Source organism: Silene latifolia, chromosome 10, assembly GCF_048544455.1.
Source record: "Silene latifolia isolate original U9 population chromosome 10, ASM4854445v1, whole genome shotgun sequence".
Taxonomy (NCBI): Eukaryota; Viridiplantae; Streptophyta; class Magnoliopsida; order Caryophyllales; family Caryophyllaceae; genus Silene; species Silene latifolia.
In genome coordinates this window covers 18,228,645-18,372,823 of record NC_133535.1, presented here as the reverse complement: position 1 = coordinate 18,372,823, position 144,179 = coordinate 18,228,645, and the positions used below count along the sequence as shown (strand labels likewise).

Here is a 144,179-nt window from a genome sequence, read left to right as displayed (position 1 = left end):
TAAGGAAAAATGTTAATAAAAATTATGGTTATTAAGTAGTATAGAGAAATCTAATCAATTTATTAACATATTATATTACAAAAATTAATTAGATAGGAGGAAATTTTAATTAATTTGGTGGGTGTTAAGTATTATGAAGAGTTTTAATAAATTTATTATAATGTTTAATTAAAAAAATGAATTAAATAGGAAAAAGTGTTAATAAAAATGGTGGTTGCATGTTAAGTAATATGAAAAGTTTAATTTATTAACATGTTTTATTACCAAAATTTTAATTCAAATGTCAATTTTAATTATAAATTATGATATTTATTAACATATTTTTATCACAAAAGTTCAATTAAAATGTCAGTATTGATTATAAATTATGAAATTTTGATGTAAATTTGTAAGTGTTACATAAGTTAAATGAATTTATATAAAAATGAATTAAATCTATAAAATAAGACAATTACGTGGCAATGAGTTTTGATGTCACATTTGCGTGGCATTTACGTGGCATTTTTGGATCCTACGTGGCTTTGTCTACGTGGCTTTTATTAGTCATTTTAGGGTAGCCTTTTAATTATATTTTATAGATTTAACTAATATGTAGTGAACCGCATTGTGCACGAGGAGTCCATCCCATACTCAAATAAGAATTTTCTTTCCTAATAAATTATACATCAACCCACATCACCTTGATAGTTATTGAATCTCAATTAAGATTGTACTTATCTTTAGTATAACTCAAGAGGTTATGCTATGATGAGGACTTTACTAAGTACCTGATGCACGGATATTAACACTAGTGAAATATGAAATAAAATATGAAATATCTTGAACACGTCTTAAACTTTGAAGACAAACAAAGGTAATCAAAATCCATTATGAACACGTCTTTCAAAGGTCACGTGGGAGAAATCTGATAAAAGTTTGACTTGAGAACTAGTATTCTATTCATAGAAGAAGAGTAGAAGACTAAAGCCAAAGAAGACTAAGGCCAATTTTCTATAATGCTGATGCAGGTCAACATTCCCATGATACCATCACCACACAGTTCAACCTCCAGTTCTCATTTTCCTCATCAAGGTAAGAGCACTTGGCATCCCTCCATATCAAGCTTGGCTCTTTATCTTCGAATTTGGGTTTGGTTTCCACAACTGAACAATAGTAAAGGTAGAGCTGCTCTAGCTAATTGTGCAGAATCTTTGATCAGTCTTTTGAAATCGGCAATTCATGCGCTACATCCTCAATGTCCACAAGATCAATGAATACAACTTCACGGCTAGACAGCTTACCTAAAGGCAATATTACCACATTCTCAACCTCCCCTGAGAAACTCTCCCAACCTCTCATCAAAGGATGGATCTGCTTATCCCTCTCTTTGGTGCAACCATAATACTTTGTTATCCCATATATAGGAAACCATGGAGAGCAGATGTGGGGTGGAAAAGGATCGTCAAGCTCTTGGCAATGAGTTTGGATATCATACGCAAATGTATAGTAACCATAAGAATGGTTGATATCAACTTCTACCATCTTCCTTCGACCTTCCTTATTTTGAACGTATACATCTACTAGTTTTGGTCCCATAGGAGATACTTCCACAATAACATCATTGCTAACCATGATCTTTCCTGGGTATTCCATCATTTTGTTGCCTTCTTTTAGAATGTCCAATTGAGCAATCTGTCCTGGGATTGTGGAAGGTCCTTCATTTTGAAGCCTTTTAGAATGTTCAATCGAGCAACTTCATTTTCAGCCTATAAAAAATTAAGATAACACGTAAAAACAAACTACAAGGAAGCAGGCAATACGTAGTAACCTGGGAAAAACACTGTAAAGTTTCAGTATGAAAGTGAAAAACCTGTTATTCCATAAGACCATAAGTCATGTAATCTCAATATTGTATTAGAAAACCTGTTATGCCATCATATTTGCGAACTACGACCAAACATTGTCACATAAATAATCTCTAAATACGCATGATAGTCCATTATAACCAGCAGCAATTATTCCAACTAACACTAATTGCATTCAACAGTTTATCAATTGAACTACCCTAATTAACATGAAAGAACCATTGAACTAAGGAAAACATAATATACCAAAAGGAAGAAAGAACGTACCTGCTCTATAACCTCTTGAGAAAGAGCTTTTGGCAAATAAACCTCATCAATAGAAGACATGTTATAGCCTATAACATCCTCAAATTTGTTTTGATCTGTCAATGATGTCTCTAGGAGATTCCATAACTCAATAAGTGCACTCCCCAGATCTTGAATCTGTGTAATTTCATGTGAAAAGGCATGAAATCCATATAATAATAATGAGGAAAAGCATCATTAATTAATAAGTAGATATCAAATTTCAGACTTCTACTAAAAACAGGCATGAGAGAGCAAATGTTAAAATGTAGTGTTGTGACATTCAAGTACTGTTAACTTCACATACGATCCAACATAACTATTTTTGGAAGCCACATTCCAAACCAATCACCATAATAAACCTCAAATTAGCAATGGAATACAATATTATCCAGACATAAAGTCATCACAGAGAACATGAAAAACAATCCCCAAACTATCAACACCAAACACCAAACTACAAATCTCTTTAGTTTACTAACCGAAAACTACACTCTCAGTTATTAAGATCTCCAGCTTGCAGTTTCACAAATGAAACATATACAAATTGCAAACATGTTCCACGGAAATTTCAAAAGAAACAAAATGTGCGATGAAGACTATGTTACCTTTAGCAACCTTTGCTTTTTTTTCTTGCTTTAGCGAATTTACAACACCAGTTAGCTTTGATAGAGTACTCTTGCTGATGCTCTTTGATTGGTCGTGTTCAGTATCAACCAAACTAGGGTGAATCTTAGCTACTGTGGATTCAAAATCAAGAGACAACACCTCTGATAGTTCACGTATTGAAGTAATATGATTGTGAATATTTTGCAGGCGGAGAACCTGGAACGAAGGTGATACAATTCAGCACAAAAGTCAATAATGTTCGGATGAAAATGATCTTGACCCGAAAGTTGGACTAACCTTGTTCTTCTGAAGCTCTTCAAGATGTGATTTACGTTCGGAAAGTCTGCCTGTTGTTAAGTCGTCTTCATTCACTTGTGGTTCAACCTTATTGATAACCTGATCATTCCCTGCTATCTCAGCACGGATACGGGTGATCTGCAACTCAGTTTCTGAGAAATCTTGAACTCTTTGTTGTTTCTTTAATCTCAAATCATCTAAGGTGAGTTTTACAGAAGATAGCTGCTCCTTCAGGGTACTCTTTGGCTTTAAAATGGAAAACAAAAAGTCAAAGATATTAAGTAAACAAAATACTAGATTAATATTATACTCTCGATATCATGAACCATGTTTTGAAAGCGAACCCAACCTGCGTGTAACACTCTCATACTCCAAGTGCCTTACCAGGACCACTTAAGGCATGGAAATGCTATCATCTCGGTTAACCGAGACAATGATAATCAAATGACAATAACGAAACATACTTAAATAAGAGTAAAATTTAAGTGATACAAGACCAACTCCCAAAAACTGATAAAAGGAAATACAAGGTTCTCAAAACTGTCAACTACTAAACAACTAAAAAAATGTTCGACACAGCGGAAGACTTCTAAAACTGCAACGTGATGACTCATCCCAGCTATCCCATGCGCATCGTCTCATACCTGCTCCATAACTGCTCACCACCCCCGAATGGATCAACACAGTTTTCAAAACATTTAAACGGGGTCAGAACTAAATACATAAAAAAAAAACAGCTGATATGAAACCACAATGTAAACAACTCGAACACACAATCACAGTCTCCACAACTCCACCCTATCTCCATATATCTTACTACACACTAAAGTGTGTAGCCCTGCCAGAGTACCCATCGCAACAGTACTCCTCGCCGCCAGTGGGGGATCGCAGTCGTTCCCACCTAAGTCCCGCTCATCTCCGTCGAGCGATAAACCCATGTTCATTAATGTGCACATCCCTTCTGTGGCGGGTTCCACAAAAGGCGAATCAAGGGCGTGAAGCCACTCCCGCAAGTGACTCCACTCATCCAGGGACGCACCCCGAAGATCACAGACAGTTATCAATCAATCATCTTATACAACAACAATTACCAACAACCGATGTCATTACGATAAAAGAATCAATCAACAACGACAACAACATCAACACCAACAATGTCATATAATTAATACTGAGTAGGGAAACCCTACTTGGAATGCAAACACCACAGACGGTCTTAGTAGCTAATCAGAATCTTTCCTCAACGAAACCTTCTCCTAAAATATACATACATACATACATACAATTACTGCCACATTCATACAGATCACCCAAAACCCCCAAAATCACCCAATCAGGGTTTTAAAGAAACTCAACGAAACCCAACATAAATTATACAAAGAACTTACCCTCGACACGACAATCGCAACGATATAAAGAATAAGATGATCAGACGAACGTAGCTTAGGGATTTGCCAATGATGCGAGAGAAACAAGATATGTAACTTCTAATCGTCACTTGAAAAGTTTATGATGTTGAAAAGTGTTTAAGAAATAATAATAAACCCTTTTATATTAATCTCGCGTCATTAACAAAACCCGTCAAATTCAGCCCGTAAAACTCACTTACTCGATCGATTAAGTGACTTACTCGATTGAGTAAGTGACTTACTCGATCGAGTGGCCCTTACTCGATCGCCCCAACTTACTAGATCGAGTACTCTACAGGCAGTCTACTGTTTTGCGTAAAAAGTTACTTACTCGACAGAGTAAGCCCCACTCGATAGAGTACCTAAAGACACATAAAACCGTAGTATTACAGTCTTTCATTCTTAAAAAGAACTTCGTCCCCGAAGTTCAACCCATAAACAAACCAAAACATACTAACTTCCTCCCGACACAACAACATGGCCGAAACTCAAAGTAAAACTAAAAAAAAACTCAAAACACACCTCCCAAACAACACTCAACCCGACTCAAAACAACTACTAACTGTACTAAACCAACATAAAACATCCAAAAACTCGATGCGACCATCTCCAACCCCTAAAAAAAACATGGTTACGTCCCCGTAACCACACATACCCGATCAAAAAGAGACGGATACCGCTCCCTCATAACCTCCTCCACCTCCCAAGTAGCCTCCGCAACCTCATGGTTAGACCAAAGAACCTTAAGCAAGACCGTTTCCCCATTTCTAGTTTTTCTAACCTTGCGATCAAAAATCTGTTTCGGCATCTCAAGATAAGCCAAGGACTCATCCAACTCGATGTTCTATACATCTAACACATGTGAAGGCTCACTCACATACTTCCGTAGCTGAGACATATGAAACACATTATACACTCTATCCAAAGCAGCTAGTAAAGCTAACCGATAAGCAACCTCACCCACACGATCCAAAATCTCATATGGTCCTATAAACTTCTGGCTCAGCTTCCATTTCTTCCCAAATCTCATGACCCCACGCATAGGAGACACTTTCAAACGAACCTTGTCCCCAACCTGAAACTCTATGTCACGACGGTGTAAATCTACCTAACTCTTTTGTCGATCCTGGGCCGCTTCCATCTTTTGTCTGATCAGCTTAACATGTTCAACCATTTCCTGTACCATCTATGGCCCCAAAACTACTGCCTCGGCTCTATCATCCCAGCAAATCGGACTCCGACATCTCTTCCCATATAAAGCCTCAAACGGTGCCATGCCTATACTAGTGTGATAGCTGTTGTTATAAGAAAACTCAATTAGGTCCAACCTCTGCTCCTAGCTACCACCAAAATCCATAACACTAGCTCGCGACATGTCCTCTAAAGTCTTGATGGTCCTCTCTCTCTGGCCATCTGTCACAGGATGAAATGCAGTACTCATCTTCAAGGTAGTTCCCATCAACTCCTGCAACACTTTCCAAAACCATGATATGAACCTCGCATCTCTATCGGACACTATATCCTTAGGCACCCAATGCAAACGAATCACGTGTTTCCTATAAGCTAAAGCTAACTGTATCTTGGTCCATGTATCTTTCATCGGCACAAAATGAGCTGACTTGGTCAGACGATCCACTATAACCCATATCATGTTGTTAACCTGCTGACTCCTCGCCAAACCCACTATAAAATTCATAGAAATGGACTCCCATTTCCACTCAGGTACCTCAAGAGACTGAATCTTACCTTGTGGTCGTCGTTGTTCCCCCTTAACTCTCTGACATGTCAAACAACGAGCCACAAACTCAGCTGTTTCCTTCTTCATCTCAGGCCACCAGAAAGTCTAATTCAAATCTTTATATAGCTTGTCACCGCCTGGATGAACCGAATATGGTGTGTAATGAGCCTCTGCCATGATTATCTTTTTCAACTCCTCATCACTAGGAACACACCACCTCCCATCAAATCTCACACTGCCATCTGTATGAATAGAGAATCTAGACACTGTCCATTTCTCTACTCCAGCTCTCCACTCCTCAATCTTGGGATCCAACACTTGTTTCCTGCGAATCTCATCATAAAGATTTGGCTCCACTGTCAAATCCCATATAGCATCCCTTTTCTGTATCATGTGTATCCTCACCTTCCCTACCTCATCTCTCAACCTCATCAAAGACATAATTGTACAAAGAGAATTCACTCTTCCTGCTCAAGGCATCTAAAACCACATTAGTTTTCCCTTCATGGTATATTATATCCATGTCATAATCCCCAATCAACTCCATCCACCTCCTCTGTCTCATGTTCAACTCCTTTTGAGTGAAGATGTACTTGAGACTCTTGTGATATGAGAACACCTTAAAGATCGCCCCATAAAGATAGTGCCTCCAAATCTTGAGAGCAAACACAACTGCACCCAACTCCAGATCATGTGTCGGATAGTTCTCCTCATAAGGCTTCAGCTGCCTAGAACATAAGCAATCACTTTCCCATTCTGCATCAGCACACAACCCAACCCATTCTTTGAAGGATCTGTATACACCTCAAAGTTCTCACTCCCTTCAGGTAAAGCTAATATTGGAGCTGTGATCAAACGCTCCTTTAAGTTTTAGAACGCCGTCTCACAACTTTCATCCCAACGAAAAATGTTCTCTTTCCTCATCAAAGTTGTCATAGGTCTGGCTATCTTGGAGAAATCTTTCACGAACCGTACCCTGCCAAACCCAGAAAACTTCTGATCTCAACCACATTATTCGGTGCTTCCCATCGAGTAACAACTTCTATCTTTGCACGATCCACAACAACACCCTTCTTAGAGATCACATGCCTCAGAAAAGCAACTTTCTCTAACCAGAACTCACACTTAAACAACTTTGCATACAACTGATTGTCTCGAAAAGTCTGTAACACTATCCTCAAATGTTCCTCCTTAGTCTTAGAAAAGACTAAGATATCATCGATAAAGACCACCACAAACCGATCCAAGAACTGACTGAAGACCCGGTTCATCAAATCCATAAACACTGCAGGTGCATTAGACAATCCAAACGGCATCACAACATACTCATAATGACCGTAGCTCGATGTGAAAGTTCTCTTTGGTATATCCTCTTCCCGAATCTTCCCCTGATGATAACCCGACCTCAAATCGATCTTAGAAAAGACCGCTGCACCGTTCAACTGATCAAACAAATCATCTATCCTCAACAAAGGATACTTGTTCTTCATTATTACTCTGTTCAGCTTCCTATAATCGATGCACAACCTCAAGCTCCCATCTTTCTTTTTCACGAACAAGATTGGTGCTCCCCACGGTGATACACTAGGGCTAATATATCCCTCCTCACTCAGATCATCCAGCTGTTTCTTCAGCTCCTCCAACTCCTTAGGACCCATACGGCACGGTGCCTTAGAGATTGGCCCCGTCCCCGGTTTCAACTCAACACTGAAATCTATCTCCCTCTTCGGTGGCAACCCTGGTATCTCCCCTGAAAAGACATCTGGAAACTCTCCCACCACTAGTATCTGCTCAACTATCGGACTCTCCACACGATCATCCTTCACAAGGCACAAGATCAACGGACACCCCTTCCTCAGATAAAATTTCAAGGTCACTATTGCAATCAACTTTTGAGTTTGACAACAAACCCACGATAAGACACACTAATCCCCTTAGGACCTCTCAAAGAAACCTTCTTTTGATGACAATCTATCTTAGCCTTGTACTTACCCAACCAGTCCATACCAACTATCATCTCAAAACCCTTTAGAGGAAACTCTAACAAGTTCACGGGTAGGTCAACTTGCCCAACTATCATAGACACACCTCTATACAACCGCCCACAAGATACAGACTCACCCGACGGTATAAAAACTTCCTCTTTTACAGACTCATATTCCCTTAAACCCAAAAGCTTAGCATGACTCGATGATACAAACGACTGTGACGCCCCCGAATCAAACAAAATAAAGGTAAAGACTCCATTAACCAGAAAAGTACCGATGATAACGTGAGCATCATCCTATGCCAATTATCTAGCAGAATTGGTGCCCCAGTTACCAAATACTCCTTAGGATTGAACCTCGCTATATGAACACTTATCTTGGAGTGATCCGGCCCTGTCTCCTTATCTTTTCCCACTCTCTTCAAAGCCTCAGTAAGAGCATCTTGGTGCTCCAACATCTTAAATATCTCATCAATGCTCATGTTTTCGGCCCTAGCATACAAAGCGTTTCTTCTCGGCGGCATCTTGGAACTATATAAGAAAAGATAAACATGAACACACATCCCATATCTCAAAACACGAAAACAACCTGAACAACACCTACTCGATCGAGTGCCACAACCCACTCGATTAAGTAAGGTCACTCGATCGAGTTGCCCACTTACTTGATCGAGTGCCTCGACTCCAGAACCTGACCAGAAAGCTCCCGAAAACGTACTCGATCGAGCCAACCACACACTCGATCGAGTTGACCCCACTCAATCGAGTGCCCTATCCTACTCGATCGAGCGCCCAAAAACAGACTTCTGCCCAGAAACTGAAAATCACCTACTCGATCGAGTCACACCCTCTCGATCGAGCCGCTCACCTACTCGATCAAGTGCCCCCACTCGATCGAGTCATGCAGACTCGTACACTACCCGCATGTTCAAACCACACTTCTAACTCTCTAAACTTTTATGCAAAACGACAAACAACAAAACACATATACGCATCTCTTTGTATACACAAGCAAAAGTAACTTTTTTCCGTACTTCTAACATGCCACGTTATAAATAAAATATCATACTTTCATGCTTTCAACCAATCAACATATAAACCACATCATCACTATCTTTCATTACACATCTCCCATCCTCCACATGCATGTATCCACCGATTCATTTCACATATTACTATATAGGTACACAAATCACAAGATAAACACATAGCGATCCCGACACACACCCCATGGCGACCGGTTCAAAATTGTAGGGCGAGTTCGCGACTTTGGGACATCTCCAAAGTCTTTGCATTAACTCCTACAACTTCTACCCCGGGTTCATTTTAATTTGACTCCCTATGTTCATTAGGTTCATTGTTACAGGTTTCAAGATCGTCGCTCTGATACCACTTAGTAACACCCCCATACTCCAAGTGCCTTACCAGGACCACTTAAGGCATGAAAGTGATATCATCTCGGTTACCCGAGGCAATGATAATCAAATGACAATAACGAAACATACTTAAATAAGAATAAAGTTTAAGTGATACAAGACCAACTCCCAAAAACTGATAAAAGGAAATACAAGGTTCTCAAAACTGTCAACTACTAAACAACTACAAAAATGTTCGACACAGCGGAAGACTTCTAAAACTGCAACGTGATGACTCATCCCAGCTATCCCATGCGCATCGTCTCATACCTGTTCAATAAATGCTCACCACCCCCGAATGGATCACCACAGTTTTTAAAACATTTAAACAAGGTTCAGTACTAAATACATAAAAAAAACAGCTGATATGAAACCAAAATGTAAACAACTCGAACACACAATCACAGTCTCCTCAACTCCACTCTATCTCCACGTATCTGACTACACACTAAAGTGTGTAGCCCTGCCAGAGTATCCATCGCAACAAGTACTCCTCTCCGCCGGTGGGGGACCGCAACCGTTCCCACCTAAGCCCCGCTCATATCCATCGAGCGATAAACCCATGTTCATTAATATGCACATCCCTTCTGTAGCGAGTTCCATAAAAGGCAAATCAACGGCGTGAAGCCACTCCCGCAAGTGACTCCACTCATCCAGGGACGCACCCCGAAGATCACAGACAGTTATCAATCAATCATCTTATACAACAACAATTACCAACAACCGATGTCATTACGAGAAAAGAATCAATCAACAACAACGACAACAACATCAACACCAACAATGTCATGTAATTAATACTGAGTAGGGAAACCCTACTTGGAATGCAAACACCACAGACGGTCTTAGCAGCTAATCGGAATCTTTCCTCAACGAAACCTTCTCCTATAACATACATACATACAATTACTACCACATTCATACAAATCACCCAAAACCCCGAAAATCACCCAATCAGGGTTTTAAAGAAACTCAACGAAACCCAACATAAATTATACAAGGAACTTACCCTCGACACGACGATCGCAACGATATAAAGAATAAGATGATCCGACGAACGTAGCTTAGGGATTTGCCAATGATGCGAGAGAAACAAGATACGTAACATCTAATCGTCACTTGAAAAGTTTATGATAATTGAAAAGTGTTTAAGAAATAATAGCAAACCCTTTTATATTAATCTCGTGTCATTAACAAAACCCGTCAAATTCAGCCCGTAAAACTCACTCACTCGATCGAGTGGCAGTCCCCAACTTACTCGATCGAGTACCCTACAAGCACTCTACTGTTTTGCGTAAAAAGTTACTTACTCGACAGAATAAGCCCCACTCGATAGAGTACCCAAAGACATAAAATCGTAGTATTACACTGAGAAAATGGGGTCCTCACGCCAAGTGCTGCACTAAGTCTAGCAATTTCTGATTCACCCTCACCAAGCACTTCATAAAGATCAGCTTTGTGCTTCCTCATATACTCCACCTTCCTTTGATAAATGTCAAGACATTCTTGTTCAAGTTCTAAAAGCATCTTCTCTTTTTCATTGTCCCTCTCCCCGATTTCATCCCATATTTACTAATAAATAAAGCACACCAGTCATTCATAATCGTCAAATTGAAATAAAATAATCTCAGGTAAAGTTTATCAGTAGTAATCTAGAGACTGAGAAGAAACATGAGGAGAAAAAACACTACAAACTAAAGTGATAGCTTATCATTGACTAGTTGAATTCTGCATAAGACCACTTATAAGACTTGATATAACTCTCATATCTAGCCAGCATGACATACTAACTTTCGAGTTTTAAATCATTCCCACCCAACAAGAAACAAATCAATTCGTATCAGCAGTCTCTCCAGTCTAGTGGAACCAACTCACCAAGGACCACCGTCTTAACATTGATCAAGGCATGAGGTCATGAGCCAACGAGCATCTCAACCGCTTAATTTCTTATGAAGAAAAATGACAGTCCTATTTACTGTTGGGAAAAACTCGTATTTCCCTCTTTGTGTAATTACGGGAAAAATAAATAAAGTGAGTAAATTAAATTGAGACAAAGACACAATAGAATTTTTGGTTACGCGGAAAAACCCAAATAGGTAAACAACCGCGGGACGAGTAGTCCAATTCTTCCACTATAATATTTGTAGTAGGATTACAAGTCGTCACCTTAATAAGGTGGATATCTCTCACTATTAATAGTGGCTTTCTTCTCTCACAAAACTCTCACAATAATAATACTAATTATTGTGGATTAACAATATATGTTTTGTATTTTTGATTGATGAAGTGAACTCTCTAATCTCACGTATTTATAGGTGATCATAGAGAGAGTAACGTATGCTTTCTTAAAAGCTTAAGATGAATGTTTCTCATACATTCATTCAAGAAGGCGTTTGTGTGCATTTGTAGAATGAACGCATCTTACAAACTCATTCAATAGATAAGTTACATAGCATTGAAGCCATGAAACATCTTGAGATCACTTAATGTGGAAATTCCCTCAATAAAGTAGAGAATAACCCAACAAATCTCCCCCTTCTCGACTTAATTGGAGGGTATCACCACACCGGAACCACCACAACAATCATCGAACTTCTTTGTTGATATGGTCTTGGTCATCATGTCGGACCAATTGTCATCAGTGTGAACTTTATCAAGTTGAAGCTTCTTTTCTTCTAACACATCTCGAATCCAATGATATCGAACATCGATGTGTTTGGATCTTGAATGGTAGGCTGGATTTTTAGCTAAGTGAATAGCGCTTTGATTATCACAAAGTAGAACATATTCTTCTTGCTTTTGACCAAGTTCTAGTAAGAAATTCTTCAGCCATAACATTTCCTTACAAGTTTCGGCAGCTGCAATATACTCGGCCTCGGTAGTTGACAAGGCAACACATTTTTGCAGTTTAGACTGCCAAGATACAGCTCCCCCTGCAAAAGTAGTTAAATAACCTGATGTCGATTTTCTGGAGTCGACATCGCCTGCCATGTCTGCATCACAATAACCTTTCAGCAAAGGTTCGCCTTTTCCAAAACATAAGCATCTATTGCTCGTTCCTCGGAGATATCTAAATATCAATTTCACAGCGGACCAGTGTTCCTTTCCGGGATTAGATAAATGGCGACTAACTACTCCGACTGCATAAGCAATGTCGGGTCTTGTACATATCATGGCATACATTAGACTGCCAACAGCGGAAGAATAAGGGACATTCTACATCTCGAATATTTCATTCTCACTAACTGGACTTTGCTTCTTACTGAGTTTGATATGTCCAGGAAGTGGTATACTAACCGGTTTGGCATTGTTCATCTTGAATTTCTCAAGGACTTTCTCAATATATCTCTCTTGGGATAGCCATAAGAGTTTCTTCTCTCGGTCACGAGTAATTTTTATCCCAAGGATCTGTCTCGCCGGTCCCAAATCTTTCATAGCAAATGATTTGCTTAGAGCTTTCTTGAGCGATACAATTTTCAGCTTATCTTGCCCAACAATTAACATATCATCAACATATAACAATCGTATGATGAAATCACAACTTGCGCACCTCTTCATGAAAACACAATGATCAGTCTGTGTTTTGTTAAAACCGTGCTCGGTCATGAAGGAATCAAATTTCTTATACCATTGTCGTGGTGCTTGCTTTAAACCATAAAGACTTTTGTTAAGACGACATACGAGATTTTCTTTACCTGGTTTTTCGAATCCTTCAGGTTGCTCCATATAAATCTCCTCGTCAAGATCTCCATGTAAGAATGCAGTTTTCACATCGAGTTGCTCAATCTCCAAATTTAGACTAGCAGCTAGACCCATTACAACTCGGATGGATGACATCTTCACAACGGGGGAAAATATCTCATCAAAATCAATCCCCTTTTTCTGATTGCATCCCTTAACAACAATTCGAGCTTTGTATCGAGGTTTAGGATTGTTCTCTTCATTCTTGAGCTTGAACACCCATTTACATCTCAACGCTCGTTTTCCTTTAGGCAACTCCACTAGATCATAAGTGTAATTATCATGCAAGGATTGCATTTCTTCTTGCATAGCTTTCTCCCATTCTTCTTTATGATCGCTGGTTAGTACTTCTCGATAATTCTGAGGCTCCCCCGCATCAGCGATAACTTCATACTCTTCTTCACTATATCTAGTGGATGAACGTCGTTCTCTACTTCCACGACGTGGTTCGGGTTGAACCTGAGCATTTATAACCTCTGCTTCAAACTGTTCAACATTCTGATCATGATTTTGTTCTCTTTCTTCTCTCCCTATATCATCTGGTACCATGGGGGATGGTGAAGAATTATCACGAACAATAATATGAGGCTGAGACTTCTTAGACTCCTTGAGGTCTTCTATTGTTTGATCCTCGAAAAATACAACATCTCGGCTTCTCACGACCTTTCTTTTGACTGGATCCCATAATCTATAGCCAAATTCATCTTTGGGTGAGCCAAGGTAAATACATTGCCTGGTTTTTTAATCAAGTTTGGCTCGCTCGTCCTTTGGAATGTGGACGAATGCGCGACAACCAAATACCTTCAGGTGATCATAAGATATCTTCTTTCCCGACCATACTTCATCTGGAATGCCTCTATTTAAAGAGTTTGATGGCGAGAGATTGATAATATCAATAGCAGTCTTCACAGCTTCTCTCCAATATGAGTTTGGGAGTTTTGCGTGAGATAACATACATCGAACTCTTTCACAAATAGTCCGGTTCATTCTTTCAGCTATGCCATTTAGCTGAGGTGTCTTCGGAGGAGTCTTTTCTAGTCGAATGCCAAAAGACTTGCAATAATCTTCAAATGGACCACGATATTCACCACCATTATCAGCACGGACGCACTTTAACTTCTTACCCGTCTGACGTTCCACCATGGCATGAAATTCCTTAAAGGATTGGAGTACCTGGTCTTTGGTTTTCAACAAATATAACCAAACTTTTCTCGAATGATCATCAATAAATGTGACAAAATAAGATGCACCTCCTTGAGAGTTTTCAGTCATAGAGCAAACGTCAGTATGAACCAAATCTAGGATATATTTTCTTCTAGATGGCGAACTGGATCTTTTAAATGAGACTATATGCTGCTTTTCTGCTAAGCAGTGTGTGCAAGGATTAAGAGATTTACCTTTCACCTTTGGTAGTAGGTCTTTTTGTGAGAGAATTTGTAATCCTTTCTCACTCATATGTCCTAACCTTTTATGCCATAGTTCTAAGGAAGAATTATCATGAGCAATATTTGCCTCCCCCTTGAATAAGCGCCCATGAGTGAAATATAAGGTACCTTCTTTCTTTCCTCGAGCGACAATCATATTACCATTGGTGAGCTTCCACTTTCCATCACCAAAGTAATTCATATACCCAGCATCATCAAGTTTACCAGCTGACATCAGATTAAGCCGCATATCGGGTACATGTCTCACATCCTTCAACATAAGCTTACAACCGGTACTAGTTACTAGTTGAATATCTCCTAAGCCAACAATTTTGCTTGTGACTTGATTTCCCATTTTCACCGTATCGAAATCACCTTTCTTGTAGGATGAAAATAACCATTCATGTGGGGTGATGTGAAATGATGCACCTGAATCGACAATCCATAGGCTTTCATCAGAAGCTAAATTGAGATAATTGTCTTCTCCGATTATAAATATATCGGTTTCTTCCTCAATTGCGACAACGCTGGTGCTTGGTTCTTCTTTCTTCTTTGGGTCAATTTGATCTGGCTTGACCGTACCATTTTTCTGGTCTCTCTTCAGATTTCGACATTTTGGTTTTCTATGACCCGGTTTACCACAATAATAACAAGTGATGCTTGCTCTAGAACGAGATTTAGATCTTCCTCTTGACTTGTCACGCCCCTTGTTTCTAGAGTTATCACGATTTTCACTTCTGCCTCTGTTTTCAACAACATTAGCATCTGAATCTGTTGAAATACCACGCTCCTTTCTCCTTACTTCTTCATTTAGAAGACTCGTCGAATTGACATCCATGGTGAGATTTCCTTCAAGGGATGAGTTCGAGTGTAACAACTAAAGTGTCCCAACTCTCAGGAAGAGAGCTTAAAAGCAATAGTGCTTGTAGCTCATCATTAATCTTCATATCCACCTTGGTTAACTGGTTTACAAGACCCTTGAAATTGTTCAAGTGTTCAATCATGCCTTGACCATCTTTATAATCTAACTTCACCAATCGTCTTACGAGAAGAGCTTTATTTCTAGGAGTTTTCTTTTGAATCATAGATTCAAGTTTTGACCATAATTCATGGGCATTAGTGAAAGTAGCCACATGCTCAAATAAACTTCGGTCGATATATTTACGTATCATAGCGACCGCTTTCCGATTAAGGAGATCCCAATCTTTGTCTGATTTTCCTTCCGGCTTGTCTTCACTAATGATAGGCTCATACAAATCTTTACAATATAAATGATCCTCCATCATCGGTTTCCAATAGGAATAATTATTAGCCGTGAGTTTAAACATATCACCATCATAATGAGCGATGGTAGTCTCCATAATAATACACAAGAAAATATAATGAGCCCACTAACGTGGCTCTGATACCACTGTTGGGAAAAACTCGTATTTCCCTCTTTGTGTAATTACGGGAAAAATAAATAAAGTGAGTAAATTAAATTGAGACAAAGACACAATAGAATTTTTGGTTACGCGGAAAAACCCAAATAGGTAAACAACCGCGGGACGAGTAGTCCAATTCTTCCACTATAATATTTGTAGTAGGATTACAAGTCGTCACCTTAATAAGGTGGATATCTCTCACTATTAATAGTGGCTTTCTTCTCTCACAAAACTCTCACAATAATAATACTAATTATTGTGGATTAACAATATATGTTTTGTATTTTTGATTGATGAAGTGAACTCTCTAATCTCACGTATTTATAGGTGATCATAGAGAGAGTAACATATGCTTTCTTAAAAGCTTAAGATGAATGTTTCTCATACATTCATTCAAGAAGGCGTTTGTGTGCATTTGTAGAATGAACGCATCTTACAAACTCATTCAATAGATAAGTTACATAGCATTGAAGCCATGAAACATCTTGAGATCACTTAATGTGGAAATTCCCTCAATAAAGTAGAGAATAACCCAACATTTACCTAGCGCGTTTTATTAGGTCGTCATGTAACTTCCTAACTTCCTCCAAATCCTAACTTGTTACGACTAAATATTGTCACATAAACCTCGTCATTCGCAAATTATGGCCCATAAGACATTGTAAACTAAATTACCATACAACGCGCACGAACGCACACATACAAAAAGGCTAACATATTTGCGAACTAGGACCAAACATTGTCACATAAATAATTTCTAAATACTAGGCTACGCATAATCGTCCATTATAACCCGTAACAATTATTCCAACTAACACTAATTGCATTTAACTGTTTATCAATTGAACTGATTAACATGAAAGAACCACAAAACCTACCAAATTGAACTAAAGAAAACATAAACAATAAAGAAAACGAAAAAAAAAATGAAAGAAAATCTGCAATAAGGACGGTACCGAAAATAGTGAGAGAGAATGGAGATGGCGAAAATCAAAATTGAATGTAAAAATCAAAATTCAGAAACATTATTGAAGTAAACCCTAGAAACTTAACTTCAGTGTGTGAAGAAAGAGCGAAAGAAAATAGAGCGTCGCGATACAGCGTTGTTTCAATTTTATTTGGAATATTATCATTCATGACAACGATTTCGAAGATTTCAGGAAATTGAGAGTAGAACAATTACCACACACACAAACGCCATCACATTTGCGAACTACGAAACATTATCGCATGCGTAATCATTCACTATAACCAGCAACAATTATTCCAACAAATACTAATTGCATTCAACAGTTTATCAATTGAACCGCAAATGAAAGAAACGCAAAAAACTACGAAATTGAACTAAAAAATACGAATAAATCGAAAAAAATAAATGAAAGAAACCTTCAATTCGTGAATAATCGTGCCGCAAGAGGTGTGAGAGAGATTGAGATGACGAAGACGGTTCTGCCATGATATTGTCCGAAATTAAACCCAGAAGTCGAAAATCGGAAGAAAATTGTTTGTAAACCCTAGAAAATTGATTTGGTTGTGTGAAGGAAGAAGCAAAGAAAGCAGAGCGGTGTTGTTTCAATTATATTGATCTTGATTTTGGAGATTGGGGGAAAAATAAGAGTTGCCGCCTACTTGTAATCGCATTTTACCTCCTTTGAATTTTAAAAATAGAAGGGACGCGGGGTTTTTTACTTTTTTTTTTAGATATGATTAGGAAGCTTAGTTGAAACACAAATTCTTATTTGTGACGGAGGGTATCCGTCACAAACAAGAGACGGGTACCATATTGTCTCACAAAAAACCCATAGGGGGTGAGAGAAGGAGCACATGGGGTGGGTGCCCACCTTGTCCCCTCTACCTATTTTCACTCACAAAATACCCGTCGCAAGATCCGACCCGTCACAAGGGAGACCTACTATAGTTGAATAGACGGAGAAGACGTTAATTGTCTCTCTTCAGATTTTTTTTTTTGGTACGGTCTCTTCAGATATTATTAGGATAGTTTAGTTGTTGTTTTAATAAAGGCCTTATTTTTATTCATTGATGGGGCGTTGAGTTCAACAAAGGTAAATAGAATAGAATCGGGTAAGGGAAATAAGGGGAAAGGAATGAAGGATTCCGACGAGATTCGGGTGTTAAAAGTGGGCAGGATGGCGACGGGAGGGGTCGTTAGCGACAGAGATAGAGAGAACGTGTGTCGGCGACCCAGTTGGTGGCGGTGGCGGCATTTCAGCAGAAGGTGGATGTCGGTGGTGGGTGGCAGTGATAGGTGACAATGGCTTGTGTTGATGATTGAAATGGTGGTGGATGGGTGTGCATGGTAGGGAATGGATTTTCAAACCTGGTGGGGGGGTGTAACAACCCGAATTATATAACAAAAGGAAAATGTATATTAAATGAATTATCAGAGTATAACAATGATAAAAGGATCAAGGTGGCGGAAACACCCGACCAATCCGGTTCGCTACTAAAACCAAAACAACTAATACATTATTCAAAGGTTCTCAAAACATGAAAACAAAGTCCTAGTTTATATTCATCTCACTGCACAAAACTTCCCCAGCAAGATATCATCCAAACAACAAATCATCTGGAGAACCTGAGAATGGGGGTCGATAATCTGTCGGGAGTAACTAGATGCACTCCCAGTCATGTTTACAACAATTGAATATAACCAACAATCATTAACAATTGAAATGTAAAATTAGTAAACATGCGAGACCATCTATACTCATGAAAAGCCAATGCAGCTTACTCTGACTTTATCAATCTTAGACGAATGCAATCATACAAACCTAGATCATATGCAACTACTATACCATGTACCCTTACAACCAAAGTAGCACACAACCAATAACAACTTAAGGCACAATGCTAGCATCAAAGCATAGCAAACATGGTGACACATGATCCACAACAACAGAAGACACAAAGCTAGCAACAAAGCATAATGAATAGAGTGAACGCCCGTTAGAGCGTATAACCACTGCCTTTAACTTGCTAGAGCGTATAACCACGGCCTCTAGCTGATGGAGCGTATAACCACTGCCTGCATCGGTGCGGAGTGTATAACCACTGCCTCCACAGTACTATGTATAGTGTATAACCACTGCCTATATGTCTAAGACCTGGCCAGATTCTCGGTGCAATAACTATACAACGAAAGACACCCGGGACACAGAGCGTATAACCATCCCCTGGCCATCCCCGAACACTAAATGCCACAATGTGGTTGAGGCAAGAACTATTTTTGAGAAACTGTGTGTGAAGGCTAATGAAGAAGTGCAGTCGTTACTGTCCAAACTTAGTATGGAAAAAGAACTACGTAACCCGACGTTGAGCCGACTGGTCCCCCAATCATAGATCCATTACGTTGTACGACAAAGGGTAGTAGTGCACGTAAAAAAAGGAATTTGGGGCCAAAGAAGAAGGCTAAGAAAGCGACTGAAGAAGGCAGTACCATGTACACCGCTGTTCCGCGCCTCATTTGAATTCCACGGTTCCACATGAAATAGGTGAAATATTTTAGGAAGTTTTTTAGGCTGAAGATAAACTGTTTGTTAGACCAGTTAATTTTGTGTGAGCACTGTACTCATATAAGTTGTAAAATATATGAAATCAGATTGATATATCTGCGTTCATACATGTTACCATTTTATGATGCTACAAACTGGTCACATTTGTAAACAAGGTGGTGACATTATTACTTATACTCCAATGTCACCATTTTTAGTCTAAAGTATGTATTTTGACTTGAAGTTTAGTGTATGGCTGTTTATTTTGGATAATTTACGACCTTCAACATTTGTGTTTCTGTTGAAAACATGGGTTACCCTTATCATATTTGTAAAAGAAGGAGGTGACATTATTAGTTATACTCAAATGTCACCATTTTTTGTTATAAACTAATTTTATTCAAGTTCCTTTGCCACCTTTCACAAGTGGCTTTCTGTTGATAAATATGAGGGGAAGTTACCTGTGGATGATACCATTGTATAACAAACATTCATTATCATTTCGTTTCATACTAAAGTTAACATTGTGACTTAACTGTTAACATGGGAACATCAATGACTCATTATGGTGACATGTATGGAATGGTAAAAAATTAGACCACCCTAGCAGAGAAATGCTTCTATGTAGTTACATGTTAAAAGGCGAGCTTTATAACTTGCTGACATTTATGGTCATGATAACAACCGTTCTTTATAAGTTGCTGACATTTATGGTCAACATCAAAATGTTAATACTTTACACAACAATGTGACCATGTTTGTTCACACATGTCACTATATTCGCCCATCATAAGGTTGATACAATAGGAGGAGTGTCAGACAACTTCAAAATGTTGGTACAGTACTGGTAATACTACTACCAAATTAGTCTACACATCGGTAGATCATAAGTTGTTAACAAAACAAGACAATTGAACAATCCCTTCACAGTACGACGGACCAAAAGTGGTGTCCCAAAATACATGATTATCAACAAATGACGGCTATGTGCCCCTACTTCATTTCTTCTTACCGGCAGGCTTTGTTAGTGGACGGCTCGGGGCACGGGTGACATCAGTAGGGCAATTATGAACAGGACCTCCTGGTGCACGGTCTCTAACACAAGTGTACCTGAGCTCGTAGGAGCGGGTTGGTGCTTGTCTACCAATGTCATCTATCCCCAAGTCAAACGACGGTGGGAGTACCACGTTTTCCAAAGCCTAGTCCACCTGATAAAGCATGGCAATGAAGTCAGCATAAAATACGGGATCGTTATCCAATTTCTGCGTCAACGACTCTGCTACTTCTTCCGTCTCTCCAACATCTGCGGGCTTTTGTTGCCGCGCCTGCTGAGACAGGGGAGGATCCATCGTCATATCCGCTACCATTTCACGATGTAAGCGTGATACCAACTGCTGGTTCCTCTTGGACTGGTACCACTTCAGTACACGCACCTACACATTCACCAATATCGATTATGAACATGTTTAACTAACTTGAATACACTAATATAATGTTAAACAGACATACATATAATGTCACATTTAATGAAGAACTACATTGGACCTCTATGAACCTCACCTTTTAATATGTAACAACATTTAGTCGGAATGTCACCACTTTAAGTTCTCAACAAATACCTACATATCATAGCTATGATGGTCACATGTCAACAGTCCATAAGAATGTAACCATCTTTAGTCAATATGTGACCATAAAATGCTTGTTTTATATACACAGAACATGCTGACACATTTCATACTAAAATAACTGCATATCACAACTACCATTGCCACATTCTAACATTAGATCACAATGTAACCATCTTACCTCATAATGTCACCATTTTAAGTTTTACAAACACACACCACTTGCTTTCACAATTAATACTACAACACCTACATATCCCAGTTATGATGGTCACATGTTAACAGTCCACGAGAATGTATCCATTTTTTTTATCAGAATGGTGACATTGAAAGTTTTAAACACACAGGGTCACATTTTACACTAAACAAGGGTCACATTATAAATGACAATGTAACCATCTTACGTCCCAATGTCACCATATTAAGTATTCCACACACCCAAAAGATTGTAACCATCTTTAGAGTAATGTGTTAATGTAACCATCTTAAGTACCAATGTCACCATTTTAACAGTCCATAACATTTTAACCATCTTTAGAGTTGACAACACACAAAATATGGTGTCACATTTCATACTAAAACTACTACATATCACAATAACTATGGTCACATTTAAAAAGTAAATCATAATGTAACCATACTAACCCAAAATGTCAACATTTTAAGTTTTTAAATGACACACAACATGCTGTCACATTTCATACTATGATGGTCAATTTTAAAGATTCAATCAAAATGTAACTAACTTTAGTACAAATGTCACCATTTTCAGTTTTCAACACATTACATGATGATTAAGGGTCGTCTTCATATATCATACAGTATTAATTGATTTTCAAGGCTAGACAAATGCTGGTACTTACGTCGTTATATAGACGGCGGCGATCCTCGTCAGCGGGGAGGTCATCTGGCAGCGGTAAAGACACGGTCCTACATCCCTTATCACCTGCAGTTGCACTGTTCTCAGTCGGACAAGCTGCTTCTTGCACGATAGCTTCTACTTCAGGAACCACCCTTTGAACCGTCTGTCGGTAGAACGACTTTTCCAGATTAATGGAGACTGGGTATGTCTTCAGATCCCACACCCCTATACCAAACCCCCTATGGACTGTGTAAGCTTTGCATTCCTCTTTAACTCGCTTCTTCAGTTCGTCATATGTCCAATACTGTATCAAGGGTAGTGCACTCAGTGCAGGTTCACACCTCCAAGTCAGTCGGTGAAAGTAGAGTAACTGAAAGAACATTAGGTATCCCCCAATGCTTTCGAGTCGTTGTCCTTCCATGACTCCACTGAATGGTCAAAACGACCCAGAACATAAGAGCACCAGTCCATCAATGGCAGCCACATCCTCTATCGCACCAATTAACCTCGTGTCAACTCGATTGTGAATGGTTGGGGCCAAGAACGATCCCATTGCGAACAACACAAACATTCTCTTAAAATCCGATCCAACTTCTACTAATTGCAGCATCTTACCTCTAACCTTGTCCAATTGTATGTCTTTCTTCGGCAACGCACCGAACCTCTTTCTCCAAGACTGCACTAACTCTTAATCGTCTGTAACCAGCGGCACATCCTCCCCCGCACACGGCAACATGAACACATCGTCGACATCATGTTTACTGATGGAGAAGTGGACAACCCTATTAAACAACATCAGCCTAGTATGCGTATCATACCGCTCCTACAACCAATCTACCATGGTATGAATAAACTTAGACGCCTTCAACTCAAGAAGCCCTCCAAAGCCAATATCACGTTTTTTCTCTGAGCTGTCGATAAATGGCTGATGACATAGTGTAAGGAAGCTGGTGAACCATGTCCCTCCACTCTTTTCAATTTCCTATATCCGAATACAATCAATTAGTCGTTAAATAAAACAGTTAATATGGTTGCATGAACAGGAATAGTCAAAGCAGTCTCAAATCAAATGGTAACAGATTTTAAAGGATTGTAAATATACGTTCCTTCCTTTCTCTGTCGTTTTTTTTCCCAGCCACTGCCCCATCTGTTAACTTTCTCTTTGAGCCTTGACCAACCTCCACCTCTTTCGAGCTTTGCCCAACAGCTGCCACTTTGCGACCCTCTGCTTGCACAAAAAAAGGGTTGATGATCAAAGTATATGTGTACAAGTTACAATCACAGATGTCTCATGAGTCATAATTATATACATATTTATGCCTCCCCTTAATTACTTTTGATACGGTTTTCGTGCTAGTTTATATCATTTACATGCCTTTTATGTTAGAATGTCGATACTTCCGCTTTTTGATGTTTAATGCAGGAGTGATGCATTTGAGGAACAAAGTAATGAAATGGGCATCACGGAATGGGCATGAAGGGATACACGAAGCATGGCACGAGAATCCATAAGAATGAAGGAAGAGAAGTTAAGAAGAAAACACGAAGAAAAGAGCTTCTTATTACTAGTGCCTACTTTTAAGAGCCATAACTCGATTTCTAAGGATTTTCAAGTGATTCTAACTGTAGGTGAAAGCTTATCGTCTTAGCTTTTCAACGCCATGAAAATCGCTTGTTTCTGACAAGTAACGATGAAATGGCGGTCGTTTGAAGTTCAGTGCGCGAAGCACGAAAAGTTGATGCCTCGATCGAGTACAGTGAGGGCTCGATCGAGGAACCACCTTGCTCGATCGAGTGGTATGAGGGCTCGACCGAGGAACCATTTTAATGCAATGTCGAGAGTTGGGGTATCTGAGAATTGGTGCCTCGATCGAGTGCACCTAGGCTCGATCGAGGAACCACTAGTTTCCATAATATTCCGCAAATTTCCTTAAGTCGGTTATGACTACTATAAATACCAAAACTTGTACTCTAGGTTATTTTTATGCTTTATTTTCGGTAGGTTTAGTATAGCTACCTTAGAAAACTCTCTGAAATACTTAGTTTAGTTTAATTATTATTCGGATCTATTGCCTTTAATTACGGTATTGTTCTAATCTTTCTTCAATTATTATTTCAATTACTTGTTCATCTTTATTATTGTTCATCATGCTTTCCATTACTATTATTGTTGTTCTTACCTTTAATATGAGTAGGTAAGCCTTTAATCTAGGGTGAAAGGGAATCTAGGTTGTTAGAAAAGGAATTATTATGAATTGATTGTTAAATTGCTTTCTATTGTTGTTCAATTATTGTTCTACTTCTAATTAGTTGATTACTAATCAGAATTGATTAATTAGTATCGCATAAACTAGAATTATCACCGACATGGTTAAGACTAGTATAGGCCACGATAATTGAATTAGACCGACTTAATGATAGCGATTGCATGTTAAGTTAGATCTAAAAAGACATATTAGAATCAAACGATCATATGACTTTCAACAATATAAATTGCTCAATCAATGAATTAAATGGACTTGATATCCAGGTTAAAAGTTTTGACTTTTATTTATCTGCAGTCAATCGTTGTATAACTCTTTCTACGTTTTGAATAACTTTAGTACTCAATATGTATAACTCTGCTTACTAGATGTATAACTCTGGTTACTATATGTATAGCTCTTCTGATTCTGTGACCAACTCTTCTTTCATAATGTAAAACTCTAATAGTTATATGTATAACTCTACTTCTATTTAGTTTCTATGCCTAGAGTTATACAATATATGCTTAGAGTTATACATTTTTACCTGGAGTTATACAATATATGCCTAGAGTTATACAGTATATGCCTAGAGTTATACAATATATACTTTGGAGTTATACATTAGATGCCTGGAGTTATACCTAGAGTTATATCTGGGTTATTCTTGGAGTTATACATTATACTGTATATGCTTACAGTTATACATTTTATGGCTAGAGTTATACATTCTATGGCTAGAGTTATTCATTATATAACTTTAGTTTTCAGAATGTCTAACTTTTGTTATTATATGTATAACTCTACTATTATTCTGTATAGCTAACTTTTCTGATTATCTCTTCTTTTGAATGGTGAAAAGAATTTTCGATTTTACAGAATTTTGGTTGAAAAGAAGAGATTACCAACCATTCAAAATTCTTTTTTATATAACTCTTATAGAATTATATATAACTTCAACTAAATATATGCATAATCTGAATCCCTATTGTTTGTCACCTACAGATGGATGATGTACCAAGTACTGACAAGGGAGCTGATTCCAAGGTTAAAAGTTTGACTTTTGTTATAACTGCAGTCATTTGTTGTATAACTCTAATTACATGTTGAATAACTTCTACTTTCATAATGTATAACTCTTGTTGTTATATGTATAACTTTACTTCTATTTAGTTTCTATGCCTTGTGTTCTACAATATATTGCTAGAGTTGTACATTTTATACCTGGAGTTATACAATATATGCCTAGAGTTATACAGTATATTCCTAGAGTTATACAGTATATACTTGGAGTTATACATTTTATTAATAGAGTTATACATTCTATAGCTAGAGTTACACATTATATAACTTTAGTTTCAGATTGTCTAACTTTTGTTATTATATGTATAACTCTACTGTTATTCTGTATAACTCTGCTGATTATCTCTTCTTTTGAATGGTGAAAAGAATTTTGGATTTTACAGAAATTTGATTTTACAGAATTTTGGTTATACATAATCTGAATCCCTATTGTTTGTCACCTACAGATGGATGATGTACCAAGTACTGAGAAGGGACCTGATTTCAAGGTTCAAAGTTTGACTTTTTTATAACTGCAGTCATTTGTTGTATAACTCTGATTACATTTTGAATAAATTCTGCTGTCAGAATGTATAACTCTTGATATTCTCTGACTAACTCTACTATCAGAATGTATAACTTTACTTATATTTTGTATAACTCTGACTATTTATTGTATAACTTTAATTCACAGTATGTCTATTTCTTTATTGCAAATATCTCCAATTGTAACTACAGTATGTCTAATTTTGTGTGTTGTCCTTGTTTTTCCCCAGATGGTTGAGGCCAAGCCAATGGTAAAGAGGGTGCATGAAATCATGGTTTCGTGTCGACCTCAAAGGCTTGTCTCTCTCATTGAAAAGCTTAATGAGGATCAGGTGTCCGCTGTTAAGAAAATTGGGTTTGGTGGCCTTTTGGAGCTTAAGATTAGCAGCTTCCCACTTGCACACGTTCGCCTATTCTTGGAGTCCTTCTCTGATGGTTGATATGTGTTCAGGGCTTCTCGGAAGAAGGAGTTTATGATCAGTAAGCATGACGTGCATGACTATTTTTTGATACCTTTTGGACCCAACCGTCTCCCGTTGGTACCTACTGGTTTGCAGAAGGGGTCCAACGATCCCGAAAATAAGGAGTTGAAGGACAAATGGCGGCAAGCTTACGGGGTGGAGAAAGCAAATAGTTCAATAAGTTTAGGGAAAGTTCACAAGGAACTTATAGAGTACGAGGAGGCGGACGATCATTTTTGCCAGCTATTTGTTTTGTTCTCTATGTCTTCATTCCTCACACCTACCCCAAACAACGGGATAGATTTGAAGCTTTTAAGGGCTGTAAAAGACCCTAAATCCATTCCGCATTTTGACTGGTGCTCTTATATTTTGGAAAATATGGTGAAAGCGGGGACAGACTGTAAAAAGGGGTTAACGATGTTGGGTGGCTGTATCCCCTTCCTCATGATAAGCTACTTTCAGCGATATGATTACAAGGGTAGGCCGTGCCTCCACGATCTACCTTTGATTAAGCATTGGGATGAAACTTCTCTTGTAGATAAGGTAAAATTTGAGGTGGCTCAAGGGGGATTGGGTACTTTAACTTTGTCTAAGACCAGATATCCGAGGTGCCTTCAAGATCCCTCTTATATTAAGAGTTTGGACAGTATCAGCCTCAGCGACCCTCGTGAACCCAAACATCGTTGCTATCGCCCCCCCCACCCTCTCTCCCCGCTCAACTTCTGAGAAGAAGTTCATTCAGATCGAACTACCAGCAGGTGTCGAGGATGACCAGGAATTGAAAGCTAGGGTTGTCGATGTAAGTTCAAACTATTATATATTTTGCAGATTGATTCTGTTTCAGCTGAACGAACCCATATATTATAATATAACTAACTTACTGTACTTCTTCAATGCAGCGTACTCACGAGCTTTATCTACAGATGCAAAGGAACGCTATTGTGTTCTATTCATGGTACTAGATCTGATCAAGTGCGGGTCGGCCCGTTTGGCCCAGCCCACCCGGTCCGCTATTTAAGCGGGCTTGGTCATAGAAAAGTACCAAATTAACGGGTAACGGACAATAAAAATAGGCCCGCCAAACTTAATGGGTGGGTATGGACAATGAAAAGTGCCCATGGGCCGGCCCACTAGGCCCACTTTAAAAAATATTTTCCTATTGTTCTCCACCTGACAACAACAATAACATTAAAAAAAATGTATATAACTAAAAACTAATTACTATTTTTACGTAAAGTTAAGCGAAATGAGGTCGAGCCCAAAAAAAAGTTTATAAACCTCCTTTAATCTTGGTAGTAGATAGTTTTGTTTAAGTTGACAACCGATTTTTTGTTTTAATTTTGAGCCCACGAGCCCGCGGGTCGGCCCGCATATTTAAAATGGGCGGGCTTGGACAATTAAACTTGGCCCGCTGTAATGGACACGGGCAACAAAATTAGGCCCGCCGGACAATTTTTTCAAGTGTAAGCCCGTTCATGTCCGGCCCAAGCCCGCAAATGATCACCTCTACATGGTACGCAGATGTAACCGCAAGGATCAAAGCTGTAACTAGTGATCCGACGGGCCTAAATTCTAGTCAGGCCTCTCAAGAATTCTTTGAGGGTGAAAAGATTCAAAAGTAAGTCGCTGAAGCAGAACAGATTGCAGAAAGGCTGAAGATTTCTGTTGGTAACGCTCCTGCATTTGGAGAGGTAGTTAGTGAGTCCCCCAAAAACAATGATGGAATCGATGCATCTACACGTCAAATAAGTGAAGTTCTGTCTAGTCTCGTCAATGATGGGGGTGGCAGGGGTGGTAACCCTTGTGTTGAGCCGCGTGGAGAGTCGGACAAAGCTGACTCGCCAACGAAATCAGTTGCAGTTTCATGGTCAAAGATTATGGAGGAAGTGGGAGGTGATACAGTAGTTTCTAATCCGTTGTCAGATGCTAGCCCAGGATTAGAGGATCAAGTTGTGGGCACCCCCGTCCAAACTGTCAGAGAGCTGTTGTTGGAGGCGAAGTACACCATGGAGGAAATTGACCAAGCTTACGGACGGTCAGAGGATGCTGAAACTCGGCCCGGGGTAGGTGATGAGGTGCATGAGCAAGTTCATGGGGAGGGATTGAAAGAAAATGTTGAAAGATTGTCAGACAATCAACCGTCAGATAAGGAGATGGAAAAATCTACGGTCCCATCATTGCCAATGGATACACAAGAATTGATGGAGTGTATGTTTTCTACTGCTGAAATCAAGGAAGCTTTATGTGGACTTCCAGCGGACGGGAGTGGTCCTGGTGGCGAGGTAAGTTTGTTAATTTGCGCTAAATACTTGTTATACATTTGTTTTTTTTAATTGGTCGTGTATAACTCTAAGTGTATTATGTATAACTTTGTTGAAACTTATGATGAGGCCTTGTAACTGTAGTGCCTCTTTGTATAAGTTTATTTTTCAATCTGTACAATTGCAACGGCCGTTTGGTACAACTCTTAACCATATGTGTATAACTCTAACTCAAATATGTATAACTCTTATAACATATTTGTGAAAGATCATAGATCCATATTAGACTCTCTAATAAAATTAATTTATCTCATAAATTGTCATTTAGGTGATCTATGTAACATGCATGCTAATATGAAAGCATAAAAAGAAAGTGTAAGGAAAAACAATTTCCTTACATTGATTTTGTGGTAAAAAGGGCACAAACTAGTTCACCTTACTAGCTTGTTCTTGAGCTTATTCCAAATGGATGATCCTCCTTGCAAATCTTCAAAAAGAAGATCTCCTTCTTGTTGCACCCAAGAACTAACCCAATAATAATAACATGTTTTGAACTAGAACTTGTTAATATTGTACCCTTGATTATTATTAGTAATATTACTAACTAGTCTTAGTAATATTATTTATGTATACTAACAACTTAGTAGTGATGAATAATTATTTTAGAGAGATAAACAAATATTGTTCACATGCAAGAATGTAGAGTGAAGAAGTGAGGTAGTGTTAAATAGTGAACAATAGATGGAGTATAAGAGGAGGGAAAGTGGCGGGTGGAAGTGGAGTGAGGGATTGGACAAATTTTGTCTTATGTTTTTCATCTTACATCACATGCAAAATCCTACATAAGATAAATTATGGTAGTATACAAAATAAGGTGAAATGATTATGTGAGTAATCATCCACTACTCTTATTTTACACGGTCTACTTGACCATTTACGAGTCCATGTTGGTTCTTATATTTGTCGCACAAATCCGTGTAATTTTTATTTTAAACATCGTATCATGTTTAAATACTTCCATAATTAATTCGTCCAATTCACTCCGTAAATATACGTGTACCACTACACATATTATTTACGTACTAATATTAATCACATTAATCAATTAGTACAATTTTAGTAAATTAACTTAATTAACTAAAACCCGTTTTCCAAAACTTATTATTCAATTATCGCATAATTAAATAATAAATGCCGCTCCTCGAGTTTGCAACTCGAAATCTCTCTAAAAATAATCGACTAACTTTTTAGTCTACAAATCAAGGGACTAAATAAATTGTATCTCATACAATTAATTAGTTGTCTATTGGGGTTCGTTCCTTTAGGTGTGACCGAAAGGGGTCAGTTGATCACCGCCGTCTCACGACAATCACGTCAAACTCTAGTCAGCCAACCGTTATCGATTTACGTTAATCAACTGACGAGGATCAAATAATTAAATATCTGATGATATTCCATTAATGAGATTTATTATGTTAACGCACTATTGTGGAGGACACTAACTCCAACAATCTCCCACATGTCCGACACAAGGTGTGCGCTACCAATTCTCTTGTCCGTTTTAATCTCCCACTCAATGCAAGGTGTCTTTCAGGTCGCACTTGCACATGAATACATCGCGAGTGGTTTTCTCGATCGGGAGTGTGACTACCTGACCGGAAAAATCTCTCACAGATTACTTCCGAGCGTGGCCACGCATTTGTAGTCATTAACTCCTCGAGTGGCCTTGAGATATAGTTACCCAACGTGGATGGACAATTCATGTATGCCATATCTATCCTATTGCACAATACAGCTCACCATGACCTAGTAAATGCCCTTTTGGCCTCCTTTCACGGCACGACCTAGGACAAAAACCAAAGTCACTCGGAAACTGCACCTGCTCAGATAATAGCCTCCAGTCAAAAGAATCGACTCATTAGAACATCTTAGAGATCCCCGCCACGACCAGGCGTATATAATAGAACTTAGGGACTCTCTAAATGGTCACTGTCCGGCAAAGTGTCACACACTCTGCCTATGTAATCGGCCAGTCATCACATATGACCTTATGGTGTTGAACAATCATCAATCGACTTACAATCTAGTCACTCCGAGACGTCACCTCATTAAGTGACTAGGGACAAAATACAATGTTCATCTTATTCACTTGAATAGTGTTCAACATTGTCTCAACTTATTCAGATAAACAAGGTATTAAAATTTAGTCACACTAAATAAAAGATTCATAAAAGAATGAATACGAAAACAATGAATGTGATTATCATATATATAATAAAAGATACACTATCCAATTATTACATATCCATAATCTAAATAAAATCTGGTACTCGTCTCAATCCCATAGCGACGACATGACCATCATGCTTAGCCTTTGATAAAGGCTTGGTTAAAGGATCAGCAATATTATCATCTGTCCCAACCTTACAAATGTCAATTTCCTTCCTTTCCACATAATCTCTAATTACATGGTATTTCCTTTCAATGTGTCTAGATTTGTTACTAGACTTAAGCTATTTGGCTTGAAAAATAGCTCCACTGTTATCACAATATAGAGTGATAGGATCTTTGGCGGAATGGACTACTCCTAGCCCCTCCATAAATTGCCTAATCCAAACAGCTTCCTTCGCAGCCTCAGACGCTGCAAGGTACTCAGTCTCTATTGTAGAATCCGTAGTAACGCTTTGCTTGAAGCTCTTCCAGCAAACATCTCCTCCATTTAGCATAAACACATAGCCGGATTGGGATTTCATGTCATCCCGATCGGTTTGGAAACTTGCGTCCGTGTAACCTCTTACACGCAACTCAGTTTCTCCTCCAAACACTAAGAACGAATCCTTAGTCCTTCTCAAGTACTTAAGGATGTTCTTTACGGCTATCCAGTTACTCTCACCAGGCTTGGCTTGATACCGACTTGTCATGCTCAAGGCATACGCAACGTCGGGACGAGTGCAAATCATAGCATACATGATAGATCCAATAGCGGAAGCATAAGGGACGGTCTTCATGTGTTCAATTTCCTTAGGGGTGGAGGGAGACTGTGACTTGCTCAAAGTGATCCCTTGGCCCATAGGTAGAAATCCTCTCTTGGATTCTTTCATATTGAACCGGTCAAGAACGTTGTCAATATAATCTTCTTGACTCAATGCTAGTATCCTCTTGGACCTATCCCTATAGATCCGGATACCTAAGATTCGTTGTGCCTCTCCCAAGTCCTTCATTTGGAAGTGTTTCCCTAGCCACTCCTTAACGGAAGTGAGTGATGGAACATCATTCGCAATGAGCAATATGTCATCCACATATAGGACAAGGAATGCAACCTTATTCCCATTAAACTTCATGTATAAACACGGTTCTTCCACACTTCTAGTGAAACCATATTGTTTAATAACATGATCAAAGCGATGATTCCAACTCCTAGATGATTGCTTAAGACCATAGATAGACTTTTTAAGCTTACACACCCTCTTAGGGTTAGATGTATCCATAAAACCTTCAGGTTGTATCATGTACACCTCTTCTTCTAGAATCCCATTCAAGAAGGCGGTTTTGACATCCATTTGCCAAATCTCATAATCATGAAATGCGGCAACCGCTAATATTATCCTAATGGACCTAAGCATAGCGACTGGAGCGAAGGTTTCGTCACAGTGTAAACCATGAACTTGGGTGAAACCTTTTGCTACCAATCTAGCTTTGTAAACATCCACATGTTTATCAACGTCGAGCTTAATTTTATATATCCATTTACACTGAAGGGGTCGCACTCCCTCAGGTAAATCCACCAAGTCCCATACTTGGTTCTCGTACATGGAATCCATTTCGGATCGCATGGCTTCTAGCCAAAGCGAGGAGTCGGGACTAGACATGGCCGATTTGTAGGTAGTGTGTTCATCACTTTCAAAAAGTAACAAAACACCATCTTCTTCGATGTTACCAAGGTAACGGTCAGGTGGATTAGAAATCCTACTTGACTTTCTAGGAATAATTACCGTTTCAGAGGAAGAGGGAATGCTATCCTTCACGTTCTCCTCTACCTCATTCTCGGTTTGTGGCTCTCGAACTTCTTCAAGTTCAAATTTTCTCTCACTCTGTCTCCTAGAAATAAACTCATTTTCTAGGAAGACAACATCACGAGCCACAAACACTTTGTTCTCGTGTTTATTGTAGAAGTAATAGCCACGTGTTTCCCTTGGATATCCTACAAAAAGACGTTTGTCAGACCTGGGTGCAAGCTTATTGTCAGACTTGATCTTAACGTATGCTTCGCAACACCAAATACGCATGAATGACAAATGAGGGACTTTCCCTGTCCATATCTCATATGGAGTCTTATCGGCCGCTTTAGTCGGGCTTCGATTTAGTGAAAATACTGCAGACAAGAGGGCAAAACCCCAAAATGAACTAGGAAGCTCGGTTAGACTCATCATTGACCGAACCATATCAAGTAAAGTTCGGTTTCTCCTTTCGGCCACACCATTTAATTGCGGTGTGCCAAGAGTATTCCATTGTGATACTATACCACAATCGTTTAGGTGTGAATCAAATTCAATATTTAAATACTCACCACCACGGTCGGACCGTAGGGTCTTTATATTTTTATCCAATTGGTTATCTACTTCTTTTTGGAACTCTTTGAACTTGTCAAAGGCTTCACTCTTGTTCTTCATTAAGTAGACATACCCATATCTACTTAAGTCATCAGTAAAAGTAATGAAGTAGTAAAAACCTCCTCTAGCGGTGATGGTTAATGGTCTACACACATCTGTATGTATGAGAGCCAAAACCTCACTAGCACGTGTCCATTTTCCCGCAAAAGATGCACGAGTCATCTTGCCTAAAAGGCAAGACTCACATGTACCATAAGATTCGAAACCAAATGGTTTGAGCACTTTTGATGAAGCAAGTCTCTTAATGCGTCTTTCGTTTATGTGGCCTAAACGACAATGCCAAAGGTAGGATTCGTTTGGATCACCCGTTTTGAGCTTTTTAGTTTCCACATGATAAACGTCATTAACATCATTTAAAACATAAATGCCTCCAATTGAAATGGCCTTGCCATAAACCACATCATTAAAAGAAAAAGTACAACACTTGTCCTTAATCATAAAACAAAAGCCTTCCGCGTCTAACGCGGAAATGGAGATGATGTTCTTAGTTAAAGTTGGTACAAAATAACACTTATTTAAATACAACTCTAAACCACTAGCTAAAGTGAGCACATAGGTCCCCACGGAAACGGCGGCTACTCTAGCTCCATTGCCCATGCGGAGATCCACATCACCTTTTGCTAGTGCTTGCACGTCCCTTAAACCCTGCAAATGGTTACAAAGGTGAGAGCCACATCCGGTATCAAGTACCCAAGTGGAAGTACAAGCATAATTAACGTCTATCACATAGAGAGAGAAAATCATACCAATAGGCGTCACACGCCCTTCCTTGAGATCCTCCAAGTATTTGGGACAACTCCTCCTATAATGCCCCTTCCCATTACAATGGAAACATTCGGCCTCGGAGAGCTTGACACTTTTTGCCTTGGGATTGCCATTCACAACGGCCTTCCCCTTTCCCTTGTCATTTTTCTTTGACAATTTCTTGAATTGGGACTTTTCTTTCCCTTTTCCTTTCTTGACTCCAAGGGACATGTTCTTTAACTTCATGGTTAAAACATCCCCTTTTTTCACTCCCACTAGCCTCCATATCCCTCTCCGCTTGGGTGAGGAGTGCATGAATTTCATGGTAACTCTTATCCATGTCATTCATGTTGTAGTTTACCCTAAAGTGGGCAAACTTGGTGGGGAGTGAGTGGAGGATACGATCCACCACAAGAGTTTTAGGAATCTTACACCCTAGACGCTCTAGGATGTCAACATATTCGACCATTTTGAGTACATGGGGACCAACCTTTTGGCCCCTCTCAAGCTTAGCTTCAAAGAAGCGTGCCGCCGCATCGTATTGACGGACTTTTGGTGTTTGTGAAAACATAGTGATCATACGAGTGAAAATCTCGTACGCATTTAAAGAAATGCATGATAGCTTGAGCTTTGGGGATATTGACCATATCAACACATTCTTGATATCATTCAACATCCTCACATAGTCATCATAGGCGGTCCGCACCGCCGATGAAGCTCTTGCACCGTGCTCGATTGGAGGAGCATCGGTCAAGTAAGTGAGCACATTGTCGGACAACGCGGCACTTTTGATGTTGGATTCCCATTCAAGAAAGTTACTACCGTAATCTTTTAAAATACATTTATCCATTACGGACCTTAGCCATGAATCTTTGCCTAGTGAAGTAGTCGATGGAGTTGATGAAGTTGCCATTGCGAATTAAAATGCTACAACAAAAGGAAAAATTAACATTCATTGTTTTAAAAAATTACTTGTAAAAACATGTTTAGCAAGTTTTAGCATTTATATAATGACCTCCCACTAAATTATATAAATGATTGCAAGACCCAAATATTAAACAAAAATGAGCATCGCTTGGGCGAAACATCCCATAATTGCGTAAATTCGGTAAGTCACGTTGACTAATTCTACCTCTAGAACTCTTGGTCGACGAATTTTCTCAAATTCATCTACTAGCCCCGGAACACAAGACCGTCTTATATCCCGTTGAGTCCAACCAATTTTAGCGTGTGATAACCGTTTACCACCCTACTTACCCAAGGTAAAAAAAGAACACCCCACTTGGGCGAGCGTGGCTCTAATGAACAAGAGATTCATAGGTGTTACTAATTGGTAAGGCTAATCTCAATTTTAGTTATGTGAGAGATCTTGTCAATTTAGTCATAAATTCCTTATAAGTGAATTAATTCGGTGAATGTAAATGACGTGAATTGACAACCGCGAAAATAAAATGCATGTGAGTGGCGATTTTGGCATGCGCGAAAATAAAACAAGCAAACATGTAAGCATATGAATAAATCCTAGTATGGCCACCTAGTTAATAAAAAACTAGTCTATTACATTTCGGAAACCAACTCCTTGATCATTTGCCTCTTCATTCCATAAGTGGCTCTTCTTTGTGGGATTTGGAACACCTTCCAAAAATAGACTCCGTCTCGTTGTAATCCGTCATTTGGAAACGCCGGTAAAAATAACTATTACAAATGAATTACATAGCTATTCCTATTATACATTAATTAAAAATAAAATAAAACTATTAATTAATTACAAACCGACGATACGAGATCGTATTTAATTACAAACAAATCGATATTCCCATTCATTTCGGGTAATAACGATTAAAATTAACTAGGTCATACTAGGTAGGGGTGAGCAAAACCGGGTACCCGATACGGTTTCGATACGGTTTTCGGGTATACGGTTTTTTGAACACCAATTTTTTGCTTCCGGATACGATACGGTTTTTTCGGGTATACGGTTTTCGGGTACCCGATTAAACCGTGATACGAAATCCGGGTACCCGAATACGGTTTTCTGAATTTTTATTAAACGCCAAAAAAAAAAAAGGAACACAAACTGAGACACTTAGTACACTACTGCTATTCTGCTTCAAGGCCAAAATAAACACCTGCCAAAGTGCACAATGAGAAATTAAACAACATATAAGATAAGACGATTTTATATACGAATTTCTGACAGCAAAAAAAATGAAGCAGAATGAGAAGAAGAAAGAAAGAAAGGCAGATCTGATTATATGCATATGCTGTGTTGTTAATCGTCCGTAACATGCCCCCGATAAGAATTTATCAATGTAACAACTAACAAGTATCAACTTATTATTAATCTACTATAAGACACAAAATCAAACAACTACAATAAAATTAAGCAATAAAAGACAACAAATCTTGATAAAGTGACGATTTGAGAGGCAGAATTTGGGGAAATAATATGATTTAATTGGGGATCTGTGTTTTAAATTAGGGTTTTAAATTGGGGGAAAATGGTTAAATGGGATGTTTGATCTTCTGATTTGGGGTTTTGATTCTTTTGAATGAATGAAGGAAGGAGTGAAGGAGGGCGGAGGAGATATAAACCATGTTGTGTGTACTGTTGAATGTTGAATGTTATTGTTGTACTTGTCTGTTGAATGAATGAAGAAGTGAAGGAGTTAGGGTGAGGGAGGCGACATGAATTAGGTGGGTTACTTTTATGTTTAGTTATGCGTTTTTTTTTTTTTTTTTTTTTTTTTTTTAAAAACTTAAAACCGGGTCAAACCGGGTATACGCTTTTCGAATTTTGCTGACCCGGATACGAAACGGTTTCTAAAAAACCGTATCGGGTATCCGAAAAAAATAACCGTATATACGAAAAACCGTATAATGAGAACCGTATACCGTATCGTATCCGTATTAAAAATCCGTTTCGGAAATTTTTGCTCAGCCCTAATACTAGGTACAACAAGATAAATAATTTAAATAAATGACAATCATTCATTCAACTTAAATAAATATGCTTAAAATGCTATAAAATGATGCCAAAATCGCCTTATCTATCATTCGTTGGTATCCATCTCCGTTTTTGTGGATTTAATCGATTTTTAACATGTAAAAATCAATAATCAACTCTTAAATCTCATTTAAGTCCAAACTAATTGTCCAAACTGTTTTGAACCTCAAAATTAGTCCTCACTAATTTTACGATAAATAATTAGTTTGATTTGGTGATATTTTGCTAATTTAATCGGTAAAATCATAATATTTAAGTAAAAATTCAAAATAATTGAAAAATTACCCCTAAAATTGAAACAAAAATTTTTAGTATTCTGGAACACTCCCAAGAACACCAAAAAGTCAGAAAAATTGCCTAAAAATTCCAGATAAATTTTGTGAAGAAAAAGATCGATATTTATCGGTTTTTAACCACTAAAACCAATAAACATCAAAACAAAGTGAAAACACACATGCAAAATCACTTTTGACATTCAAATAATATTCTTAAATGTACATAAATTTATCATGGGCAGAATCAAAAGTTTCGAAATTATGATTAATTAATTTGACTTTTATCGACTTTTATCCCATAAAATCAATAAACATGCAAAAAATTCGAACCAACCTTCAACCTTTTGCATACAATCAGTAGAAAATATGCATGAACTACCATAAAAATCCCTGCACCGAATCAACTTTTAACTACTTTTAGTCAATTTTTCACTAAAATGCGACATTTTGACTCGGTTTTCTATCAAAAATCATTAAAAATAGCAAAATAACTTCAAAAATCACCAAAAAATTCCAAAAACCTTTTAAGATCAGTAGGTATGCATGTCCCAAAAAATTCGTGCTAAAACCTCTTCTATCACAATTTTTGAGTTTTTATAAATTATCTCATAATTCATTAAAATGCTTAAAATCAACATGTAAATTACAAGCCTAAGCTCTGATACCACTTGAAAGATCATAGATCCATATTAGAGTCTCTAATAAAATTAATTTATCTCATAAATTGTCATTTAGGTGATCTATGAAACATGCATGCTAATATGAAAGCATAAAAAGAAAGTGTAAGGAAAAACAATTTCCTTACATTGATTTTATGGTAAAAAGGGCACAAACTAGTTCACCTTACTAGCTTGTTCTTGAGCTTATTCCAAATGGATGATCCTCCTTGCAAATCTTCAAAAAGAAGATCTCCTTCTTGTTGCACCCAAGAACTAACCCAATAATAATAACAAGTTTTGAACTAGAACTTGTTAATATTGTACCCTTGATTATTATTAGTAATATTACTAACTAGTCTTAGTAATATTATTTATGTATACTAACAACTTAGTAGTGATGAATAATTATTTTAGAGAGATAAACAAATATTGTTCACATGCAAGAATGTAGAGTGAAGAAGTGAGGTAGTGTTAAATAGTGAACAATAGATGGAGTATAAGAGGAGGGAAAGTGGTGGATGGAAGTGGAGTGAGGGATTGGACAAATTTTGTCTTATGTTTTTCATCTTACATCACATGCAAAATCCTACATAAGATAAATTATGGTAGTATACAAAATAAGGTGAAATGATTATGTGAGTAATCATCCACTACTCTTATTTTATATGGTCCACTTGACCATTTACGGGTCCATGTTGGTTCTTATATTTGTCGCACAAATCCGTGTAATTTTTATTTTAAACAGCGTATCATGTTTAAATACTTCCATAATTAAATTCGTCCAATTCACTCCGTAAATATACGTGTACCACTACACATATTATTTACGTACTAATATTAATCACATTAATCAATTAGTACAATTTTAGTAAATTAACTTAATTAACTAAAACCCGTTTTCCAAAACTTATTATTCAATTATCGCATAATTAAATAATAAATGCCGCTCCTCGAGTTTGCAACTCGAAATCTCTCTAAAAATAATCGACTAACTTTTTAGTCTACAAATCAAGGGACTAAATAAATTGTATCTCATACAATTAATTAGTTGTCTATTGGGGTTCGTTCCTTTAGGTGTGACCGAAAGGGGTCAGTTGATCACCGCCGTCTCACGACAATCACGTCAAACTCTAGTCAGCCAACCGTTATCGATTTACGTTAATCAACTGACGAGGATCAAATAATTAAATATCTGATGATATTCCATTAATGAGATTTATTATGTTAACGCACTATTGTGGAAGACACTAACTCCAACAATTTGTAATACTTCACACATGTGTATAACTCTTGCCCTTCTATGTATAACTGTAATTCATTGTTTCTGTAACTCTGTGACCTCTTTGTATCACTTTTAGATTTATACTTGTAACTTTTTTGATACAAAAACATGGTGTTTAATTTTATTATTTTTCATTCAGGCCATTGTACTAAAGGATGTAATTGAGAATGTTGAACAACATTCTAACAACGGGGGTGAAAACGTAGTTGTTGTCGATGGTGCGGAGGTCACCCCGAGGGATCCTTCAACGGAATGGAGTGGAAATGAAATCCCTCTGACTTTCATGAGCACGGCAGATGTGAATGAGGCATTTGTCGGGGTTGATGAGCGAACGATTAGTGCGGCCAAAGAAGGTGTGGTAGTTGAAATTGCTGGTGCTAGGGTTGAGCCGGTTGCACCCCCCCCCCCATTTATGTGCCGCGATGTGACATGATCCACCATCCTTTCTTACTGCATTCAACTGTCCCCCTTCCGTGTATGGACATTGTACCTGAGAACCTAGGTTGCTCTGAGGATTGTGAGGCACCCGAACCTGACCAGCACGTATGCTCACAGTTGCTGCGATTTAATAAGGAACGTTTCAGGACGGTGTTCAGGGTGAGGAAGGATATAATGGATTACGTCTTTGATCAATTCCACGACCATAATAAAGAGTAAGTAAAAGATAAGTTTTACCTATATTTCAATACGACAGTGAAACAGGTCATGAACAACACTTGCTGCGTGTCTCATTTTTCTAATCCTTTGTAGGGAACAATTGGTCACATATAACACCCCAAATTGCATAACGCGTATTGATCTCCAGACGTTGATGCCCGGGTCTCAGATTATGGCCAATGTCATCGACTGCTGGTCTATACTACTCAATCAGCTTATGCACGCGAACACCGCAGCTGTTGCAAGTTCGCGCTGTTTCTTTGGCCTAGGTCACGCTGTAAATGTGCTCGAACTCCGCAAGTTATTTTGTGACAAAATGTACGTAACTTGTGATATAAGCTGCCAACCCCCGTCTATCATTTTTATAGGACCTAGCAATTGCAATTTGGCAAGGCAGGAAAAAAAACTTGGTTGTTGATCATTCTGAAGGCTTTTGTGCCTTGTGGGACATGTGGCAAGAGTCGTGTTCTAGTCCATTCCAACTGGACTCTGATATGGTGAGCTCAGATATCAATATAGAGACATTTCCATACTGGAGTTATACATTATTTGTCTAGAGTTATACAGTATATGCTTAGAGTTTTGATGAGTGACTAACTTCACTCCATAACTCTAGGCATAGAATGTATAACTCTAACCATAGAATGTATAACTCACTGCACATAATGTGCAACTGTAAGCATATGCCTAGAGTTATACAGTATATGCTTACAATTGTACATTATGTACAGTGAGTTATACATTCTATGGTTAGAGTTATACATTCTATGCCTAGAGTTATGGATTGAAGTTAGCCACTCATCAAAACCCTGAGCATATGTTGTACAACTCTAGGCATATAATGTATAACTCTAGAAATAGAATGTACAACTCTAGACATATAATGTATAACTCTAACCATAGAATGTATAATTCCAATTATGCACAATATGTATACTTTTAAGCTTCTAATTATGTTTTATAACTCTTAGACTTTTGGTGCATGTTTGTAGATTTTCGTCCGTGTAGTTAATCGGCGATCAAGATCACTACTCTTGCATTTGCATAAATTTCCTCTCTGAGCAGATCGAGTACCTTGATAATCGTTCTTACGAGGACGATCTTCTGAAATTACCATATGGAGGGATTGCGCGTATTACTGTAAGACTTATAAAACTGGTGACTAGATTAATTTTCAGCTCCATTGTTTTGTTAATTGGTCTTACCCTTTTAAACGCCTTGCCTAACTTCTGCCAGGCTGATGCGATGGGAAAGTATATGGTCTCTAAAGGGCTCGACAAAGGGAAGAAAGTTGAAGGGTTTCCTTTTGTAAACATTAAATTCAACTGGCAGGGAGTAGGGTATACTAACAATGACTGTGGTCTTTACGTCATGGTTCATATGTTGCTATACCGTGGAGAGCCATTCGAGTGTACCATAGGGACAAAGGACGGCAATGACCTCTTGCGAGCGGAAATTGCTGCCACCCTTGTCCTCAGTGACATTAACGTGGATAGGGAAGCTGTGTTATCTAGGGTAACAGCTTTTAAGGAGGTTAAAGACCGTGAAATGGAGTCGGTGCGTGAGGCACAGAGGTTAGCCGGCAACACAAGTGGAAATAAGAGAGGTGCCGGAATTGCCGGAGAGAATAGTTCTGCTAAACGCCCTTGCTCCAAGGTTAGTTCAACCTATAGGACTCCACCTTCCAAAGTAGCTCTGGGCCGGACGCCGTCTAGTCGGGCCCTCTCAGCGGTCAATAGCCGCTCCCGGGGTAAGGGCGATGGTCTTGGTTGTACCACATATTGCGGGGAACCAGACGCCAACCTTACAGTGGTCGCCAAGATGCTGAAGTTAAACAAGGCATTAATTAGGGATATCCCGGTGTATCGCAAACAAGTGGCTGATTACGTTTTCCTTGATGACTACAAATTTCCAAATGGGTAAGCTGACTAAAATCAACATAACCACTTGAGTACTGTTTTATGCTTTGTATAACTTCAACTATGAAATGTATAACTTTACCAACTAAAGTTATACATATCTTTAATGGAGTTACACATTCCTAATCTGCAGTTATATGTTTCATCACTGAAGTTATGCAGTCATTTTAATAGCAGTTACCTTCCCATTTAGTAGACGTTATAGCCTGACTAACACCTGCTGTCTGAACCACAGTGAACTACTTGTGAACTATTCCCGGCACGCAACAATTAATAGGTTGCAAATGTTGTCCATGCTCCCTGAGACGCCAATGGATGATTCAGTGATTAAGTGTTGGTCCTTGTTGCTTAATCGTTTGGAGGCAGAGGAGTGCGCGTTTTTTCGTTCGTCTTTCTTCGGTATCCGTCATATGGTATGGTTGTAATCAATCTTTTAATATGCTATAAGAGTTTCACGTACCCTCTTTAGATTTATACATTGAGGGTATGATATTTAAAACTTTCACAGTGGAAAATAAGACTAAAGTTATACATACCCTCCATGGAGTTGCACATTTTGTTTTGAGAAGTTATTACTAGCCAGTATGAACTTAGTCATACTTCAATATGCTATAAGACTTACTGTGCAACTCCATTGCACAACCCCTATAACTCCTCTGGTATTCTCATACATATACTTCTACTTGAGCAGAAAATAATCTTGAACTTTATACGAAACCCTGAACACCGAAAGGTTGTACAATGTGTGGGACGTCTTCAGAATCGACAGTGGAAAAGATTTCAGCTTGAAGGCTGATTTAATCTTCGTACCCATTAAGATTGAAGCCCATTATGCATGTGCGTGTATCAACTTTAATTCACGTAGGATTGATCTTCTTGACAATAAGTACTACTCAAATTCGGGCCAGTCGGAGATATGCAAAGCGTGTCACATAATTGTAAGTGGAATTAAATTATAATTACGTTCAACTCAAAAGTGTTGTCACCTCTTTACAATTTCACTTTTTGACGTTTCTTGTTTGTGCCAGGCGAGCTTCATGAGCAACTATCTGGAGTCTAGGGACGAGGACAGAGGGAAATTCCTACCGGAGTACCAGTTTCGTCAGGTCCAGTTTGCTTGGCATAAGCAAATGATCAACGACACCGAGTCTGGCTTGTTCACAATTATGCACATGTTAATGTACGCGAGTGATAGTTTTGGTCATGTTAATCTTGAGAGGAAGGTGAACCGTCGATATTTGGTAATCCAGCTGGCAGCGACGCTTGTCCTAGCTGACATGAACATCATCGGGCAAGGAGTTATGACCAAGGTCAACGGTTTCATTGGCGAGAAAGACCAGATCCTGAAGCAACTAGAAGCCAGACGAAAAATGGCGCGTAAAGTAGATAAAAAACCTGGGAAAAAACAGAATGTATTTCCATTCATTTTGTAGTCTCTGTTTTTGCAACTCTAGTATGTTGTCAAGAAAATCCTTAACAACTTAGACAACTTTTTTGGAATAGATTGTTATTATATCATCTTGGTCTGTTATAATTAAAATCCAAGTTATACAAATAAGTATAAGAGTTATACACTCTGTGAAGTAAAGTTATACAAATTATGTACAAGAGTTATACAACACATGACTGCAGTTATGAAAAAGGCAAAATTTATTAGACAGTTATGAGTTATACAAAAAATAACAAGAGTTATACAAATTATGTACAAGAGTCATACAACACATGACTTTAGTCAAATATATCGACAATTATAGAAACAAGGGCAAAAGATACACATAATTAGAAGTGTTATACAGATAACTATAAGATTTATACACTCTGTGAAGTACAGTTATCCATATATGGGTAAGAGTTTTACTTAAACCCACTGAAGTTATAATTCGTTCTTTATCAAACTTTTAAATATTGGATTTTTTGCCATGAACAACAAGCTACCAAAATGGGTTTCGTACAAAGTCATCCAAATTGTGTAAAAGAGTTATACAACATTAGCTTAAAATTTCACACTCATATTACTGAAGTTATACAATCTGGAAGGTGAAGTTACCAAATTACATCATTTAAGTGCAAACTCCATTCAAAATAGACAAAAGCTAGCTACTGAATACCCCTTCCGTCTCACCAGATTTTATTACCTTTTAAAGAAAAACAGATTGTAAATAATTTGTTGAGACGGAGGTATTTTTCTACTGCCTACTACTACAGCCTGTTAAGTTTCTCTATTCTTCTTCATCGTCTTCTTCTTCCTCTTCTTCTTCTTCTTCTTCTACTCCTTCAGATGCTGGTGAAGACGGTGGATGCTCAGAAAATGGTTTAGGGCAGTTCTGTTTATCGTGGTGTGCCATTTGTTTGCAGTTATTACACATGCGCTTTGGCTTACAAGCCAAGGCAATGGCTTTAGCCTTAGCTGACACCATTCTTTTACCGTTGCCTTTGTTTTTGGATTGTTTTGGTGGAAGTATTGTTACCTCGTCACTGGCGAGGCAACCAAGAATTTGCTCGAATTCCTGCTACTTAGTTAAATCTTTCTTGTACGGTAAAAGTTTCTCCTTGAACTCTCTAATTAAGGAGCTTAAGTTCAAAACTTCAGTCACACTCATGCCACGAAGTAAACCAATGGTCGCATGAACTTCTGACCACAACTTCACCATCTCAACTTCTTTTCCATCAGCGCTACTATTTGAATCCGTTTGTTCACCATCACATTCTGATAATCTGAATTGCAATGCATCTTTTCTCCATCTTGTAGAAACGTAATCATCTGAAATTGTCTTCTTGCCGTTAGACGACAAAATCCATACTATATGTCGGCACAGAATTCCCATCCTTTCAAACATCATAAAGCTGCACCGTGTAGCCAGTGTCCCTGTAATCAAATTAAATTATGAAGTTACTGTCATCTGAATAACGTCTCCATCCATATAGTAGTCTTATACATATAATAATAAGAGTTAAACATTATCAAGGTAGAGTTATACATATGGCAACAAGAGTTATACATTCTGCAAGTAGAGATATACATATAATAACAAGAGTTATACATTATAAACGCTAAAGTTATTCAAAATGTAATCAGATTTATACTACAAATAACTGCAGTTCAGTGTACAATTGTATAACTTCTAAAGTTATTCTGAAAGTAGAGTTATACATATGGCAACAAGAGTCATACATTCTGCAGGTAGAGTTATACATATGGCAACAAGAGTTATACATTCTGCAAGTAGAGTTATACATATAATAACAAGAGTTATATATTCTGAAAACTAAAGTTATTCAAAATGTAGTCAGATTTATACAACAGATAACTGCAGTTCAGTGAACAATTGTATAACTTCTATGTTCAGACAATGTAACTTTGGCACTATATCTAGCAACTTCAGTGAACTACCACATGGATAAAGTTTATGCCAAAATGTTGTTACCTGGGTTGTACTCTACATTGAAACTTTTCTCTCTGATTGAATCCTTAACGACAGTCACTTCAACTCCATCGACTTCAGCATAGCCCCCGGTCTTACATGTATCGATTGAGCAAATGAACTCTAGTTGGAATTCCTTGAAAACCTCACGGGTATAAACATTTGACGCATATTCCTCTATTGGTAAATGCGTCCCCCTTGCTGGTGTTGAGTGTCGGTTTTCATGGTCAAGTCTCTTCTGCATATGCCGTTGATGGTCCATAGCGCTTTCAAAACGCATCCAAAACTCCGCTAACGTACCTGACTTCTGCTCAAACTTCTTAAAAAAACTATTAATGCTCTCTAATCTCTGGGTTGTCCTCATTACACCACCCATGTTCAAGTCCCTGCAATGCGCCATCACCCATTGGCTCCTTTTATCGTACGCTTCTGTAAACCACTCTTCGTTCACAAGACCATGCGATTCCATTATTTCTGCCCACCTAGCGTCAAAGTCGTCTGCTTCTAGGTTGTCGTCCCATATAATGTTGTTCAATTTCTGAAGGAACTCCTTATAATCCTCCCTTGTCACCCCGAACTTCGATGGCACCTTGTTCACTATATGCCACATGCAAAATCGGTGGCGTGCAGTCTTGAAGGCTAGGGGTACGGCCTTAATAATGCCCGCATCCTGATCTGTGATAATGTACTTGGACTCCTTTCCACCCATAGCATTCAAAAACCTGTTGAAAACCCACTGGAAGGATTCATGGTCTTTATGGGCAATCAATGCCCCACAGAATGTTACTGATCGCTTATGGTGATCTATGCCAGTGAATGGCGTGAAAATCATATCGTACTTATTTGTTGAGTATGTTAGGTCGTACGACACTGCATCTCCAAAAACGGAGTAGTTCCTTCTAGCGGTTCATCATTGATTGCCCTTCGAAGGCTATTATCCTTGTCAACTTCATAATCAAAATAAAACCCCTGCCTATTTTGTGCCATATTCTTGAACCGGTCTATGAACAATTGACCGTCCCGTTTATGGATAAAGCATTTCACATCTCGGTGGAAGTTCTTAAAATCAGTTAAGGATGCACCAATGTTCTCAAACCCGTTTACGATTTCCTTACACATGTTGTACGTCCTAGTTGCTCCTATCCTCAACTGCAGTGGACAACAAATCCTGATCAGTGCTGAGTAATAATCAAGAATTCCTCAACTATAACTCTTACACCTTTTCATATAACTTCATGAAACATATGCATAACTCAATTGATTGATTGTGCAACTTCTTATTATTTAGAACTCTTATATCTGAAAGTATAACCTTCACTGCGAATATGTATAGCTCTAACAACTTTCTATATAACTCTAAGGCTGTTATAAATTATTCTAGAATTTTTAAAATATTTAGAAGTTTCACAATCAATTACTCGAGGTTTATATAACTCTAAGATCTCGGTGTATAACTTTAGAAGTTTGCCATTCAATTAGTGGAGGTTTGATTAATAGTAAACTAACCCTTGAGTTGTACATTATCAAGTACTTGTGAAAATCTTCTATGTTCCGCGACATTTTTTGAAACTGACGATCCTCACTAGATACAAGCTCGTGATTATGCCCCATGTGGAATCGGTCAATTACTAATACTCCATTCTTCATAAATAGCTTGACATGTGCTTTACACCCTACCCTATTGACTGTATATTTCCTCTGTTTTGCAGTTGTTAATGCCCATTGCATTTCTTCTTCCCTAATTCCGGTCTCATTTTTTTTAATTACCGCCTCGCCTTTTGGGACATATTTGAATCCCTCTCTGTTGCAAACCAGCAACTTTGACTTGATTTCACCGTCGCGCCATTTTTCGTCGTATACTTCCGAACATCAAACCCGGACGCCAATGCATAAATTTTATAGAATGTCACTGCCTCGTCTAGGGATGGCAATGGATCGGATCTGGACCGGATCCTACAGGATCCAGATCCAGATCCATTTCACTGAGGGTGTACCCAGATCTTATCCAGATCCTAAGGATCTAAAATTTCAAGATCCATATCCAGATCCTATGGATCCGGGTAGGATCTGGGTCCAAAACGGATCTCAACAAGTTTCAGAAATACAGTAGCCCAATACCTTAGTAACATCCAAGTTCAATGTTACAATAGCTAATTAGTGAACTAATTAGTAATCCAATTTGATTGTACAAAAAAAGTTGATAGGAAACGAACCTGATTGTACAACTGAGAAAACCAAGATTGAAGAGATGAGAGTGTCGCAATAGAAGATCGAAGAGAGTCATTGACTTGACGGTCAGACTGTCAGACGGAGGAACACAGCCGGCGTCGCATCTTTGAGAAAGATGAGTTTGATATGGTAATTTGGAAAAATTAGGGTTTCAAAGCTTTGAGGAAAGACGGAGAGTCGGATCGAGGGTTTCAAATTAGACTTAAAAAAAAGGAAATGGGCTTGAGCTTATTAATTAGATGGGCTTGAGTTTGGGTGAGAAACTTAGACTTAGGAAAATATATGGATCCGAGGGTCGGATCCGGATCTCAGGGGAAGGATCCAGATCCGGATCCTTAAAATCATATATGGATCTGGATCCGATCCGGATCCTACGGATCTAAAATAATGGAATCCAAATCCGGTCCAATGGTATTGGATCTGGCGGATCCGGGGTGGATACCCGATCCATTGCCATCCCTAGCCTCGTCGATTTCAAAAAATTGTTGTCCTACACAAGGTGTAAACTCCGCTGCCAAATGCTTACAATACTCAGTTTCCGCTTCCTTACGACCATCTGAGTAGAATCAAACATCCATGAAATGATTAAGAAATATATAACTCCAAGCATAGAATGTATAACCCCTTAGCATTTACCCTGTAACTCCAAGCATAGAATGTATAACTCTAGGCATAGACTGTATAACTCTAGGCATATACTGTATAACTCTAGAAGCAGACTGTATAACTCTAGGCATATAATGTATAACTCTAAACATATAATGTGTAACTCTAGGCATATACTGTATAACTCTAGACACAGACTGTATAACTCTACGCATATAATGTATAACTCTAGACACAGTCTGTATAACTCTAGACACAGACTGTATAACTCTAGGCATATAATGTATAACTTTAGACACAGTTTGTATAACTCTAGACACAGACTATATAACTCTAGGCTGAGAATAAAAGCTCTCAAATCCCACCCAAGTCCTAATCACTCTCACAAATCCTTCCACCCCCCATCTCTCTCTTCATTCTCTCTCAACCTCTCTCTCAATATTTCCCTGCCGCCGCCGCCCTCCACTCGCCGCCGCCGCCTCACCAACCACACCACCATGCTTTTCTCTCTTCCATCTTTCTCCTTCTCCATCATTCTCCCCTCCACCCGCCACACACCACCACGCCGACACCCATACACCACCTGTAGCCGCACCATCCCTTCGCCTCACCAAGCCCTTGCCTCCATTTTGCCGCCGCCGTCCTCCTGCCCTTCTCCTTTCTCTTTTTTTTTCAGATCTGAAAAATTGAAGTCATGGTTTTTGTTGGTTGTTGATGGGTGAGTTGTTACCTTTTTTGTGTTTTTTTTTTCAGTTTTTGTTTTTTTATGGTGGTGCCGTGGTGGGTTTGCGGTGGTGTTTTTTTTTAACTGGTGACGCGGGGATGGGGGTTGGAGATAGGGATGGTGGTGGTGGTTATGGTGTTGGGGTGCGCGCGTGGTGGGTATGCCGTCTCCTCTCCTTCTCTTCTCTTTTTTTTTCAGATTTGAGATCATAAGTGGTTGGTGTTGTTGTTGTTTGTTGCGGTTTGGAGGTGGTGGTAGGACTGTGGTGGTCGTGATGTGGTGGTTGGGTTAGAAGGTCGTAGGATGGTGATGGTGGTGGGGTTGAGAAAGAAGAGTTATTAGTATAAAGTTACATTTTCTGGGACTAAAGTTACAAATTTAAGGACTAGAGTTACAATCGTAAGACAATAAAATTACACCTCTAATGACAAAACTTCCTCCACGCTAAAGTTACACTTTTGAAGGACAGAAGTTACACTTGAAAGGATTAAAGTTACAGTAGAAAAGTTTATTAATTTAAATTTTTACATACAAACCACTATACGACTAAAGTTACGACTCCAACGACTAAAGTTACACTTAAAAGGGGTAAAGTTACACTCGTAATAGTATATAAATTCAAATAAGTCACCATACGACTAAAGTTACACCTAAAACGACTAAAGTTATATCTAATATGACTAAAGTTATACTCGTGAAACAATAAAGTTACAATTACTTTTGTTAAAATTATATAAATTCAAATTTATAAATTCAATTTTTCATATACACAATGACCTTAAAATGAAAAAATTACACTCATGAAGCTAAAATTACACTCCTAAATCAATAAATTAATATTACACTCATATAGTAGTAAAGTTACACTCAGAAAATGATTGGCTAAGAATAGAACTTAGGGACTTAACCAAATTTGTGGACTTACCTGAACCTCTCTCTCTCTCTCTCTCTCTCTCTCTCTCTCTCTATATATATATATATATATATATATATATATATAGGGGCGGGCTCAGGTACGAACTGAGTTACGGTGCGAACCGTACGAACTAGCTTATTTATATCTTTTTTTTTTTTTTTCCAGATACATTTTACTACCTTATGAGATACACTTCTTATTAGATACCTTTTATAACATAACTAGATACACTTTTTAATAACACTAAAATTATAGATACACTTTTACACTTTTTTAACTTTTTTAAATTAATTTTTTTTCGGATACATTTTATATTTTTTGCGGATACACACGACATTAAAGTCAGATACACATTATAATATTTCTGGATACACAAGTTTATACTTTCGGATACGAATCGTATTAATACCAGATACACATGGTTATACTGCCGGATACACATGTATCCCGTATCAATACCGTATGTATCTGGGGTGATATTTTGTGTATCCACTTCCACCACCGTCATCACAGCCCCCACTACCACCGCCAATGCCCCCACCACCACTGCCACCACCACAAAACCACTAACGCTGCCCAGACCACCACCATGTACCGCCAAGACCACCACCAAGCACCGTCGCAACCACCACTGCCATACCCGCCTGACTTCCACCGCCTCTAACACCAACTACGTTATATTTGGTCAACGAGAACATTTCCCGGTTCGGAATTATCTGACATGAGCTCCGGCGTACTTAGATTCTCGAAATACCTCTTCATTTATTGGAGATCTACAACTTAAAATCACAAAGTTCAAAAGAATGGCCCCATACCAAGCTTGGTTGTAGATCTCTGCTCGGTGCTCTTTCTCAAAGATTCGAATAGCCTCACCGCAACAACTTTCAAATCCCTAGCTTGCGAACCAATTCATCGAGTTAATAAACTCGAAGGCGATCGACTAAATCCAAGAAAGAATGCCCATCTTCTCCTATGCTCATTAATCTTCTTTATAGCATCAACAATGGCAAGATATCATAATCATCTATTTCTTTACATTTCTCCGTCTTCTCGGAAAATCGACATATCCTTTCCTAAAGGAAGCGGAACATCAACTAAAACATCATAACACATAAGTCCACTCGGATTACTTCCCGAGAGCTTAATCGTATGCTCCAAATGAACCGGCTGCACTGGCGACAGATGCTGTGTCAACTTCTGACCCGCCACAGCAAATCTAACCTTCTCCAAATGAAACCAAGAAATTTTGGGGTTGAAGACGATTTAGGTGTGTGGAGGAAGGCACGAAACAACCGGGGACAGCAAAGTAAGGGTGTTGCGCCGGCGAGGTCGTTGTCGGAGCTCCGATGTCAGTGAGGCGGCCATCAATGGTAATGGACGGTGATGTAGTTGGTGGTGTGTGTTTAGTGAGTTGTGGCTGAGTTATGTCGTGGGAGAGGAGAGGTGGGATAGATAAAAGCTTTGGGCCTTTTTTTTTACTTATTGGGCTTTGGTAATCTAACTGTTAATACTAGTTCGTACGGTTCGCACCGTAATTTGGTTCGTACAGGATCCCGATTCTATATATATATATATATATATATATATATATATATATATATATATATATATATTATGCTGTTAATTTCATGTCACATCTTCACTCTATTATGTAACCATATTAAGATATTTACTGTACCATCAAGTGGTCAGATTTCATCAGAAAATTCATAAAACTCAACACATACGTACATTTTCAAACTATGGTGGTCACATTTTAAACAACACATATGTCACTATGTGTAAGTATACATGTTATGATGTTAAGCTCATGTCACAATATCTCTACTCTATTATGTAACCATGCTCAGTTATTTAGTCTACACTAAAGTGGTCACATTTCAGTCTGTATACAGACCACAAGGATATGTTATAGTATTCAGTTTTATTCAGCAGAATAGATATGGAACATCCACTTGTCAAAGTAGTAACATTTCAAAAGTGACTAATATGTTACCATGTTTTAAGCATATTTGTAACCCTGTCAAAGTTTGGTAAAAAAACCCAAACAAAGGCCTATAACCCTGACTACGTCACATATCTCAGATTAACCAGTGACATTTATCGATAAAATGGTCACATTTCTCAGACAAATCATTGACAGCTTACCATCTACCGTGCTTGTGTCTTCTTTGGTCATCTTCTTTGCACCAAGATCAGTTACCATTTTGACGACTTTACTCAGCATATCTACCAAACCACCATCTTCAGATTCCGACACCTGCTTCTCCTCCTCACCGTTGTCTTCCTTCTCCTAGTCACCACTGCCTTCCCCCTCACTATTGGCTTCCCCGTCCTTCTCATCACTGGTTTCAGTTTCCTCTGAAATGTCCTCTGACTCGTCACTTTCTTCCCTTTCATCCCTTTCCACTGACTCTCTAACAGAAATACCACATTTCACCTTCTCTTTACCCTTCTGCATCGGCTGCTTCCCTTTTCTTTTCTTCTCATCTACATATCCATGAATATTGGTATTAATCAATTTTATCAACCAAAATAATTTCTTTAACAGAATGTGACTTCAACTGACATTATTTCAACCTAAACACGAGTTACAAAACCAATTTTGACCTTGTTTTACCCATTTTAATTACATTAATGTCACCAGTCTTTAGTAAATAAAACTGACTCCATTTATACATAAATACATTGTTGACCTTGTTGAATAGCACTTCAAATGCGGACATGGGCCGGGCTGTGAAGGAAAAAGTTGTATTTAAAGACATTAGTGGGCGGGCTGAGCCTTAATTATAGGCCAATTACCCTTGCCCTTACCCGCCCTTTAGTCAAAAGTCGGGCGGCCCATGGGCTAATGGGCAGTAACACTAAACTTCAATTTAGTGTATGTTTGGCCTAGTTTATAAAAGTGTTTTTGGCCTCAAAAACACTTTTTGGCCAAACACATTGTTTTCTAAAAGTTAAACAAAAATTCTCAAAAGCTAAAAATCCATATTTTTGTCCATAGAAATAGAAGCAACTATTTGTTATTTCTGCTTTTGAAAAACACTTTTGAAAAATTAAGCTTGAAAAACAAAAACTCATTTTTGAGAATCAAGGCCAAACATGCTTTTAGATGTTTTATTAATTAAAATATATAAGGATACCTAATATATAAATATTTTTGTTATATTTTAATCTTTATAATTTATGTATTATTTTAGTGTTCCACATCCATATAAATTTGATACAATTTTCTTTGAAAATCTCTTTTTTTAAGAGTAAAAGTAAAGGATTTAAATAGTAAACGGGTCTAACGAGCCAGCCCACGGGATTATCTTGTTGTCCATACCCGCCCATTTAACTTGGCGGACTGGGCTTGGCCCACCCTCTTAATTTTTCGGGTAAACATACTTGTCCAAGCCCACGTAATAAGCGGGCTAGATGGGCAGGATGACCCATGAACAGGTATAATCCAGTTGTAACATAAATATTGTTCAAACAAGGTTTAAGAATCCGAGCTTATATGTATTCTTTCTGAGCTAATTCAAAGTTCATGTTTTTAATGTATAAATGGACTCATACTTTCTAATAAAGCTCATATTCTTTAACATAAAGCTCGGATACTTTATCACAAAGCTCAGATTCTACACCATACAATATATACAATTGCTTGTATAGTCCATGAACTGCCGAGTTTGTTCTATTTGGCAAATTTCCATCTAAGACGATTATATCGTCTTGAGTCATACGGTTCAAATATATCCACGTGAAAAAAATAATAAGAGCAGAGTGTATAGAAAAATAAGTAAAAGATATCTCTTATAGTCTTATACTAGGTTGAAAGCCTATGCATTACAACGGGGTAATTAACTTACTTATAATTACAATGAAAAAAATATTATAATGGTTTAATGTTTACATCATATGTTTAATCATTTGTTTAGATATGATTAAAATAATAAGTATATACACACCTACCGTTTATTGATTATGCGGAAAAAAAATCGCCATTATAGAGATAATAATAGAAACTCTAATAAGAGATCTCTAAGGACTTGCCTGGAATCCATGGAATAATCAGGGAGTAAATTTTATTTTGGTGATAACTACTAGGGAAATTAATTAAAGGGGTAATGAGTTCTTTGATGATAGGCTTGACATATAAGAGTAATGATTAGGGTCAATTAATTTTTACAACCTTATAAATACCAGTTTTCAAAAATTACTACCTTATAAAAAAAGCTGCTAAAATTACTACATTACTAAGCATTAGTGCGTACAAATTGCTACCAATTCCCTTTTCCGGTCACTTAAAAGAGAATATTCCGTCAATGTTTGAACTTTCCTTCCAAAACATAATAATTCTGACCAAATTACCCCTCTCATTATTTCTATTTCTATTACCCATCTCTCTCCTTTCTTATTCTTACTTTACTCATCTTCTTCATTGCTTGTTTATTTTCTTCCACCATACTCCCAATTTTTAATTGCACAAAAAAGAGGAATTAATAGCAAGAAATTAGGGAGACATACTTTGTCGGCAAATTATAGAAGAAATCCAGCCCTCAATTTGATTATTTGGTGGAGATGGAGAAATTAGAAAGAGGAGTGCGTGGGATAAAAGAGGAGAGATAAGGTTTAAGTGAAGAGGAGTGTGTTTATTGATTATGGGAAGGGAACAATCTACTTAATTGAAGGGGTATTTTCGTCAGTTAACATAAAAACACATCGAAAAAGGGAATTGGTAGCAATTTGTATGCACTAATGCTTAATAAGGTAGTAATTTTAGGAGTTTTTTTTATAAGGTAGTAATTTTTGAAAACTGGTATTTATAAGGTTGTAAAAATTAATTGACCCTAATGATTACTTAGTAGATGTTTTACTCCCTTACATTAACCAGGAGGGAGGGTGGGTTGTATTACCCCTTCATGAGGTAATAGATTCGGGAGGTGAATAATTACTCTCATACCAAACACGAAAAATGCACCTCACATATCACTTCCCTATTCATTCCCCCTCTTTTACCCTCAATCCAAGCAAGCCCTAAGAAATTACTTAACAGACTCAAAAGATTTTAGTTTGATGCATAAGTTCCAAACTGTAGACACCAAAATTTTATATTTTTGGTATCTATTTATTTTATTGTATCTTAATTATTTAAAGATATTATCAATAAATATTGTGATAATATCTTAGGAAATTAGGATATTCTAGAATATGTCGTCTTACCCACCAAGCCACTCTACTATAAATACAATTACAATCTCTAGGGTTAGAAGGGGAGCAGATCGATTAAGTCAAACGACCCCGTCTTCCTACTACCAAATTGTAGGTAGATGGAATAAGTCACAAAACGACCCCATCATCTCCCTACGGGATTAAGTCGATAAGACCCCCGTAGTACTATCAAAACCCTAAATCCCTTAGAGATGGAATCAAGAGAGTTACGGAAATTGTAACCCTTAATCTTTCAATAATAAAACTCTTGTTTTCCGTATTATTTTTGTGCCTCTTTATTTATTATTGCAGGTTCATAAATTTGTTGTTACAAATTGGCACGCCCGGTGGGACGATTTTCGCTCTTCATCTCCATTCTCAAGGGATCAAATTCAGTAGCAGAGGTTCGAGACCAAGTTGCAACCGACATCAAGTCTCTACAACAAGTCTCGAGGGGGCATTTATAGACACCAAAATTTTATATTTTTGGTATCTATTTATTTTATTGTATCTTAATTATTTAAAGATATTATCAATAAATATTGTGATAATATCTTAGGAAATTAGGATATTCTAGAATATGTCGTCTTACCCACCAAGCCACTCTACTATAAATACAACTACAATCTCTAGGGTTAGAAGGGGAGCAGATCGATTAAGTCAAACGACCCCGTCTTCCTACTACCAAATTGTAGGTAGATGGAATAAGTCACAAAACAACCCCATCATCTCCCTACGGGATTAAGTCGATAAGACCCCCGTAGTACTATCAAAACCCTAAATCCCTTAGAGATGGAATCAAGAGAGTTACGGAAATTGTAACCCTTAATCTTTCAATAATAAAACTCTTGTTTTCCGTATTATTTTTGTGCCTCTTTATTTATTATTGCAGGTTCGTAAATTTTATGGTTTACAATGACTCCTATTTATAATCATAGGATCACTCCACCCCTTATGGTAATTTTCTGCTGTGGGACAATTTGACTATTTATACATCCCCTATTTACTAAACGAATATGCGTTCTTTATCATTTTTCCGCCAAAATGCATATCCCGAAAAAGGAAACTAATGATAATTATATTGATTCACTAAATAAGGAAACTAATATTAAAATTTAATTTCTCTATTATATTTTCATTAGAATTAATCTTTTCATCAAATTATATTATTTTCACTAAACTTTAAACTATAATATTTTAATTAAAATAAAATAAAACTGATATAAAACTATAAATTGTTAAATCTTTTACTGATACTATTATAAGATGATGAGTTAACCCATACTCCGTATAAATAAAAAACTGCAATTCATTGTTATTAGTTTCGTGACAAAAAATTTTGAAAAAAAAAAAAATTTTGAAACTCATTAGATTTATGCTATAAAAATATTTTCATTAAAATATATTTGAACTTATTTTGGTCAGTTCCCTTAGCTAATTTTTAGTTTTAACTTTTATTTATCAAAGTAAAATACAATAATGAGAAATGTATACAATTATAAGGTATCAATGTTATGTAAATATTTTATAAAAATATTAAACTTTAAATACCGTGTATGTATTGCACGGGTTCTAAACTAGTTATATATTAACCACACAAGACAATTACATAAATTGAGAAATAAATTGATTGAAATATTGATGAATTTTGTTTGTGATTATTGGTTATTTTTTGTAATTAGAATTTAGGATGGAATAGATCTAATCAATTTGATTTTGTGTCATATTTATATTTATTCGGCTTGATCAGATTTTAGTATGTTACCATGGTCTTTTTGTCAAGTCTAAATGAGGCGGGTGTCGCAAAGGTATTAACATGAGCATGCACTATGATTTCCCAATCGCATTCTTGTTCAATCAATTCATTTGATAATAGACGTGCCCATTTCTAATAATGATTTCCAATTCGCATCCAAGTTTTCATAAGCCATAATTATGTGAGGGGGATGAAAGCTTTAGTTTCAATTAAAAGAATAATATACATGTACATAGAATTTCCATTGTTATGGAGTCACTCTCATTCATATTTACGTATTATAGTGTGATACTTTCTTTTTTGATACATAAGTTTCAAAGATGTCTTTTATTTTTAATCATATGATTACTCCATCTTATGTTAATGTTTCAATGTAGGACAATTTTATTATTTATACGTTTAATGTGGGACATATAACATATACTAAGAATTATACCATGTTAATATGTGCAAATAATATGAAATTTATACTTTAGTGATAACATTTTTTTACCACGAATCTAATTATATTATTTTCATAATTTTTTAAACTATATCATAGTATCATCTCACCTTATGGTAATCTTCCGATGTGGAACAATTCTACTATTTATACATTATATATTAACCATATTGTGGATATGGGAATTTGATGTATCCACCAGGGTTTTTCAAACACAAGGAGTCGCCACCGAATTTTAAGGAAAACTCAGAAATCGTTTTAGAGAAAAGGATTTGTGTGAAATTACGTGTTGGGAAGCTTATTCAAACACCCAACCCCGTCCGTTGTAAACAACGGCCTTTACTAATGTCAAACAATAATGGCCAATATTAACTGAACTAGTATTTGTCGTATGCATCCATTCATTTTAAACCCTAACATGTGAAAGCAATTCTAGTTGTTTAAATGCACATAACTTCGTCAAGTGATTTAAACATGTGGGTTCATTAAGCTATTCTAGCATAAATAAACAAACAAATATAAGAGAAAGAAATTCATCTTACTCTAGCGGCGCTGAAAACAATATGGGTTAGATCACAATAACAATTACAATAAAACTGTAAGCAACAAGGAAGGCATTAACAAACACCTAAACAATCGAAACAAGGCCTCTTGACCGAACACCTTACACGGCCAACATGGCCTACTACGGGTGCATACATGACCTATTCTAAGTCAAGTCGGGTTGCAAAACATGACATGTGATGACATAATCATATGCAAATGAAAAAAGAAGCAAACATGCATCTCAACCAAACAGTTGTTTCACAAACGATTGGCATATGAACAAGGCAAATTAGAGGATTAATTCTTAGTATAAAACAACCTAGAAAACCATACCTAAGGACATCAAACAGTTGTATGTTACACCACAAATGCACGCTTATTCGAGCGCCTCCGAGCGCGCCGCGGTGTTGCCCATGTCCACAGGGATGCTTAGATAGGGGTTGAGAAGGACATCGTGACCCGAGGAGTTGGGTGTGGTCACCACTGCGGTGGAGGGTCTGTTGGTGGGTCTCGGGGTAGTCGGTTAATGATGGTAAACACTGTTTTTAGGCGTCAAGGCGATGATGGGTGGGAGAAATGAGAGATACGATAGAGAATTGAGAGGAGAGCAAAAAATATGGGTAATATGATCAAAATTGTACAAAAATGAGTAAAATTAATTGCTTATTGAGTAAATAAACAGGTTGTAAAATTTACAATAATTTTATATCCAATTTTTTATTTCACCACTTATAAGTTAATAAGTTGAGGAAAAAATGCAGAATACTTCAAATAAAACTAAATAACATAAAGGTATAAAAAATGTATGGTTTAGACAAAGTATTTCTAAAAGTAAGTTGTTTACTAAATCCAAATATTACGTAACTTTTTACTTTAAATAAAAAATTTTGTTGCCACTCGTGCAGTGCACGAGTTCAAAAACTAGTATGTAACTAAAGATATGAACAAAAGAAAACGAGCATTGATATACACGTGTATAAAGTAAACATATAGAATTCATTGAAATTGATGAAGGACTAGACAACACATATACCCATTCTGATATCACAATTGACCACTGATGAATTCTTATCCTAGTGGTTAAGATGATGTCTCATTTGACACGAAAAAATTTATACAAAATATATACCAAATGCACAATAATCTATGTTAAAACTTTTGAAGTGATGCTTACCATATTAAATTTTGATCGTGATAAGTCCAAATTCGAAACACATGATTACCTATATACTTATAATAAACAAAATTATTAGACAATATATTTAATTCAAAATAGCAACAAACTAAGTTTAAAGCAAGATAAATATAAACAAGAGACTAAGGTGTTTTGGTTGGTGTATTTGAAATGGATTGGAATAGATGTTAAGTATTTAGTTGGTTCCTTTTGAAATGGATTTTGATACCTAAGGTCAGGGGTTCTAATTCCATCCCAGCCCCATGCAATCTCGTACCCTAACATCACCTCATGATTCTAATTCCATTCCATCATATACAAACCCTAGGGTTGTAGAAACTAGAAAGCATGACAAAGAAAAAAAAAACATAGAAATCTGCACGTGATATCTCCTACTCTCCAATCTCCATTGATTATCTTCTTCATCCATTGTTAGAAACGTAAACTTACAAATCTTATCTATATAAATACAGAAATATTTCCTGCAATTCTGTGAAGCCACGTCACAAAATTCAGTTTTTTTAACCTTAAATGTGGGACCCACGGCAAAGATTAAGGAATTACTTAATGAAAACCCGTCTATTTTTATGTTTCGTACGTAAATTTTTACGTTTATTTTTACGTTTATATTTTGTGCGTAAATATTAATAAATACGGAGTAATGACTTATTGTTTGTACGTAAATTTAATAAATAATTATTTATAGATAATTTATATTACAATAAATAATAAAAAAATTATACCAATTGATACAAATACAATCCAAATTTTACTACAATAATAAATTACAATAACAATAACGTACAAAAAAACACCAATTGATAACAAATCAATGTTGCTACAAAAATCGTATGATTTTACTAAAATTATTAGATTATTTGATATTAAACTATCAATTTATAAAAAAATTAAATACTAAATACTAAATGCAATTATAAATTAATTTGCTAATAAATGATTATCTATTATTCATGTATTTTGATTACCATTTTCTTTTTTAATGTTAATCATTATATCAATGTTCTTAAAAACATACCCGTGCATTTTGCACGGGTTGAAAACTAGTTTCATTTATTTCCTTTGCAGTGAATCATATAAGTATGGAGTTCCAATTTCATACCTTTTAGATGTATGGTTCATTAGAAAAATAAACATAAAGGAATGAAGTTTGAATCCATGTGAAGAAGATGGGTATGAGATTCCAAGAGGTTGAGGTGGAATAAGAATTCATCAGCATTCTAACTCCATTCCAAAATGCCATAACCAAACACTAGAATGATTAGAATCCAGTACATTCTATTTCAAACCTCCGAACCAAACACCCCTTAATGGCATAAAGCCATATAGCACATATAAGATTATACATACCTTCAGTTGTATAATAACATCGAACAACCAATATACATATAATTGAGTTTGCGTGTAATTTTTCTAAACTTTTTAAACTTTTATTTTTTTATATTTAAGTGGTGAGTTCAAAAACTTTACAGTATAGTTCAATTCTTTAAAATAAAACCTAAAATTTTTATTATAAACTCAGAACTAGTTTTCAACCCGTGCAAAATTGCACGGGTATATTTTTAAGAATAATTTTGTAAATAATTAATATTTAAAAAATATTAACAAAAATACAGGAATATTTTATACATTATTTCTCTTATAATGATAATAGGTTAAAACATTGCAAAAAATTCAATGATAAAACATGGTATAGAGTATACCAAATGCAATTTATATAAAACGATATGCATGTCATATAGAAAAATTATATCTGACTAAATATATTTATGAGGTAATAGCTTTTATTTTTATTTTTAGTTTTTTAAAAGGAAATTCTAGTATGTTGTTCTTTAATTTCTTACTCCATTTACGATTAATTTAAACTTAAATTTAGTATTTAGTATCTTTGTAACATTATTGGTTGTTATCAGTTGATTTAGTTTTTTCGTACTTTATTTTAATTATAATTGTAATTTATTGTCGTAGTAAAATTTGGACTAGATTTTTAATAGTTGGTATAATTTATTGTAATTTACCAGTAAAATAAATTTTGGAGTGAATTACGTTTTAAATTATTTATTTTTTGTTATTATTCACTAACAATGAAGAGTCTTATTTTCAACACTAAGAATGAAGTCTAATTTTGATCAAGATGCCACTTCCACTAATTTAGTGGTGAACACTAGGGACTACATGACACAAGAAGATCCCCCAATATCCCAACATCCATCATCTCCCTTAATCATGTCACATAACTATACTTAACCAAATACTCCTCCAACTATTTCAATATTTTTTTACCTGTTCTCGTATAGAGACTACCTTGTAAATCAATTTCAATTTAAACTATGACGGATTTCCAAAAATAAATACAAAAGTATTAAGTAAACACAAATGTTTCGTACATTCGTCTCATCCATAAAACCGTCTCATAGTACCAAGAAAATAAGTTGAAATAAACGATGTTTGCCGTGGTTCATAAGCAAATTTCTAGAGAATGGAACAACGAGTCTCTTTACATATTTGTGTTTCTTATATTCATCTTATTAGTAACTTGTCATTTTTTGAAGAAGTTCCTTTTACGTAGTAATAATAACCATGATTATAATGGAGTGCAAAGGAGTAACTTTCCCTCAGGAAGCAGAGCAATGGTCCCTCTTCTTGGAGAGACTTTACAATTTTTAGCAGCCATTTACAGCAATCAAGGTTTCTACAAGTTTGTTCAACTTCGTCATTTATGGTAACTCTCGTCTACTAGTTCTTATTTGAGACCGTTTCAATCTATCACATGACAATCCTTCATGTGTTTTATTTGATAGCTCATAATCAATCCATGCTCTACCAGAATATGCGTTAAGAGTATAAAACCGATATTTGGACTCCAACCATCAGCTTAGTTGAGATGGTTTCTTAACATGGTATGGTCACGTCTCTGATATATTTACTCTTTTTCTTGTTGGTTTATAGGTATGGGAAATGTTTTAAGACACACATATTTGGTGAAACCCATGTATTTGTATCAAGCACGGAGGCAGCGAAAGAGATACTGAGCAATGACTTGGGGAGGTTCACAAAGAAGTACATGAGGTCAATTGGTGAGGTTATTGGGCGAGAAAGCGTCCTTTGTGCCTCACCTCAAACCCATAAACTAATCCGTAGAGAACTTCTTGACTTGTTCTCCTCGGCCTCTGTTGCAGAGTTCATTAAGCACTTTGATCAAATTGTGGTGTCCACAATTTCAGGTTGGGCGCATAGACCTAAAGTCATGGTACTTGATGACGCTCTTGAGGTTAGCCACGCGCCTTTGATTTTTGTCGATTATATCTCACTGATCCAACTTATGGATTGGTCTTATTAAGAGGATCAGCCTAAAAAATAAAAATGAGAGTTGGCCTTACACAATGTATCATTGAATGTTACTACTATGTCGGGCGCAGATGACACTGAAAGCCATGTGTAAGATGCTGCTAGGCCTAGAAGGTGGGCGTGACGTAAATATGATGAGAAAGGATGTTACCTGTGTTTGCCAAGCAATGCTTGCGTTTCCGCTCAACTTCCCTGGTACAAGGTTCCGCAAGGGCCTTAAGGTCATTTTTCAGTCTAAACGGTTTCAATCCCGCCTCAAGTGATTTTATATCAACTGTTGTAATAGTATTAAGTTGTTGCAGGCAAGAAAAAGAATCATGGAGATGTTAGACAGTATGATTCAAAAGAGAAGAGAAGGATATTCAGCGCAAAATCCTACAGCTCATGAGCATAATGATTCTTTAGGTTACCTCCTACAGGCTATGAATCAAGAAGAATGTTCAGTACATAAAGCGCAACAGTTGACGGATACACAGATCAAAGACAACATCTTAACCATGATAATAGCCGGTTTGTAATCCAACCTCTATGGACAACACAGATGGAAAATACCATGACTGTATTTAGTATCATAGCTAAAGGGTTTAAATTGCAATGCAGGTCAAGACACCACAGCAAGCGCAATTGCGTGGATGGTCAAGTACTTGGATGAAAATCAAGGAGTTCTTCAAGCTCTTCAGGTTGTTTGCTTACTCTATTAGACGATGCACAGTGCACACCATAATATCCGTAAATTTGTAAATGTGTGACTTGAACTTCGTTGCATATTAAAGTTGTCTCTTTTTTCCTGAAACAGGATGAGCTGCATTCTCTGAACAAGAAAGTTGGAAGGAAACCATGTCTTACATTAGACGACTTAAATGACATGACATATGCGTCTAAGGTATACGAGTATTAGTTAATCCAATTTATAGCCTGTTCACAAAATGTCATCTATATTTTTCTTTTGGCTTCTTCGTGACTAAAAATTGTCAGCTCGAATCAGTTTACTTCCAGTAAGCTTAATTCAATTCAACGCAGCTTTGAACATGTATTTGTCACATTATTTGTTGTGTAGGTTGTGAAAGAGTCCTTGAGAATGGCTTCCATAGTACCATGGTTCCCAAGAGTTGCACTCCATGACTGCAAAATCCAAGGTTTGTTAACGTCGCTCTCATCTATATCAATGAAAGATTAACTGAAACCCGAATTGAGAACTGAAAGATTAACTGAAACCCGAATTTTTTGCTAATGCTGACACAGGGTATACAATTAAGAAAGGGTGGAATATCAATGTTGATGCTAGATCTATACACCTTGATCCTACAATATATACTGATCCCTATATATTCAATCCATCCAGGTTCGATGTAAGACAATCTTAATTTCAGGTCAACTATATTTGATATTATTATTACTGAAGATTTATGATTTAATTAATTTGGAATTACTGAAGTGAAGGGATATTTTTGTAAGCAGGATGAAGCAAAACCATACAGTTTTTTAGCCTTCGGCGCAGGTGGAAGGACTTGCATTGGCATGAATCTTGCCAAGGCCATGATGCTTGTATTCCTTTTCCGCTTAGTCACAACTTACAAGTATTAAGTTTTACTCGTACATTTATTTTTCTCACTTAGATACAGAGTACTAATTTTAACCATTAGGCTAAGACGTCATCATTAGCTTATTGACACATTCTAATGCTGAGTTCCCCAGGTGGAAGGTAACTGACCCGGACCCAAGTGTTGCAAAATGGGCTATGTTTTCGAGATTAAGGAGTGGCTGCCCCATTGAAATTACACATGTTTATGATTATTAATTGTATTCAAGGACTAACAAAATCTATACTTCAAGTTTGTTTACTCTTTCTACTTTTGATCAACTTTTCAGAATTCCCTTTGAACTAGTGTATCAATGTATCATTACTTTACTTCATTAGGCACTACCGCGCTATGACTATGAAATACCAATACCCCTTTATACAGATCATTTGTTGAACTGGCTTGCTACCGTGATTTTATTTGTAAAATTTGGGAGAATTATCAATGAAAATGATTGCAATTTGCAAGTTATACAAGAAAATGACAGTATTCAGTTCGCTACAAAATAAAGCTGCAAAATGCTGTATTACTAATTACAGAGTTAAATAACAAATGCACTATATAAGAAACAACAAGGTCGTTGTAGTATAGTGGTAAGTATTCCCGCCTGTCACGCGGGTGACCCGGGTTCGATCCCCGGCAACGGCGTTATTTTTACTTTTTTTTGTTGCTTCCCATCCATTATTACTCCCTTTTCCCTCCTAATTATTTAGCTTGATCGCAATGGCTTAGGAGTTAGGACTCTTATAATTAAGGAGTTAGTACTATTTAAAATATTATTTATTATACTCCATTTTCTTCACAACATTATTTATAAATTTTAAAAGTAGTTATACAAGGCGAGAATATGGAAGAACGCTATACAGAAGTATAGTACGCTGTAGACACTCCCGTATATGAACACAAGCTACTAATAAAACTTGATAAAATAGACACAACAATTATTGGAAAAGTAAAAATAAATAGTCCAATAATATGGAGAATATTTGATTGCTTAGTAGCCGCTACTGTGCTCCTTCAAGTCATGCTTGGCATCCTTCTTCTGGTGATGCTCATGGAATGCGAAACCACCCGCTCCAAGTGCAGCTACTGCCGCTACCTCCTCTGATATCTTGTGTCGGTGCGCGTTCTCTGGGTCCTTCTTTGCCTTATGCTTCTCATACTGCACACACATTTCATTCATTTTTAGTATATAATTTGAAATGAAATATACTCTCATACTCTCATAGTCCAATTATTTGTTTTACCTATATTTTTGAATGCGTGTTTATTCAATGTAAATAAATTAATGGAACGGAGGGAGTATGTGTTAGAATCAATTGTCAAACCAGCAAGAAAAACCCTTGTATTATGTTCAATGATAACATTTTTAAAGGATTTTGAGACTCCAACCATCACTTAAGCTTTTGATTGGAGTCCCAAGAGATCGATTTTATACTCTAACAGACTGTTGTGTGATAGGATATTCTACTCGTTTTTAACCAAAGTGGCTTGAGTGTAATAGAGTGCGGGAGTGCCTCAAAGCGTTGCAATGGCAACGAATTGAGAGGTCCCGGGTTCGACTCCCTACACAGGAGTGCTGCGGTTACCTGTCATCCTAAAGGATGTCTTACATGGCACACGTGATTTGCAGGGTATTGCATGTGCCGAGGGATTCAACCCCTCGTCAAAAAAAAAAAGGATATTCTACTCGTTCATTCAACAAGTGGTCAGTTGATCTAAGATGTGTTCATTATTTGTGGTCATTTGGGTGTGTGATTTCAGCAGATCTCAACTAGTTTAACTAGTAAAGCCTTGCACGATTATAGCCATAACTTGGAATTTTTTGCCAAAATAGGCGTTTTTTTACCAATTAATTATTAAAATAAGTCGATTTTAAAATTTATTACCCAAAATAGGTCAAAGAGGTACACCAAATACTAAGGAATTAAGGACTGAAAAAGAAAAGAAGGATGATATAAATACCAGTGCATAAGCACCAGCACTAACGCCGGCAGCCTCGCCGAGGTGCTCAAGGTTCTTATGGTGCTTCAACTCCTGTTCCGGAGTTCTGGGCTGTTTCTCCTCCTTATCATGACGGTGGAACAAATGGTGGTGCTTCTTCTCTTCTCCGTCAGCCATTTTTCTCAACAAATAATAATCAACCAACTAAATAAAATATGTTTTTTAGAACTATGTTTTGATGAACTATTACTAAGGATATGTTTTGATTTTTGTAGGAAACTTGTAGCATGTATTTATACAAGTAGCTTACTTGGTGCCATTCATTTTCTTGGTCCTAAATATCCATTAGATTTGTTAGTCCACTTGGAATTTTATTACGCGTTTCCTATTGACCAATTATGTTTAGCCATCTATGACATTTCCTACTTTCGTCTTTTATTTTATCTTCGTTATTAAGATAAGATATTGGTTGAATGTACTACGTAAATTTGACAATTTGGATCATTTTCATTACTTTTTCTCTTTATTACTTCTCAACGGTCTAAATACTATCCCGAAATAATTTAATGGTCACAACATTAAGTAATGGATGGTAATATATAGGAAAAATAATATACAGTATATTAAAATGCATTTATTAGAGATAATGGACTATCCATTACTTTTGAGTTAATAGAGAGGATCCTTAGTGTAAATCTCATATGGATATTTGATAAGATGTCGACATCTTTTTATACAATTGATGAATTCCTACCCCATATGACAACAATCTTATGGAGGTATTATGGCGTGAGAAGGAGGTTATGCTTTTTAGATTTTGAGTCTGTCATTTTAAGGGTGGTTGACAATCTGGCATGACATTTATGATTTGCAGATTATCATGTATACTTGAGGTTTACCGAGTGCACACCAAAAATAGCGACTATTAGTTTCCTCATTATCCAACAAAAAAAACATATGATAAATCAGATCATATTTTTTTTTTTTTTACTATCAGATGATGTGGTGTTTAACGAGACAGTTAGGGTTTATAATTTTAAGTATTCAAATTTGCAAGTAAATACATTAGCAATTATTCAAGATGACGAATAATGAAAATTGTGTCAAAAATTCATAACAAATATCACAATAAAATATTAGAAATTTATACTTCTTCCTTCTCAATCATCATTGATTAAATACTTCTCACAATCGTCTATAAATTAGGGACTATAATTTAAGTTATTTTTTCAATAGGTCTTGGTATAGACGGGTGGGGCGAACAGACGGGTAAAAACCTCTAATAAAATGGGTAGGGGGACAAGGTGGGGCACTCCCATGTGCTTCCCACTTTATGTCAAATGGGTATTTTATGAGGGAAAATAGTATCCGTCTATACGTATAGACGGATAGTATCCGTCTATAATGAGAATTTGTGTTATTCTTTATACTCCGTATTATTTTACCGTAAGGACAAAACAAAACACGGTTTTTTATGGTTGAGATATTTTTTTACTCATAGGCCCACTTATTAGTTGTCTTTGTTTCGGGTAGAAAAATCAACAAAGTGGATGAGAGTTGTTTTTCCTACTTTCATAAAAATAATGACAAGTGGCAATGTCTTTTTTTTCTTTTTGTTTTTTTTTGTAAAACGATGTCCACCGTCGACAACAATGTATAATCCTCTTTATCGCGGGTGTTCTCGTAGCAATGTCTATGCAATTGAATATCTAGCAACTCACACATAAATTCAAAAAATATCTAAATTTTTTTTTTAAAAAAAAAAAACAACTAATCGAGATTTCAAATAGTTTTAGGGTGCGAAGAATTTCAAGTTTCATTATCTTATTTTCAATGACGACGAATGTTCAATAATTGGGCTGAATTGTGCTAAGTGAGCTGAATATAGCTTAATTAAATTGAAGTTACTCCCTCCCATCCAAACCAAAGGTAACACTTACTTTATTCGGACCATCCAAACCAAACTACCCATTGTTGGAAATGATGGCTTTCAAAAGCAACTTTCAACAATGCCTTTTTGTTTGTTTGACATCCCACATCGGTGGAATAGAGCTTCCACCTTTGGCTTATATATCAACTTGTTCTCCTTTGGTTAAGTGAGTGGACCAAAGGGGCTTTTGTTGTAAGTCTTGGGCCTGTGGGTTTGGGTCCAAACACACACACGCTGTGCTGCGCGGCCGGCCCTGGCCGGCCCCGGCCCGGTTTGGGTTTAGTAGCAGCACTGCGGTGCGGGCCAAAGGCCCCCTTTACCTTTTGCTCTTGTGTGTAATGGGTCGTCTACATTCATTCGATTGGTGGTTGAGTGTGTTGATTTAGTCGATCAAATGAGATCGTTAGTGGCTGCGATTAAGGAGCTTAATCTGCCCACTAACTCGGTCTTGACTGCTGCTTTTGTGGAGCGGTTTTGATGTGATGTTGCTCTATTTTTCCTATAAATAGAGCAACCTGAAAATAGAGCAACCTGTTTCACTTCAAAACATACAATAAATCACTCTCTCTTCTCTCTTTCTCTTCTCTGCTCGATTGAAAAGTTTCTGGGTAATTGTTTATAATCGTTCCAAGTCTCTCGTCACGAGTGGGCGTGACGGCGGGAGGAGGAGGTTGTAGTGTGATCCTTGGGGAACTACCGGCACCAGCTGATCGCCACCACGGTCGTACCGGGCAAATAGTTTTCAAGGCAGTGGCTTCTTACCACGGCACTACTTCTTACGGGTTTTATTTTTTCTGATCGCTTATACTCCGTCTCCAACTGGTATTTCTATTCTCCTTCTGTTCGGTTTCGCATCTTTCGAATAACAATTTGAAAACTATTTAGTTGCTGTAACTATGTCTGTTATATCGAAAATTGTTCCTGATATGTCGAAACTCGAGTCTTTAGACGGTCACAATTATAAGCGCTGGTCCCAGAAATTATTGATGTATTTCGAGCAGCTAGAAATTGATTACGTTTTATTTAGTGACCCGCCTAAGCCTATCACCCCTATCGATCCGAGAACACCCTCCTCCCTCTAAAGATGTTAAGTCCAATGAAGAGGATATTGCAAAATTTGTTAAGGACAACAAACCGCTAGGTGTCACATTCTCGAATAATATGACAAACACCTTGTTCGATTTATTTTTGTTAATAAATCGGCTAAGTTTATTTGGGAGGCTTTAGAAACCAAGTACGGGGTCGATGACGCGGGGAAAAAGAAATATGTTGTGGGAAAATGGTTGGGATTTCAAATGGTCGACGGAAACCTATAATGGATCAAGTCCATGTCTATGAAAACTTATGTGTTGATGTTGTGAATGAAGGCATGAAACTTGATGATATTTTCGTAGCTAATGTTCTGCTAGAGAAATTCCCTCCCTCCCGGTCCGACGATTCGAAACCAACTTAAGCACAAAAAAAAGAAAGACTGTCCCTTAAGGAACTTATAGGACATATGAGGACCGAGGAGGCTAATCGCCTTAAAGACCTTCCTGCTAGTCAATCTGTGGACATTCTCGCCTTTATTCTTCTTTGTAAAAGCTAATCTGGTTGAGTCCGGTGGTCCGTCTTATGCCGAGAAATATATGGGTAAGGGTAAGGCCAAGGTTGGTCGGGGAAAGAACCAGGGTCTGCTAAGAAGAATGGTCCGGGAAGCATACCAAACCGGTTCCTAAGATTGAGAAAAGTGCTAAGGGTCCTATTATCGCTATGTGTGCGGAAAAGTGGTCACAAAGCCTACCAATGTTTCGAGAAGAAATCACGAGGCCAATGTTCTTTGTGATGATGATGTTATTGCAAATTTGTGGTTGTGGAAGCTAATCGGTGGGTAATGTTCTTTGAATGGGTCTTGGACACCGGAGCTTCGAGACACCTATGTCTTGATAGGGGTTTATTTCTTTGAGTTCGAGGAAGTTCTTTGATGGGGAATGCGTCTACATGGGTAATTCTTCATCTGCAAAGATCACTGAGCAAAGGCAAGATCTTTCTCAAACTCACCTCGGGAAAACACTTGCTCTCAGTAATATTTTATTTGTACCCTCATTGCGTCGAAACCTTGTATGCGGTGCCTTATTAAACAAAGTGGTTTGAAACTTGTTTTTGAGGCCGACAAGGTGGTAATGTCGCGTAATGGGGAATTTGTGGGCAAGGGTTATCTTTCTGGGGGTCTTTTTGTATTGAACTCGATTCTCGCTATTAATAATATTGCATCTTCTTCCGCTTATATATCGAGTCTATTGATATTTGGCATGGTAGGTTAGGTCATGTGAATGTGGATTATATTAAAAAACTTAGAACTATGAGTTTAATTCCAAGTTTGACGAGTCAAGAATTCTCTAAATGTGCTAGCTGTGTTGAGGCTAAGTTTACAAAGAAACCTAGTAAACCTGTGACTACTAAGAACACGAGCCTTCTTGAATTAATCCACACCGACCTAGCTGACTTCAAAAATGTTGCAAGTAGAGGTGGCAAGAACTATTATGTTACGTTTATAGATGACTGTTCTAGATACACCCGTGTCTATTTGCTTAAGACTAAAGATGAAGCTGAACACTCTTTTATAAACTTTAAGAATGAAGTTGAGAACCAACTTGACAGAAAAATTAAAAGGGTAAGATCTGATAGAGGTGGTGAGTATAAATCCAGTTATCTAGCCGACTTTTGTCTTTATGCAAACGGTTTAATACATGAGACTAGTCCACCTTATTTACCCCAATCCAATGGTGTAGCTGAACGTAAAAATAGAACCTTAAAAGAAATGATGAATGCTATGCTTTTAAGTTCTGGCCTATCTGACGATATGTGGGGGAAGCAATACTTTTCGCTTGTCACATTCTTAACCGTGTACCTCATAAGAAAATTGACAAGACCCCTATGAGATTTGGAAGGGCTATCCTCCTAACCTAAGTTACCTTAGAGTATGGGGGTGTTTGGCTAAAGTGGGCTTACCTGATTTTAGGAGACCTACCGTTGGACCTAAGACCTATGATTGTGTGTTTATAGGTTATGCTCAAAATAGCTCTGCTTATAGATTTATGTCTTTGAGTGACCGTTCTATATCCGAGGCTAGAGATGCCGAATTTTTTGAGCATGTTTTTCCTTTTCATAAAATTGTTGTACCATCTCCTAGTTTACCCTGTTGCATCTTCGATATGTCTTCACATGCTAGTGCTAGCACTTCTAGTGATGTTTCTGTTGAACCTAGAAGAAGTAAAAGACCTAGATGCCCAAAAAACTTTGGTGATGATTATGATACAACTATGTTGTCGAACTAGGATACTTTATCTGTGCTAGTGATGAGTTTGTTTGACCTTTTTAATAGAAGATGACCCAAAAACCTATAGTGAGGCAATGAAATCCATTGATGCTAATTTTTGGAAAGATGCTATTAAAAGTGAACTTGACTCTATTGTGTCAAATCAGACTTGGGAGTTGACTGATTTACCTAAAGGTAGTAAACCCATTACAAGTAAATGGATCTTTAAAAAGAAAATGAGACTTGACGGTACAATAGAGAGGTTCAAAGCTAGACTTGTAGTTAGAGGCTTTACACAAAAGAAGGGTATTGATTACTTTGATACTTACTCTCCTGTGACCAAAATTTCGACTATTAGGACTCTTGTCGCCTTAGCTGCTATTCATAACCTTGTTATACATCAGATGGATGTTAAAAGCGCATTTTTGAATGGTGAACTAAGGGAAGAGATCTATATGTCTCAACTTGAAGGTTTTGTGATTGAGGGTCAAGAGAGTAAAGTGTGTAAACTGAACAAGTCACTCTATGGACTGAAACAAGCACCTAAACAGTGGTATGAGAAATTTAACAACACTTTGATAAGTAATGGCTATGTGGTTAACAATTCTGATTCATGTGTTTATTCAAAAGTAATAGAATCTGATTGTGTGCTTATATGCCTTTATGTTGATGACATGTTAATACTTGGTAATAATTTAGAGGTGATAATTAGAACCAAAGAATTTTTGTCATCACATTTTGAGATGAAGGACTTAGGAGAAGCTGGTGTTATCCTAGGAGTTAAGGTCATCCGAAACCCCAATGGAATCTGTCTAAGTCAATCTCATTATGTTGAAAAAGTGTTGAGAAAGTTTAACTGCTTTGATGATGTGCCTGCTAGAACACCCTATGATCCTAGTGTACACTTGTGTAAAAACTTGGGTAAGAGTGTTTCCCAAGAAGAGTATGCTAAAATCCTAGGCAGTGTGATGTTTTTAATGAACGTACTCGACGGATATTGCTTACGCGATTAGTAGATCGAGTCGTTATACACATAACCCTAGTAATGAACACTGGAATGCTCTTCGTCGTTTACTAAAATACCTAAAAGGAACAGTTGACTTATGTTTGCATTATAGTAAATTTCTTGCTGTGTTAGAGGGATATTGTGATGCGGCGGGTTGCGAGTAACGATGAGATTTGTTCTACTAGTGGTTATGTCTTTACCATGGGTGGAGGTGCTATATCGTGGAAGTCCTCTAAATAGACTTGTATCGCACGCTCTACCATGGAATCTGAGTTCATAGCTCTTGAGTTGGCGGGACAAGAGGCTGAATGGTTGAGAAACCTTTTAGCCGATATACCGTGTGGGGCGGACGGCTAACACCGGTCTCTCTACACTGTGACTCGCAGGCTGCTATTGGTGTTGCAAAGAATAGTGTCTATAATTCGAAAAAGAGACATATTCGAATAAGGCACGCTGTAGTTAGACAACTCCAAGACAATGGAGTGATTGCTTTGGACTATGTGAAGTCCGAAACAATCTTCCGATCCCTTTACTAAAGGGTCGGCTAGGAGACTAGTCGTTGATACGTCGAGGGGAATGGGGCTTAAGTCCTTAGGTCAAGAGTGAGACTTGACTAGGTCTAGAGCTTCTATTCCTATGGCGTTGTATGATTCATAGCCTTTATGGTTGTGCTTTGAGACGCACTTGATGAATCATACACCAGGTTGGACTTAGGTCCTTAATGACTCATGTGAGAAGTGCTATTGAGAAGCACTTGAGTCACCTACGTAGGTGTAACGATCATTAGACTATGAGAAGTCTTCTGAACACATCTATTAGTACCGAGGTAAACGCATAACTCCAAAAGAGGGCGTTGCACTTTCGCGGAACGATCTTAATCTGAAGGTATGATATGTGTTGTGGGGGTATCGTAGAAGCTCACTAGGAATTCAAATCGCAAGATATTCTCTCATTTGTAAGTAAGTTGTTTCCTCATTGCACTAAAGTGTCAATTCAAATCGAAAGATATTGATACCTAAGTATCCAATCCTTCCTTTACCCAGGAATTTCTTCTTTCTTTCTCTTCGCCATCAGTGGGGGATTGTTGGAAATGATGGCTTTCAAAAGCAACTTTCAACAATGCCTTTTTGTTTGTTTGACATCCCACATCGGTGGAATAGAGCTTCCACCTTTGGCTTATATATCAACTTGTTCTCCTTTGGTTAAGTGAGTGGACCAAAGGGGCTTTTGTTGTAAGTCTTGGGCCTGTGGGTTTGGGTCTAAACACACACACGCGCGCGCGCGCGCCGGCCCGGCCCGGCTCGAGCTCGGGCTCGGGTTTGGGTTTGGGTAGAGCACCTGCGGTGCGGGCCAAAGGCCCCCTTTTACCTTTTTGCTCTTGTGTGTAATGGGCTGTCTACATTCATTCTGATTGGTGGTTGAGTGTGTTGATTTAGTCAGTCAAATGAGACTGTTAGTGGCTGCGATTAAGGAGCTTAATCTGCCCACTAACTCGGTCTTGACTGCTGCTTTTGTGGAGCGGTTTTGATGTGCTGTTGCTCTATTTTTCCTATAAATAGAGCAACCTGTTTCACTTCAAAACATACAATAAATCACTCTCTCTTCTCTCTTTCTCTTCTCTGCTCGATTGAAAAGTTTCTGGGTAATTGTTTATAATCGTTCCAAGTCTCTCTGTCACGAGTGGGCGTGACAGCGAGGAGGTTGTAGTGTGATCCTTGGGGAACTACCGGCACCAGCTGATCGCCACCACGGTCGTACCGGGCAAATAGTTTTCAAGGCAGTGGCTTCTTACCACGGCACTACTTCTTACGGGTTTTATTTTTTCTGATCGCTTATACTCCGTCTCCAACTGGTATTTCTATTCTCCTTCTGTTCGGTTTCGCATCTTTCGAATAACACCCATCCCTTTTTTGTTGGTAAAAAACATACAAAAGGCCCCTCATACACCCTTATTATTTACCTACAATGCCATCATATTTGTGGCCCTCTTTTAATCAAATTACAAGTGGTCCTACTTCAATTCCAATACTACCCTTACCTTTTCTCTCTTTTCTTAAAACTTGTGCTCCATCCCATGTTACCTTTGGTTTGGATGGGAGAGAGTATGTGAGATGAATGAGAGTTGAACTGAATTGAAATAAGCTGAACTTAGATGAATGAGAGCTGAAATTAAACCAAAAAAGACAGGATCAATCAACCATGTGAAGTGAGTTGTGAACCATGCAATGTAAAATGTACGATTAGATCGTGTGTTACCAAAGGAGTCTCAATCAATACTTTTGAACAACTTTACTATTAGACACACTAGTATTAGTCTTTTTCGTTTGGTAGGAAGATGATAAGCCTCCAAAGTGGACATCAATACATTAAATTATTTTGCCCTGTTGTTCCGCTTTATCCTCGAACATGTGTTCATCTTGATCATAAAGCGTGTCCTCCTCTTTTACTATTCATTGGGTTTTACTATTCTATTCTATAGCCGACATAGAACACGCTATCTACTCCATCCTATGGAATTAAGAAAAGATAATTTGAGCCAAAACGGAAAATAAGAGAGGTTGGCAAATGTGTGGCATGTATATGCATTAGACTTAATTTGTGTCACAACTGATAAGGCTACTATCATGCTTTTTAGGTGAATAAAGTGAGTTAAGGAAGCGGTTTTGTACGCGGAATTGAACAATTTGAACAAACGCATTACTTGCTTGCCTACATTGTAATAACGGGTTTTGGACATGCTTTACAATTGATGATCGATGTAGAGAAAGAAATAAAGTTAAGCTTGAAGATTAGAAGAATGAAGTCTTGAAGGCACGATTCAAGGTTAAAGTACACATTGCGTACCATCAGGCGCACTGAGCGATTTATAGGACACATTAAGCCTAATTAATTTCTAAAAAAAACTAATTTATAACACATAATATAAATATATAATAGTATAGGGCTAAAAAAAACATTAATATAGTACTCCAAATAGTATAACATCAATAAATTGGTAGATGTCAATGATAAATGCACCTTGTTTTAATTTAGAGGTCTTGGGTTTAAAATTTAAACTCAACAATCTACATCTTTATTAGTTATGGTATACTATACTTTATGATATAATACTTCTACTATGATTTAATATTTTAACAATAAAAAATCTATTGCATGACAAGTTTAAAGGAGGAAGTATATTTTTAAGTGAACTTGATGAAAAAGGTGTCCAAGGATGAGTAATAGTGGAATGGTATACAAGTCATTTGACTAACTTGTTTTTATCAATTGATGAAACGGTACAAAATTATTGAACGAGAGAAAAAAAGAACTTATATTTATCTAAATTGTCCAAATATGATAAAATATAACCGTTTCACATAAGTTTTTATGCAAAATTATAAATACAAAATGTAGGAGTACTCTTGAGTCTTGACTAGAATTGACAAGTCTGACCGTCCTGAGCCCGAGCACACCCGACTCGACAAAACCTGAGAATATTGCAACCTAAAATTGACCTGACCAGACGACGATCCGTAATCTGGCACGATCAGATGATCAGTGACCCGACCCAACCCGATATTAACCCGATTAAATTGATGACCTCATAATTATTAAGCTTATATTGATCAAAATAAAAGTGATAGTGTTTAGATTGATAAATTTGATTTAATAATGAAGTGACTAAAGCAAATAACGATTGAAACTAAATTAACAACTCTCTTATAAGACCGTCATATATAACATAAGAGATGCCCAATAGAAAAAATTAGCCCATCACAAGGATTTTTGTTACTAAAGAAATATATAAGAAACTCAAACTAACGCCAGTAAGAGCTTGCTTGAGATGGGAGTAATTATTAAGAGAGTAATGGGAGTTAAAATAAGAAGAAATGAGATGAGATTCGTGGTAAGTGGTGATTATGGAGGGTGGAAATAGAAGGTGATGGAGGAATTATTACCTCCACAAGGAGGTAATGCATTACTTGAGGGGGGAGGGGAGTAACAATTACTCCTTTAATGGAGGGTCTTTTACACAATATTTCCTCATTTCTATCAATTTCTATCTCCAACCCTCATCCATTCCCTTCATTTTTTAGCTCATTTTAGCTCTATTACTCCCTTAATAATTACTCTCATCCCAAGCAAGCCCTAAGCCATAAAAACAAAAGCTAGATAAACCCACGAACTTCATCGTCGTAATACTCGTTTCCACCACCACCACCAGTCCACCACCACCACCAGCAACATTAGACCATCTGCATCGGTCCATCACTTTGGAAAAAGTGATGCAAAAGATGAAACTTGATGGTTTCATTTTCCACATCAGCCATCATTTTATGAAATGAAGGTGATGGCCATCGTAAAAGCGAAGAATAAGTTGATGCATTATGTGGAGCCCGCTATTTAATTAATAGCAAGAAAACCAAAGAATGTGTGGGGTAGGATGAGATTTATGTTAGTTTTTTGTGTTATTTTTTTTTTTGTGGGGTAAGATAAAGTAAGAAAATGGAAAATTTGATGGTTAATTGATGTGGGAGAGAATGAGTAAAATTTGGTGATGGGAGAAAAGTTGAGGTGAATAGGTTATTAGGATAGATAAATGATAAAAAAGAGTAAAGTGATGAAAAATATATGATTATGGATGCGGATGGTCTTATAGTCTTTTCCCTCAACAACTACAACCACAAAAGCATAGCAACCATTCCTTCCACCAATCAATTTTACACAAAAGAACGAATTAGAATGCCGACAACGACCTTGATACCGATCCCAATAGGCAGGTTTGGAATTTTATCTTAGAAGGACTAATTTTGGGATAAAAAATCGAACTTCGAACTCCTAACATTTCATTTTGTATCATAATTCATGATTCTAAATTGAAAACCTTTACCCTTTGTGACAATTCTTTTAATGGGCAAATAAATTTAGTTTGATAACCAATAAGTTTAGTTTGAAAACATACAATCTATTAAATATTATTAAAAAGCTAGCCTAAAAATGCCACGTAGATAATGCCACATGGGATAAAAAAAAAAGCCACGTACACAATAACAATGTGACTTGGCAAACTAATATGACATGAATTATCAATTTGTTATTATATTGCATTAATTTATCCTTTAAAAATCCATCCATATTTTATTAGCTTTAAACTTAATTAACTCAAAAAAAAAACTACAATAAAAAAATATGCATTAACTATAAGTTAATAATTTCAAGATATTTCATATGGAGTAGTATTATATGTATTCGAAATAAAAAAACTGAATACATAAGAAATTAAGAACGAAGAAGAATAAATGAAGTTGAAAACAAAAAAAATGTGTATAGAAGATGTTTTATATAGAAGATATTTTACAGAACTAATTCACTACTTTTTTTTTAAAGGCACTAATTCACTATTGTTGTTAGTATAACTTTGTTGTATATAGAAAATGTATTACAGAACGAATTAATCGACAAATGAGTATTAAAGATCATATAAAATATTTTCTTAGGAAAATATAAAATACATGGAAAAAAAATATTTCTTTAATTTAAATAATTTACAAACAAATTCTGTAAATAGTTAAGTAAAATTAAACTCTAATAATAGAACTTTAAAAGGGTAGTAATACCGTGTATTAGTTTATGAAATTATTTCACGTAAAGGATAAGGTTTTGGAAAATATAAAATATATGGAAAAGAAAATATTTACAAACAAATTCTGTAAATACCTAAGTAAATTAAACACTAATAATAAAATTTTAAAAGGGTAGTAATATCATGTATTCAGTTAATGAAATTATTTCATGTAAAGGAAAAGGTTTTGTAAAAAAAAAAAAAAAATCAAATTGCATTGTTTAGCAATATATTTAGAAAGTAAAACTAAAATAATTATATTTATAATTTTTTGTTCATGGTGAATTTTAATGAGACCTTCCCGTTTCCACTTTTATTGTTTAACTATCCTTTAAAATTTATTCCAAATTAATTATTTTTTCAAAATTTAGTATGATAAATGACTTAACTATTAATATCTATACAATATAATAAAAAGGAAAGATGAGTAGTTTATTATTTGACGTGTGTCATGTTAAGCAATTTTCAGTGTCACATTTTATGTTATTTTTCATTGCATTTTATTATGAATAGTAAGAGATTATGAGTTGATATGTATAAACTATGACACAATGAATTATCATAATTAAGTTTATTAGTAAAATTATGATACAATGAATTTGCATAATTAAGTGTATTAGTGGTGACTTTTCAGTTGCTCACTGAGTTTGTATAAATACCTCCTCATAGAGAAATAAGAGAACCAAGCAAATACAAAATTAATATTATAACTCTCTAATGTCAAACAAATTTTATATCAATCATCCTTAATTCTCCATGGGTCATGTGAAATGTACATTGAAGACAAACATTCCATCCGCCTCCGTTTGATTGTGCCTTGAAAATCACTTGTTCAATTTCATATAAATTTTGGATCTCAAAGGCGCTACATTGCTACTAAAGTTTAAACTTTTTAGTTTTTTTTCATGTCAATTTCTCTTGATTGTTCATAATTTTCATAGTATAAAGCTACAAATTTAAAAAATTAATATTTAAGTTCTGCGTAAAATAAAAAAATTCAACTTCATAGTTATGAAGTCAAATCACCAACTCTGGTTCCTTCCTTGCTAATCTCTAAATCATGTGATTAGTATTTGTAATCTGCTTATAAGGTGATTAATTTGCTTACATGTATTTTTTTGTTGACATGCACGTAGTACGTATAGATTTTGTAATTGAACAAGCCAATATGGAAGATATTGTGCATTCATTAAGTAGTTTGATTTACATTGCTAAGACAAATTCGTCCTATTTCAACATTCCGACAGATTTGAAGTATGTGATTAGTCACAACAATTGTTTGGTTTGAAACGTGATGTAGAATATTCGGTTTTTACCCTACAAAGTAACTAAATACAATGAAAAATGATTATGCACATGACTTGAGGCAACAAGTTACATCATCATGTTTAGAATGTTATGTAGATTATAACTGTAATACAACTCAAATTTACAAGATAGTCTACCAAAATGAATTTAAGTTTGCATACTTTGTCATTAACATAAGAATTTCCACGTAAATAAAACTATGTGTTCCTTCTTTGTTTATAATGTCATCACATTAAGTACACGTTGACTTACTAACAAAAAAGTACATTTCGATTTCGCAACCCACTTTGAACAAACATATGCATGAATAAGTTTTAAGTAGGATTATACTCTGTATTAACTACCCACTTCTCAAACTAAATTTTTCCCTATTTTAAATCTTACCACAACATGGATTATTTCACAATATGGGTAAACCATTTTACCTTTTATCTTAAAATCTTTTATTTATAGTTGAAAAAAATTGGTCTCTATTTTCCTTCCCCTTCATTAAATTTTCGTATCAGAACAAAGTTTTAAGGAAGCGTATTGATAAAATCTGTGCATTGCACGGGTCACAAAACTAGTTTTAATTGAAAAGTTTTATAGATTCTGAAAACTAGTTTTTCATTGTTTCATTAACTATTAAAGGCTTGGAGTTTCGTCGTATTTTTATAAAAGGATTTAAGTTAGTAACAAATAAGTGTAGTTTGTCAACTCCATATTTTAAATATTTTGCTTTACTTCCATAAATAAAGTAAGATTTTTAATTTAGAAATAAGTACAAGTACTTTGACAACTCAGATTTTTAAGTTAAAAAGCTCATGACTAGAAGATGAATATTATGGAGGGATGAGATCACCTATTCATTGACGAGCGACATAGGCAGGACCAGATTCTCAATTATTGATTCCGAATTTCCGAGCATGATTCGGTGGTTTGGAGGTAACGTTGCGGAAACAAAAGAAATAAATAAGGGCGAGATAGATCAGAAGCAGGAATTTTCTTTTATATGTATTGGGCTTTTCGGTTAATGAACTGGTGTTATGTTAAGAGACCGTCCTATTACAGTTTGTGAAACTCAATTTAAGGGTAAAATATTGAAGTAATGATAAAATAAAAGGATGACCGGATACATCATTTGACCCGAACTGATCTCGCCCAAAACCGGCTCGACCCAAAAAGTTGGCTGACCCGACCCGATATGATCGACCCGACTTGACCCGACCCAACTAACCCGATTGACATCTCTAGCATTGACTCTTGAATCTTGACGTGGACTTCGGGGCTTAGGGCATACGAAGTATAAAGATTGGAACCTCATTAAAAGCCCAAATAAGAAAACCCATGGGTCGTTATAGGGGAAAAGAAGATGAAGATGGACCGCAACATGATATGATAACTAGTACTCCCTAGTCCCTAAATAAATGAAATCCAAGTTATCTATCGATAAGAGTAAACAAACAAGTCTCATTGAATTTCATTTCATTTGATATTAATCTCGTTCCTCAGTGTTTGAGTTTACCCTCTTCAATCTCCTCGCCGTCTCTCTAATCTTTATTCCCTAAATCTCAGAAGGTACTATCATCTCTTCTTCTTCTTCTTATTTTTATTCTTTTATTTATATTTCATTTATTGTTTTTTGTTGAATATCATTTCCCTAAATCCTTAGGTTTAGGGTTTCACTGCTGGGTTGTGTTTTTTGTTATATTGTAATAGAAATACTTGTGTTAGATGGCCTTACACGAGTTTATTGTAAAACCGGTCTTTTGGTAACCGCTTTTTAACATCCTTAGGCCATATAATAGGTGTTGGGATCGGTTTTACACAATATTAGTATAAAATCGCCTTACGAAAAACTAACTAAAGGCAGATTGAAGCCATTGTACAGATGAACTTCGTCGGTTTACTTGATGAATGATATTGCCAATTTTAGCCTTTTTTTAGTTCATGTTGTTGGTAAGTGCCAACATATATCAATAGTACTCCGTCCGTTCCAGTCATTTGATTTACCTATTCTATTTTTGGGTGTCTCGGTAAATTGTTTACCTTTCTATTCTAGTAATGTCTTTGATGAGCAATTTCATCCTTCACATTCAATTTTGTCCACTTGTCATCTAATAATCGACCCCCTCCTCTTTCCTTGATCTTTGTGCCAAACCCAAAGGTAAACAAATGACCGGGGCGGAGGGAGTACTCTGTACTAGTGATCTTTACTGAATCAAATATGTTATTGTACAAAACGAATATCTGAGGTAGTGCTCTTTGTTTGAAGTTGCCAATTTTAGCCTTTTTTGGTTCATGTTGTTACTAATTGCCAACATAATGAATAGTACTAGCGATCTTAACTGAATCAAATATACCATTGTATACAAATATCCGAGGTCGTGGTATTTGTTTGAAGTTGCATTTCAATGTTTTCACTGGCGGTCTTACATGCGGACTGAAGACTGTTATGTATTTGTATTCGTTTTTACTCCATATTTTATGTGAAGATCAGGGATCAGTTGTACTTCTATTGTGGTTCTACGCTTGACTGGTATTGCTTGCAAATGTTTTATTGTCTTGCCATGTGTTTAGTCATTTTAAGTAGATAGTGTCATAGTGGAATAGAACTGATGTAGAACTTAGAATGTACAACAAATTGAGCTACTTCTTTGTCTGTATCTCCGTTCAGATGAATGTGGAGAAGCTAATGAAGATGGCCGGTGCTGTTCGCACTGGTGGCAAGGGCAGCATGAGAAGGTATAGATACAATGTTATTGTCAACTCCTTCTATCCACTTCTAAACTTTCTACTTTTCAAAATTCACCTCACATATTTTGCAAAATACGAAGTTAATTGTGGATGGAGGGACAAATATTTTCAATTGTGCTATGTGATTATGTCCGTTAGCGGTTGTCTATACACCATTTCACATACCTGAACCTCTTGCTCAGTTGCTCACATTCTTCCTGCCATACTTGGTAGCGAAAGTTTTGACACCTTGCTGCTGTCTTTATTCTAATAGTAGTGATATTCGCATTTTCATGCCCTTATCCTAATGAATGATGGGAAACAATACGTTCTCTCACAAAGGAAGTTGATTCTCGATAGTTAGTATTGTATTTTGTAGAAAAGCTCCGGCCCGTAACAATTTCATATTTATAAGATAAGAGATATTTTATCATTTTATAAACCAAGGAGTTACTCACCTTCTGTATCGTAAAGTGGACTATCTACTTTGTGTGTGTGGCTCAGGCAAATTTGTGAAATCTAATTCTTTTTTTTTTTCTTTTCAATGGTTCTTTCTCTTGTAAACATCATATGATGTTTTTTATCTTCTGAAATTTATTGCGTGCCGTAGATCTCCTCACTGTGTAAACGTTATTTCTCTCTAAATCTATCGCTGTCGACTTCTGTTGTGGCTTAAATGAAGTGGGTTACTATGGCACTTGAGATCGTCCAATCTTAAGTAGAGATATTGTATTGGCTTATGGTATTCCTGACTTGGTATAGTTAATGGTGATTCAATTAAGTAGCTGCTTAATCTGCCTTTGATTCGATTTAAAGTCCTCTTGATTACTCTTTCACATGAAATTGCAGAAAGAAGAAGGCTGTCCACAAAACTATTACCACCGATGATAAAAGGCTACAGAGTACCCTAAAGAGAATAGGGGTCAACTCTATTCCTGCAATCGAGGAAGTCAATATTTTCAAGGATGATCAAGTCATCCAATTTCAATCCCCTAAAGGTTGGTTTAAGCTATGAAATTCTCTAATTTTTTCGTGCTGTGCTAGTATATGTGATAAATATCGCCTAACTGAGGTTTTTTCAATGTAATGTACAACCTAATCTGACGAGGACCCTTTTTTCCCCTTCAGTTCAAGCTTCAATTGCAGCGAATACTTGGGTTGTTAGTGGTACACCACAAACCAAGAGTAAGTACCTTCCTTCTATTACACATTGATTTTGCTGCCATCGGACTGTGGGCAATATTGGGCTTATTTATGCCGCGATGACCGATTCCAAAATCTAAGTGCCATGCATCCGATGTCCGTGTATGCACACATTAATTTCATTGGACAATTTTTATTGTTCTTTCAGGATTGCAAGATATTCTTCCTGGAATCATCAACCAGTTGGGTATGTATACTCGTCAGTCAGGATTATTGCTTCATGTTCGTTATCTCTCAGTCATTAATTTAATCGCTGGTATGAATTTCAGGGCCAGATAACTTGGACAACTTGAGGAAGCTGGCAGAGCAGTTCCAGAAGGGGGCACCAACTACAAACCCAGACGGCACTGGACTAGATACTGTTGATGAGGATGATGACGAGGTTCCTGATCTTGTAGCTGGAGAAACCTTTGAAGCAGCCGCTGAGGAAGGCAACAAGGCTTAATCACTAGTTTTGTGGGTCTGTCTTTGTATTGCTGATATTTCTTCGCTCTCTCTTCTTTCCTTGCCCTTTTTTTTTTCCGGTTATGTAGCAGTTTTACTGAATTTGCGTTAGTCAAGAAATGTGTATTGTGACGCGAGACAGGTTAGTTATCACTTATCAGCAGTTCTATGTTCATGGGTTTGTACTTTGTAGTATTAAGTATTGATTTGAGTTTGAGCCTTGAGGGTCCTCTTTAGACCGTTGCTATGGGGTTGGGACATTTTGGTGTGCTGTTATTGGTTGTTTCAGGCATGAGCTCATTGGGTGGTTGTTTCTTACGGATCAATCCGAGAACTGGCCGAGTCAGTTTATTCATATCTCCCAAAACATTTTATTGGTAGAGACCCCCAGACATAAACAATGGCTCGACCTAGCAGGTCCTTTTATAACCCAAAACACTGTTTGATCTCCTTTCGATGCCGCTATCCATCCTTGGTCCTTGTTAGGCGGTTGTTATCTCTGCATTTTTTCCTTACTTCCTAACGTTCGCGTCGTTACCTTCTACGCATCTGTTGACGCATTTTTTTTATATTTGTTTCTTGTTTGTGTGTATGCATTTCACATTGACGTAGCCATATCGCGATCATTTACCACTTATGTTACTATTTAGTACTTACTAGTGCCATAAGGTGCACGTTGACTCGATGTCCTCTCCTTTCGTCTTATTGCCACTAGTTTGTTCATGGTTATGGCTTAATAAGGATAACTAAGCTGACACGCCGGGTTGGCTACTGACACAACAGGGCGGTGCCTTACCGCACCGCAGATGGACGCACGATAGCATTTGTGGTGGTGCTTCAGATTCTAATGTACCGCGTCCAGGATTTGAACGAGCTGGCCAGTAGACCACTGCTAAGTGCTAACACAACCTCTTAACAACATGATCAAATGATATTCGTACAACGATAGTTGTTACCTTTTGTTGTGGTCTTTAGTATAAAATCTTCAATTTATCATAAAATTATTCTGAGAATCTTTCTGGCTTTTTAATGTATGCCCTTAGGGTACACGTTAGAAAAAACGTTCACTCTTAATTTAACCAGTTAACATTTTATATTTTTATTTACATAAAGACTTCACCGTCCCTTCTCCATATTTCCATTTTTCAATGGAGTCAAAGATTCATTACTCTTTGGTTTTGGATTATGATGGAATAAAGCAAAATGGCTTACTAAAGTGGTTGCGCTTCTTTCTCTTGTGAAGTAGCAGTCCTTCGATGCAGTTCTCGACGCAATTTTCATCTTGAGTCATTCGGAAACAACCTCTTTATGTTTCTGACACAAGGGTAAGGCTGCGTACATCCGATCCCCCTTTACCCCGCAATTTGCGGGAGCCATTGAGATACTGGGGTTATGTTGTTGTTGTAAAGACTTCACCATCCCCTCCATACATACATTTGTGTATTTAATTAGAGCAACCTAATTATTACAAAGTAGAGAGTAGATTAGGGAAATTTGTCCCATAATTCCAAGACAATAATAATTAAAAAGGTATTGTAACCCAAAACTGAGGAGAAACAACCTAGGAAAAAACAAACACACGTTGAGTGTGGAACACCAGTCTCTCAACTCCTGAAGAGCATCCAATAATAGTAATAAAATGAAAATTCCCCAAAATACCCCTACTACTTCCACTACTACTCCACTCTTGACCGATCACTCACCCTCCTTGACTCCCTCTCTCCTCGAGAAATCCCACACGCCGCCGCCATCTCCGCCGTACACGGTGATTGACGACAGCGAAGAAGAAGAAGAAGAAGACGATGGACATGAACATGATGATGATGAAGAAGATGCGGATGACGTGGAGGAGAGAGAAGATGAAGAAGTTAAGGTGACGCAGGAGCAATTGATTTCGCGGCAGAAGAAACTTGCTGATGGATTCTTTGAAGTTGAAGCTATTCGTAAAAGGAGGATTTGCAAGGTTATTTATTTATTTATGTTTGATTTATTTATTTATTTATTTAAATTTGTGTGATTTTTAGGGTTTTTATACATTTAATGATTAAGTTTCGATTATTTGTGATTTTGTTGCAGGGAGAGCCGCAGTATCTCATCAAATGGTGCGTGTGTTTTTTATCCGTTTTTGTTGTTTTAATGTTTAATTTCTGTTTTAATTGATGTATCAGGTTATTGTACACCCAAATGATGATAAAATTGGATTTGATAGCGTTTTCCGTCAATAACTGGTGTTGTGAAGTGTGAATTGGGGGTGTTTTGAATATATAGTTTATGATAAATAGGAGGATTTTTGGTTAGGATTGAAGTCAAAGTAAGGGTTAATTGGAATGGTGATGGTTTTGTGTATGGTGAGCTTAAATTTACGGGAGTTGCGGTTGTTTAGTTTGTATATGTGCATATTATGTTTTCATTTGGAAGGAAAGGTGTTTGATCTTTGATTGTAATGTGATGAAGTGGACCGCAAGAAGTAGTTGTTGCTCGTTATGAAAAATGGTGGGAGGACTAGTATGTTGTTATTACCTGTTTGTGGTTTGTATTTGGTTGGGCTATTGGTGGTAGTTTTGGTATGCTGCTACCAAATACTTCCTCTGCTCCATGTGGATGTATGTATACGTTTTCGTCCAAAATCTCTCACATTTTGGAAAAATCTTATATAATCATTCGTACATAGGAAGTATTGTGTTAAACTATAGTAAAGTTTGTGTCTTTTCTTAGTTACTGCCGTTGAGAACTTGACAAGGTAGTCAATACAGGCTTGAGACTTGAGAGTCGTAGGACTTTTTTTTAAATTGTTAAGATTAACTCTGTCAATTGCAAAAAGATTGATCACATTTACTCAAGGCACTTTCTTTGTAATGGAGGCAGTGATTTTTGATGAATTTTTTGTTGCATCGATGAATTGATGGTAGACATGCTATTCATCTCCATAGAGAGGCGAAAGGACAAATATTGGACCGTTTCACTCTTCTATTTCAAAGTTCTTTTAGCTAGTGATCTATATTCTGAAATCAGTACTGAAGTGCGATTGAGGAAATTAGTCATGTTTGGTTTACAATTTTGTATCAATATTTGGTGAGTATGCTTGTCTGATTGGCTTTTACGCTTGATTCAGGCGTGGTTGGCCAGAAAGCGCCAACACTTGGGAGCCTGTTGATCATCTTCAAACATGTCCTGATGTTGTGGAGGCATATGAAGAGAGGTTTTTGCTTTCTTCCATGCGCTTCTGACTAATGTTCACCTATTTCAGCTTATTATTTTACATATACCCTGTTAAAACATTTCTTTCTTGGCTGCAGCTTGCATGGTCAGAAGAAGAATTCTTCGAAGCGCAAACGCAAATTCACCCAGCAAAAGAAGAAAATGCAGTATTCTTATGGTGCCACCAAGAGCAAGATATCACCCGTTGAGATGCCTCTTAACAATGACCCTCAGGATTCTGCCGCTTTAGATAATTCCAAGAATGCATATCGTCAACCTGGCATGGTTGATATTGTTGTAGAGCATGATGAGGTGTTAAAATGGTCTAGAGCTGCGAAAAAAGTTGATCGCAATGGTTCTCAGACTGTGTCTCCGGCTGTTACTGGCAGTGAAAAAGATCATACTGAATTTTTACAGCTCTCTGGTCAAAATGCAAGTCGAAGGAATTTGGACGAACATTTGCAGCAATCTGTACGTGTAGAAGGAAATGGCCCCAGTAATCAGCTATCCAAGTCAACCTGTGTAGAACCAGGTCAAAGCAATCAGCGCCGAGGTGCGCAGCGAAGAAAATCGGGTTCTGTACGTAGGTTCACGCAGGACGTGACATCATTAAATATAGATTGCTTTGACACCCCTTTGCCAGGTAATGCTAGCACTTCAGAAGGCAATGAACTATTAGTGGTAGGGAGTTCTGACGTTTTTCGTAAGAAGAGATCTGACAGTCTAAGGAGTGCTACTATCACCAAGATCATCAAGCCAATAAGTTACTCTGCATCTGCGATAAACGATGTTCAGGATGTTTCAGTGACATTTGTGGTCATGAGGTATGTTTAGCCCCTAATTATTCCCAGTTCTTTGCTGTGGTTATGATTTCTTCTTGAATCTTCTCACATCTAAATATTTTTGTTAGGGTCCATTTTGCACAATATCTATTTTTTTGGAGTGGGATAAACTCGAAAAAAAAAGTTTAGAAATGCTATACTATCCTGCTATCTGTAATCTGTATAGATAACAAACAGGGTAATAAATTTGCATGTGCACCTGAATTACCCATTTCTCACATTCACGAATGATCATGGTATTCAAATACCCCTGAATCCCTGACACATTGTATATATGTTGTGAAGACTTTCTTTTCACCGTTACGTTATCTATCTTTATTGACACTCTAAAGTAAAATGCCAATATATAAGGCACAGTAACTGATATGCCGCGTTTTAATCTGCATTAACCGCTATTTTTCAGGGGGGAAATATAGGAGAACAAGTGTATTTCTAATTGTGTTTGTATTTGTTTAAAAATAGGGCATTTTGTGAAATATAGATTTGTTGTTGGTGAAAGCGGGTTGTACAATATTTGTGTAAACAATTGACCTTTGTTTGGATGTGAATTGTCCCTTTTGGTTTTGCCAGTTCTTTATCTTCATCTCTGAGCTAAACTCACTGCCTACTGACTTGTTCGAGCAGTCTACGAGAGTGTTCTTAGTGCCCCTTCCATCCCATTTATAAGGTCATCATTTGACACTGATGGTAATTTGTCGTCAACTTTAAACCAGCATAGTCTTGGATTATACAAATAATTACAAGTTACAACTGCTCTCAAATGATATTATGAAACTATTATTCTGATAAATCATTTGAGAAAAATTTATACATTATAGTACGAGTAGTATTTTTTATGCTTGGATAAATTTATGGTCACTGTTGACCACTAAGGTCTGGGATGGGCTCTAGATTACGGATGTTCTAAAACCAGATGTTTCAGAAAAATGCTGAAGACGATTTTACTAGGAAGATCAATTGAGTACGGCGGCACTGTGGTGTGTCGATCCACATAAAAGCCCTGGTTAAAGTATCAACATTTAGTGAAAGCTTGCCTTTCTTCTTGACTGAAAGGAGTTTGTTTTATTTTATTTTGACAGCCCTTCAAGGTTCATCATATAGATGGTCGAATAAGAGAAAATTTTCTATTGATGTTATTAACTGTTCGATATTGTATCCTGTCTATTAGGTCTGATGGGAAGGAAGTTATGGTAGATAACAAGTATCTCAAGGCAACAAACCCTCTTCTGGTATATGCTTCCCCTTTTTTGATTCGTACTTTGTAAAATAGCGAGTATAAAGTTAACTGACATTTCCTCCTTGTAATTGCAGTTGATCAATTTCTATGAACAACATCTACGGTACAATCCTACCTGAGAAGGCCTATTCTCTAGAATCTTATGCCGTCTGTAAGTGTGTATATTGGTAGCGGAAGGTGGAGTAGTCAAACCTACAGGAAACATTCAAGAAAGTTTGAAGGACCTGAAACTGTGTACACTATTGTATACCCTGTGCGGTACTTAGGAGCTTTTGTATTCTGTAACTCTAGTCTTGCTTTAACTTCGAGGCGTTTCAGGGTTTACACAACTTTGCTCACGCCACAATTCTTTGTTTGTTAAATGAGTGGAATAGAGGTAGTTTGTCTTCAATTATATCTTTCCCATTTTCCTTCATGTCGACTATCTCTGTCTCTTCGATCCAAAATTTGTCTTGACTTACCACCTCTTGATCCATGTCTCTGAGAAGAGCCAAACCGCAGTTGGGAGGAGGCCATCAAAACCACATGCTAACTCGGGGTCACCTGTACGGCTGTACTGCTTGTTTCCTAAACAAACCCAATTTCCTAAACAAAATCGGAATCCTAGGCAGTAGCAAATTAGGCAACTTTCCTAAACAAAACCAATCTACATCGCTATATAAACCCAATTTCTCCGCCTTGAGAAAAACTATCCCGAAACCTCCCTCTTCCAATCTCCCTATAGAGTATAGTTTCTACTCGCCTCCAAAACAACAACAGAAGATGATGCAGATATTCGTGAAAACCTTAACCGGCAAGACAATAACCATGGAAGTCGAACCATCTGACTCAATCAACAACATTAAGTCCAAAATCCAGGACAAAGAGGGCATCCCATCCGACCAGCAACGTCTTATATTTGCAGGCAAGCAACTTGAAGATGACAGGACCGTAGCAGACTACAATATCCAGAAGGAGTCCACTCTCCACCTCGTCCTACGTCTTCGTGGTGGTACCAGCATTAAGGTTAGGACTCTTACTGGCAAGGAGATCACAATAGACATCGAACCCAGTGATACTATTGACCGAGTCAAGGAGCGTGTTGAGGAGAAGGAAGGTATTCCTCCAATTCAACAACGGTTGATTTATGCAGGGAAACAGCTTGCTGATGATAAGACTGCTAGCGAGTATAATATTGAGGGCGGCTCTGTTCTTCATCTTGTTCTTGCTCTTCGTGGTGGCCGTATCGTTTAGTGACATTCATGAATTTATGCTATTTATTATTTGAGGTTTGTATGAAATTGACTCTGGAATTGAGCTTCGTTTATGGCGTTAATAAAACCTTTTTTTGTCTGAAATTGTTGTATTCGTTTGTTAGAGTAAGAGTAATTTAACTTTCGTCTCGCTTTTTATCAAGCTATCAATTTTATATTGAATTGCATCCACAATCACAAGAAGGATTACGATCATATACTTGTCTAATTCATCCCGATGACACTTCAAACAACCAAAATAGTCGGTAATGGATTCATTATACGCATGTTTGCACGCAGCAATGGCGCCTTTTACTCGATGTAATTTAGGACCATTACCTCGTTCCCAAAGAGTCTTTGCTTCATAATTTAGAAGAGTTTTAACCCAACTAAGCTAGAATTGGAATTTTCATTAAAAAAAAAAATTCAATTATTACTAAATTAGCGGTTTGAAATAATTTCCCCAATAAAATAACATATCAAATTTGCTATTTTAATAACCAATTAAGATAAAATCGCTAGTCTTGAAATTACCCTATCTTTAAAAGGTTTCGTCCTTGAAACTTCAAAGTACAAAACAAAAGCATAAATATTTTTTTTTAATTTTTTTTTTGGGAGACAGCAGAGATATTTATTAAAACATGCAAAAAGTGCAATTCATTTTAACCAATAGATCAGAACTTTCAAAAGTATAAGACTTCATCAATGGAATGAAAGAGCTCAATAAGAGAAGATGAACTATAATATGTACTCCTAACGGTAGGAAGTCAAGTTAGAGTCAATGGAGAGGTTAGCAAGAATGTAATTTTAACGATAGCTTGACTAATTTCCAATAGAAAAGCATAACGTAAAGAGTAGGAACGGAAAGAACAGTAGGGTTCGAAAATTTAAGTCAAAAGAATATTTGATAATGTGAATACAGTGAAATGGATACATTTTTTTTATCCATAATAAGGTGAATGTAATATATAGATAAGATAGATGATGGCAGATGTAATCGTGTTTTTGTTAATGAAGATGGCAAAAATTGTCTAACACTTTGTCTTATATCGCTATTAGTCTTTTCAACAGTAAGTAATACATTTGTCTTATACACACATGTCGTATGATGTCTTAAACTTAACGTTAAATGTCGTCCTAAATGAGAATTGTGATCTTTCAATTGGTACATACATTTTTTTTATTAACAATAGCATGTATTTTATATCAGAAAGACATAATGTCACACCGAAATTACTAATGTCATTCATGTTTATGAGACAGTTAAATGCAAATTAGGTTAGATTTGCAAGGATAATCAATAAAATATAATTATCATTTGAATTATTGGAAAACTATTTGACCTAAACAATGTTGTACTGAGCACTTAACGTCACTCTTTAACAACAAAGTTGAAAACAAAGAAATAGATGATATAGAATTATCAAAAAATTAATTTAGATACTTGGTATTATTTTCAATTTGTATAAGTTGGAGTGACTTTAAAAATTTATCTAACAACTAATTTATAACATTATGACATTGAAAGGTAATGAGTAAATAAGGTGTTAGCAAAAAATGTTTTATCTATTTTACTTTTATTGTTCAATCTCCCATTCTAAATTAGCAGGACAAAATTATTTTACAATGTCGAGAGACAAGTGTTAACATGGCCCAATAAACAAAAAAAAAAAAAAAGTATTTGACGTCTTAAAAGACGAAATGAATGAGCGGTGTTGATGGTGGAGGTTGTGATAGGGGAGGGGTCACACTACTACAAATACAGGCAACTACAACGGCCCTTTAACAACGCTTATTCACGAAAATCATCAAAAGACGTTGTAGAATGGATGACGCGAATTTTACCAAACTTAATTACAACGGTTCTGTGTTGTTAACCGTTGTTATTGGTTTTAACAACGGGTCATACTTTCAAAACCGTTGTTAATATAAAAACTAATAACAACGGTTACATTTTAACCGTTGTTAATAATTTGGCGCAAAATTAGTGAAAAGTAATTACAACGGTTTGTTTAGAACCCGTTGTTATTAGGTTGTAACAATAGTTGTATACTGAGGAGTTGATTGGCGTTCCTAAGAATCCTCATAGTGACTGGATGACCGGAAAAGGTATTAGGGGCCGGGTTGAAAAAATTGTGACACGTGAAATGTTGCATTTAGCACATACGTACACTACAAGAAATCCTATTTCGGGCGACTTAAAATGGCGACTGACAAAAATAGTCGCCAAATTGACGACTGAAAAAAAATTCGGGCGACTGAAATCAGTCGCTAATTTGGCGACTACCAAAATCCTTCAAATTATTGGATCTGGCGACTGATTTTCAGAACGGGCGACTGAAATCAGTCGCCAAATTGACGACTACTCCTATTCAGTCGCCAAAGTAGTCGCCCTTTTGTGCGGACACAAATCAAATATTAGATACCACCTACCCTAGTGACTCACTTTTTCCTTTATACACGGTCAAATACGCCTCCCTTTCCTCATTCTTTCTTTAACTTTTTTTTCCTCATTCTTTCTTTAGTTTGGTTTTCTCATTATGCTAAAAATTTCATCTCAAAAAAATTCTAACTTCTCTTTTATACAATCTCAAGTTTAATTACACTTCTCGTCCAATATTCATCATAATTTTACCATTCCTTCATCTAATTAAAGATATTGTTCTATTTATCTTATAAATTAAAATTTTCAGATTTATTAATTTCAAATAATTTTTGTTTTAAATTAACATTCATATCAATTTTTATTAAAATCTTAAATTGAAATTGATTTTACTTCAAAAATTATTGTGTTAGTTGGTGCAAAATGAGGAAGACGAAAAGGGAAGCAAAGAAGAAACTAGAGGAAAAGGGAGCGCGGTGTTGGACGAGGAAAGGGAAGCTCGAGATTTTTTTTTTTCGTAAATGTAAAGTTATTAATGCCATATTTTTTTGTTTCCCTTAATTGTTTCAGATCTGCAATTTTTTTGTTTGTTTTTTTAATAGAAAACTGTTGTATAACCTTGGTTTGTTTCCGACTTTTTGAGTGTAATGTGTGGTTTATTTTCGAGTTTTAAGTGTAATGTAATGAAAATTTAGTATAGAAAATTTTTCAGATTTTATTTTCTTATTTGCAGTATAATTGATTGTGTTGTTATTATTTTGTATAGAACACTGACGAAACAGAGGATAATTTAGGTAGATTCCAGATTTGCGGCCTTTTTTTTTTATTTTTTTTAATGCAAAACTGGCGAATGAATGTCAACACTTGGCTACTGATTTCAGTCGCCAAAATGGCGACTACACTGATTTTCGGTCGCCAAATTGGCGACTACTCTCAGTCACCCATTTGCTTATTTGGGGACAATTTTGTCAGTCGCCAATTTTGGCGACTGAAATCAGTCGCCCGAATTCCATTTGGCGACTAAGTCCTGCGACTGAGTTTGGGCGACCATTTTCCGTCGCCAATTTTGTTTTGGCGACTGTTTTCAGTCGCCCATTTTGGTCGTCCGAATCTTATTTTCTTGTAGTGGTATGTGCTAAACAACGAAGATGAGGTTCAACCTTATATTCAACAACACAAAGATGAGCTCAAATACGATCACCCAAACAAGACCGAGAAGTGGATTGCAAACGAGCATACGAAGACGTTTGCAGAGTGGTTTAGGAATATTGTCTTAGAGTGTACGAATCAAACTGGTGATGACATCTCTCATAGGTTACTACGTCTTGGTTTAGGTCCAAATGCCAGGGTCACCTTTTACAGCAGTTTTGCCATTAATGGATATACTTTTTACACCCGCGAGCAAGATGAGTTGAGCACAATGCAAAATAGTGGTGTGAGTTCTGAATTTGAGGCAATGCATTTTGCTACTTCAAAAGATAAAAAGCCTATTTGGGGAAAATGCCTTTATTATGGTGTTATTCAAGAAATATTGGTACTAGATTACATTGATTTCACAATGCCTTTGTTTCGATATAACTGGGTTGATAACAACCTCCATTGTGTCCGAAAGGATAAGATGGGATTTACGTTGGACAATCTGGGTAAGGTTAGCAATAATAAGGATAATCCTTTCATAATGGCATCCCAAGCTAAACAAGTATTCTATGTCACCGATCCTATGGATAAGAAGTGGTCTGTTGTACTGTCTATAAGGAGTAGAAGGAGTAGTCCATCCGATAATGGTGATGATGATCAGGATGTCGTTTTTTAGGGAATGGATCACTCTTTCGCTGTATCTTATTTCGATGATGTTGACACTGATCATGAGGACACTGAAAGCATCTATATGCGTGATGACCATGGTGAAGGTATTTGGGTTAACGAAGAAACTATGACATCCAAGAAACGTCCCCGATCCTGAGATGGTCCTGAGATGGTTCATCAGGACACAATGATATGGACGACCAACCTTTTGAGTCATTTTCAGACCAGTAATTTGATGGTTTAATTTATTTGTGAGTTGTGGGGAACTAATGGGATGCCTGAATTTATATAGCAAGTTTGAGATGTGTTGTATGTCTTTAGCTTTTGGTAACTTTAAAAAGACAATAGAACCAATAATGGTCATTGTTAAATAAAGATTCCCAAATTTGCATGACATGGTAAATCCTGTAGCTTAGATATTGATATATGATTTATTTACACCTAATTTTCCCTCTTCTTTTACGCATTCCGACTCATATCGAGTCGGTTTTGTATGCCTTTCCTTGTATTTTGTGCCCGATCCCCGTATCTGTGATTTGGTGTATCTTCTTGCAGGAATCGAGTCGAGTATGGAGGAATCGGGGCAAGGAAGGCATCCCAATGCCTTTACATGAAGAAGAGGTGAGAATTGCTGAGTGTAGTGTTTTGCCGGCAGACCGGCAGACCGGCAGCCGGTTTGGCCACCGGCAGAACACCTTCCAACCCTTGCCAAAGAAAAGGAGGAAGGAGACCTGAGTGTTGTGTTCTGCCGGTAGGCCGGCAGCCGGTCCACCGGCAGAACACATCCCCACCTTGCAAAAGAGAAGGAAGAAAGACCTGAATGCTGTGTTCTGCCGGCAGGCCGGCAGCCGGCCCACCGGTAGGACACAACATGAAGAATTAAATTGAATTAGAGAAGAAAAAGAGGCTTGACCTCGCTACCGGTTGGAGCACCGGTAGCCGGTCCACCGGCAAGACACAACATCAAGGGATTTGAAGATTCTGAAGACCGTGTTCTGCCGGCTGGCCGGCAGCCAGCCCACCGGCAGAACACACTTGCCAGCTAAAAATTCAAAGTTGAAGCCATTTGGACCGCTCTGCCGGTAGGCTGGCCGGCAGCCGGTCCACCGGCAGAACGCAACAACAGGCGAATTGGGCTTTTCTCTTCTTTTCTTCTTAATCTTGGGCAAGCCTATAAATACCCCCTCCTTAAACCCTTTGTACACACAACCCTAGATCTGAAATTATTTCCTTTTCCAAGTTTCAAACTTTGTTAATCATTCCTTAATTAGACAAGTTCTTCAATTAGTTAGTAATTGAAATTGAGTTGTAAGAAGATTGAAGGTTTCTCCTTCTTTATTATTCTATCCTAATTCCTTTTCTTGCTATTGAAATTGGTATTATTTCTCTCCCTATTTTCATTAGTTTACATTTGCTTTTCCTTTAAGTTGGTTTGGTTGTTTATGTTAAATTTGCATCTTTGTTGTTTGTTTGTTGTTGTTTTCACTATTGTTCATCTTTTCATTGTTCATCTTGGTTGTTTACACCCAAAGATTCAATCTTTGAGTTGATTGTGTTAAATATTGTGTCTTTTAGTCTACTCATCCTTGTTATTAGATTAAATCATCTTTCTTCATAATTATTGTTGGATTGTTGCATGTTTAGAAGTAGAATTCATCCTCCCACCATGTTTATGCTTAAAGACTCTATCTTTATTGTTTATCTTGCCTTTAGAGACATGATGAGTGAGTAGTTACCCTTCTAGGGTTTAGGGGGAGTCTAAATCGGATTATTGGGCATGATAGGTTGATAGTTTTGAGTCTTTGGTGTAGAATTTGTCTTTCTTAAGCATTGCATGCAAGGTGTTTGACAATTTGTGTGAGTGAGAACTTGTGCCTTTTGTCTTGATAGCTTAATTCCTCCATTAAATGAGAGTTTTTTTGGTGGTCTTATTGGATGTTTTAGATTGAGTAGTTGCTCAATGAGAGTTGGTAATTGCCTATAGGATTTTCAAGAGATTAAATCCCGTCCTAGGACAAACCTACACCTTAGACTAGTTTAATCGACTTGTTTGCCCATAGTTCGCTTAGATGACCCCGAAAACCCTAGGTTTTAATCAATAGAACACTTATCTTAATTACTTGCATTAGTTGTGATTAGTAGTTTAAACCAAGCTCACCTCTTTATAATTTTTTACTAGACTTGATTCTTACTTAGGCTAAGTAGAAAGCTCCGCCGTCTTCGTGTTCGACACCCTACTAAATACTACATTTAATTGGGTTCTTATAAATTGTTTTGATAAAGGTAGCGACGACAAATACCTACTATCAAATGGCGCCGTTGCCGGGGATGGCGTTACGTTATGCTTAGTTTTTGCTTAGAGTCTTTGCTTTAGTCTTATATCAATTGTTAGTTTGTTTTAGTAGTTGTGTGTTCTTTGTAGAGTGTGTGATTTCTTGCCTTCCCCTAGTGTGTAAAAACAATAGGAGACTAACGATTTGTCAAGTGCATGCCTAGAAGGAACCACCAAGCTCTTCTCTTCAACTCCGACCCCGAAAGGCTTTTTAGAACCTTGAGGACAAGGACCCTTGAGAGAGTTAGGAATAGTTCCCCTCAAGCAAACTTTGACCAACCAAGTTCACACATCCCACAAAACATTGATACCACAACCACACTTCAACCAAACCTCACAATTGAGCCTCTACTAGAAAACCCTTTTCATAACTTTCCTAATTATAATAGCCCACATCAAATACCAAATCCAACCCCACAAATGGCTCTTAGAGATCATAACCGGCCTAACCATAATGATTCATGTAACCCTATCAATTTTGGCACCTTGGCCCCAAACAACTTTGAAATGCATCCCGCCCAAGTCGGGTTAATTGAGAAGGATTTGTTCGGGGGGTATATTGAAGAGGATGCCCATGCTCATCTCCGGAAGTTTAAGAGGAAAGTTTCAATGATGAAGAAGAATGGGGTGTCCGAAGACACCTTGAGAATGATGTTGTTTTTGTTTTCATTGACGGGCAAAGCGGACCGATGGTTGAACATTCACCCACCGGATACTTTCACTACTTGGGATGCTTTGGCTAAAGCATTCATGGCGAAATATTACCCTTCCTCAAAGACCGCGATGCTCCGTAATGAGATTCATACGTTTCAACAAGAGGATGGGGAGTCTTTGGGTGAAGCTTGGGACCGCTATCAAGACTTGATAGCAAGTTGCCCCCACCATGGAATACCGGAATGGTACATCACTCAAACATTCTTCCAAACTTTGCTACCAAGGACTAAGGAGATGGTAAATGCTTCCGCGGGGGGAGGATTTGATCACTTGAGTGATGAAGAGGGCACGACATTGATCAAGAAAATGGTAGATTCGGAGGCAAACTATGGTTCTAGAGGAAACATGCTAAGAAGGAATGGGAAGTTTCCTAAGGAAAACTCCTCCAACTCCGAGACAAATGCCAAGCTCGACTTACTCACAAAACAATTTGAGAAGTTTCAAAGAAATCAAGTGCACCAAGCCGCAACCTCACATGGGGCACCCATGGAAGAAGTGGCTCAAGTCTCAAGTTGTGAACTTTGTGGAGGAAGTGGTCACACATATGACTTGTGTGCCAACAATTACAATGGTGTCTACGATGAAAATGTGCGAGAGGTTAACGCTTTTCAAAGCTTTAACAACAATTCAAGACCCACAAAACCACCTTTCAACAACCCGAACGTCTACAATCCAAATACCAATTTCTACCACCCCGGTTTGAGGAACCATCCCAACTTTAGTTACAAAAGTACCAATGTTCAAAACTCACAACACCTTCAACCACAAGCCCCAAACAACCCACCCGGTTTTGCTCAACAAAGGGGAATATTCCCCAACCCAAGACCTAATCCCGGGAATCAAAACCAATGGCCAAACAACAATCAAAACCAAAATTATGGGAATCAAGCACAAGGATACCAAGATTTTGGTGGAAATCAAGGCAACCAAGGGTTTTACCAAGGGAATCAAGTGAACCAAGCAAACCAAGGATTTGGGCAAGGGTATGTTCAAGGGTTTCAAGAACAAGGTCAAGGATCAAACTTCAACAACAATGGTCCTAGAGCTAACTTCCAAGGGGGGCAAGACAACAACCAAGATCCCAATGCTCGGTATGACTATGGGTTCCCTTTACCCATAGCCAACCAACCTTATCAAGAACCCCAAGGTGAGCTCTCTCAAGTTGAGCTTTTGAAGATGATAAAGAACATGCAACTTCAACATAGTCAAGAGATGGCAAATTTTGCTAAGGCAACTCAACAAGAACAAGCAAACTTGAGGGCTACCTTCCTTAAGGACATGAGGGAAATGGAATCTAGGATGGCTTCTCATGCTATGGCTAACCCTCAACGGCCACCCGGTGGTTTGTTGGCCCAAGGACAAAGCTCCAAGGATGCCTCAAATAGCCACCATGCTCATGCGGTAGTGCTAAGGAGTGGAGTAGAGCTTGAGGACCCCTACAAGGACCTTGTGGTAGAAATGGATGAAGATCCCAAGGGGAATGAAGTGGAAGTAAACGGTGAAGAGGAAAGCTCACCCATTGAACCGTTGGGAAGAGCTAGCGAAGACAAGAAAGGAAAAAAAGTTTGTGAAGATTTGTCTAGAAAGGTAATGCAAGAGGACAAGGATGTTGATGGGTATGTGGAATGACACGGCTATCGCAACCCTATCAAAGATAAAACCTAACGGTCTCAACTAAAATGTAGCAGAGGCAGTCGAGTATCGAATCCACAGGGAGGTAACGCAAATATAGCTGTCTATTTCTAATCCTATGGTAACAATTGGGGGTTTGTTTGAAAATGGTTCTAAACTACGAAGTCTGAAGGAAAGAGAAATAAGGTAAAAAGTAAATAAAGCAATAAAATATGATTAAACTATCAGGAAGAGAGGGACATGCCGGGATTTCGGTTCACTACGGTAGTCCAATAACTCAGCAGTAAATGACTCAGACGAACTAATGTGAGACGGATGTTAAAAGGTCCTTTCGGTCCACTTTCTATCCTAAAATACCACTAACTTAACTTTCGTCCTCATTAGGGTAGTCTACTGTTTATAGCAGGCCTATTTAGTCCAATCTTTCGATCCAGGATTAATTTTAGCCAGTTTAATGGGTGACATAGAAGCGTGCACTCAACTAGGTCGGAAATTACAGTTAAATTGCTATAGTGACAGAGTCTCTTAATCAGTTCATCTAATTCATTCACTACATCGTCATTTTCCTACCGCAGATTCCCTAATCCCAACATGAAGGGGTTTAGCTACTCATGTTCGTAATTAAACTAATGCAGACAAATTCCCGTGAGAAAACATAATGAATAAACAATAAAATGTAATAAAGGAAATTAGGGCAAAGGAGAATGATAACATAAACAAGAAATTAAAGCAACAAATGATTATTATTAATAAAGAAAAAGGAAGGATTACAATCTGAGCGAATCCGGCGTAAAGAACACTGAATCCGAGCAATAATAATCCGAAAATAAAAGTAACAGTGGAGAAGGCAAAATAACGTAGCAAGGTACAATAGAAAGTTTGATAGTCTGAAAGATAGTAAAAAAGAGATGCCAATAACCTAGTAAATCCTCGGTTAAATAGCAAAACAAACAATGTTTAGCGAAATAATTAAACACACGGACTGAATTAAAGCCCATTAGGACGAAACCACTCGATCGAGTGCATTAATACACTCGATCGACCAACTTCTCAGCAAACATTGCTCGATCGACCATCAGGTTACTCGATCGAGGACTTGATCTGGTGCAGCTTACTCGATCGACTGGGAAACCTCTCGATCGAGCATCAGGGGGTGTAGGAACCACTCGATCGACTGGTAAACTCCTCGATCGAGTGACTATGTCTTCATTTCAGCTCACGTCTTCACCCAAGTGCCTCGTAGTGCGTGCCACGACGCTTCCAAGTGCAGTACCTTACTCTGGGACAATCCCGTCTCCTCTAAATGCATGCAAAAAGGACAAAAAAGGGGTATGGTTCCACTACTTTCGCGATCATTCCTACAAAAAGGACAAAATACACCAAAGTAGCCAATTCGGGGCAAAATACCATAAAAACAGTATAGAAATGCATAGAAATACGTGCTGAAATAGGCCAAAAAGACTATACATTAGGCACGTATCATGGAAGACCTCCCTTATGAGGAGGAAGCTATTGAAGAAGTACCTTTGCAACAATCTAAAAAGGTAACAAAGAATTCGACTCCTCCAAAGGTATCTTCCAATTCCCAACTTATTCCTAAAATTCCTTACCCTTCAAGAGCCATAAAGAGAAGGGAAAACTTTAAGTATGCCAAGTTTTGTGACATGCTTGAGAAACTTGAGGTTACCCTACCCTTTACGGAGGTGATAATGAACATGCCAACCTACTCAAAATTTTTAAAAGATATTTTGACAAAGAAAAGAGTCTTGGGTGACCAAGAAATAGTGGCTATGGAAGAGGCATGTAGTGCTCATATCCTTAATAAAATGCCCACTAAGCTTGGTGACCCGGGGAGCTTTTCAATCCCATGTGTAGTTGGTGGCGTGCCCATATCTAGAGCTCTTTGTGATTTGGGAGCAAGTGTAAGTGTTATTCCTTTGAAGGTTGCTAAGAAAATCGGAATTCAAAACCTTGCTCCCACTTCAATGACTCTCCAATTGGCGGATAGGTCCGTCAAACACCCTATGGGGGTGCTTGAGGACGTACCCGTCAAAGTTGGAAAGCTTTTGATTCCCACCGATTTTGTTGTCCTCGATATTCCGGAGGATAGCCACACTCCCATCATCCTTGGTAGGCCATTCTCTGCTACCGGAGGAGTCCTCATTGATGTGAAGAATGGGCGGCTAACCTTTCAAATTGAGGGCAACAACATCGAATTTAACCTAACGAATTTGATGAAAGGACCAAAGATGGAAAGGTTGAGCACTATTGAGTTGGTAGATGAGGTGGTACATGAAGTAGACCGTGAAGAAGCGGAGATGGAAGAGGATTTTAAAATCTCTTTGCATGATGAGGCAATGAAGGAGGACCATGAAGTTGATGAGGAACTATTGAAGAAAGTGGAGGGCTTTCTCCCTCCAAAGGTACAACTCAAACCCTTGCCTCCCTCACTCAAGTATGCTTTCCTTGATGAGGGAGAGGCCTACCCGGTAATCGTTAATGCTAACCTAAGCGAGTCCCAAGAAAAGAAGCTTTTGGAAATCTTGAAAACTCATAGAGGGGCACTTGGGTATAACATTGATGACATCAAGGGCCTAAGTCCGAGCTTGTGCATGCATAGAATAGTTTTAGAAGAGGGGAGTCAACCCAAGGTTGACGGTCTTAGGCGGATCAACCCAAAGATGGCCGAGGTGGTGAAAAATGAAGTGTTGAAACTTCTAGAGGCCGGTATTATATACCAAATTACCGATAGTAAATGGGTTAGTCCGGTCCACGTGGTACCAAAGAAAGGGGGGGTACAAATGGTTGAAGAAGAGGATGGCACCACCCTACCTACTAGACCCTTGACCGGGTGGCGCATGTGTATTGACTACCGCAAGCTCAATGCCGCCACCCTAAAAGACCACTTCCCGATTCCCTTCATTGACCAAATGCTAGAAAGGCTCGCGGGCCATGCATACTATTGCAACTTAGACGGTTATTCCGGGTTTTTCCAAATTGCCATCCACCCGGATGACCAAGAGAAGACGACCTTCACTTGTCCAATAGGAGTTTATGCCTACCGTAGGATGCCATTCGGGCTTTGTAATGCGCCCGACACCTTTCAAAGGTGCATGATGCAATATTTTCCGATTTCCTTGAAAAAAGCATGGAAGTTTTCATGGACGACTTTAGTGTCCATGGAGACTCGTTTGAACTTGGTCTTGAGAACTTGGCTAGTGTCTTGAAGCGATGTGAGGAGCACAACCTCGACCTTAATTGGGAAAAGTGTCATTTCATGGTAGATGAATGGGTAGTACACGGGCACATCGTTTCAAGTAGGGGTATTGAGGTCGATAGAGCTAAAGTTGCGGTCATAGAGAACTTGTCACCCCCTTCCAATGTTAAGGGAGTGAGAAGTTTTCTAGGCCACGCCGGGTTTTATAGGCGTTTTATCAAGGATTTTTCAAAAATTGCAAAGCCATTGACCTCACTACTCCTTAAATATTCCCCCTTTGTGTTTGATGAATTTTGTCTTGAAGCTTTCCATAGGTTGAAGAGAGCATTGGTCACGGCACCAATAATCCGGGCTCCGGATTGGAACCTTCCCTTTGAGATCATGTGTGACGCTTCGGACTTCGCGGTTGGTGCGGTGCTTGGTTAAATGGTGGATAGGAAGCACCATGTGATATATTATACAAGCACGACCCTTGATCAAACACAATGCGGGTATTCTACAACCGAGAAAGAGATGCTAGCAATTGTTCATGCCGTGGAAAAGTTTCGGCAATATCTTGTTGGGTCTAAGGTGGTGGTTTACTCCGATCACACCGCCTTGAGACAATTGATGGTGAAGAAGGATGCTAAACCCCTACTTTTGAGATGGGTGCTACTCCTTCAAGAATTCGATCTAGAGATCAAGGACAAGCCGGGATCCGAAAACCTTGTTGCGGATCATCTATCGAGGTTAACTAAGGAGTCCCGAGGGGACAAAGACGATGGGATCCCTATTAATGAATGGTTGCCCGACGATTCTATCGTTGCTATTACCCATTCCACCCCTTGGTATGCGAATATAGCCAATTTCTTGAGTTCTAGCTTTATCCCCGAAGAATTTGATAACCAAGCTAGGAAGAAATTGAGGTATGAGGCAAAGAGATATGTGTGAGAGGACCCGTACCTCTATAGAAGGTGCAATGATGGGATCTACCAGAGATGTGTTTCTCAAGAAGAAGGCCGTGAAATTCTCCAAGCTTGTCATGCTACCACTTATGGAGGGCACTTGTCCACATCTAGGACCCAAGCTCGGGTACTTCATTGTGGCTTCTATTGGCCCTCCTTATTCAAAGATGCATATGCCATGGTTCACTCTTGTGATTCTTGTCAAAGAAGAGGTAACATTGGAAGGAGAGATGAGATGCCGTTGAACAACATTTTAGAAGTTGAGCTTTTCGATGTATGGGGTGTGGATTTCATGGGACCATTCCTATCTTCATTTGGCGACCAATATATATTGGTTGCGGTGGATTATGTGTCCAAGTGGATTGAAGTAATAGCCGCCCCTACCAATGACTCAAAGGTTGTTTCCAAGCTTTTCAAAGACTATATTTTCCCCCGTTTTGGAGTGCCCCGGGCCGTTATAAGTGATGGTGGTTCACATTTCATCAACCGAACCATTTGTGCGCTCCTCAAGAAGTACGGTGTCCGGCATAAGGTAGCTCTTGCTTACCACCCCCAAACCAATGGGCAAGTGGAAGTATCCAATAGACAAATCAAGGCTATATTGAAGCGGGTTGTGAACAAGTCTAGAAAGGATTGGAGTGCTAAGCTCAACGATGTGTTGTGGGCTCTAAGGACCGCATACAAGACCCCAATCGGCACTACTCCTTACCGGTTGGTCTATGGCAAGTCTTGTCACTTACCTCTCGAGTTGGAACACAAAGCAAAATGGGCCCTCAAGGAGCTCAACTATGACTTAGATGTTGCGGGAAACAAGAGGTTTCTTCAACTCAATTAACTTGATGAGTTGAGGATGGATGCTTATGAGAGTGCAAGACTTTACAAGGAAAGGACCAAGAAGTGGCATGACTCGAAAATCACTAGGAAGGAGATCGTTGTGGGTGACAAGGTACTACTCTTCAACTCCCGTTTTCAACTATTTCCCGGGAAGTTGAGGTCTCGGTGGTCGGGACCCTTTGAAGTAGTCACCGTGTTTCCTTACGGTTCCTTTGAGTTGAAGAATGACAAGGGAGAATGTTTCAAGGTGAATGGTCATCGAGTTAAGTACTTCTATGAGGGTCTACCCATTGAGACCCAAAATGAAGTTGATTTGGAAGACCCCCCATCCTTGGGGGATGATTGATTTCAAAATTAAGCAAGCCTTGGTTTGGTGGAGTTCCTCAAGAACCACCATTTGTATATAGCATGCATTTTAGGTAGATAATGAGAGATTTGGTACCGTATTTGTCAACTTTGGATTGGTGACGGAGGTCACATTTGAGGAAAACAAGCACTATTTTCGTTTGACCCGAAATCCCGACATGATGCGTCGGCGTAGTTGTGGAAAACACGAATCCCGAGGTCAACGAAAAAGCTCGAATTCCGAGTTAAAGAAAATTGAGCAAGTTGAAAGAAAAAAAAGTGAAAAAGAGCTGAATGTAGTGCTCTGCCTGTAGGCCGGCAGCCGGTGCCCCTACCGGCACCGAGACCAAATTATTTTTGGTGAAAATTGTTTGAGTGTTGTGTTCTGCCGGTAGGCCGGCAGCCGGCTCACCGGCAGGACACACATGAGTAAGCTGAAAACACGAAGATTTGATGATTAGGAGTGTGTTCTGCCGGCAGGCCGGCAGCCGGCCCACCGACTGAACACACATGAAGACTTGAAGAAAAATTGAAGACTGGTGAAGTGGAGTACTCTGCCGGTTGGCCGGCAGCCGGCTCACCGGCAGAGCACTCATGCCCAAGTTGTTGAGAAGTTGGTTTTATGAGTGGAGTTGTGTTCTGCCGGTAGGCCGGCAGCCGGCTCACCGGCAGGACACACCTGGTAAAGGGAGATTTTAATTGAGGAGAGTGTTCTACCGGTGGACCGGCAGCCGATTGGTCCACCGGTAGCGAGGTCAAAATTGTTTGAGGAAGAATTCGAAAAAAATGAAAAAATTGAAGGGGTGCTCTGCTGGTGGACCGGCTGCCGGTTCACCTACCAGCAGAACGCACAATCAGATCCCAATTAAAACACGACTAACCCCTTATTTCCTCATTGTTTCTTCTTTCTTCCTCCTTCATTCCTCCATCATTTTTCCCCCTTTTCAACCCTAACTCCCTCAAATCTCCACCAAACCTCCATCAATCTTCACCAAATCACTTCTAATCATCAAGATGTCGGGAAGAAGGACAAGAGCGGACGTAGCAAGGGATCAAGCGGAGTTGATTGCATGCTCGAGCCGCGAGTGACACTAATCCCGATCCGGATTTTCCTACGGTTGAGTTTACCACCCAAACTCAAAAGGGTAAGTTTATTCTATTCAAAAATCGCCCCCTCACCCCCACTAAGTTTTTGCATCATCCGTCCTTGTCGGCCCTTGGGTTAGCTAGGGAAACGGAGGCTCTTTTTGCCGGGGTAGGAATGCGGGGGATGTACTCAATGCATGAATATACTTACCCCCGTATCACTTGGAAATTTTTGAGTAGTTTGCGGATTACAAAGCACCGACAAACGAATTTAGTGGCCACCCTTAGTTTCCACCTTATGAACCGGGAGCACAATATTACTTTGGGTCGGTTGGCTAACATGTTTGGGTTGGAAAATGCCCCTTCACATAACCCACCCGCTGATTTTCATTATTCCCGAGTGTGGAAAGCGATTTCCGGCCTAGGAGATAAAGTTGGAGTGAAAAGGCCCGCAATGAGTTGCCACAATCCCGCCATGCGGGTGTGGCATCGATTTATGGGATGCACTGTTCTAGCGGTGGATGAGCCGTGGGTTTTTCGGACCAATGAACTTGAAATTTTGGGGTCCTACTTGTTTACAAAACCCACCCCCTTCAGAATTAATGTGGCTCACCACCTTGCCACTCATTTATCTAAGATTGCTAGTTCCCCGGGGCAAAAAGTCCCGGTACATGTGGGTGGCATAATCACCCGTATTGCCCGTAATTTGGACCGTCCGGTAGACCTTTCTACCATGAATTGGATACCCAGGAACACTTATTTAACAAAGCATTACTTGGGGACCAAGCTTGGTTGGCTTAAGGAAAACCCCATTGACGACAAGGAGTATTGGCAAATCAATTACAAGAATTCAATCCCGCTCCCAAATTTCACGGCAATAAAAATTGAAAAAGACAAGGATTTATACCTCCTTGATATTGAAGAAGAACCACCCACCGACCAACCTCCTCCTAATATTCCACGTGTATATACAAGATACCGTAGAATGGACACTCCTTCCTCCCTACAATACACCGCGCCTCAAACCCACCAACCCCCACCAACTCCCACCTTGGCAATTCCAACAAGGTGAGGCGTCCTCCTCGAGCCAACCTTCCTATCCTCCCTTACCACCTTCTCTCACCGAGTGGATGGAGAGGATGGATATTGCCACGGCCAAGGCCGCTAGCGAGAGGGATATCTTGGGGCGGAAATTGGACCCATTTACTATGATCAAGCCACCGGTACGTACCCAGTCTACGACGACTTTTGTAGACGGGATTACGTGCCCTTTGATGCCCCTCACCCTTCCTAATTTTCATGGCCCGATGGGAACTACCCGAGAGCGGATGGGAAGATGGTCCACGGAGGTCTTAACCTCCAACCGGACTACTTTTCCGCCCCTATCTTTCCACCGGAGGGGCATAACGCCCATTGGGTAGGGGGCATTCGGCCCTACTTTGCTAGTGATGTTGGTGCTTCGGGGTCCGGTGGGGTCTTTATGGGAGATGCTTCTACGGGAGGTGATGGCGGTGTGATGAACATGAGTGGAGACTTCACGGGAGGTCTCATGGGCGGCGGTAGTGGAGGTGATTTCACCTTCAACCCCGAGGACTTGGTTCAAGGCTCCGAGTTTACTACCGGAGAAAATGATGATGATGATGATGATGAGATGGACTCCTAGTCCCGAGGGCCGAGTTGGTGGCCCGATTTCCTCCCTTTTCAATCCAAAATGACAAGTATGACCTCTCCCTTAATCCAAATTCTCTCATTCATGTTTAATTTTTCGCATGCATTAGTTAGAAATTCACTTAGTTGCATTCATATAGGATTGCATTAGATTTCAAATTTGTAATATATTGTCACATTTAGTTATTGCATTCATATAGTATAGCTTGCATTGTATTTCAATATTGCATATAGGTTAGATCATGCATTGCATGCTTATTTGAAAAAAACCACTAAAAATTTGAAAAATCTAAAATCACCAAAAACACGTATTTCATTTTCGAATTTCCTCCACACATTTATTTCCATTGGAAATATGTAAATAAATAAGTGTGGGGAGGAAATTCCACCCATTTAAAAATACAAAAACATGTTATTTCTTTTCAAATATTCAAAAATCCAAAAACAAGTTCTTTTATTTCTCCAACTTGCCCTCCCATGTAAATGAATAAGTGTGGGGAGGGCCTAAAAAAAACCAAAAACATGCATTTTAATTTCCAAAAACAAAAATACCAAAAATATGTTATTTTTATTTTCTAAAATTTCAAAAATACAAAAATATGTTCCTTTCTTTTACCTTTTCTCTCCCTAGACTTGTTCCCTTGGAGACTTACTCGGGGACGAGTAATGTTTAAGTGTGGGGAGGGAAATATCCACATTGTGAATATTTGTTTATATTTGTATATACCTTTAAATTTGATAAAAATTTAAAAAATGCCTAAAAATTGAAAAATTTCAAAAATTTCAAAAACATTGTATTGTATATATATGTTGTTCGTTGGCTAACCTTTGGCATAGACATCGACCATTCGAGGCAAAAAGGAGCTAGAAGACGCTTGGTAAACTCGTTCTAATCTCTTACTCCTTTACCGTTCTTTCTTTTTATCTCTTGAATATATAAAGGAGAATGGGATTTTGTGCCTTGGATGTTCCCTTGGGGAACTTGTGGATTGTTGGTGTTGATGTGTTGCTAGGATTAGTCAAAGTTGTTCCATGTTTACCTTGTGTTCATTTTCGATTCTCGCATGCATATGTTCTTGTATATATATGTTTTTTTTTTCAATTTTAAGTTTCACATCCGTTTGTATATAAATGTTTTGCATAAATGTGGTCTAGGAAGGGAACCAAGTACCCCCGTGATGAGTTATGCGTCCAATTATGCCTTTCCCCTTCCCGTGACTCGCACCCGTGTCCTCTTAGTTAGCCGAGGGAAGCGGGCTTGACCAATGAGTTTGGACCGACCTTGTGAGACCTAGGGCCGTAGGCTAGACCTAAGGCTCGGCTTAGCTACTCAAAGGTAAGGGTAGAGCCTCCTAGGGTGGGTACATTCACACCCCACCCTCATCTAGGTTTGAGAGTAGGCCTCCTCGCGAGGCGTGTCACATCAAGACGCATAAGTGTGTCATTTTGTCCTTAGACCGTGAAATTGCATTACATTTTGTGCACGTGATATGAAGGAAAATCAGTTTGTATGAACCTCACATAGCCAAATAGCCTTGTTTTGTCCCTTCCATTATTTCCCTTTTTGTTTCACCCCATTTGAGCTTTAACCTTTTCATTTGGCAAACCCACCAAAATAGCTACATCCCATAACCACCCTTCCTTAATCAAGAATTGGTCGGTCTTGTAGTTGTGTTGTAGGAGGTGATTTGGGTCTTGATGGTGGATAGTGTACATGTCCACTTGGGTCGGAATTCGATGTATATTTGGCATTGTATATAAATAAGACGTTTTGAAAAAGAAACGAAAAACAAAATAGAAAAGTGAAATAGTTGTGGAAAATAAAAAAAATTAAGTCGTGCATGTTGTATATATTTGTTGTCAAGAAAAGAAAAAGGCGAGCAACACCCCTCCTCATCATTAAAAGGGGTAGAAAAAGCCGTTGCTAAATAAAAGGGCAAATTGATGTTTTTCCAAAATGAGTCGGGTTTACACATTTTTTTGCATGGTTTGGGAAACCGAGCCTTTGTTACGGTGTAGACGTTACCATTTGTTGAAATAAGAGGAGTACATTTGAGTTTTTCCAATTTGAGTTGGGTTTATACAATTTTTGCATAGTTTTGGTGATCCATGCTATGTTAGGACATAGACGTGTCTCATGTGTTGCAATAAGAAATGGGTTTTTGATGTGTCGGCAATTCTTGATTTGAACTCCACATATCCAAACGGTGCTTGCACCAATCCCGTTTTGACCTACTCCCTAGCCCCTTTACGGCCCTTGCCTCATATCGTGTGCACTTTACTTTTGTTTGCATTTCGTTGGACATAGGACGATCTTACACATTAGATTGCGGGCACGTTTTCGCTAGTCGAGTTAGGAGAGTGATTTTGGTTACTATGTGTCACAATAATCACCTTGTTATTTCATTGAGTGACGAGTGAAAACCGCGAGGATGTCGTTGCCTAGATCCCCTTAGTCATGGGCCCGGTGGTTGAATCTCGTGTCGGTTCGGTAATTCTCTACGGACTTGCCTACTTCCCCTTTCCCCGCTCTTGAATGTGTTTCTTGAGCATTGGTCACACGAGGGTTGCTTGGGTCATACTTAGGGGGTTGGCACCTCCATTGGAACTTCTGAGACGGTACTCCCGACCACGACCACGTTTAGTTGCTTGAAAATTCGGCCACTTAGATGAGGAAAGTGGACCATTTTGTTAGATGCATTCTATAGCTTGGTTACGTGCTTTCATGATAGTTGCATCGCGTTTTTGTAGCAAGACCCAACTTGCCTTGCAATAGGGCACTTTTCCCTCATGAGTGTCAAATTGTGAGTTGAAGAGGCGTTGAGTGCGCTAATACTCGATCGGCTTAGGTAGTAGCTTAGTTGAGTGATGCTTATATTGTGCACCCACTCTCCATATCTATTATAGTAGGGACTTGTACATTGATTTTGGACTTACTCGAGGACGAGTAAGGTTTAAGTGTGGGGAGGTTTGATATATGATTTATTTACACCTAATTTTCCCTCTTCTTTTACGCATTCCGACTCATATCGAGTCGGTTTTGTATGCCTTTCCTTGTATTTTGTGCCCGATCCCCGTATCTGTGATTTGGTGTATCTTCTTGCAGGAATCTAGTCGAGTATGGAGGAATCGGGGCAAGGAAGGCATCTCAATGCCTTTACATGAAAAAGAGGTGAGAATTGCTGAGTGTAGTGTTCTGCCTGCAGACCGGCAACCGGTTTGGCCACCGGCAGAACACCTTCCAACCCTTGCCAAAGAGAAGGAGGAAGGAGACCTGAGTGTTGTGTTCTGCCGGCAGGCCGGCAGCCGGTCCACCGGCAGAACACATCCCCACCTTGCAAAAGAGAAGGAAGAAAGACCTGAATGTTGTGTTCTGCCGGCAGGCCGGCAGCCGGCCCACCGGTAGGACACAACAGGAAGAATTAAATTGAATTAGAGAAGAAAAAGAGGCTTGGCCTCGCTACCGGTTGGAGCACCGGTAGCCGGTCCACCGGCAAGACACAACATCAAGGGATTTGAAGATTCTGAAGACCGTGTTCTGCCGGCTGGCCGGTAGCCGGCCCACCGGCAGAACACACTTGCCAGCTAAAAATTTAAAGTTGAAGCCATTTGGACCGCCCTGCCGGTAGGCTGGCCGGCAGCCGGTCCACCGGCAGAACGCAGCAACAGGCGAATTGGGCTTTTCTCTTCTTTTCTTCTTAATCTTGGGCAAGCCTATAAATACCCCCTCCTTAAACCCTTTGTACACACAACCCTAGATCTGAAATTATTTCCTTTTCCAAGTTTCAAACTTTGTTAATCATTTTGTTAATCATTCCTTAATTAGACAAGTTGATTGTGTTAAATATTGTGTCTTTTAGTCTACTCATCCTTGTTATTAGATTAAATCATCTTTCTTCATAATTATTGTTGGATTGTTGCATGTTTAGAAGTAGAATTCATCCTCCCACCATGTTTATGCTTAAAGACTCCATCTTTATTGTTTATCTTGATTTTAGAGACATGATGAGTGAGTAGTTACCCTTCTAGGGTTTAGGCGGAGTCTAAATCGGATTATTGGGCATGATAGGTTGATAGTTTTGAGTCTTTGGTGTAGAATTTGTCTTTCTTAAGCATTGCATGCAAGGTGTTTGACAATTTGTGTGAGTGAGAACTTGTGCCTTTTGTCTTGATAACTTAATTCCTCCATTAAATGAGAGTTTGTTGGTGGTCTTGTTGCATGTTTTAGATTGGGTAGTTGCTCAATGAGAGTTGGTAATTGCCTATAGGATTTTCAAGAGATTGAATCCCGTCCTAGGACAAACGTACACCTTAGACTAGTTTAATCGACTTGTTTGCCCATAGTTCGCTTAGATGACCCCAAAACCCTAGCTTTTAATCAATAGAACACTTCTTATCTTAATTACTTGCATTAGTTGTGATTAGTAGTTTAAACCAAGCTCACCTCTTTATAATTTTTTACTAGACTTGATTCTTACTTAGGCTAAGTAGAAACCCCCGCCGTCTTCGTGTTCGACACCCGACTAAATACTACATTTAATTGGGTTCTTATAAATTGTTTTGATAAAGGTAGCGACGACAAATACCTACTATTAGATATCCAGTATGCATGCATGCTGGTGTTGTCTTATTTTCTTGATCTTATTATTAGATGTGGATGCTGGTGTTGAAATTGCTGAATAATGTTGCAGTATATGGTGCTTCTGTTGTTACAGTATGTATTGTTACAGGTTTTGACTGTAATAGAATTACAGTAATTTTTTTTAAAAAAAAGGTTCAACAATAACAACGGTTATATTTAAATTACCCGTTGTTATTACTTTCAACAACGGTTATATTTACATCACCCGTTGTTATTACTTTCAACAACGGTTATATTTACATCACCCGTTGTTATTACTATCAACAACGGTTATATTTATATCACCCGTTGTTATTACATTCAACAACGGGTGTAGTACCCATACCCGTTGTCATTGATTTTTTAGACATATTTCATTTTGGTGCAAATTTGGTGAAAATATATTACAACGGGTATATTTTAACCGTTGTAATAAAGTTTTGACAACGGTTGACTATTATTGACCCGTTATTATTAACATATAACAACGGTTTTGTTTTGAGGACCCGTTGTCAATAGTTTGTCTTAATAAAAAACTAATTTACAAACACATACAACATACCACACAAACACACACAACACCAGTTCAACCGTTGGTATCCTGAGTTTATTATTCTCTCTTTCTACATTCTCGTTGCCGGCCGTCGCCCAGTTTCCGACGGCCAGATTCCGTTGTCTTCCCTTATCATCCTGCTCGTTCTCTTTATCATCATCATCAGGTATGTTCACTTTAATTTTGTGTTTCGTCATTAGGGTTTTAAGATAATCATCTTTTTTCTTTTTCATGCATCTGTTTGTTTTTCGTCTTCTTTGTTATCTTTATCATCCCGCATCATCTTCTTCACTCCTCTTATTAGGGTTTAGGATTTTAGAAGCTCATTCTGTTGGTTGTAAATTTTCATTCCTATTAGGGTTTAGGGTTTTAGATAATACTCTGCATGACGTTGTTAAGTTGTTCATTTCCTATTTCATTCATATTTGGGTTTTAGGATTATCATGGGTGAAAAACGGAAAAAAAAGTCTAAAGAATAATAAGCGTGAGGATGATAATAAGCCTGGTGAGAGGAGTGCTACGAAGTGCCCGCAAGCCCTTGCAGCTATAGCCGCTAAAGATCCGCTTAAAATAACATGGAGCTCGAAGGGTTTACCTACTGGTCCAAATGCGGGTTTTTTATCCAGTTGGATTGGATGTTGCACAAGACAGTTTGTGCCTATCCATTTAGATGACATTAGAAATTTGAATCCAAAATTGAGGATGTTATACTTGGCTCGTATAAAGGAAGGCTTTGATATTGCCGATGAATGCCATGGTAAGTATTTAATGCATAAGGCAGGGGATGTCCTAATGCAGTGGAAGTGTGACGTTGCTAGGGATTGGTTGTATGTGGACAAGGCAACGGGGGAGATGCGTAAGAACCCACCGGGAGACAATAAGTGTCCCACCATCAGTCAGGAACAATGGAATCTTTTCAAAGAGATGGGAACTATTGAGAAGTTTCAGGTTAAATATACTCGCCTTTTAACGATTTACCTATTATGTTTTTAATTAATGAGTTCTTTATATAATCCTTTTAACGATTTACCTATCATTTGAAGGCCGTTAGCAGAAGAAATCGTGCTAACATTTCATGCAAGAAGGGGAAATGGTATGGTTCTCGAGGCGGTTACAGAAAGATAGAAGAGAACCTCGTAAGTAGCATGCATTCCCCTGTGAGACTTGATTTTTTTAATCACACTTGGACTTGCATTGATACACATTTACATGTATAACTGTTACCATGTTAATGTGTAGGTGGCAAAGGGAGTGACCAACATTTACGGTACAATCCTACCTGAGGAGGCCCATTCTCTAGTATCTTAAGCCATTTGTAAGTGTGTGTATATATTGGTAGCGCAAGGTGGAGTAGTCGAACCTACAGGAAACATTCAAGAAAGTTTGAAGGACCTGAAACTGTGTACACTATTGTATACCCTGTGTCGTGTCACTCGTGCGTAGGAGCTTGTGTGTATTCTGTAACTCCAAGTCTTGCTTTAACATCTAGGCTTTTCAGGGCTTACACAACAATTCTTTGTTAAATGAGTGGAATAGAGGTAATTTGTATTGTAACCTCCAGTGTTGCGCCATTTCAATTTAATCTTCAATTATATCTTTCCCATTTTCCTTCACGTCGGCTATCTCTGTCTCTTCGATCCAAAATTTGTCTCGACTTACCACCTCTTGATCCATGTCTCTGAGAAGAGCCAAACGTAGTTGGGAGGAGGCCATCGAAACCAGACGCTAACTCGGGGTCACCTGTACGGCTGTACTGCTTGTTTCCTAAGCAAACCCAATTTCCTAAACAAAGCCGGAATCCTAGGCAGTAGCAAATTAGGCAACTTTCCTAAACAAACCCGATCTACATCGCTATATAAACCCAATTTCTCCGCCTTTAGAAAAACTATCCCGAAATCTCTATCTCCCAATCTCCAGTTTCTACTCGCTCCAAAACAACAACAGAAGATGATGCAGATATTCGTGAAAACCTTAACCGGCAAGACAATAACCATGGAAGTCGAACCGTCTGACTCAATCAACAACATTAAGTCCAAAATCCAAGACAAAGAGGGCATCCCACCCGACCAGCAACGTCTTATATTTGCAGGGAAGCAACTTGAAGATGACAGGACCGTAGCAGACTACAATATCCAGAAGGAGTCCACTCTCCACCTCGTCCTACGTCTTCGTGGTGGTACCAGCATTAAGGTTAGGACTCTTACTGGCAAGGAGATCACAATAGACATCGAACCCAGTGATACTATTGACCGAGTCAAGGAGCGTGTTGAGGAGAAGGAAGGTATTCCTCCAATTCAACAACGGTTGATTTATGCAGGGAAACAGCTTGCTGATGATAAGACTGCTAGCGAGTATAATATTGAGGGTGGCTCTGTTCTTCATCTTGTTCTTGCTCTTCGTGGTGGCCGTATCGTTTAGTGACATTCACGAATTGATTGACTGTGGAATTGAGCTACGTTTATGGCGTTAATAAAACTTTTATTGTCTGAAATTGTTGTATTCGTTTGTTAGAGTACGAGTAATTTAACTTTCGTCTCGCTTTTTTTATCAAGCTATCAATTTTATATTGAATTGCATCCACAATCACAAGAAGGATTACGATCATATACTTGTCTAATTCATTAATTCCGATGACACTTCAAACAACCAAAATAGTCGGTAATGGATTCATTATACGCATGTTTGCACGCAGCAATGGCGCCTTTTACTCGATGTAATTTAGGACCATTACCTCGTTCCCAAAGAGTCTTTGCTTCATCGAATTTGAGCTAATTTAGAAGTTTTAACCCAACTAAGCTAGAATTGGAATTTTCATTTAAAAAAAATTTCAGTTATTACTAAATTAGCGGTTTGAAATAATTTCCCCAATAAAATAAAATATCAAATTGGCTATTTTAGTAACCAATTAAGATAAAATCGCTAGTCTTGAAATATCAAATTGGCTATTTTAGTAACCAATTAAGATAAAATCGTAATGAAAGAAACATAATTTTTATGTAATTGTGAGATCTCGAATCTCCTTTATTTTTCTTTAGTTTTGGGTTTTGAAATTAGAATGTAATAAATAGGTTTATTATGTAAATTTATTTATTGTAATTTTCAAAGAAGACTAAAGATGGAGATTGAAGCTCACTCCCGCTACATGGTTCAAGATGGAACATCGAGACAAGCTTCTCGGGTCCAAGGATGGATTCCAAACTTATATTTAATGTTCATTTTGATAGGATAGGCCACACTAGGACTTTATTATTGTTTTTACGTTTTTCATTCCTATTGCTTTTCATTCACATGATAGTTTATGCATCATATTCCGCCTAAAACCAAACCACCTACTACTAAAATGCATGAATTTTTACCCACACATTGTACTGCATAAAGAAAAAATTCAGGAAATCCCGTAATACGGCCACTTCACCGGCCTACCCACCACGTTCCGTTGGCCATCCACCCTTGCCACCACCGACACGTGTCAACAATTTGCATTAGGCATTAGGTATTATAGATTATTGATCGAGAGGGAATAATGCAGTTTGATTTATGGAGTATTTGATGAATTTTGTATTGGCATCGGGTGTGATGATTTCAGCACAACAGATCAAAGTCAGCGGCATAAATCATCTTTATTTTGAATTCAGTTGATTGTGAATTTAGTAGTAATTTACTTGCTATCTTGTATTATGCATCGGGAGAAAAAATCACATGAGAGCCACCAAAAATTTAATTGTTCTCAATCCATGCTATGTTGTATTATGCATTGGAAGCATTCTTCTTCGGATTAGATAAATGATTTGTAATTAAAGAATCAAATACATGTTCTAAACTCAAGTTATCATCTACGACTCTTGAAAAAAAAAAGATGATTAATAACAATAGAGAGAAGGTAGAGAGAATTAGGTTTGATGTTTTTTTAGTTAAGGGTAGGGAAATGGAAAATTTGGTACAAAATATACTCAAACGAGTAAAATTTGTACTGCGAAATTAAATTACGTTTTTTATTGTTATTAACTGTTTGATATTGCATCTTGTCTATTAGGTCTGATGGGAAGGAAGTTATGGTAGATAACAAGTATCTCAAGGCAACAAACCCTCTTCTGGTATATGCTTCCCCTTTTTTGATTCGTACTTTGTAAATTAGAGAGTATAAAGTTAACTGACATTTCCTCCTTGTAATTACAGTTGATCAATTTCTATGAACAACATCTACGGTACAATCCTACCTGAGGAGGCCTATTCTCTAGAATCTTATGCCATTTGTAAGTGTGTGTATATATTGGTAGCACAAGGTGGAGTAGTCGAACCTACAGGAAACATTCAAGAAAGGTTGAAGGACCTGTACTGTGAAAACTGTATATCCTGTGCTGTATGTAGGAGCTTCTGAGCTTGTGTTTATTCCGTATCTCGAAAACATCTAGGCTTTTCAGGGTTTACACCACAATTCTTTGTTAAATGAGTGGAATAGAGGTAATTTGTCTTGTAACCTCCAGTGTTGCGCCATCTATCTATCTATATATTAATCCTCTAAGTTCTATGTTGACATGTCATTATAGTATTTCACCAAATATTACGTGTCATCTCCAGGGGCGTCTTAAAACAAATGGAGGCCCAGTGCGACACGGAAAAATGAGGCCCCAAAATGAATGCACAAGTATATTATACTTCGAGATTTGTATTAAATTTCATTAATGAAAGCTTAAAATACGGTGACCAAAAGTGGAGACCCGGTTCCCACGCCTGTGAATCTGTGATTGCCCGTGGCCTTAGACACCCCTGGTCATCTCATGAGAGAATAACATTACAACAGCATCTTAAAAACTAGAAAAAAAAAACGTTATTATTATTAACTAGGGTAATATTCTTTCCCAATTTCATTCCCAATTTTATGGTACTGTCGTACTAAATGGGGATTGTGCATAATCACAGAAATAAAAAAACGATATTAACTATGATAATTTTTTTCTTAATTTAATGGAACTTTTCATATAATTAAGTTTTATTTAAGTGAAAAGAACGTTATTCTAACATAAAACAAAAATCAATTCATTCTTAACTAAAATCAATCTATTCTTAATTAAAATCTCAAGAATAAATAAATATACCATAATAAAATATTTTCTTTCCTTTGAAAATAATGTTTCATTTATTTGGGGAAGATCAAACCTAATTAAATGAGAGCCTTTTATTTTATGTCAAAAGTATTATACTAATAATAAGTTAGTCATGAAAAAATATTTCCTTCGAGATCACATAACTGATCAGAAATATATTGATACTAGTATTGGTGCCCGGCTTTGCCCGGGCTACCTCTACTTACCATTAATTTTTTTTTCATTAAATAAAATTACTTAAAGTTGCATAACCCATAAATTTATCATTAATATATTTTTCTATGACATATCCGAGAATTACGATGAAATAAATTTTGAGACAAATTCACTATTCCGCTATAAATATTTTACTCTTATTAATGAAACAATAGTAATAACATTTCACTACTTACCCGTAATCATTGTTACTTTCACTACTCACGCCGTAATTATTGTTACTGTCACTAGTACTGCATTAATGTTGATAATTTCACTACTCCCGCCGTAATTATTGTTACTTTCACTATTGCCGCATTAATATTGATTATTTCACTACTCTCATTGTTGTTTCCATCACTTTCACTAATCTCGCTAATAATATTGTTAATTTTACTATTCAAATGAGTGATTATTATCATATAACTATATCAATGTTACTACAATTCTTTTTTTTACTGACGAAATTACTTTTACTACTTAGGCATGCAATTTTAAGAGGATTATATATTTATATAAATATATTAAATATATGCATTAAATCAAATCGAAAGAATTATGCTATATTATATATTATGGAATCTAACTTCAATTATTTATAACCTACTTAAATTATATTTTTGTATATTAAATAATTAACATCTCTATATATCTAATAAGCTATAAAATTTAATAAAATTGCATAGATTTTAAATTTAATATATAATTTTATGATGATAATAATTAATACCATAAGTGCGCATGTTTATACTAATTAATTATTTTATTTTAAGGAAATTGACCAGCTTCTAGTCTTCTATAAATATTTAAGAAAATTACCAAGCATCTCCTTTCTTTTAGTATCCTTGAAATTGACCATCTTAATTAATTATTTTATTTTAAGGAAATTGACCATATTTTAGTCTCTTACAAATGTTTAGGAAAATTACCAAGGTTTTATAATTTAATTTTAACCCAAACTATATAATATTTACATTGAGATCCCTTAATCGGGTTCATCACACGGTGCTAGTGATTTAAAACTATATAGTATAATTAATTTGTATAACTTTCTTTAATTACATTGAAGTCCCTTGGTTTCTGGAATTAATATATAGTATTGATTGTTGCTAAGAATAACAATCACAAAAAATTCCTTCCATAAGTGATATTTCATATCCTCTGCAAAGATTACTTCCACCATTGAAAATGGGTCTGCACTATAACAAAAGGAAGTAAAATATGAAATCAAAGATCAGTATACTAGATAAAAACAAAAATACTCAAAGATTGATATTAAAATTAAAATCATTGATATTAAAATGATTTTAATATGATAATTATTACTAAACTGACTAATTGATGACATGGTAATGCCAGACGATAATAAAAAGAGACGTATTAATTATGAAAATATGAATGTTGTTTTTATAAAAATGGACCTTCTTGCGGTTCAAACCGTCTTACTCTACAATTTGTGAAGAACTATTTTCCCTACTTCACGTGTTGTTTGTTTTTCGATGATTTTTACGTATATAACTAAAATAATTTAAGGATAGTCGGATGAGCTTCTTACTTTATACTCCATTTGTCCCAATCATTTATTTGTCTTTTTAATTCTTCGTGGAAGAATTTTAATTAAAGAAAAACAAATGATTGGGACGGGGAAAGTATTAAATGGTTGTTTACTATAATATACTAATATAATAATTTTGATATAGAGTAATTATTATTATTAGTTACCTTCCAAATATCTAGCTCATACTATTTTTTTAATATTATTATTTTTTATTTTTTATTATTATAATTATAATTAATAATATTGTTAATAATAATGTTAATAATAATTTATTTATTATAATTACTGTTATTATTATTATTATTATTATTATTATTATTATTATTATTAAAATGAATAATAATGTTATTAATGTTAATATTGTTGTTGTTGTTGTTGTTGTTAAAATGAATAATAATGTTATTAATGTTAATATTATTATTATTGTTGTTGTTATTATAATTATTATTTGTATTATTATTAAAATTAATAACATTTATCATTAATATTATTGATGAGGCACACCCAACCGACTTGACCCACTAACCAATACGGAGTCATACAAGTCAACACGCTTGCCAATATGGTTACGGATTCGCTTGGTACCCTACGAATCACGAATCGTTGAAAACGAATTCTATCAAGTTGATTACTGAAAATACATATAGCACATTTTCTATAAGCAAATCGCGAATCGGTAAGGCATATTCATAGCGAATCTGATAATCATGCTTGTCAAGCCATCATTTGAGGTACACATAGAAACCTATAAATAACTCATTATTCACCAATCAATGGTAAAATAATTCTCATCAACAACTTCCTCTCTCTAGAAGTAATTATAAGACTATTCGAGCTACTATGAGAGGGCAAAGAGACCTTAGCTTCAAGCAAGGTCCCGACTATCCACTAATATCGTAAGGCATCAGAGAAGGACCTATTGCGAACCCTCCGAGGCCCTATTTGTTACGCGTGAAAGATCCATCCGAAGAGAGCAAGCATAGGCTCGAAGTGCCATCGTTTGAGAGGAGCGCGTTGACCCGACCCGGATTTGAGCAACGCTTACTTGGGTGTTTTTATTCGAAACAATTATTTTTACTAATGTCATTATTAATATTGACATTATTATTTATTATTGTTATTAAGAATATTATTAGTAAAAAATTACTATTTTTCATTAATATAATTTATGATTATTCATATATAATAGTATAATTATTTTGAGTAAATTATAAATTACTCCCTTTTAAGTTGCACTTTTCTAAAATTACTCCCTTATAAGTTTTTTTTTTAAAAATTACTCCCTTAAGTTGACCTCAGGCCAAAAATTGCTACCATTTTTCAACTCCGGTGAGTATTTTCGTCTCTTTTTGAATTTTCCCTCCATTTCTCTAAATTTATGACGAAAATGCCCCTGAACTTCCTTTACTATGTTAAAATCACCCAATCTTCCTCCTTATCTCGCTCAATTGCCCCACCAGCCACCAACCACCGCCCCCTCCTTCCTCTCCAACACCCAGCCCCCGCTTTTCTCCTTTCTCATGAAAACTCCACCATGCGCGCTTATCTCCCCGTTCTCGCCCGACTAATTTGCGTTTTTTTGTCGATAACAGCCACATCCGGTGAGCGACGTCGCCGACGACTCAGCCACGGAGTCAATGCAACCAGTTTTGGGCTTTAATTTTGCCGATGTAGTCAATGCAACTCAGCCTAAATCTCAATTTTCAAATTGATATTAGCTTTTTGAAATTGTGCGTCGTTTTTTTGTCGATCTAACTTTTTGAATTTATGTCGACGTATGATGGGGCTGGTGGTTGGGTTAGTCGTCGGTGTGTTAGGTGGGGAAGGGAGCGAGGTGCTGCTTATTGTCGGCAAATTAAAATGAGGATGGTGGCGCGTGCGGTGGGGGCATTATCGTACATCAGGTAGTGGGAGGGAGGTTGTTGAGGTTACGGTGGTGTAGCTTGTGCGGTGATGTGGTGGTCGGTGGCAGCAGGGTGGATATAGGAATGAGGAAGAGGATGAAGGGTAATTTTTTCAAAGGGCAATTTTGTCTATTTACTTATTATTTTCACCTGAGAACTAGTTTGATAGCAATTTTTGGTCGGAGGTCAACTTAAGGGAGTAATTTAAAAAAAAAAACTTATAAGGGAGTAAGTTTAGAAAAGTGGAACTTAAAAGGGAGTAATTTATAATTTACTCAATTATTTTCTTATAAATATTAATATTAGTATAGTTTGCCCCATTTCAATAAAATACTCCTCACATATATTAGAGAAATGGGGCAAACATTGTTATTCGGAGGGAGTATTATACTATGAAAGTATGAATATTAGTATTATTATAGTTGATAATAACAATATTATTATTATTATTATTATTATTATTATTATTATTATTATTATTATTATTAATATTATTATTATTATTATTATTATTATTATTATTATTATTATTATTATTATTATTATTATTATTATTATTATTATTATTATTATTATTATTATTATTATTATTATAGTTCAGCTCAATTGACTTTATTCGATTGATTCATTTAAATTTCACTCTATTGATTGATTGATCATTCAGCTCCATTGATTGATTGATTCATTCGATTCGATTGATTTGATTGGCTCCTCTAAAAAGCCTGAAAGAACAGGGCCTTAACTATTCTAATTTCTTCTATTATACTTCGTATATTTATAAGAACGACTTTAGCAATTATAATTTTTCTTTTAGCGGTAACATATATTAGCTGTATTTGTTCAACTGGCTATAAAACAGCCCGTGAAGTTCACGGGTTTAAAACTAGTTTCAATTTAATCTTCAATTATATCTTTCCCATTTTCCATCACGTCGGCTATCTCTGTCTCTTCTATCCAAAATTTGTCTCGACTTACCCACCTCTTGATCCATGTCTCTGAGAAGAGCCAAACGTAGTTGGGAGGAGGCCATCAAAACCAGACGCTAACTTGGGATCACCTGTACGGCTGTACTGCTCGTTTCCTAAACAAACCCAATTTCCTAAACAAAGTCGGAATCCTAGGCAGTAGCAAATTAGGCAACTTTCCTAAACAAACCCGATCTATATAAACCCAATTTCTCCGCCTTAAAGAGTATAGTTTCTACTCGCTCCAAAACAACACAAGATGATGCAGATATTCGTGAAAACCTTAACCGGCAAGACAATAACCATGGAAGTCGAACCATCTGACTCAATCAACAACATTAAGTCCAAAATCCAAGACAAAGAGGGCATCCCACCCGACCAGCAACGTCTTATATTTGCAGGGAAGCAACTTGAAGATGACAGGACCGTAGCAGACTACAATATCCAGAAGGAGTCCACTCTCCACCTCGTCCTACGTCTTCGTGGTGGTACCAGCATTAAGGTTAGGACTCTTACTGGCAAGGAGATCACAATAGACATCGAACCCAGTGATACTATTGACCGAGTCAAGGAGCGTGTTGAGGAGAAGGAAGGTATTCCTCCAATTCAACAACGGTTGATTTATGCAGGGAAACAGCTTGCTGATGATAAGACTGCTAGCGAGTATAATATTGAGGGCGGCTCTGTTCTTCATCTTGTTCTTGCTCTTCGTGGTGGCCGTATCGTTTAGTGACATTCATGAATTTATGCTATTTATTATTTGAGGTTTGTATGAAATTGACTCTGGAATTGAGCTTCGTTTATGGCGTTAATAAAACCTTTTTTTGTCTGAAATTGTTGTATTCGTTTGTTAGAGTAAGAGTAATTTAACTTTCGTCTCGCTTTTTATCAAGCTATCAATTTTATATTGAATTGCATCCACAATCACAAGAAGGATTACGATCATATACTTGTCTAATTCATCCCGATGACACTTCAAACAACCAAAATAGTCGGTAATGGATTCATTATACGCATGTTTGCACGCAGCAATGGCGCCTTTTACTCGATGTAATTTAGGACCATTACCTCGTTCCCAAAGAGTCTTTGCTTCATAATTTAGAAGAGTTTTAACCCAACTAAGCTAGAATTGGAATTTTCATTTAAAAAAAATTCAATTATTACTAAATTAGCAGTTTGAAATAATTTCCCCAATAAAATAAAATATCAAATTGGCTATTTTAATAACCAATTAAGATAAAATCGCTAGTCTTGAAATTACCCTACCTTTAGGGGGTGTTTGGTTCACGCGTGGGTATGAGTTTGGAATCGGGAATCATACCTGGGTGGTATCGGCTTGGAACTTGATACCTCATACCTTGTGTTTGGTTCAATTTTGGGGGTATGGGGTTAAAAATCAATTAAAGCTAAAAAAATCTTCAAAATACAATTTTTTTTAATAATAATTTTTATACTATTAAATCATGTAGATAAAATTTAATCAAATAAAAATATAAAAATATTTTTTTTACAATTTTTTTTATCACTTTTTAATATCTCTAATTTGATACCATAGGTATCAATCTCATACCCACCCCCTCCATGGGTATGAGAAACCCATACCTCATGGGTTTGAGGTATGGGTATGAAACCTTCATTTCCATCAAACAAACACATGGTATGGGTTTGGTTCATTCCAAACCCATACCTCATACCTATATTGGGTGAACCAAACATCCCCTTAAAAGGTTTCTTCCTTGAAACTTCAACGTACAAAACAAAAGCATAAAATTTTTTTTTTAATTTTTTTTTTGAGAGACAGCAGAGATATTTATTAAAACATGCAAAAAGTGCAATTCATTTTAACCAATAGAACTTTCAAAAGTATAAGACTTCATCAATGGAATGAACGAGCTCCCCAAAACCAAAAATCAGGCATTAATAAGCGTATAACATGCTATTTTTTTTTTTATTAGGTAAGAAAACTAGGTTGATTCTCTAGGATAGAACCAATCTATCTCATCCTTTCGAGTGAGGGAGGTAAGTTGAAGCCACCGGCTATCAAACCACCTCGAAAGAGTTGGACATGAATGTCCAATAGAAGCCATGAAGTCAGCAACCTTGCTGGCTTCACGAAAGCAATGTTTAATTATCAAACTCTAGCATCAAACCAACGTCAAAATCAAAAGAAAATAAAAAAAAGCTCATTTTCAAACTCTTGGAAAAGTTAAATTTATAAACTCCACACCAAAACTTAAAATTTATAAAGCATAAATTCGAAATAGTTAGAAATTTCACAAAAATGACGAGCAATCGAGTGATCTAACCAAAAAGCCGAAGTAATCGGGATTAGTGCCCAATAAGAGAAGATGAACTATAATGTACTCCTAACGGTAGGAAGTCAAGTTAGAGTCAATGGAGAGGTTAGCAAGAATGTAATTTTAACGATAGCTTGACTAATTTCCAATAGAAAAGCATAACGTAAAGAGTAGGAACGGAAAGAACAGCAGGGTTCGAAAATTTAAGTCAAAAGAATATCTGAAAAACATTTTCAGCAAAAATAACATTTTTGGAAGAAAACAAAAAGTTAGTCAAATACAAAATCGAGTTTGAAAAAGGTAAAGAAAATTATGAATTCGATTAGAAAAACGATAACAATTCGAAAAAGAAGTGTTATTACTAAGCTTGTAAACTAAACGATAATAAAATGTAGTTAAAAGTAAGGGATAATTCACGTGGTGTCCTTGAGATTTGGCTTAATTCACGTGGTACCCCTGAGTTTAGGAATGTGTACATGATACCCCTGAACTTTCGTTTTAGTGCACTATCTGCCCTTAATTATTATTCCGTTATAACGGTGTTAACTCTCCTCAACCTAACACCTTTCACCCCCCTCAACCTAACATCTTTTCCCCCAATTTCACTCATAAACAAATTTTAAAAAAAATTACACCTCCCTAACTTCCTCATAACTATAAACGATTATCCTCCACACCTCAACAATCAATCACACCAACACGAGAAAACCCAAAATCAGCTTCTTGTTTTTCATGAAAACTTGTTCATTTTGATCAAATCTCCATCATCATCATCTTTGGTGTTGTATTCCAGGGTAATCAAAATGAAGATGATGATGAAGATTTGATATATATACTAGAATACAAGATTGTTAGTCAGGCTATAATCCTAAATTGTAGGAGTAAAAGAAGTAACAAATTAACAAATTATAATAAGAGTAAATTAACAATTACTCCCTTTTATATATCACTTTTCTAAAATAACTCCCTTATGAAAACTTTTTAATAATTTACTCCCATAAAATGTTCTCAGGTAAAAAATTGCACCCATTTGGACAATCCGATGGCATATTCTGTCAATATTTGAATTTTCTGATTAGAAGCCTAATTTTATGACGAAAATGCCCTTCTCTATGTTCATCTTCTTCATTTATCATTCTCATTATTGATGATCTTCATCTCCTTCCTCTTCATTATACTAAACTACCCAGAAAAATCCACATCAAATTACCAAAAATTAATCAAAAACACAAAATACTAATTAACCTAATTGAATCTGACAATACAAACCTATAACCAAATCGTAACAACTAATCGCTTCTAAGAAAACTTCTCTAAAACCACACTTGTCTTCTTCAAGTTTACCCTCTTTAGTTTCGGAAATTGTAGGCCCATCTTCACAAATGTTTCAAAGAATCAACATTGAAACAAGTTTTGATTCGGAAATTGCAGGCCCATCTTCACAAATGTTTCAAAGAATCAACATTGAAACAAGTTTTGATTTGGAAATTGCAGGCCCATCTTCACAAATGTTTCAAAGAATCAACAATGAAACAAGTTTTGTTTCAATTGATGAGTTCTTATCATTTCATATGTTATGAAAGTTTCTGCAAATTAAAAAAAAGTGTGCCTATTGTGATTTACTTGCAAATAATCAAATCATGCACATTCCAGTTATTGACAAGAAAGGAATGATGGGAATGGTGTCGATCGGAGATGTGGTTCGTGATGTGGTCACTACCCAGATGACAAGAACACATCAATTCGACTCCGAAGTCGAATCCGAGTTCGGGTTAATAACTTATATTTTTGGTATTTAGTGGTGGTTATGGGGGTAGTGTCGGGATTTTGAAGTGTGGGTTAGGAGGAAGAAGCAATGTAGAATGGTGGTCTGGAAGAATCGCCGGCGGTGGGCGACCAAACTAGTGGTGGTATTGAAATTTTGACAGGTATTGAAATTTACGTGAAAACACAATGTTTCAAACCCAGAAAATTTGACAAATGGGGGAATAGGGAAGAAGATATGTATTTACACAGGGGCAAAACGGTCATAAAATAACATTTTTCACCTGAAAGTGTAAATGGGTGCAATTTTTGACCGGAGAACATTTTATGGAAGTAAATTATTAAAAAGTTTTTATAAGGAAGTTATTTTAGAAAAGTGAAATATAAAAAGGAGTAATTGTTAATTTACTCTTATAATAACAAATAATTGGGATTTTTCTTTAAAAATAATATTTGTGTAAAACTCTACAAAAAAGGGCGATTTTTCTCTCAACTTTGCGTGATTTCTTATCCGCCATTGTTGCGCTTTGGCTCGAGGAAGAGGAAGACCAAGGAAAGAAACGCAATCGCTTGATTGCTCGGGAGATGATCAAGCAGCAGATACCGAAATCTTGGATAATCATGGAGAAATCGTAGAGAATTCTGAAACTCAGGTGAAATCTGTTCCTCAAAGTTCACCAACTGTTAATGTTCTTATTGCCCAAGCTTTACATAATTTCGCCATTAAATCTTCTTTGCGTCCTACACCTATTCAGAATGCTTCAGCAGTATGTCAATTAGGGGAGAATTTGTTTGATCATGTTTTCCATGTATCTTCATCTACTGTTATTCCTCATGTTGATGTGATCGATTGTTGAGGTGTGGAGGATAATCGTTTATGGTTATGAGGAAGTGAGAGAGGTGTACTTTTTTTTATTTGTGTAACACTACGGATCTTCTTTGGAGCCTACTCGACCGAGTAGAGCCTACTCGGCCGAGTAGTGCTCTTAGTGCGTGTTATTTCGGTTCTGCCGAGGAATACTCGGCCGAGTATAGCGAATACTCGACCGAGTATTGGACACTCGGCCGAGTGTTGTTGCACTCGACCGAGTGTCCGGTTTGGCGAAGTTATATTTCGACGGTTTGATTAAGGAGTGATTAGGGTATTTTATATTTCCGCGTCAGTTTCTAATATCACTTTTCACAGCGTTATCATTTCTACGTTACCCTAATCATACCCAAATCATTCCCTAATCATTCCTTTGAGCATTTCGTAGCATCTTTGTGTGGATAATTGCGGTGATTCTTGCGTATAAGTTCTTGTTGCACTGTTGGTAAGTACATCTTTGTAATTATTGCATCGTTTCGGGTTGCTATACATTTATATGGAAGGGGATGTTGGGAATTGTACAAAGTGTAATTGTGTTGTATGATCATTGTATAGGAGAAGACTTCGTAGAGGAGCCTTTTTGATTGTCCGTGTTGCTTACTGCTGTGATTGCTAAGGTAGGGTTTTCCTACTCAGTTTACTGTGCTTTACATGACATGTTGTTGTAATTATCGTTGTCTGTTGATCATCGTAATATGGAGATTGTTGTGACAGTGTTGGTGTGAGGGGATTGAGATGACAGTAATGTCATGTGATTGTGATTATGGTGGAGTCACTTGCGGGAGTGGCTTCACACCCTAGTTCGCCCTCCGTGGAACCCGCCACGGAAGGGGATGCGCACATTAAGGGACAGGGATCGTTGTCGCTCGTGAGGAGCTGGACTAGGTGGGATCGGCTGCGGTCACCCACTGGCGGCGAGGATTACCTGTTGCGATGGGTAATCTGGCAGGGCTACACACTTTAGTGTGTAGTCGGTTACTATGTGAGACAGGGTGATTGGGAGTTGATGATGATCAGACGAGTATTGCATTTGTTTGTCTTGTTTGTTGCATAATACTGACCCCGTTGTTGTTTGTGGAATCTGCGGTGATCCATTCGGGGATGGTGAGCAGGCTTGACAGGTTTTGCTAGTGAGAGCTTGGGGATTATCTTGGGAGAATTGCCACCACGAGTCATAGCATCACTGTCTGAGTTCTTAGCGAGTTTTCTTTTATTATTAAGACTTTGAAGTTGTAATTCATTAAACAGTATTTGGTTTCGGATATTGTAAACTTCGCTTTTTACATTACTTTAATAAATGTGCTCAGTTCAGACGCTTTTGATATGTACTAACCTCGGGCAACCGAGATGGTAACGCACTCTCATGGTAGGGTGGTCTCGGCCGAGTGTTCTTATGGCGGAGGGATGTTAAATTTTGAGCATGTGTTTACGTTTCTTTCTTTCTTATCAGCTCAAAATGCCGCCCAAAAGAACTCCCGCACAGATCCAAGCTTCGGAGATGTCTATTGATGAGGTTGCTCGCATGATTGAGCAACAAGAGGCTCTCCTTGAAGCTCTCAAAAATGTGGGAAAAGGAAACGAGTAGACGATGGATGCAACTCAGCTTAGCATCAACATTGCTCGTTTCCACCCTCCCACATATGACGGGGTAGGCGAACCAAAGCTGCTCGAGAAGTGGCACCGTGAGATTGAAGCTCTCATGGAAATGGTTAAGTGCCCCGAGGATATGATTGTTGAACAGGTTGTATACTACCTAAGAGGAGAAGCTGCAGTTTGGTGGCAGAACGTCAAGGATGATGCTAGAGCTTACTACCAGGAGGAAGGGGCTATTCCGTGGTCCGGGTTGAAGAGTGCTATGAGAGAGCGGTTTGTCTTAGGAGCATATCCGACACAAGATGAGATCCGACTTTGAATCTTTCACTATGTCCGAGGAGATGACAGTCACTGATTACTATCATCGGTTTATGGAGCTATCTCGTTATGTGGAAGATTTTACTCGGACAAAGAGGTTTGGCTCTCCGTTTTGAGAGGGGTTTGTCTGCTAAGATCGTGAGTCGTATGCCGACTGGGGTTGCTACTGACCTCAAGGAAGTGTATCTGAGAGCGGGTCAAGCCGAGAGAATGGTGGATCTCTCAAGGGAGATCGAGGAGAGGATCACACGAGAAAAGAGGAAGGCCGATAGTGGGAACAACAATCGCCCAACCAACAAGAAAGGGAATTTCAACCATGCTAAAGCTTTCTCTAGTGGAGCTGGTTTCTCTGGAGGTTCTCGTGGCTGGGGAAAGAATGGAGGTCGGGCTGTAAGTGACAACACCAACCTTACGTGCTTCAACTGTGGTAGTATAGGCCACAAAAGGCGGGAATGCACGAGCTACAAGCCCGGCAATGGTTCAGGAGCTCGATCAGGAAATGTCTCTCAGGGGCCGACTCAGAGTTTTGCTAGTAACCGACCGGGAGGTTCATGGGGCAACAGAGGTGGACAGGGTAACCAGGGCGGTTACAACCGCGGTGGTGGTGGATCTTACCAAAGTGCGAATAACGGTGTCACCCAGGATTCGGCAGCTAAGCCTAGTACCTCCAATGCTTGATTCGGGGTGGAGGACGGAAGAATAGTGGAAAGCTCTTCATGATGGATAAGCGGGAAGCACAGGATGATGCTCATGTAGTTACCGGTACCTTTCTTGTTAATAATGTACCGTCCTTTGTTTTGTTTGATTCCGGGGCTACACATTCTTTTGTGTCTAAAAGTCATGCTGTGTCTATGGGTTTGGGCAATTTTGAGGTTGTAAAAGATGATGTGTTCATACCTTCGGGGGAGTCTGTGTCGTGTCTCAAGTTATATAAGGGTATATCTATGGTGATTGGAGGGGTAGATTTACCAGTAAACCTGTTAGAGTTTCCTAAGGATGAGTTTGAGGTGATTGTCGGGATGGATTGGCTAGGTAGGTATGATGCCAGGATAGATTGTAGACAGAAGAGAGTGTCTTTAAAGAGTCCCAAGGGTGTTAAGGTGTCCTATAGAGGGTTTGTGGTAAAGCCTAAGTGTAGGTTTATAGCGGTTATGACTTTAAAGTCATGTTTAAGGAAGAAGTGTCCTTTAATCCTTTGTCATGTGAGAGATCACCGAGTAGAGCCGCCGACAACTTCTGAGATTTTCGTGGTGAAAGAATTTGAAGATGTATTTCCTGAGGAAATACCGAGTTTGCCTCCCAAGAGGGATGTCGATTTCAGCGTGGAGCTTAAGCCGGGAACGGGTCCTATATCTAAAGCACCTTATCGTATGGCACCTAAAGAGTTGGCTGAGTTGAAGAAGCAGTTACATGAGTTGTTAGACAAGGGTTATATCAGGCCTAGCGTGTCACCGTGGGGAGCTCCAGTTCTTTTTGTAAAGAAGAAAGATGAGAGTATGAGATTGTGCATTGACTACAGAGAGCTCAATCGGGTTACAGTGAAGAACAAGTATCCGTTGCCGAGGATTGATGATTTGTTCGATCAGTTAAGTGGAGCTGGTGTATTCTCTAAGATTGATCTGAGGTCGGGGTATCATCAGCTGAGGATAGCAGACGAAGATATTCCTAAAACAGCGTTCCGATCTCGTTATGGTCACTACGAGTATGTAGTGATGCCTTTTGGGTTGACCAATGCGCCAGCAGCTTTTATGGATTTGATGAACCGGATCTTCACACCGTTTTTGGATAAGTTTGTGGTTGTTTTCATCGACGATATCCTAGTTTATTCTAAGACCAAAGAAGAGCACGAAGAGCACTTGAGGATAGTTTTGCAGACTTTGAGAGAAAATCAGCTCTATGCCAAATTATCCAAGTGTGAGTTCTGGTTAGAGGAAGTGGCTTTTCTAGGCCATGTAATATCCAAGAAGGGGTATCTGTGGATCCTAGTAAGATTGAGGCCGTTACCAAGTGGGAATCGCCGAAGAATGTTGCTGAGATTCGGAGTTTCTTAGGCCTTGCCGGCTACTACCGGAGATTTGTGAAGGATTTCTCTACCATAGCACGGCCTATGACATCCTTGATGAGGAAAGAAGTCAGATTTGTTTGGGATGAGAGTTGTGAAACGGCGTTTCAGACCTTAAAAGAACGCTTGACCACAGCTCCTATCCTAGCCTTGCCAGAGGGTTGTGAGAACTTTGAGGTCTATACCGACGCTTCAAAGAACGGTTTGGGTTGTGTCTTGATGCAGGGAGGGAGAGTGATAGCTTATGCTTCGAGGCGGTGAAGCAATATGAGGAGAACTACCCTACTCATGATTTGGAGTGGGTGCGATTGTGTTCGCACTTAAGATTTGGAGGCACTACCTTTACGGCGCAACTTTTAAGGTGTTCTCTGATCATAAGAGTCTAAAGTATATCTACACTCACAAGGAGCTTAACATGCGACAGAGGCGGTGGATGGAGCTGATTGGAGATTATGATATGGAGATCATCTATCACGAGGGTAAAGCTAATGTTGTCGCAGATGCTTTGAGTAGGAAGAGCGTTCATTCGCTATGTACAGCTATGTCCTTGCTGAAGTTGAGAGATGAGATGTCTGGTTTGGGGATCTTTATGATTCGAGAGGGGAATACCATCGGGATTTGACGATCGAGCCGAGTTGTATGAAAACATCAAAAGTAAGCAAGAGCTTGATCCTAAGATCCAGGAGTGGAAGTCAAAGGTAGAGAGTGGAGCGACTTCCGGGTTCTCTATACATCCGGATGGGAGTGTTCGTTTTGATGGGAGATGGTGTGTTCGACGATGCGAGTTAAGGAGAATGATCTTGTCGAGGCTCATTGCACTCCTTATTCAGTTCACCCGGGTGGTGACAAGCTTTACAGAGACCTTAAGAAGACTTTTTGGTGGCCGAACATGAAGAGAGACGTAGCTGAGTTTGTGGCTAGATGTTTGACCTGTCAAAGGGTCAAAGGTGAACAAAGGAGACCTCAAGGTAAGATTCAGTCTCGGTGCTCGAGTGGAAGTGGGAGTCGATCTCCATGGACTTTATTGTGGGGTTACCTAGGTCACAGCAAGGTAACAACATGATTTGGGTGATTGTGGATCGGCTAACCAAATCAGCCCATTTCGTCCCCATGAAGGATACTTGGTCTAAGATGCAGCTTGCATTGGGTTACCGAAAGCATGTGGTTCGGTTACATGGTATTCCGAAAGATATTGTTTCCGATCGTGATGCGAGGTTCATATCAAAGTTTTGGCAAGAACTGCAAGAGTTGATGGGTACAACATTGAAGATGAGTACGACTTTTCATCCGCAAGAATCGATGGTCGACGAACGGACCATCAAGACCTTAGAAGACATGCTAAGGGCATGTGTTATGGACTTTGGAGGCAGTTGGGAAGACAGACTTGATTTGATCGAGTTTTCATACAATAATAGTTATCATACAAGCATTGGGATGGCACCTTTTGAAGCTTTGTATGGCCGGAAATGCCGAAGTCCAGTTTGTTGGGATGATAGTTCCGAGACAGTGGTCTTAGGGCCACAATTGGTTCAAGATATGGTTGAGCAAATCCAGTTAATTCGCCAAAAGATGAGAGCAGCTCAAGATCGTCAGAAGAGCTACGCCGACTTACACCGCAGGGACATTGAGTTCGCGGTAGGTGACAAGGTGCTTTTGAAAGTGTCACCTATGCGAGGTGTTATGAGGTTTGTGAAGAAGGGTAAGTTAAGCCAAAAGTTTATAGGTCCTTATGAAATTCTGGACCGTGTTGGCGAGGTAGTGATGAGTAGCATTTTATTCATATTTTACCCCTCATTTATAGCTTATTCCGACTCGATTTTGTGTGCCTTAATCGTTAAATAGCTCATTTATTTACGAATATATAATAATTAGTCGTCGTAGTAATATTTATTAATTAGTCGGATATTTATTCAATATTATTATTAATATTACTTTATTATGATAATTTGTAGGTAACGCGAAGTAATAAAGAGGAGATTCGATTTACAATAAATCAAAGCCGAATGAAACAAGACGGATTAAAGAAGTCAAAGCGGGTCTAGGTGAAGCAAAGTATTGATTTATCAAAGTCAACCTTTGACCCTCATATACTCCCCCATCATCTCAACAGTCAACAGTCACCATTTCACATTTCACCATCATTATTCATCACCTCCTTCATCTCCAACACATATCAACCCATCGTCCTTCATCTCGTGCTCATCATCACCATTGTCATTCCTCTTCACCTCCATAGTCAACCCAACTGCCTCCACCACCATTCGCTCACCTTCACTCACCAGCATCCATCTCGACAACCATGCATCAATTCATTTCACCATCGTTTTGGAGCTTATTCATTCGAACCACCGTAATTGAACTCACCTCTGATCAACCAGACATCCTTCATCCACCATTAACCACCTTAATTCAATCCCACAGAAACCCGAAAACTCATCATCTCCACCACGCATCACCTCCATTTAACCCGCCATAGCTGTTCCACTGCTCCTCTGCCTCGCACACCCGCACAAAATCTCATCATCTTCAACACCATCACTCACCATCATCATCACCAAACTCGTCTCCACCAACCATGACACACCTGCTCTTCAATTTCGGTATCAAAACCGATCTCAGGTTTGACTCCATCGAATCCCCAATCAAAAGGAATGAAGAAGAGAAGATCAGAGCAATCGAGTTCAAGATGACCCGCTTAAATTGCTGAAGACTCGAATCGAAACAGAGTTTATTTGGAGCTTTGAGTCCTATGCCGGTCAGCCGGCAGCCGACTACCCCCACCGGCACAAACATCATCAAGTTTTCCTCCTTTTGTTGAAGACTCGCACGGTCCTAGCCACCGGCGGCAAACTGCACGCACGCAACACCACAATCCACCTTGCATCAATTTCTTGTGCTCTATGCCGGTTGCCGGCAGCCAATGACAAAGCCGGCATAGACTACACCCCATTTAATTCAACCCCTTTCTTCAAGCTACGCGCTGCCAAGCACTCGCACCGACCACGGCGCCCCAGCAGACACCCCCTTCTTTGCGATTTCCATTTATCGTCGTTGCCCCTTTTCCCTTTTCTTTTTTTTGATTGTTTTGTTTGTCTTTTTTTGGTGAGTCGTGTCTTTGGAGAATGAGGATTATTATTGTTATTATCATTATTAGAATTATTATTATTATTATTAGTATCATTATTCTTAGAGTAGTATAAAAGTAGACACCACCTTACCTAATATTAGACATTACTAACACACCACTACCTAAGCCTAGAATAGAATTAGACTAGTTAATTCTCTCCTCTCAAATATTGTAGAACCCTAATATTTCCTCCCTCATTTTCATTCAATAAAAAGTTGTAATCTTTCTTTAATTATTAGTTTAATTTTTCCTTTGTTTATGCAAGTTCTTCCTTTCTCATTAGTATACTATTAGTATTTTGGGTTGTATTTGAAGATTAGAAGAAATTCATTCTTCCATTATTGCCCAAGATTGTTACTTTCCTCTTTGTTGGTACAATTCTCATCTTTTATTTGCATTTATTTTTCATTTGTTTACATTTCTTATGTTGGTTAATTGTTATTCATTCAAAGTTCCCATCTTTATCATGCTTACAATGTTTACTTGTGTTTTGTTGCAATTTGTTGTTAATTTCTCACCCATGAACATGAGTGAGTAGTCTAATCTAAGGTCTAGGGGGAATTTGGGTAATTAAGGGGATGAATTTGGGTTGTTAACCTTTTGAATTGGGTGATTATGTGGTTTCTACTCTTAATGCATTTGAAGTGTTTGTGGAAATGCCTCAATGAAAATTGGACATTTCATTGACATGTTTGGCTTACCTTGGTGCATTGTGCTATTAGATAGTTTTAGAAGTGCTTATAGATGAGTTTTAATGAAAGTTAGAACATCTCTTTGATGCATTCGATCCGTCTTGGTGCTCATGCTATTGGGTAGTCTTTATGTTTTATTTGTAGCTAGTTCATCTCGATCAAGTGACAACTTATTGAGGAGCTTAAGGTGACTAAGAAATTAGTCTTAAACCCTTGACCACTATTATTACCCTTCTCTTGTTAGACCTTGTTTCTCCCCCTAATTGCCCTTTGTGAACCCAAAGACCTTAGCCTTCCCTTATTAATTAAAAAACAATTTCATTTAGTTTAATTTTATTTCTTATTTGCATCTTAGTTTTAGATAAATCAACATCTTTTTTTGTTTGACTAAACTAAAGACTTAAACAAACCAAGTATCTAACCCCCGCCATCTTCGTGTTCGACACCCGAATAAATACTACTTTTATTTGGTTTTATAAATAGTTTTTGGTACCGGAAGTGACGGCAAAAATCCCTATATCAAAATGGCGCGTTGCGGGGATGGCGTTAGGTTATGCTTAGTTAGTTTGAGTTTCTAGCTTTAGTCTTTGCTTGTTGTTTGCTTGTTTGAGTAGTAACTTGTTTCTTGTAGAGTGAGTGTGTTATTGCTTACCCCCTAGTGCTTAAAAACACTAGGAGACTAACGGTTTGTTGAAGTATATGCCTAGAGGAAACGGTAATCTTTTGCTTAGTGACCCGGAACCGAAAAGGCTCTTTAGAGCTTTAAGAAGAAGGACCTTAGCAAGGATTGGGAATTCCGACTTGGCAACTTTAAACCAAGGTAGCACATCCACCGAGAAACCTTTACCAAAGAACAACCAAACAACACAATTTATCCCTTCTTAAAAAATGAAAAAACACCAAAAATATGTATTTAATTTCCGAATTTCCTCCACATATCTATTTCCCTTGAAAATATGTAAATAAATAAGTGTGGGGAGGAAATTCTATTATTAGAAAAATACAAAAACATGTTATTTCTTTTCAAAATATTTAAAAATCCAAAAATATGTTATTTCATTTTCACAAAAATTTGAAAAACAAAAAAAAATATGTTGTTTATTTTTCCTTCTCTCTCCCTATACTTTGTTCCATTGAGGACAATGTAAATTTCAAGTGTGGGGAGGGAAATATCCACTTTGTGAATATTTGTTTGCACCTTTAAATTTGATAAAAATTCAAAAAATGCCTAAAAATTGAAAATTTTCAAAAATTGCAAAAATATTGCATTGTATATATATGTTTGTCTAACAAGTGGTGCAGGCACATACGGGACATTTGAGGCATTAGGAGACTAGAAGACCGCTCGGTTTAATCTTTCTTATCTCTTTCTCCTTTTTCATTCCTTTTCTTTTACAATTGTTGGATATATGGAGGAGGATGGGCTATGCCGATGAGGATGTTCCATTTTGGAACTTGGTGTGTGTTGCTTACGTGCTGATAGGTTTAGACAATTGTTGCATGTTTATTTATGTTGCTAGTACTTAGAAATGCATTTCGTATCTTGTGAATATGTGTTGGTTGCTTTATTTACAGTTTGCATCAAGTTTGTACTTATTTTAAAACAAAATGTGGTCTAGGGAGGGATTATGATACCTCAATGATGATTTATGTCTTGACCGTGCCTTCCCCCTCCCCATGGCTCGCACCCGTGTCACATGGTTAGCATATGAGAAAAAGGGCATGTCCACCAAGTTTTGCCGCCTTGTGAGACCGAGAGGACCGTAGGCTAGACCTAGACCTCGACCTAACTACTCAAATGTGAGGATTAGAGCCTCCTAGGGTCGGTGCATTCATACCCGACCCCCACTTAGGATTGTGAGTAGGCCTCCTCGCGAGACGTGTTATGTCTAGACGCATAAGTGTGTCATTCCGTCCTTAGGCCATGATTTGCATTTCATTTTTTGTGCACAAGTCATGAAATGAAATTTGTTTCCACATGCATATGAACCTCACATAGCCAAATTGCCTTGTTTTGTCCCTTCCATTATCTCCCTTTTTGATTCACCCCCTTTGAGCCTCAACCTATTCATTTGGCAAACTCACTAAAATAGCTACATCCCATAACCACCCTTCCTTGATCAAGAATTGGTCGGTTTTGTAGTAGTGTTGTAGGAGGTGATTTGGGTAATAGTGGTGGATAGTATACATTTCCACTTGGGTCGGAACTTGGTATGCATTTGGCATTGTATATAATTAAGAGGTTTTGAAAAAGAAATGAAAAACAAAATAGAAAAGTGAAAAAGTTGTGAAAAATTCAAAAAAAAAAAGAGTTGGTTGTTTTGTATATATTTGTGTTAAAAGAAAAAAAAGGCAAGCAACACCCCTCCTCATCATTAAACGGGGTAGAAAGAGCCGTTGCTAAATAAAGGGGCAAATTGATGTTTTTCCAAAATGAGTCGGGTTTACACAATTTTTGCATGACTTGGGAAACCGGGTTTTTGTTAGGGTGTAGACGTTACCATTTGTTGAAATAAGAGGAGTACTTTCAAATTTTTCCAATTTGAGTTGGGTTTATGCAATTTTTGCATAGTTTTGGTGATCCATGCTATGTTAGGGCATAGACGTGTCTCATATGTTGCAATAAGGAAATGGATGTGATGTGTCGACAATTCTTGGTTTGAACTCCACATGTCCAAACGGTGCTTGCACCAATCCCGTTCCGTCCTACTCCTTAGCCCCATTACAACCCTTATTTCATGGCTTGCGCATTGTTACATTTTGCATCTCATTTGGACATAGGACTGTTTTACACATTAGATTGCGGACACGTTCTCACGAGTCGTAGTAGGAGAGTGTTTGGCTACTTTTTGTACAAAAACACCCGGTCTTTAAATGAGTGACGAGTGAAATCCGTGAGGTTGTCGATGGTCTAAGTCCCCTTAGCCATGGGTTTCTTTTGGTTGAATCTTGCGCGTGTCGTGTCATTCTTGGAGGACTAGCCTTGCTTCCCCTTTTCCCGCCTTAGAATGTGTTTCTTTGGCTTTTGTGAACATATTTGGGTTGCTTGTGCCACGTTTAGGGAGTTGGCACCTCGTTGAGACTATGAGACGGTATCTCCCGACCAAAACCTTTAATCTTTCAAAACAAAACGGCCGCTTAGATGAGGAAAGTGGTTTGACTTTTTGTGATGCATCTTATATCTTGATTCGTGCTGAAATGTTGGATGTGTCAAAAGTTTTCCGCAAGCCCCCACTTGCCTTGCATCGGAATGCATACCTCATTGTGTCTCGATGCGAGTTGAAGGGACGGAGAAGGCCCGTTAATTGCCTCTCATCGGATATTATTAGTTTAGCTAGTTCTTTATATTATGGGTCACTGTCTAGTTTAAATGAGCTTACTCGAGGACGAGTAAGGTTTAAGTGTGGGGAGATTTGATGAGTAGCATTTTATTCATATTTTACCCCTCATTTATAGCTTATTCCGACTCGATTTTGTGTGCCTTAATCGTTAAATAGCTCATTTATTTACGAATATATAATAATTAGTCGTCGTAGTAATATTTATTAATTAGTCGGATATTTATTCAATATTATTATTAATATTACTTTATTATGATAATTTGTAGGTAACGCGAAGTAATAAAGAGGAGATTCGATTTACAATAAATCAAAGCCGAATGAAACAAGACGGATTAAAGAAGTCAAAGCGGGTCTAGGTGAAGCAAAGTATTGATTTATCAAAGTCAACCTTTGACCCTCATATACTCCCCCATCATCTCAACAGTCAACAGTCACCATTTCACATTTCACCATCATTATTCATCACCTCCTTCATCTCCAACACATATCAACCCATCGTCCTTCATCTCGTGCTCATCATCACCATTGTCATTCCTCTTCACCTCCATAGTCAACCCAACTGCCTCCACCACCATTCGCTCACCTTCACTCACCAGCATCCATCTCGACAACCATGCATCAATTCATTTCACCATCGTTTTGGAGCTTATTCATTCGAACCACCGTAATTGAACTCACCTCTGATCAACCAGACATCCTTCATCCACCATTAACCACCTTAATTCAATCCCACAGAAACCCGAAAACTCATCATCTCCACCACGCATCACCTCCATTTAACCCGCCATAGCTGTTCCACTGCTCCTCTGCCTCGCACACCCGCACAAAATCTCATCATCTTCAACACCATCACTCACCATCATCATCACCAAACTCGTCTCCACCAACCATGACACACCTGCTCTTCAATTTCGGTATCAAAACCGATCTCAGGTTTGACTCCATCGAATCCCCAATCAAAAGGAATGAAGAAGAGAAGATCAGAGCAATCGAGTTCAAGATGACCCGCTTAAATTGCTGAAGACTCGAATCGAAACAAAGTTTATTTGGAGCTTTGAGTCCTATGCCGGTCAGCCGGCAGCCGACTACCCCCACCGGCACAAACATCATCAAGTTTTCCTCCTTTTGTTGAAGACTCGCACGGTCCTAGCCCGGCGGCAAGACAAGCACGCACGCAACACCACAATCCACCTTGCATCAATTTCTTGTGCTCTATGCCGGTTGCCCGGCAGCCGACAGGCCGGCATAGACTACACCCCATTTAATTCAACCCCTTTCTTCAAGCTACGCGCTGCCGGCACCTCGCACCGACCGCCGGCGCCCCGGCAGGACACCCCCTTGCTGCGATTTCCATTTATCGTCGTTGCCCCTTTTCCCTTTTCTTTTTTTTGATTGTTTTGTTTGTCTTTTTTTGGTGAGTCGTGTCTTTGGAGAATGAGGATTATTATTGTTATTATCATTATTAGAATTATTATTATTATTATTAGTATCATTATTCTTAGAGTAGTATAAAAGTAGACACCACCTTACCTAATATTAGACATTACTAACACACCACTACCTAAGCCTAGAATAGAATTAGACTAGTTAATTCTCTCCTCTCAAATATTGTAGAACCCTAATATTTCCTCCCTCATTTTCATTCAATAAAAAGTTGTAATCTTTCTTTAATTATTAGTTTAATTTTTCCTTTGTTTATGCAAGTTCTTCCTTTCTCATTAGTATACTATTAGTATTTTGGGTTGTATTTGAAGATTAGAAGAAATTCATTCTTCCATTATTGCCCAAGATTGTTACTTTCCTCTTTGTTGGTACAATTCTCATCTTTTATTTGCATTTATTTTTCATTTGTTTACATTTCTTATGTTGGTTAATTGTTATTCATTCAAAGTTCCCATCTTTATCATGCTTACAATGTTTACTTGTGTTTTGTTGCAATTTGTTGTTAATTTCTCACCCATGAACATGAGTGAGTAGTCTAATCTAAGGTCTAGGGGGAATTTGGGTAATTAAGGGGATGAATTTGGGTTGTTAACCTTTTGAATTGGGTGATTATGTGGTTTCTACTCTTAATGCATTTGAAGTGTTTGTGGAAATGCCTCAATGAAAATTGGACATTTCATTGACATGTTTGGCTTACCTTGGTGCATTGTGCTATTAGATAGTTTTAGAAGTGCTTATAGATGAGTTTTAATGAAAGTTAGAACATCTCTTTGATGCATTCGATCCGTCTTGGTGCTCATGCTATTGGGTAGTCTTTATGTTTTATTTGTAGCTAGTTCATCTCGATCAAGTGACAACTTATTGAGGAGCTTAAGGTGACTAAGAAATTAGTCTTAAACCCTTGACCACTATTATTACCCTTCTCTTGTTAGACCTTGTTTCTCCCCGTAATTGCCCTTTGTGAACCCAAAGACCTTAGCCTTCCCTTATTAATTAAAAAACAATTTCATTTAGTTTAATTTTATTTCTTATTTGCATCTTAGTTTTAGATAAATCAACATCTTTTTTTGTTTGACTAAACTAAAGACTTAAACAAACCAAGTATCTAACCCCCGCCATCTTCGTGTTCGACACCCGAATAAATACTACTTTTATTTGGTTTTATAAATAGTTTTTGGTACCGGAAGTGACGGCAAAAATCCCTATATCAAAATGGCGCCGTTGCCGGGGATGGCGTTAGGTTATGCTTAGTTAGTTTGAGTTTCTAGCTTTAGTCTTTGCTTGTTGTTTGCTTGTTTGAGTAGTAACTTGTTTCTTGTAGAGTGAGTGTGTTATTGCTTACCCCCTAGTGCTTAAAAACACTAGGAGACTAACGGTTTGTTGAAGTATATGCCTAGAGGAAACGGTAATCTTTTGCTTAGTGACCCGGAACCGAAAAGGCTCTTTAGAGCTTTAAGAAGAAGGACCTTAGCAAGGATTGGGAATTCCGACTTGGCAACTTTAAACCAAGGTAGCACATCCACCGAGAAACCTTTACCAAAGAACAACCAAACAACACAATTTATCCCTTCTTAAAAAATGAAAAAACACCAAAAATATGTATTTAATTTCCGAATTTCCTCCACATATCTATTTCCCTTGAAAATATGTAAATAAATAAGTGTGGGGAGGAAATTCTATTATTAGAAAAATACAAAAACATGTTATTTCTTTTCAAAATATTTAAAAATCCAAAAATATGTTATTTCATTTTCACAAAAATTTGAAAAACAAAAAAAAATATGTTGTTTATTTTTCCTTCTCTCTCCCTATACTTTGTTCCATTGAGGACAATGTAAATTTCAAGTGTGGGGAGGGAAATATCCACTTTGTGAATATTTGTTTGCACCTTTAAATTTGATAAAAATTCAAAAAATGCCTAAAAATTGAAAATTTTCAAAAATTGCAAAAATATTGCATTGTATATATATGTTTGTCTAACAAGTGGTGCAGGCACATACGGGACATTTGAGGCATTAGGAGACTAGAAGACCGCTCGGTTTAATCTTTCTTATCTCTTTCTCCTTTTTCATTCCTTTTCTTTTACAATTGTTGGATATATGGAGGAGGATGGGCTATGCCGATGAGGATGTTCCATTTTGGAACTTGGTGTGTGTTGCTTACGTGCTGATAGGTTTAGACAATTGTTGCATGTTTATTTATGTTGCTAGTACTTAGAAATGCATTTCGTATCTTGTGAATATGTGTTGGTTGCTTTATTTACAGTTTGCATCAAGTTTGTACTTATTTTAAAACAAAATGTGGTCTAGGGAGGGATTATGATACCTCAATGATGATTTATGTCTTGACCGTGCCTTCCCCCTCCCCATGGCTCGCACCCGTGTCACATGGTTAGCATATGAGAAAAAGGGCATGTCCACCAAGTTTTGCCGCCTTGTGAGACCGAGAGGACCGTAGGCTAGACCTAGACCTCGACCTAACTACTCAAATGTGAGGATTAGAGCCTCCTAGGGTCGGTGCATTCATACCCGACCCCCACTTAGGATTGTGAGTAGGCCTCCTCGCGAGACGTGTTATGTCTAGACGCATAAGTGTGTCATTCCGTCCTTAGGCCATGATTTGCATTTCATTTTTTGTGCACAAGTCATGAAATGAAATTTGTTTCCACATGCATATGAACCTCACATAGCCAAATTGCCTTGTTTTGTCCCTTCCATTATCTCCCTTTTTGATTCACCCCCTTTGAGCCTCAACCTATTCATTTGGCAAACTCACTAAAATAGCTACATCCCATAACCACCCTTCCTTGATCAAGAATTGGTCGGTTTTGTAGTAGTGTTGTAGGAGGTGATTTGGGTAATAGTGGTGGATAGTATACATTTCCACTTGGGTCGGAACTTGGTATGCATTTGGCATTGTATATAATTAAGAGGTTTTGAAAAAGAAATGAAAAACAAAATAGAAAAGTGAAAAAGTTGTGAAAAATTCAAAAAAAAAAAGAGTTGGTTGTTTTGTATATATTTGTGTTAAAAGAAAAAAAAGGCAAGCAACACCCCTCCTCATCATTAAACGGGGTAGAAAGAGCCGTTGCTAAATAAAGGGGCAAATTGATGTTTTTCCAAAATGAGTCGGGTTTACACAATTTTTGCATGACTTGGGAAACCGGGTTTTTGTTAGGGTGTAGACGTTACCATTTGTTGAAATAAGAGGAGTACTTTCAAATTTTTCCAATTTGAGTTGGGTTTATGCAATTTTTGCATAGTTTTGGTGATCCATGCTATGTTAGGGCATAGACGTGTCTCATATGTTGCAATAAGGAAATGGATGTGATGTGTCGACAATTCTTGGTTTGAACTCCACATGTCCAAACGGTGCTTGCACCAATCCCGTTCCGTCCTACTCCTTAGCCCCATTACAACCCTTATTTCATGGCTTGCGCATTGTTACATTTTGCATCTCATTTGGACATTGCGGTGATTCTTGCGTATAAGTTCTTGTTGCACTGTTGGTAAGTACATCTTTGTAATTATTGCATCGTTTCGGGTTGCTATACATTTATATGGAAGGGGATGTTGGGAATTGTACAAAGTGTAATTGTGTTGTATGATCATTGTATAGGAGAAGACTTCGTAGAGGAGCCTTTTTGATTGTCCGTGTTGCTTACTGCTGTGATTGCTAAGGTAGGGTTTTCCTACTCAGTTTACTGTGCTTTACATGACATGTTGTTGTAATTATCGTTGTCTGTTGATCATCGTAATATGGAGATTGTTGTGACAGTGTTGGTGTGAGGGGATTGAGATGACAGTAATGTCATGTGATTGTGATTATGGTGGAGTCACTTGCGGGAGTGGCTTCACACCCTAGTTCGCCCTCCGTGGAACCCGCCACGGGAGGGGATGCGCACATTAAGGGACAGGGATCGTTGTCGCTCGTGAGGAGCTGGACTAGGTGGGATCGGCTGCGGTCACCCACTGGCGGCGAGGATTACCTGTTTGCGATGGGTAATGCGCGGGGCTACACACTTTAGTGTGTGGTCGGTTACTATGTGAGACAGGGTGATTGGGAGTTGATGATGATCAGACGAGTATTGCATTTGTTTGTCTTGTTTGTTGCATAATACTGACCCCGTTGTTGTTTGTGGAATCTGCGGTGATCCATTCGGGGATGGTGAGCAGGCTTGACAGGTTTTGCTAGTGAGAGCTTGGGGATTATCTTGGGAGAATTGACACCACGAGTCATAGCATCACTGTCTGAGTTCTTAGCGAGTTTTCTTTTATTATTAAGACTTTGAAGTTGTAATTCATTAAACAGTATTTGGTTTCGGATATTGTAAACTTCGCTTTTTACATTACTTTAATAAATGTGCTCAGTTCAGACGCTTTTGATATGTACTAACCTCGGGCAACCGAGATGGTAACGCACTCTCATGGTAGGGTGGTCTTGGTAAGGCACCTTGGTATGAGGGGGTGTTACAATTTGTTTATGAGTGAAATTGGGGGAAAAGATGTTAGGTTGAGGGGGAAAAGGTGTTAGGTTGAGGAGAGTTAACGCCGTTATAACGGAATAAAAATTAAGGGCAAATGGTGCACTAAAATGAAAGTTCAGGGGTACCATGTGTACATTCCTAAACCCAGGGGTACCACGTGAATTAAGCCAAACCTCAGGGGCACCACGTGAATTATCCCTAAAAGTAAAGTAATTGGGAGTTAGATTCGATTCTTTCCTGTGTCATAGTGCACTCGGAACCCAAAAAAATGATTGTGTCTTTTTGGATCATGTAAGCAAATCTCGAGTTAAGTTTGGGTCAAGTCGGGTCAATTCAAATTTGGGGCTCTATAATTCGGATCAATTGAGATGGGCTGATTACTTAACTGATTCTTTAGGTTTTTCTGAGAAACAAGCGCTCTCAATTTCGCACCACAATTCTTTGTT

At 37.8% G+C, this 144,179-nt stretch overlaps 6 protein-coding genes and 2 non-coding genes across 9 annotated transcripts; 6 read left to right on the top strand and 2 right to left on the bottom strand.

Moving 5' to 3' along the window:
- The first annotated feature begins 61,285 nt into the window (after positions 1-61,285).
- Positions 61,286-64,252, top strand: LOC141605291 (abscisic acid 8'-hydroxylase 4). 2 transcript variants are annotated; one of them, XM_074423992.1, is made up of 10 exons: positions 61,286-61,712; positions 61,940-62,261; positions 62,410-62,559; positions 62,641-62,848; positions 62,939-63,018; positions 63,135-63,221; positions 63,396-63,474; positions 63,581-63,687; positions 63,797-63,915; positions 64,034-64,252. In XM_074423992.1, exons 1-10 carry the CDS (start codon positions 61,435-61,437, stop codon positions 64,134-64,136), a joined length of 1,533 nt encoding a protein of 510 aa, XP_074280093.1. In that variant the 5' UTR covers positions 61,286-61,434; the 3' UTR covers positions 64,137-64,252. The 2 variants fall into 2 exon arrangements, 1 of the variants encoding a protein (XP_074280093.1); XR_012526317.1 differs by having other exon boundaries at positions 61,314-61,712; positions 63,581-63,680; positions 64,034-64,147.
- Positions 64,253-64,494: 242 nt separating this feature from the next.
- Positions 64,495-64,566, top strand: TRNAD-GUC (transfer RNA aspartic acid (anticodon GUC)). Its single transcript has one exon. It is a non-coding gene; the product is annotated as a tRNA-Asp (tRNA).
- A 145-nt stretch (positions 64,567-64,711) lies between these two features.
- On the bottom strand, positions 64,712-66,276 carry LOC141605292 (abscisic stress-ripening protein 3-like). The gene is made up of 2 exons (XM_074423994.1): positions 65,884-66,276; positions 64,712-65,080 (listed from the first exon to the last, which is right to left on the bottom strand). Exons 1-2 carry the CDS (start codon positions 66,037-66,039, stop codon positions 64,913-64,915), a joined length of 324 nt encoding a protein of 107 aa, XP_074280095.1. The 5' UTR covers positions 66,040-66,276; the 3' UTR covers positions 64,712-64,912.
- Positions 66,277-80,376: 14,100 nt separating this feature from the next.
- LOC141605290 (nascent polypeptide-associated complex subunit beta-like) lies at positions 80,377-83,588 on the top strand. The gene is made up of 6 exons (XM_074423991.1): positions 80,377-80,566; positions 81,666-81,733; positions 82,574-82,722; positions 82,853-82,909; positions 83,076-83,114; positions 83,197-83,588. Exons 2-6 carry the CDS (start codon positions 81,666-81,668, stop codon positions 83,370-83,372), a joined length of 489 nt encoding a protein of 162 aa, XP_074280092.1. The 5' UTR covers positions 80,377-80,566; the 3' UTR covers positions 83,373-83,588.
- A 1,315-nt stretch (positions 83,589-84,903) lies between these two features.
- LOC141605283 (chromo domain protein LHP1-like) lies at positions 84,904-89,039 on the top strand. Its single transcript, XM_074423987.1, has 6 exons — positions 84,904-85,334; positions 85,448-85,473; positions 86,484-86,570; positions 86,668-87,393; positions 88,580-88,640; positions 88,723-89,039. The coding sequence occupies exons 1-6, from the start codon at positions 85,011-85,013 to the stop codon at positions 88,765-88,767; spliced, it is 1,269 nt and encodes a 422-aa protein (XP_074280088.1). The 5' UTR covers positions 84,904-85,010; the 3' UTR covers positions 88,768-89,039.
- An 83-nt stretch (positions 89,040-89,122) lies between these two features.
- On the top strand, positions 89,123-89,989 carry LOC141605284 (ubiquitin-NEDD8-like protein RUB2). The gene has a single exon (XM_074423988.1). The coding sequence runs from the start codon at positions 89,123-89,125 to the stop codon at positions 89,879-89,881; it is 759 nt and encodes a 252-aa protein (XP_074280089.1). The 3' UTR covers positions 89,882-89,989.
- Positions 89,990-97,184: 7,195 nt separating this feature from the next.
- On the bottom strand, positions 97,185-97,291 carry LOC141610422 (small nucleolar RNA R71). The gene has a single exon (XR_012528331.1). It is a non-coding gene; the product is annotated as a small nucleolar RNA R71 (small nucleolar RNA).
- A 16,636-nt stretch (positions 97,292-113,927) lies between these two features.
- Positions 113,928-122,562, top strand: LOC141605288 (uncharacterized). The gene is made up of 2 exons (XM_074423990.1): positions 113,928-114,427; positions 122,002-122,562. The coding sequence occupies exons 1-2, from the start codon at positions 113,963-113,965 to the stop codon at positions 122,470-122,472; spliced, it is 936 nt and encodes a 311-aa protein (XP_074280091.1). The 5' UTR covers positions 113,928-113,962; the 3' UTR covers positions 122,473-122,562.
- Positions 122,563-144,179: the final 21,617 nt, after the last annotated feature.

What these genes read in the sequence shown, in the direction of transcription:
- LOC141605291 (XM_074423992.1), top strand. Translation starts at nt 61,435, where the DNA reads ATGTTTGCCGTGGTTCATAAGCAAATTTCTAGAGAATGGAACAACGAG. An exon ending in TACTTGATGACGCTCTTGAG is followed by an intron (nt 62,262 to 62,409) that starts GTTAGCCACGCG and finishes TGTCGGGCGCAG; the next exon opens with ATGACACTGAAAGCCATGTG. An exon ending in ACATGACATATGCGTCTAAG is followed by an intron (nt 63,222 to 63,395) that starts GTATACGAGTAT and finishes TTTGTTGTGTAG; the next exon opens with GTTGTGAAAGAGTCCTTGAG.
- LOC141605292 (XM_074423994.1), bottom strand. Translation starts at nt 66,039, where the DNA reads ATGGCTGACGGAGAAGAGAAGAAGCACCACCATTTGTTCCACCGTCAT. An exon ending in GTGCTGGTGCTTATGCACTG is followed by an intron (nt 65,081 to 65,883) that starts GTATTTATATCA and finishes ATGTGTGTGCAG; the next exon opens with TATGAGAAGCATAAGGCAAA.
- LOC141605290 (XM_074423991.1), top strand. Translation starts at nt 81,666, where the DNA reads ATGAATGTGGAGAAGCTAATGAAGATGGCCGGTGCTGTTCGCACTGGT. An exon ending in GGCAAGGGCAGCATGAGAAG is followed by an intron (nt 81,734 to 82,573) that starts GTATAGATACAA and finishes ATGAAATTGCAG; the next exon opens with AAAGAAGAAGGCTGTCCACA. An exon ending in TGGTACACCACAAACCAAGA is followed by an intron (nt 82,910 to 83,075) that starts GTAAGTACCTTC and finishes TTGTTCTTTCAG; the next exon opens with GATTGCAAGATATTCTTCCT.
- LOC141605283 (XM_074423987.1), top strand. Translation starts at nt 85,011, where the DNA reads ATGAAAATTCCCCAAAATACCCCTACTACTTCCACTACTACTCCACTC. An exon ending in GTAAAAGGAGGATTTGCAAG is followed by an intron (nt 85,335 to 85,447) that starts GTTATTTATTTA and finishes ATTTTGTTGCAG; the next exon opens with GGAGAGCCGCAGTATCTCAT. An exon ending in GTGGAGGCATATGAAGAGAG is followed by an intron (nt 86,571 to 86,667) that starts GTTTTTGCTTTC and finishes TCTTGGCTGCAG; the next exon opens with CTTGCATGGTCAGAAGAAGA.
- LOC141605284 (XM_074423988.1), top strand. Translation starts at nt 89,123, where the DNA reads ATGTCTCTGAGAAGAGCCAAACCGCAGTTGGGAGGAGGCCATCAAAAC.
- LOC141605288 (XM_074423990.1), top strand. Translation starts at nt 113,963, where the DNA reads ATGATGCAGATATTCGTGAAAACCTTAACCGGCAAGACAATAACCATG. An exon ending in CTCTTCGTGGTGGCCGTATC is followed by an intron (nt 114,428 to 122,001) that starts GTTTAGTGACAT and finishes AAACAACACAAG; the next exon opens with ATGATGCAGATATTCGTGAA.